The sequence below is a fragment of the Anas acuta genome, chromosome 1 (assembly GCF_963932015.1).
Source record: "Anas acuta chromosome 1, bAnaAcu1.1, whole genome shotgun sequence".
Lineage (NCBI taxonomy): Eukaryota > Metazoa > Chordata > Aves > Anseriformes > Anatidae > Anas > Anas acuta.
Genome location: NC_088979.1, coordinates 82,834,504 through 82,954,327, shown reverse-complemented (window position 1 = coordinate 82,954,327; position 119,824 = coordinate 82,834,504). Strand labels below are relative to the sequence as shown.

Genomic DNA, 119,824 nt, shown 5'->3' with positions numbered 1-119,824 from the left:
TAGGGAGGTTCTGTATCCACAAAATAAACACCTCAAACAGTAAAGTGACATGACAATATTTATTGATTCTAATTAAGGTTAAAAAAAGGTTCACAGCTGTCAGATAAAAATATCTGCAGAGACAATTGAAAAGGGAACTTAAGATGTAACCCAATGGAGACAGTCACCACAGAGGCACTTGAGAAAATGCTACAGTTATAAAAGGCACAAATTCATCACACACACAGCATATATATTCCTGCAAAGCAAAGTCACTTTTTTTTTTTCTTTTTTTTCCCAAAACACAGAGGCAGGCATCACTTAACACTGACCTGCACACGGTCACAAGAGACACACTATAAGAAGCAGTCTATAACAACGCCTAAATGATTTGACTGTAGAGTTACTTTGAAAACAAGACTGCTTTGGCCATCTCGTTTTTATCTCTAAGAATGGACTGTGAGATCAAGGTGATCTTAAGGTGGAGATGTGAGAGAGAATGTTAGTCTATTTAAACACAGGTCAGGCTTATTCCTGAGCATCGGTAATCTGCAATTTAAGTGGGTCTGCTCCTTGCCTGAGAGCAGTAGCAGTTCTGTTGTCATTTAATTCTGGCTCCCTTTTGCATCCAAGCACTTCTGTAGCACACACAATTCCTTCTTCCACAAAAAGAGTTTTCTTTCATGTCTCAAAAGAAAAATCTTACAATTTCTGCACTTCTGTAAATTCAATGTAAGTGAAAAATAGTCCCACCGAGGAAATGGGAAGATTATTTTAATAGAAGTCCCTAGCTGCTCCACTAGATCTTGGGTTCCAATTTGGACAATGCTTAGAAACATACTTGAGTGATTAATGTCATTGTCTTATTGACAGCAGATATGCTATCTGGAATCAAGATTTGCATGAGAAGAAAAATGTACTGGTTAAAGGAAGGACGAGGGGCTACCTTACAGTGCTCATTTCCTTGCTAGTGTTGAGTAGTTTGTAAAATTAACTTTCAAGTATTTTGTTTAACACAGATTTTCCTGCCGTGACCTGACATCCTTTGCATTATACAGTTACTACTGCAACAGCATATAAGCAAGTAAACCTCTTTTTGTAGCAAACTCTTAAGACCCTTAAAAATATACGTGATAACAAAAATTAGTTTGTAAGAGACAAATACAATTATTTCCATAGTTGGGCCTACTGTACATTTTACTAATCTGGTAAACTTATTTCTCATCAAATGTGTTAAAAAGTTAAAATATAGCACTACTGGTTACCCATTAAATGACTTCATCCTTCTGTTTAAAGGGCTGGCACAAAGGAATTTTAAAGTGTAAGCCAATGCTAGCAATTCCCTCTCTTCATGGGAAAGCAGCTTCATTCTCTACCTACCTTTGTCAATTTTCTCATCACACTGGCATACACATATTCAGCATGCCACATACTCATTTTGTTTAGAAGATGTTGAGAAAACAATAGCAAACATATATATTTTTTTAAATCACACAGTGGTCACAAGCTCCACAGCACAATGTAGAGATGTGGCTGTGGAGACAAAGAGACCAATCCTAACACTGAGGTACTCTGGAATGAAGAAGTCAAAGACTTCTGAGTGCTAATACAAATGTGGCAATTCAGACCTCTTAGCTCCGTAACTATAGGCTAGAAACCTCAGGGAATCCAAATTTAATTTGGGATTCCATGTCACCCCTATATTTGGTAGTGGCAAAATAACTTGAAAAATGTTTTGTTTTTTTTTTTTTTCCTCTTTCCCTTTTTGTTTCATTTTGAAACTAAAAAACAAGAAAGAAAGGCTTATAGCTATACACTCATTAAAAAAAAAAAAAAAAAAAAAAAGGAAGACCAACCTCATAAAACATAACATAACATAAATCATAACAACCTCATGTTATTATGATTCAATCCAGTTCTAACTACACCTAAATTCTTCTTTTCCTTGCATTTTCTGTTCCTATGACATGCAGCTTTTTATTGTTAGACTAGGAAAACACTCTGTCAGATTCAGGAGCAAAAAAGAAGATACCCGTTTGGACATGAACCAAACCAATTTATCCTCTTCAGTCTCATGGATTTGTTCCCCTTTCCAGACCTGCAGAGTATTTCTGGGGCAGAAGTGGGGCTTGAATTCCAACCACTGTTGGCAGGGAAATTATCTGCAAAGGCAGCTGTACTTTATATGTTAAGTATTCATTAACTGTCTAACACTTAGAAATACCGGAGCAAGACTTCAAGAATCCCTTCCCAAATTTAGGCTCCTACGCTCATTTTCAGCCTGAGAATTGTCTGAGTTGCAAAAGCTCTGAACTCACAGAGTTCCCGTTCAGCTCTAGGTTTTTAATTCATTTAGTAAATAAATCACGGAGAAAAAAAGCCCACGCAGAAGCACTCTGTGGTAGGCAAATGTCCTGGCCAATTAGTGCTCAATGTGATACAATGAGAAAGGCCATATGTACAGTGCTGCACTGTTCTTCTGACTTAAAGATCTTTATGTCTGAAAAGTTCCCCCATGCATTTTAAAAGGCTGTTATGAGAATATTCATTTGTGATAAAATCCAAGCTGCTGCTACAAGAAGATTTTTAACTGGCACATCAAGTTAAAAAGAATGAAACCTAAGGGCCAGAAACTGATGTGCTGCTCACAAATATTACAACTTTATAGGCAGTTCACTGGATTTCCGTGGGACTATTTGGAGAGTAAAGTAGTACTCAGCACAAGCAAGGAGATCAGATGCTAGCCCAGAAAGTCTGCATGAGACTGATGGTAAAGTTCCTCTGCTGTCTGCTCACCCCTATACTTATTATATTTCCCTCCACACCTTTTTACTGAAATACTATTTTTTACATATAAATCACAGCTGGTTGAAGACAGAAGTGTAGCAAATGGGGTCCAAAAAATTCCATCCAGGTAACTTTCCTCAAACCACGTGCACTGGGCTTCATCCTGTTCCCAGTTACACCTGTGACTTCCTTTTTTTGTGCTGCACAGATGTTAAATAGCAGAAATACCTAGTTGACAGCTGGGCACCTACGGTATGGGTGGTTTGGTGTTTTTTTTTTTTGGCTGCTGTTTTTGTGTGTGCATGTGTTTCTGCTCTCTGCCCTCTCCCCACTCCTTTTTTTTTTTTTTTTTTCTGGTTAACGTTGTTTGAAAGGTTCTGAACTAGGGAGGGCAGAAGCACTCATATGTGAGTCTCCTATCCCCAGTTACCTTTGATCTCTTCATCATTAAGATCCTTGATTAGTCACCAAAAGTGCACAGTCAGTACAACACCACGCAGCAGGCAGAAGTGGCAGTGCTAATCACATCAATATGGTTGTTAGGAGAGACTGGAGCTCTGAATCAGCTGAGCTGTGTTCAGCATGAAGTAAGCATTGAGAGACAGATAAGGGTATTATTTACTATGCTAAAGGTACGTTTCCAAGCCTGTTGTGCCCTACTAGGCAACAGACACCCTCAAGGTGTTCAAAGTATAAACATAAGCAGATAAAAGAAAGGAAGAAGATAAGAAAATGGTGTAAAACAGTTTGTATGGGCAGCTCTACAGCTTCCTGGGATAAGCAGAGGTTAATTTGTTCACTTGTTATCTTACAGCTCCCTTTAGGGATCTAAAGGTGAGCCCTGGAGGCAAAGAGATGTCAGAGAAGATGACAAAAGTTCAGAAGGCTTTGTCTGTATCATCACATTTACACAAAGTTCCCAGTTCACACTCAGGCCCAACAGCCTGGCCAGCCATGCTGCTCTACACACTGGCTGTCCTCTGTAGCCTGCTGGCAGAGAAGACCTGAACCCTCACAGGAACGAGCTCAGACATATGAGGTCTGCCATTCCAGGCAGTGTGAACATAGCCAGGGAGCCTGAATTGCAACTCCTTTGTCAGAGGCAGTAAAAATATTGTCTTTTAACTCACTGACAAATGACAGATGTGACTTGCAATGACAAATATGCCATTGGAAATACTAACAACCTATGGCCATTTCAGGTGGTAGCCTGACTTGTTCTTAAAGTGCTGCCTGGGCTCTGGACATCTGGGAGAGGAAAAAAAAAATCATTAAAAAGGTCTTTAGCAGAAATTTGCATGAACTAATCAATTACACTTTAAGTTAAATTTCTTTTCTCAGTCACACATTAGGGCAGAAATGCTTTGTTTCCAGATAGGTATGAAGTACTAAGAAGACTTAGAGTTCGGGGCCTGGTTCAGAAGTGTAAAAAACACTGGAAAACTCATCAGAACAGGCTTTATTGAGGCATTTTGTCACCTGTGTTCTGAAATCTGGATAAAAATCTCAAGGTGATAATTCTTGGCAGGGTTTCCTAGAAATACAACAACAAAAAAAGTTACTGATAGAAGGAGGCCTGGATTCAAAGGATACGAATCCTTTGAATATGGATCTCCATTTATCTCTCCACTCTAGTGTCTTCTCTCTACTCTTTTCTCCTCTTCCCCAGTCCTGATCTGTTTTTGGAGATAGGGAAGTACATGCCAAAAAAACCTCTGACAAAAACAAAACTGTGAGGCTTTGTGTTGGCACCTTTTTCAGTTTCGAACCAGAAGTCCTTTTTTGTAGGCAAATAACCCTGCCACAGCCACAGAGGTGAATACAGTGGAAAATCCAATCAGCTTTAGCAGTCCTGGCACAGATGGCAAGTTCCTCTCCCAAAAGGTTGTAGTGATGGGCAAAGCTGGAACATCCTGTGGAGAGAGCATGCATTACCATCATAACATCTCCACAGTGAGAGGCAGAATGTTAATCAAAAGATTCTTGAGCAGAGAAAGAACTGGGTTGAAGCAGTTCATGTTACCAAGAAGTACAGGGCATCAAAGTTTTCTACTCAGTTAAGAGGAATAGGAAGAGATACATGAAAAGGATTCATAGCCTAGTTTAAAAGTGCAATTCTTTCTAATCCCATGTTACAGAGCCTTCACAAGGGTGCCCTCTCTTAGTTTCTGTTATGTTCCTGTTTGTTTAGGGATGGATAGTTTTGCTAAGTAAGAAAAATATTATTGTAATTTAAATAATTTAAAATAAATAAATAAATAAATAAATTTAACTCATCGACAACACCACAGAAAAGAGTAATCCACTTAACAGAAAAACTTACAATTGATTCAGGTTCTGGCTTCCATATTTCACTTTCTGGGATTTTCCTCATAGCAAACAGTATCTGAAAATAAATAAAATTTTCTAGTAAGCACCCCTCATTTTTTGAAAGGGAAAAGGCCTTGTTTTCAATTTTTGTTTTAAAATAGCATGATTAAGATAACACTTCAGCATATAAATCTTTCTGTATTCAAACTTTAAAGAAAATGCAATCTTTGTACAACACATTTCCAGGGAGACTTGATACTTATTAAGACACTGCTCCTAGAAGAAAATAGAAACAGTAACAGAAAAAGCTCTCTATGTTTTATTGTTCTCTGTGATACCAGAATTTGACTAGTCTCATGTGAATAGGGTAATATGAATACAACTAAGAGTTAAGTATCCACTCATGGCAAAGCGAGGTGAGCATAAACCTGCTACTACAAGAGCAACCAGTATAGCCAGGAGTGGTTTGTTTTGCAAGTTTTACCATGATGTAGGATGTAGAATCCTGTGAGTAATGACAGACCACCACTTTCAGCCAGAGAAAAGCAAGATTAAAAAGGAAACCTTCACAATGGAAAACTGACCATTCATAGTATCAAGCATACCAGAGATGAGTGGGAAAGCAAATTATCTGAAATGACAGTAATGAAAGACAGAAAGATGAACTTCTATAGTAAAATGAAACAGAGGTGGTGATATAAAAGTTTTTCCTATTCCACTTGAAGATTTAAAAAGATCTGCCATCTTTTGCAACGGGCTTTTATTTTAGACAAGATTCAGGAACAATTATCAACTTTTCAATAAAAGAAATTGAGAAACACCCCAGTACTGGATTTTACACATATTTTCCCTCCACTAGCAAATGAGGGAAAGAAAGATAACGTATTTTTACCAGTCAAGCTCACTTGCCAAATTCCCTCGTGACATCCATGGAGATTGTGCTGCAGTGTATATTCTTATATCAGAGAGGTCATAAAGCACTACCTCTGGAGATTTTCAAGAACATTTTTTTCCAAGAACAGGTATAACCTTCAAAAATGGGACAGTTTAGGGACAGATGATCCCTGTCTTGACGGTAGTTTTTAGCCATAAGGTCCCCTTCACCTCATAAAACAAAGATGAAATTCCTTTTGCTGCTCTACACACCTAATGTTCATTAAAATATTTGAGGAATTGGCTTTTTTTAAGAAGTGAAGTATTAAAATTCTGGCTTAATGACTATATGTAAGGTTATATCAATCGTATATCACTACATAAATGCCGATGTTGTAAACAGTTGAGGAAGGGACTGGCTTGGTCTGCAAACCTGCAGAACTGAGCTGTTCCCAGTGAGGCTAACAGCCGTGATCTCTCAGTATGATGAATAACATGAAGTGCCCATCTGAGGGAATGATAACTAGATGAGAATCTTGGATTTCTGTTAAAGAAGAATAAAGGATTTTGTTGCTGGAGATAGAATGGAGTTTGATCAAATGGACAGAGTTCCTCCTAAGCACTCCAAGTCTAAGGGTTATTCACCCTTCACCCTTTTCCAGAATGCCTGAAGATGTCAACACTAAAGTCTCATTTTGCCTCCAACCAGAAGATCTTTCATTTTCCATCAGATATTTGACAGTGTTGCCTGCTTTGGGTTTGCGCCTGTACCTCTCTGGCTGCTCTTTCTCCAGCCTGTATGGCCCCCTCCATGTATCCGCTCCACTCTGTGGCTGTCTCTGTGCCAGCAAAGTAGATCCTGCCAACGGGCTGCCGAAGAATCCTTAAGGGGGAAGAAGCAATAAGTCATGTCAGCCATATCAGGAAAGAAAATTAAATCCTTAGGTGAACACTGGAATAGAAGTTTTTAAAATAACAATGGGTACTTAAAGATATTAACTTTGGATGAGTTGAGATGGATAGGAAGGCTGTCTGCATTGCATTGCATTTCTTACAGTAAATGCAACAGTGTTGGTATTTTCTAAACGTTTACACTGCACTTCTTGCAGTGCTATTTCTGGATGTGAATTTAATGTTCATGTAGGTGTAAAAGACAATTAGTCTGAGAGGAGACTTTTTATATCTCAAGACTTTAGCCAGTGTCTTAAATACCCGTGCTGGGTATTACTCGTTCTTCACACTTTGAAGTGAAGCATTCTAAATATATACATTCTAAATGTAAAAATATTCTAAAACATATACCCATAATATCTAAGCAACAACCAAAAAAAAAAAAAAAAAGCTTTTTTTTTGAGCATTCACAATTAGTGTCATTAAAATTACCTTAAAAACTAAGGCCTCCATATATTCTTCATTACAACAGTTTTATTGATCTAAATTCGTTTTGAATTGTGAAAACTTGTATTTCAAGTAGGCATTACAAAATACATATCTGAAACCCAATCACTTGTCTGAACAGTAAGTCTTTTTCTTCTTGGTAAATCTTATTTCCATGCAAAAATTTATGCCTGAGAGGACTGTAAACAATGGCACACTGATTGCTGTACAGCCCAAAGAAATCACTTGACTGTCAATGTTGACAGGAATTAACTCTCCACCAGTATTTACAAAACACCAGTTAAAGATGTGCTGGAAATGGTAACACTGATCTCAAATACACAAAGGTTGTTTTGTAAACAGATTGTGAAAACTTCCCAGTTCCTTTCCAAAAGCCTACTAAGTTGTATTCATGAAATAACAAAAAGGAAAAAAAAAAAAAAAGAAAAAAAAGAAAAAAAAAAAAAAAAAAAAAAAAGAACCCTAATGATACTGTACTCATCCATCATAAAGCCCAACCGAGACAAGTGGAAGGTTATAATATCTGTTTAAAATATTCTCTAGCAATCTCAAAGGTATAAAGCCAACAGAATGACAGAGGATTTATGACCCTTTCTGAGATTATTTATTAACTTGGTTTTATCTTGCTACTCTGAAGTCCACTATAAATAGACACCGTACCTTCCATACTGAGTCATTATGCCTGGTGGGAAGTAGGCTGTGTAGCATCCTCCAGAATACTGCTCTTCACACCAGTTCTTCTCTTCATAATGTACTGGCTGTAAAACAGACATTAATTCACTCAAGGAAAGGACAAAGTCCTGAGGAAGCTAATAAAAGAACTGAGGAGACAGCAGTGAAGAACGGTTTATGATTTGTTGCATGACAATGCCTGACATAATGAGCACATTTAACAAGTCTCTTAATGCAGCACGGATCGGAAACAATAAAATAAACCTTAATTTTAGACACTGCTAGCTGGAGTTGTTATTTATTTATTTATTTATTTTAAAGCTAATCTGGGCACTGTAGAACATAATCCTCTTAATCTGTCAACGTAAATTTACACTTTGAGCACAAATTTATGCTTTGGGCCATGCAAAGAAAAATTAACCTCTGCTGTAAACAGGTGTAATACTTGTAATATACGCACAGGATACAAACACATACTGTTGAAAATGTGACGTGGTGCTTGCATGGCTCTGTGTACAATCATCATTGTGTTTAAAATGATGCAATCTTGAGATTGGTGTCTACAACATTTAACTCACATAGAATTTCCCTTAAAGGATATAGGGCTTTGATCACACAATCTAAGTGTGAGTTCACACAAATCCTATCAGTTATTTACCATTACAGGGAAGAGAAGACAAGGGAAAGTCAAAAAGAAAAACAGATGCAGCAATGGATCTTAGCAACTGCTAGGACAGAAGAAACATTATGCTCAATATGGACTATGAGAGAATTTTGAAACAGTTGAGATTTATGGTGGTAACCATAATGAACGCCACCCTCATCAAGGCAGAGAATGAGGACAGATTTGCCTTTTTAACTGGTTCATAAGCTCGTTCTTATCTTCACTGTCAAATACAAAGCAAGGCTTGCTGTAACGTTCTCTCCACTCCAGAGGAGCACATACTTCTGTAGCAAAATGCTACATAGCGCTGTGCTAGAGCACTTCTGCATTCCAGTTTCTTTCTCCCCTTTGCCTCTGTAACACAACTGATGAGAGACACCATGATTTAGACTGTGTGCTTACATGTAAAGCTTCCTCTGATCCCAGAACCTTTGCATAGAGCTCACACAGCCTCGTTTTCCTGCAAGAGAAAAGCAACAGAAGACCTATGTGTAAGGAAAGAGAAAATACACTGCCTCTAATGTTCCAGTTTCAAGAGAACAAGCATTAGTATCTGCTCAAACTTGAGGTTCCAGCTCTTGAGGAGCTGGATCTAATTGTTTTTGATCTAATTGTTCAGACTCTGGAGCAGATGACTTCAGAGATCTTTCAGTCAAACTTCTGTGATGCGTAAGTGCCAGTTTCACCAGCAGTTATGCTGTTCCTTTAAGACATCTCCTTTTTAAGCAGTTACTTTAAGACATCTCCTTTTTAAGCAGTTCCTTTAAGACATCTCTAGCAGACCAAGTTCATATACTGCACAAAGATTCTCTAAGCTGTCAGGAAAATAAGGAAGACGTCGCACTTTTTTTTTGGTCTTGGCACATAGTCTAAATTATAATTTGTTCCTACAAAGATGCAGGTATTGGTAGCCTGAGGCTCAGAGAATCAGTACTTTATTTCTGTATCTATAAAATCTCCTCCTGTTTTAGTTTATGAGTCTATAAATCCGTGAATATACTTCATGCTGTAGTAAGCCCCAAGTGCAATGAAGTTCATTCCTACAAGCTTTTGGGTCTTACTGCTAGTTGTACCACACCAATTCCCAAATAGAAGATCAAGATGAAATAATGATGAACAATTATGAAAACCAAGCAAACACACAAACACAACACTGAAAAGACATTTACTTGGTTTACTTCTGGAAGCAAATTCTGCCCTCCATCGAGGGCCATGCTGGGCACAAGGGACAGCAATACAGCAGTCCCAGCTCTGCACGGACCGTACTTCCAGCTCTATAAGCCTATGAGGAAACCATATTTACGCTGACATACAATACAGCCCAGCTATACCCATGAGCAGCTGAGCTCAAAGAATGCTATGGAAAGAAGATGAGAAAAAGAATAGGAAGGTCTGAAGGCCCTTGATGAAGGTGTCCTGTGCAGGCTGAGGCTGGAGCAGCAAACATGGAGGCTGCTGCTGTTTGGGAAGAGCTGTGGGCCTGGCGTGGTGTTTCTGCTGGCAGGTGACAGGCCCAGCGGCAGCGTTGAAGGGAAGCAGCCCCTTCCTGAAGCCCCAGGACAGAAGCAGAAATGTGTGGTGACACATAAATTGGCTAGGGGGCTCAGAGAGCTGCGGGATCTAACTATGAACATCTCTCTGCAGTCAGTTGGGTTGGCAGGGATCCAGCAACAACCATAGTGGAAGGGCCCATTTCCTCCACCTCTGTCCCTCTCTCCCCATGTGAAGTGACCACCTTGCCCTGCAGAGAGCCAGCACTTCCACAGCGTCTGAACCAAATGAAGCCATTTTAACAGCAAAGCCCCCTGCCAGGGTCTGCCCACTGCCCTCACAAATGCTCACCAGCTACTGCTTTCAAGGCAGCTCAGTAACACCACAGGGCTTCACAGCAAAGTGAGCATCACCTTGGGACCCATCTGCTTCTGCTCCTCCCAGCACCATGACAGGGATGAGGAACATCCCTCCAGGTCTGCCTGTACCCTGCCCCTTTTCCACGTGTGGGTTGCAGACCCTCCAGGGAGCCTGGAAATGGCACAGCAGAAACTGGTAGGGATTCTCATGTATGGACACAAGCAGGGCCCCAAGGCACTGCAAGCCCTCTGCTGTTTGCCAACTACGTTGCAAACACGCATAAAGTTAGTTTAAGATAGTTGTGTAAAAGAAAATATTAAGCTTCAGGTCAAGGGCATCTTCAGACTACGAAGAAACTTCAACCCTGAAAGGAATTATTTTTCAATAACAAGGTATTACTTGAAAGAAAACAACAACAATGCACACAGAAAAGCAGTTTCCAAAGGACTAAATTGTACCAACAATAATCCGTCACTGAGGACATCCCCCTTAATAGAGGCAATCCTTGCAGATGCAGTGGCCTTTCTGCACCATCTGCACCTTTTGTCTTGGAGCAGTTTAAATAAATTCTTATTTATAAATTTGTGGCTAATGCCCATATGGAATATATGGCATACGCAGCAAGTAAAATCCTTATTTCTGGGCCTTGAACTCAGCTGTGAAATTACCACCAGAACTAAATAGGCGGAGTGTTATGCCTGGAGCTACCAAGGTAGGATCCTGTTGAGACCGACACCATGCCCAGTGCTTCCTCCCTGCAGTGAGGATGAAGTGCACATGCAGGCACTCATCTCTCCTCCCTGTTCTTTCATGCCAAGGCTGTGTGTGATGCCTTTGTTGCACAGTTGCGAAAGGTAGGGCACAATTTAAACACTGTAATTAGTCGTTGGCACCTGGCCTGGGAACGCCAGCTGGAAGGCAGTGGGGCAGTGGTGGGCTTCACTCCTTTGGATCTGGCTTAAGCTGTAAAGCAGTTCCCATCCCCTCCCACCACTGCTGTTCAGCCATGAATTAAAATAGCTGCCATGGACTCTACATCCAACTCCTCATATGCAGTACTGAAAGCCTAACCCTATTGTCCATGCCATGATAAAGGGAGAGCCCAGCTATTGCTGATAAGAGAGCACTGTCTCAGGAAGGCAGCTAGCCCACCCTGCTCCTGCAGTCTCTCCTTGCAAACACCAAAGCCCTCATCTAAATGACACAAACCATTTGCTTCCTGAACTTACAGTGGGAGAAGACCCAGCTTTGCACTCTGTCTTCTCCTGAAGATTGGTTTCCAGTGAAGAAGCCTTGTACTGATGTTCAGGGGAGGAGCTGCAGTTCAGGAGGCTCCTGCCTTGTCTGACCGTGACCAGGATTACACCCCCAGCCCTGACACCAGGGTGCATCTACCAACCCTCGCACATTTCGTGTCCATTCTTTACCAAAATGAAGTCCTTCCTATTCTAAGATTTATTGCACAAAAGACAAGAGTTCTAAATCCTTTTGTTTAAAGCTTGACCATAGGCAGCAGTGGTCAGCTGGTCATGCTAACACTTTTAATGCCCAGGGAAGAGTAGCTTTTCTTCAACGGTGCCTTACAAATAGCTAGGACAGCCCTTCATTTCACAGAAATAGAAGCTCTTCTCAAGTACTGCAAATGCTCAGTAATATCTTGTATGTTGACACACAGTGTAAGATGCCATTTGGTGTTTATGATGGCTTAAAATGCGAGGCATGCTGGATTTCAGAATACCTACACTGCTTTTATCGTCAGTCACCTGCTGGGGGTCTATTTCAAAGCCTGAGTGCTGAGGAAAAGAGAACCTTGTCCATTCCTGCCAAAATTAAGGGAGCTCTGTGGTACCTGGCTGTCATTTCAAAAGCCTGGGATATTAACAGGCCCATCTAGACCCATTATCCACAGACAGCTAGACTACCTGCAAAGCTAATCTGAGATGACTACATCCTCTCTAGTTAGGCTGGCTATTACTGTAAAAATGTTTACTTGGACACAGTATTCCTTGTGGCATGCTTGAAATACAAATGCATTTTTTTCCATGTCAAAATAAGGCTCTTCTTACATCCATACTCTATGTGTAGCTTTTAATTTGATCAGATACTGCGAAACCGTGTGATGGAAAAAAAAAAAATCTCATTACTTTGTAAATTCTAATTTAATAATAGACAAAAGAGGAGTACTGTATGCACAGATTTGTTTTAACAAGACAGTAAAAAAAACACTGCCTGATAGGCATTTTTTTCTGCAGCTGAGGATGGAGAGCTAGAAGCAGCTTTTTGAACCCTTCATGATACTGAGATCTTGTTCACAGCAGCTACAGCAGTGCAAGGGTTGTGCTAAGTTACAGATGCTGAAATGACCCACCAGGGTGACTAGCAAAATCAAGCAGAGTGGACAAACCTAACTCTTCTGACAAGCTTTGTAATTGCACAGTGCAGTTGCATTAAGCCAGAGAGGCAGCAATGGGGATGAGGCTACCCTGGCCCTTTTCAGTGAGGGCAGCAGGATATCTACACTACGTCTATAGCCAGCAGCTTAGAGCAGTTCATCTGTTGGACAAGGACTGGCTGCCACATCTGCTGCCAGTTTGGATGAAGACCTTACAGAGTTCTCAAAAAAAAAAAAGAAAAAAAAAAAGCCCACCACAAATAAGACAACTACTTCCTTTAAGTGACACATACACCTACAGTCACAAGGTTACAGCTTCCTTCAGATTAGGGCACATTTTCCTGCTCTGGTTGTTTATAACCGAAGTTTGAGTCTAATGAAATCTCTATCATTTGTGCTCACCTTTCTTCTTTTGTGAGATTTGTCAGTCTTCTACACTTTCGAGCAAGAATGAAACTGTAAAAAAAGAAGACCACAAAACAATTTGTTTCCATTATGTTACTATGTTCCCTGCATTATTTAAAATGCCAAAACCTTTTGATGAGATGATGTAATCATTAATATTAGCTCTTGGGTCACTAACCAAACTATCCATTTTATCTTACTGTGTAACATTATATGCTATACTCACTATGGAAAAAAACTAACTGGAAGAACCCACTCTAAAGTTCAGAGCTCATTTGTATGAGCTAAGTTATTAGGTCCCAGTGACCTAAATTTTATACAAGAGTGTGTGCAGGCATATAATAACAAGAGGTTAAACCTGGGATTGCTTGCTGGGATTGACATGGAAATTAATAACTTTCTAAGACCGATCAAGCAGTTTTTTAATAAAAATAATGAAATGCTAGAAAACAAATTTTCATTTAAAGAACTGCAAGTTTTGGGGAGGCAAAATATTTAGAGAAAGCTGTAAATTTGTGCATTAACCTCCTTTTTTCTTTCTCCTTTCTTTCTGTTTCTCCATTTTTATACTTTGGTGCATGACAAGGCAAAATATGACAGGCAGAAAAAGAGAAGAAGCAATAGATTTTCATCATTTAAAATTTCCTGTTAAATCATAGTGAGGATTTTTTGGAAAGAAAAATTCATAAAAATAATCACTATACACTGAGAAACAACCCTTTAACTATCAGAATATTCTGAGTTGTAAGCGATTCACATGATCTGTGGAGTGTTATTTTATTAAAGGATTTTCCTTCAAAAGTAGCAGGTTTTCTGCTTCAGTTGTTGCCGTGAAGACAAAATAAAGAGGCATTAAGTAGATATCTTTTCTCTTACCCTATTATGGCAGGAAAGCTACCATCAGGCTTAGTATCATCAAGTGTTAAACCAATTGCAGCATCCTCGTCCTCAATCATCATGGTACCACAATACCCTGTAAGCACAAGGAGGAAAAGAATTTAGGATCCATGTATTTGGACACGTGTGTGAGCTGTGAAATATTCAAAATTTGACCAGAAAATGCCCTAAACAACCTGATCTAAAGGTACCCTGCTCTGAGCAAGGCATTGGACTAGATGACATCCAGAAGTCCCTCCCAATCCATATTGTTCTCTGACTCTGTGTTTCTAATATAAGGAGATATGAAAATGAAACAAAGAAGAAGGAAACAAAACAAAACCAAACAAACAAGGAAAGTGATCCTAACCAAGTGACAAAAATTAGCACATAACCCTCACCAATCTGCAAGGCAGCTCACATTGGCTCACAGAAGTGTTAGATCCTATCTTGAAGAGAAAGTTTGCATCTGAGATGTGCTGACAATTAGCAGTCTTTTCGAAACAGAAAAGCTTCTGTCTTCTTCTTTAAAGCAGAAAGACAGTAAAGGAATCTATTGTTGAATTCACAATACAAAAATAAACTCCAACCCAGTTAGCAAGATTGCACAGAAACTGTACAGAAACAGATTGTTCTCAGATACTGAAGATGTTCAAGTGCCTCTAGCACAATTGTTTCCATATGTGACATTTATGTCAGACAAAGGAAGAGATATTTGTAAATTGTTTTGAAAACGCAATTGTTCTTAAAAGAAGAATTTGAAGAAAATAAATTCATCTTAAAAGAAGAAAAACTGTGCTATCAAAGCACAGTATGCAAACTATGGATTGTACCAGGAAATGAGAGTTACCTTTTGCCAATCCATCCCAAAACTTAATGGCCAGTATATGCCAAAATCCAGAGCTCTTAAAATCATTCACAGAGATGAAGGGTGAGTGACACTTGTAGACAAATCGTTGTGGACTCATTATAACCACAGAAGAGAAATGGGTGCTATGACATCACAGTTTGTCTGAGACTAAGTTATAAAAGAGATCTGAGGAATCATAATGGAAGTATTCAGCATATAAAGGGTGCAGATGGAGGTGTCCATTGGAAGACAAGGAAGACAACCTAAATGAATCCTGCCCAACACAGCCAGAAGGCAGAGGTTTTGCAGGCTGACAGCTGATGGGATAAAACCTCTCTCCATCATATGTCTCTTGTACCTTTAGATTATTGTATGAGTGGGAGAAACTCATAACCAGGTATCTTCAATGGAAAAGGAGAGGACAACAAAGAACAACCAAAGCAATAAGCAACAGGCATGACTGTACCTTGCCCTCTCCCTTCATGCCTACCCCTTTCTTTTTCTTCTCCCGTCTACCCAGTCTTCCAAAACTCTCTCTCAAGTTTCTCAAGGAAAGGCATGGAAGTATATGGAATCTCCTTCTAAGATCCACCATTCTCTAAACTCAAAGTCCACTCTGTTACTATGTACCTCCTCCCTCTCTATTCCACTGCTACTACTACTACTTTAATTAAAATGTAATTTTTTAATTAAAATGTAATACCCTTCTTCCTCCAGAAGGTTTCCTTGTAGTACACGATGCATTTGATGACTGAGCCCATTGGGATTCGGTTGATGAGCTGGTTTCTCATTGGGGGCAAAGGTGGGTTGAAATGAATCTTCAAACCAAGAGCTGGGGGAATGGCACTGATCACATATTTGCCCTGCAGAAGAAATTATACATAAGCCAACGACATTCTCCACTATGTCAACCTAACTATATTGCTCTAATGATTTCAGCAGACATCTGGAGAGGTTGCAGGGTGTATCTTCTAAAGCAATTTTGGCATTTAGTACAAGAATTGCGAAACTGAACCCTCACAAAATCCTGGTTGTTAAAACAACAAACAAGCATTATGTAAACAGCCATCTGTTCCAATGATGGGCAGCTGCTCTTTTCCCAGCACTTGAAAAAATCCAGTGGAGAGATTTTCTGTGTTATAGGAGTCCGTTGGTCGCCTTTCCATCTGGACTCCTCTGTTACAACTTGGAAGCAAAGCCTGATTTTTTTTTTTTTTTCACAGGAAGTTTATTACTAAGCTACAGTATCATGTTCACCTTACCACTACCCTTTAATTCTGAAGGTAACTGAACACAAAGAAGTTGGTAGTGAAGGACGACTTTCAACAGACACTTTGCTTTTCAGATATCATTTTACAGTTCTGTCAGTGCTGTTACGCAGGAACAGTCAGAAAAAGCAACTTTCTGTCATAGCCGCTTTGGTCTCTGCTACATTTTTTTACAGGATTTTGGAAAAGACAAAAAGGAAAAACTGAAAGTTTTCTATCTGTCCCAATACAAATGGTTGTTTAGATGTATGAGGTTTCATCACCTCATATAATTCATGATCTAAGGTTTCCACTACGACGTTTTCACCCGACTGGTCAATGCGGACTACTGGCTTCCTCAGCTTCACTCGGCTTCCTAGGCGCTCCATTATTTTCTCACTGATCTGTCCAGAGCCTCCAACAAACTTTCTCTCCTGAAAGACACAAAATGATGACTCAGCACAGAGGAATCAGCAAAGCTGTGCATGCAAAGCTCAGATAATGACAAATATTTTGCTTGGGGTTCAAAACAAACTTCATTCTTCTGTTGTTAACAAACTTTCTTCAGGAAGTTTAGCAGTCTTGGAAAAAGTCTCCACATTATTTTCTCTTTCAGTGAACTCCTGCACCTCCCAGGTCTGACCACGAGCCAAAACTAGAAGTATCAGTAACCTCATGAGAAAAAAAAAATACTCCCATGTGAGCTTCAAATGGATTCCACAGACCTGTGTGCATCAGCAACACTGATCACATATCCTGCAGTATGTAATCCAACCTAACTTAAACTCAAATAACCTCCAACTTACTGGAGGATTCAAATAATATTTTATGCATTGTATTTACAATTAAATTATCTATAATTACATATGTATCTATGCATGTTTATCTATACATTTTTATGTGTTGTAATTTTTATCTTTGTGTTTTTTAATCTTTTTTTTTATCTTTATTTTTGTCTTTGGATATTTATTTGTGATTAAATAACTTACATTGGTAAAAATATAATTATTTCAAACATACTCACTAAAATTTGCATTTCTAAAGTAGAAGACCATTAACAGAGTCTTTAGTTTTTTGAAATGCAGAAGCAGCACCAAGGTACCAGTTTTGCAGTCATTTTAGAGCAATACTATACTTAAGCAGGGCTCTTCAATTTCTTCAGATTGATTTTAAAATCCTTACAGTTTTAATTCTTGGAAGCTTGTGTCTTTAGGAACCCAGCTCCAGGCTACAATTCCAGTATTGATTTGAAGTGCTCTGCCCACTGGTACAGCTAGCATTACCATCCTCATGAAGTATTTCTGAAGCAGTAAGTCTGTCTTCAGCCTTATACCAGAAGGAAGCATGATATTTTCCTTTGTTTAAAAAATGAATAAACAAAATGTGTATTCCAACCAGAGCCCAAAAGGAAGACAGTCAGGAACTGTTACAAATCTACTGACCCTTAGGCCAATGCCTTCAGCACAGGAACAGCCTTCAACACGAGTTTAGCAAGAGTTTGATTAATGTGTAAATGCATGCAACTAGTTACCAATGTGCTACTAGGTCAAAGTCATGGGTGTATCCATTCACCCTCTGAACTTAAATAAACAAGCAGAAGAATGAAGCTAAACAAGGGTTCATTGCAAGCCGCAGAAGGTGATGGCTGACAATACCTGCCCTCCATTGGTTGTTGAGAAGATCCTGGCTGTCCCCCCACACTGCTTCACATACCACAAAAACCAGAGGGCAGAGACCTCGTGGGGTTCAGAAGTGACATCCACGTTCACAAACAGAGTTGCAAAACTCTTGGCAGCACTGCAGCAAAGACAAGAAAGTAAGTAAATGTAAAGTTTGGAAAAGGGTGACAATCTCATTCTTTAGTAGGGCAGAGACTGTCTTTGGCAATCTCTTCTTCCACTGAAGATAAGGGCAAAGGCTTCCTTGATTTCAGGGGAAACAGGAAACAATATCAATTGCTTTTATGGAACATTTTTCAAGGAACCCTGTAAAAAAATGTTAATTAAGTGCTGCTGTAGACCAGCCAAATTAGGGCTCCAGGAAACACAAAGGCCAATGAAAGCTTATAGCATTTTTATGCTACCAATACAAAATTAGTTTATCATTCCAGACTCAGGATTAAGGGAAGCAGTCTCTCATGTCTTCACTGGACTGCAAAACCAGTGTCCTCCCATGGTTCCTGGGTGATATTCAAGATCTGCTGTTCTGTTTGCACTTCCTGAATATCTGTCCCTCAAGCACTCAGCATATGAATTATTCAACATTTGTCATTGAAAAAAGTTAGGCATCTTATCTAAGCAAATTATTTAAACTCTCTAGTTACTCAGCACCCCTCACTGCTCTCTCCTCTGCTGTGCTCTGGGAGGGTGCTGCAGCAAGAACATACCAAGGAAAGAAGAGGAGTAGAAAGCCATAAGTGAGGTTGCAGTTTATACAGATTAACACATAAGTTTGGAAAAAAAAAAAAAAAAAAAAAAAAAAGAAAGGATACTTTTGGTCACGCAACTCAGTATTTTAAATGGTGGTCTGGTACCCAGTGGTAATGAACACAGAATTGGAAGAGTGACCTGTGTCTGAAGAAGAATCACTGCTTTATGTTCTCCAGTTGGTGCTTTCATTACAGGAATAAGCAAAATGGCAGCTTTACTGGAAATTATTGTATAAACCTGTACAATATTTTAAGGTGAACTAAGACAGTTAATTAAGGCTCAGGCAAATATTCCTCCTGCGAAAAGTAAATACTTCCGCTGCCCTCACTCTGAGAAAGATTTAAGAGTGACATGGAGAATATGACCAGGAGATGCTCAGCTGAACTGCATTGTGAACTACAGTGACTGAGTACGTATAGGTATTTCATATGCCAAGCAGTAGGTAATCAATAACTTCTAAAGCCAGTGCAGAATTCACTTTCAGTTGTTTCTTCCTTTTTTCAGTCTTTGAACTTCAAAAAAAAAAAAAAAAAAAAGAGAAAAGCATAACTCAAACATACTATTTCAAACTCAGCTGTAGTTCTACACATAAAAAAGGGTTTAATGTCCTTGCTAAAAATGTACAAAGCCCTCCTGTAGTAAAATGCTGCCTCATTTTCTAAAATATGGGTTCATTCTGGCTTCATTCTTGACAGCCAAAAATAATACAGAAAATATTTATCATTTTTTATCTATATAAACACATACTGAAAAATATGATCAGCTCTGAAAGATGGGAGAATTAGTGTATGTACTTATTAATATTTCATAGACGGAAGGTACTAGGCAGTGGTTAAATCTTCATTGTTTCTGCTGCCTTCTCCCACTGCTTTTCAGTAGTTCCGTTTCCCAGTTTCTTCTGGTGTTTTACCTAGTAATGGCAGAATGATTTCAACAGGACATTTCCAGCATGCAAGTCTAGCCAAAAGCAAATCTGTACAGCCTGAGAGATGAGAGGAAATAGTAGAAGATTACCCTTCTGGATGACTACCTTCTGGGGTGGGAATTTTCTACAGAACGTTATCTACATCTTGAGCAAACTGGGCAAATCAAGCCGAGATGCACATATGAAATCTGAAAAGCATCTTGGAATTAAGGGAGGCCGACAGTTATGCCAATATTGAGGTAAAATGTCAAGTCTTATTCCATCAGAGAGTCTGAAAAAATATGACTGTAGTCCTGTGACCTATTGGATATTGAATAGCTACCAGCGTGCAGTGTTCTGCTAACCCGCATAGTTCCTTACCAAATCAGAGGTTAAAAAGGCCAGCAGGATGGACAGTATACATTTCTATTTCATTTCACTGAATATGAATGGTGACATAAATGAGAAATGTTTGTGTACAGCTATAACTTTTGTTGCAAATGAAAGCAAAATGACCAGAAGACTGAATGCTTTTGCACAAGAGCCTCCTGTTCATTAGCAATGCCCATGTTCCTCTCTAAAGTCTGGCTGAAACCATAAACATGCCCCCCATTATCGCTGGCAGTATCATTCTGAGAGGGTGCTGTCAGGCTTTTGCACTAAGGTTGTGCCTGCTCCCTGCAGCAGGGTGTTTGATCCTTAGAAATTCTAACACTGTTGCTGTAGAAATCAATCTGCTTTACAGCAAGGCTGAATTCATGTTTTTTTTGCTTCAGTGTGAAGAAAACCAATCAAACTGCTCTTGAATGGCAAGTAAAGAAAAATTGCTTTGATGTATACATAAAAACAGGAAGCATTCTCAGTTTCCCTGGGTGGTATATAGTGCAGCAGTTAAACAATAGAACAATGGATGTTAGAGTGATTTATTGCCATTTCAAGACAAATGTTATAGTACTTTGGAAAAATCAGCTGGTCCATTACAGAATAGATGTATGCTGTTCCATCAAAAATATAATTCAAAAACCTTCTGTAGCCAGAGCATTTTTCCTTGAATACTTAAACACATAGTAATATGTAACAGATGAAGGTATTACCCGAGTATTCAGAAGTAACCTCTCCCACAAAACCCATTTTCCTTATATCTTTGTATTAGTCTAAAAAGTTATGGATATGTAACAGAAACTACTGTCTGTGCTGATAGGTGTTGTGTTCTACTGTAAAAATATTTTCTCATCACATTTCTTCAAAAAGCTGTATCCTTGTGGTGATTATACCTGTTTGCCAAGTAGCAATGTCTACGTGGAGTTCTAAGGTATATAAATATAAGCTTTTATATCTACTTCCATATTAAAGAGTTTCTTACTTTGTCCAGCAAATTTTGTCTATAAAATCTTGCATAGTCATTTTGTCCCATTCTTCTGCATGTGGAGCCTTCCATGGAGCTTCATTAGGAATCTAAGGTAACATAAAATTGTATTCATCAGCAAATGAATGAGTGGCATAAGAAAAGGACAACAAAACGAGCTGGTTGATTTTGGGTTAAAATGAGAAGTCTGGACTGTTGTTTAGGTCTATTGTCAAAATAACCTTGATATTGTGTTTTAATATTTTTTTAATAACTCATTCTGAATGTGTTATTTTCATAAGAAATAGTTACCTCTTTGGGTTAGAATTAAAAGTTCAAGCAAAGAAAAAAAGGAGAGAATTAACATTAGAAGCTGAATGACTGCATGAAAGAGAAATATGTAACACAAGAGGCAGCGAACAGTATTTATGCTTTATCCTCAGTATCTGCAACACTGCAGACATAATCTCATCTTTACATGATAACTCTGCCTGCAAATTCCTGACAGGTAGTACAGTGAACTTAACAGAAGATGCTTTTAAGGATTGTTCTTTTTCATACATGTATTTTTAGATATAAGAATAGAGAATAATTTTAGAGTTAAGAGCTACAAAGATAAAACACAGTGCTGAGGAATGGTTCTGGGTTGTTCTATAGCTCTCTTGTTCATCTGTGCCAGTAACAGCCACCTCTTTTTAAAATCTTGTAGCTCAATGGAAAATATGCACTAATGGTAACAAACTAAAATGGTTGGGTTGAATTTGAGGGTGGAGAAGGACATATTTTACAGGCCTACAAGCCTCTTAAAATGCTGCTTACTCAATTGCCAGGCATAATGCTAAAATCACAAGCATAAACCCTGATGCTCATTAAAATAAAATTAAAAAAATTAAAAAAAAAGAGGTAGGACTGCAGACAGGCTTAGCAGCATGGCTTTCAGAATGAGAATGCCAGGATGCCATTTACACATGTGCTCTGACTACCAATGTATACCAAATTACATGTTTTAATACTGTTCATGGCAAGAGCTAGGCATGTTCAAGCTAGACCAGCTTTGCCTATCTACATCCTAGTCCCATCTGCACTCTGCCCCACTAATCTGCTTCATACTGAAACAAAGCTGAGCTGAAATGGTCAGCTGCAATTCCTCCTGACATACCTCCTTTCCCATTTCATCCATGGTCCTCCACAGGTTGTTGTAGTCCAGGTAGGCCAAAGGATTCCACAGAGGAGGGAATGCACCTTTGAAGGGGTAAGACTTACCCTACAAGATGAAAATAAATAAATAAATAAATAAATAATAAAATACAATCATCATACTGATAGTTTCTACGTGCGGGAAACCACACCAAATGGTTAAGTTCTGACTAGAAGAAAGAAAAAATTGAATCCATACATGTAATGGCTTCTGACAGATGATGTCTGTGGGCTCACACTGAGCCACAGGAGGCTCCATCTGAACACCAGGCAGCACTTCTGTGCCGTGCAGGTCATGGAGCAATCTCCCAGGTTATCTAGGGAGGTTGTGTAACCTTGGAGATCTCCAAAAGCTGCCTGGACATGGTCCTGGGCAGCCTGCTCTGGGTGGCCCTGCTTGAGCAGGGGATGGAGTAGGTGGCCTCCCTTCCCACCTCAGCCGTTCTGGGATTGTGTGTGTGCAGCTTAAGCTTAACACACAGTTAAGTCAGTTGTGTGCAAAACTGGTAGTGCCTTGTATCTTGAAAGTTTTAAATTGTGTACTTCTGGGCAATAAAACTAATATCCTGCAGGAGAGTCACTAATATCGGAGGAAAAAATGAGACAGAACAGTATTGCTCAACTGAGATGAAAAAACAGCTATTTTTTTTCCTGAAAACAAGAAACATATGTTACATATTTTCCTAAATGTTCATGAAAAAACTTAATTGGTAATTGCATTTAGTGACTTTTTTTTTTTCTTTCAAAATCAGACCAAAGCAGCTGTGATGAGCTTTATTATACACTAAAATCATAGCTCAGAGACCTTCCTGGAACAAACTCTTTCCAGCTAACATACACATCCCCAGCCCTATAGAAAATGTAGTATTTAGTAATGATCACTATTTCTCCCATTCAACAACCATACCTCTGGCCATACATTCCCAATAATGACAGTCTGGCCAATATGAATATCCTAATTTCATCATTATATAATTAATAGTTAGGTTTTAATACATTTAATAAATGCAGCCACTACTATCAGTCCAGAAAGTCCAGTTTAATTAAGGGCAAAAGACAACAGTTAATTTGTAAAGCTTTTTTATTTGCAAGGGATTTCCTTGGCTTACTATATGTATGGCAACATAATAGGTATAAAAAATCACAATTAAATGCACATTAGCATTGTATGGCTACTCATTTCTTCACAACACATTCTGGACTGCATAAAATTGATGACCAATAAAGGCCATATTGTGTTCCATCGTTGATTTTTCAAAACTTAAATTACCTATTTAAGGGGGCACTGCATCAGTATGAATGCCAATTGGTAGAATTATTAACTTTTAATAGATATTGATACAGTGCCACACCAACTGATCACTCTGGCTTCAGAAGAAATGCTGCATCAGGATTAAATATTTGGAGCCAGGTTAGAACAAAAAAAAACAACACTGTGTCTCACTGAAGATAAGTATACAAATACCATTTACATGAAGAAGCATCAGGCTTGGTTTGATTTAGCCACTTAATTAATAATGTAAAAGAAGGGACAGAAAGTACATTATTCAAACCTGCAGGTGTTGCAAACACCAGAAGAGAGAGTAAAATGGCACAAAAAGATCTTGAGAGACTAAAAACTTGGTCTGGAAATAAAAAAAATGTACACTACCTTATAAAATGCTGACTTATAATTTTGAGGACTTCTAATTCAAAGAGAGAGAAACTTAAAAAGCAGAAATTCCAGAAATGAAACCTTGGGATAAGAGTAAGAGCAACTTAGAAACTAGTTTACAAAACAAAACAAAACAAACAAACAAAAAAAAAAAAAAAAAAAAAAAAAAAAAAACACAGCAAGTTAGAGTAAATGAAGAAGAAACTTTTTTTTTTTCACGTAGTCTTTGTAAGGCCATGAGACTGTAATGAAATTCTTGTAAGAAACACTAAGGTAATGAAAGTTTGAAAGAAAGCAAAGTGAAGGAACAAAGGAATTAATTCTGCAGAACATGTGAAGAAGTAGCTGCAAAACAACAATTCCATTTTGCAGTGCTTTTGAGGAGAGATTATGGTTTGTAACATGCCAAAATGTCAATTTTTAAAAAGTTTTCAATCCGCAGTTTCATCATAGTTGGATTTGATCCCCAGTCACTCCGTGAAGCAGAGGTACCAAGGCTGAAAACCTTGCATTTCCAATCTTGGAATGCACATTACAGCACATGTTCAGAAATACTGCAGAAAATGTCAGGAAAGGTTTGCTTTCATTCAACATGGAACAAAGTGTATCTATACAGCTCTTGTGCTCAGCCATATGAAAATACATCTTATTGGAGTCAAGCCTATAGATGGAGATCATGAACCGCAGCAAGTTTATCCTTCACTTGGTCCTGAAATAGACATTTTGGTACTATTACAGAATCTCTTAAAATGAAAATAATTTGAACTGAGATACATCTTCATGGTCTACTGTCAAGGGGCTTTGAAAGAGCAATAGGTCACAGACTAAATAACATCCTACCCCAACGAGTAAAATCTGAACCATGTTGGTAATTACCAACACCAACTACCAATGGGCTTTTTTGGGCACATACAGATTTCATAGCAGCCAGAAGTCAGTTTTGCTGTGCCTTGTTCTGAGCACTGAAGCTACCCTTCACACGCATACAAACCTGCATAGGTATTCCAAAGAAAGAGTATATTGGTTTGGTTTTTAATACCTAGCATTTCCCAGATTCAGATTTATGAAACATGTATACTGCTGTGCCCACAAAAACCAGGACAGCATCAGAATGGGTTATTCCAATTATTGATTTTGTTCTGAGCTTCCTGCTCTGCCAGAGGCAATCCTACCTGAGTTATCCCCTCTGAGTTAACTCAAGTCTTATGAATTCCCTGTGGTGTTTTTTCATGAGTGCACGACTAAGAGACACATAAAACACATCTTTGTTTTAGTATTCTTCTATTTCACTGCATTTGAACTGAAAAACTGCTGAAAGGGAAAACTTGGGTATGTCTCTTGTGCAGAAATCTGGGGCAACAATACTCATAAAGCACAAGAACAAATCTCAACCTGGAAAAACAAAAATAATCGCTAAAGCGAGGGAGTCTCCTGTGAATGTTACATTTAAGAGCTCCTAAGACATTATGTAAGGCCTGATCCTTATTTCCTACATAGACAAAACTCCAGGAGCTGCCAGGCAGAACTCAGTCTGAGAGTGTAAGACTATGATCTATACAGAAACAAAAAGAACACAACCAAAGAAAGACAACATATTTCTGAGTAATTTCCGAGAAAACAAAACATTTCAGCTTTGCTGATGAATTTGTACTTTTGCAGGTACAACAAGCTTTTTGATACTTAGGCAAAATTTGCCATTTTCTATCATATTGCTGGGAATAACAGTCTCCAAAATTATTGGTGCTGCATAATCTCTAATGAAAAAGAAAACATGTGGATGAAAAATATGCTCAAAAATGCACAAAACATTTACTCTTCTAATGTTTTTAATACCCAAATCAGAGCAAACCGTAATAATAACCATCCCATCTAAACATTTTGATAAAACATTCTAATGCCAATACTTTTTGTGCACTCGGTGGCATTTAATAGAAGGCATATATAGTTTTTAGAAACTGATTCATAATGCCACGTGCAATGCTTCCAAAAGCAGAACACCAGCACTGGCAGCTGGAGGTCTACCCGCTATTGCACGGGTCACTTGCTGCTTAAGAAGATTGTTGCCGCAGTATGAGCTAAAGCATGCTAAAGGAGCTGAAACAATAGGGAGCAAATTCTAGTAACCTAGCTGTCTCAGGAATAAACAAACAGGGAAATGAGGAATCCAATGTAAGATGTCACAAATATTACAATTCCTGAAAGATTTTTCTCATTTATCTGTTTTGAAGAATGTCACGTCAACCAGTGTTTGGCTTAGTTACACTAGACCCATGTAATCCAAGTGGTATGGAAATAAATTCTCTACAGACATCAGCTCTGCCTCAGGGCAAACAGATAACATAACTAGAAATGGCTTACTACTACAGAGCTGGGAAAATATACAGCATGGAAACTGAGTACTAGCAGCCCCTTGAGTATCAGCCCCAGCACCTGGGAGGTCACAGGGACGGGTCCCACACACCTCCTCCTGGGAGAGTGGGAGTGAGAGAATGGTTAGGGGAGAAAGGACATCCTCTGACAGAAAGTGTCATCAATATCTCACTGCACATTGAGATCTCGGAAGAAAGACTGGTTTTGCAGGCACAAGACCACTTTGTGCTCCCCTAAATGTTGCGTACCCAGGCAGTACCCAAGCGGTATTCCACATCATGACTTGCAGCCCCTCATGCCAACGATCCATGAAGTTTTTAGAGCTGAACATGAATATAGCCAGGTTTCAGTGTAGGAAATAAGACCACATGATGCAATCCCTGCACCAGTGAGTGAGCACAGATACCCCCTCAGCTAAGCTCTCGAAGCCTTGGAGTAGCAGCTTCTAACTTCACCAGTATGTCAGTCTGCATGTTAATCTGTGGTTACACAGCTTCACGGGCATGTAGTGCCATCTGCTGATTCATAAGCATCACACACCTTGTTTTCTCAGCTTAAAATCCTAATGTCATTCATGTAAAGTGCAGAAATGGTAAGATACGAAGTCATGAGAACAAAAAAGAGGAATAGCAAGGAGTCACATCAGGCTGGAATTCAGGACCTTCTCACGCTCAGTTTGTCATCTGCTGCACCATGGAAAACTGTCCCCCCCCCCCTCTTTTTTTTTTAATCCATAACATCTATAACATGTCCTTGGGACTCAGCCTTTGATTAATCATAATTCTCAGTAAAATGTGGCAACTAGCTGGAAAAAATGAAATCTCCAGTAGCTGAGACAGGTAAATAGGCCTGCTGAGAAGGCTGGAACAGTAAAGTTCCCTTCTCTGAGAAACTGTTCTGTTCTTAAACTTAGCTGATGACTATGCTGACAGGTACCATAAAAATAAAAAGATTAAAAGATCAGGAAATATAAATGCAGTGCAAGAAAATCCAGATAACTAATGGTGCAAATATGCAATATTAAGATGTGCCAAAATACCCTCTAAATATATTTCAGTATTTAATTCTGGATCATCGGCTCTGGATGCCAGTGTGTTTTGTGAAATTTGATCATCAAAAGTAATTTCATTTTAAGAGTAGCATAGCCAGACACATTGGTCTGAAGCATGCCTCTTGAAAAGGAAAGGAGCTAATTGGGAACAATGTATTTCCTCTGTATTATGAAGTCCATCTTCACTCTGCCACCACATAAGTCAAAAACTCGAATACATCTTGTCTGAAAAAAGGCAGAATAAGAAAAACAAATAGCAATGAGGTATTTTAGAAAGAAAACTTGAGGTTCTGCTCTGAATTTAAAACAGAATATAATCCTTTGATCCAACCAGCTGAGAAAAAAATTTGACTAGAACCAGACTTCTTATTTACAGATTTAAGACACATTTTTACAAAAAGTGCTCAAGTGTCTTATGAAGTACATATTTCAAAGGACTGTGGTTCTAAATGCTCTTTGAAACTGGACCTGCACAAGACTTTCAACACCTGAATTAAACCTCCCAACAAAGTGGATAAAATCAATAGAAACCTTTCCTGAGTATTTCTAGAGTTTGTCTTAAAAAAACAACAGCTCCTTCCCCTCCCAAAAGCAGATAAGTGGACAAAAATACATAAGAACAGGAGAAAAGAGGAGTTTTATATTGCAGAAAACAATGAAGCAAGCTCTCTGCCTGCCCACAGATAACATAACTGAGCACAAATTCTCAAAATGAGAATGCTGTAAGAATGCTGTATTTAACACAGGACAAAATATTGGACTCACTGGTTTTGTTTCTGAGATATTCCAGGTTCTAAAACTTCTTACCTAAAAAATGAAACCTTCCATAAAATTTTACAGACATATGAAACCCAGCAGTGTCAGCCAGTTCTTTCAGTATGGAATACACATGTATTCTGTATTTCTGTAGACCTCAATCAGCTTCCCAAGGGAAACAAAAATCAGTTCTTGTAATCAAATGCAATTGAAGCTTTTCTCCCAGCAGCCTGAATTAAATAAGCTAGGTGGAAGCAGAGCTCCTTTTCCTTATCTCCTAGGAAACAGACCCTGTGGTCTGGGAGGGCTGAAACTGAGGAAGTTTCTTTGCATTCAGTTTTAATTAAGAAATGCATACTTTATTTCCAGTTCATTTTGCCTTACTGCTTTCATCCTCATGCTGCCATGAGGTCACAGCTGTCAGCCTTTCAGCCAATTTTCCTGATCAATAAACATCTCTTGTGAGACCCTTTTTTATGGTCCCCTTTGGCAGAGATTGCTTTTCAGATTTGCTGTACGTTATCTTGACCCTTTTAGGCTGCTGTAATACAAATATTATCCATTTTTAATTAGAAAAAGGCCTAATTACAAACTACGTTGTTGCAATTACTGCCAGGTGGCTGGCACAAAAAAAGGAAAAATGTCCCTTTATGTACAGGGCAGGTCCAACAAGACCAGCCGTTTCTATATTCCTGCTGATGATCGCTTTCATTCACAGCATGGAGGACATCCCTTGTGAGTCTAGCACATACTCTCACCTACCTCAGCCTAGTCAATGCTCAGATCATCTCCTGAGGCTATCAGTGAGTGAGTAATGGCATGGTGTTTTGTGACAGGAATGTCTGCATACTTATATCTATGAAAGAGTTTAAGCAGTGCAGACCTATATTCCAGCAAGGACACATGAATGTGCCAAAGCCCAGTAGTAATTTCAGTGTCTTCAAATTTACTTAGCTTCCTTTTCAAGACACCGAATGGCCAGCTTCTTCATGACTGAGATGATTCTCCCTAGTTCCCTAAGTTCTTGATTACAAATTGTCAGGGAAAAAAGGAAAAAAAAGAAAAAAAAAAGATATGATGACACTTCACCTCACTTAAACTGATGGTAACTCAGTCTCGCATACTTTTTCTTCTCTGAATGCACTCTAATTAAGATACACAAAAGAAAAATGAAAGAGCTTTTATGTAGTTATTCAAAATCCATTTAAGCTGTTACGCTATGTATTATATACTATACCAAGAGATGCTTTGCAAAGAAGCAGGGCTGAAGCTTAAATAAATCATGTTGCCTAGCTTTAGTGCATGTATCAGTGATATCACAGAAGAAACCTCAGTAAATTCTCTAACTTTAGATACAGCAATCACTTATCCTGCTGCTAATTAAATCCCAATACAACAGGGCCATCACATTTTTATTCATGAATGAGACCACAGCAAATTGCATTTTAATAAACACAATAGTGCTGAAAATGAATGACACCCAAGAGGGCTGTAAATTTTTTCTTCTGCATATCTATTGTAGATCAGTATGTAGCCTGCTAACATTAGAGCAGATTTGTGGTCCTAGTTAAAAGTATTGTGTGTATTAGACTAGATATTCATCTCCAGTGATATCCTGCAGACTGAGTTCACCTTAGCAATCTCCTCAGAGTTACCAGGTTGTATTTACATGCATGAAGGTTGCACTAACCTTGGAGAGGGCATGACATGCATTCAGATACCTCTAGCCAGTGCTGCTGGCAAAGGAACATGAGGAAAGTCCATCCTCATACGAAAACTGAACTGTGGTAATGAGGGACCAGCAACTCTCTGCCAAGATCCTGTTTGCTGACTAGAGAGGGGATGTTTAATGTTTCACCCAGCATTTTGGCTTGAAAGATCTCCCTGGACATACAGAGTATTTATGTCTGCCTTTCGATGCTAAGGAAACAACTAGCAGGGCTTATATCAATTATCATCACGTGATGAATATTCCACCTGCAATGCACTGTCCAAATAACTAGCCACCTAGCTAACTGTTAGCACTACCTGCACTGAGAAAACACAGAGACTTTCTAACAACAACACTGCTGCCTGGGGAAATTCCAGAAAAGATCATGGTATTACCCCACGGACTGTTCTGGTGGAAGAAAGATCTGGGAAAAACAAACAAACAAACAAACAAACAAAAAAACCAACAACAATGAGCATCAATGGCAGTGGGGGATCTACCACAGACTAATGATCAGATTTTGAGAAACAGGTTTTGTTGGTCTTATGTAGGCAGTAAGAGGAGTCTCGTCCTTCTGTGTTGCCGGGTTTTCATGCAAGCTCTCCATCAGTGAAAATGGGATCAGAGTGTGCTCAGCTAGCATCACAGCAAGACAAAAGGCAGAGCAACCTTACTGTATATGAAGGAATCAAGCTCTAAAAAGATTAATTCAGCAATCCAGTCATACAAACAAATGTTTCTGTACACAGAGTTATGGTAGCAGAGCAAACCACTTCCATAGTTACCTTGCTTTGCAAAGGAACCTGTGTCACATTTGATAACACAAGGTCTGTGCTTTAAAATGCAGTAAATTTGCATAGCTATTTGGACTGCACAAAAGTGAAGTGCAATTTGGATTAACCAAGTAAATCTGTTCTTAATTAAACCTATACAATGATTTGATACGCTTTCATATTTTAACACCTCTTTCCAGAGACTTTTACATAGCAAAGGTAAAAGTTACCTGGACTGCATGAAGTTTGGTTTGTTTTTCAAAGACATTTTGGAGAGGGAAATAAAAGCCAGTGCTCAAAAGCTGCAGATCTACCTATCTAAGGTAGGGCCTTGAATCCTCTCCTATGTAGATAAGGAAAAATTATCTGATTTAAGGAGCATTTCATATCTGCTTACCAGTACAGTGAGATCACTGTTAGGAGATGCTGACAACTCAGATACTTCTGCTTTTTCTTCTTTAATCTGGATTTACAAACTTAACTTCAGTTATGCTATTAAAAAGCAATGGTGTTCAGACAGCAATTTGCCTACCAAATACAACTTGCAGAGCTATCCTAATTTTCTCACCGAGGCTGATGAACCAGCACTTACACAAATGAAAAGAACATACTAATCTCCTTTCAAAGACCATGAAAAAGGCCATTTAACCAGTGGAGGGAATGAAAAAAAAAAAAAAAAAAGTCAAGAAATATAATTTTGAGTTTCTGTGAAGATATCAAACACAACATAAGCAAGGCCAAAAATATTCTAGCAATAGAACCTGGCATTAAAAAGGATTAAAGGGGAAGAAAATTCACAACCTAATCAAGTTGGTAAAGCCTAATTAGCAGAGACCCTCCCAGAGATCAACAAAATGCACTCTTTTCATTTTGTAGTACAAAGAAGCTGCATATATTACTTGTATTAAAAAGCCCCTAAAATGAATTTAATTAACTATGAAAGGCTTGATTTTGCCTTGGGGTATATGTAAAAACAGCAGCTGATTTTACAAGATGCACTGTGTTGCCTGATAGTGTAGTTAGAGAAGAATTAATACCTTTAGGTTTCATTGCCTTTTTGGATTCAGAGAGATTTTTTTTGGTTCAGAATTTAATTAAATTTGACCCTAGTCATAAAGCTTGGGTCAGCAGGTGAATTCAAATGCATGCCGGAGTGACAGACCATTATATATTTTGGAATCTGTTTTATAAGGTATGACTTAAGAGTATCGTTAGGATTTCAGGGAGCACACAAGAGTACTGTCCATCTGCAGCGAAAGCAAGGGCAGGCCACATGGCTGAAAGTGAAAGACCTGCAAGGAATGGATTACAGTAACATGAAATGCAGATGTTTGAAGGTTATTACGCTCATTTGGCCACACAATGATGCATATATTTACTGTATAGTGTTTGTCTTCTAATTCTTTAACTGCAATTCTTTAACTATTATAATACTTTCCCCACAGTTGTGTAAACATAGTAGCAAAAATGAAATAGATTAAAAATGAATGGAATTAGGAGATTCCAATGAGTAGCTACTGACTGTGTAGTATGTCCTCTTTCACTCCTTCTTGGCTACCAGGGAGTCTTGGCACACACTCCTCTTTCTGACCACTTCTCTCTTGCCTCCCCTCAGGAGTTCTCCCACAAGCAGCCACCACCAAAAGGTGAGACGTCTCTCCTTGGAGATTTTCAGTACTTGACGGGACACAGTTTCAAGAAACCTGCCTAATTGTGAGGTAGACCTTGATCCAAGCCCAAGCTGGAATGGAAACCTTGAAGGTTTTCTTGTGTCTGTGTAAGCCACGGTGCCAATCTCACACATACCTGGACATGCCAGGACTCTGCCAAGCTACTTGCCTATACCAAATTATCACAGATGCCCCATCACCCTGTTATACCTAAGGACATCACCCATGTCCTACCAGCATCTACCTGCAGGTCTCAGCACAAGCACATGGGTGTCTGTGTGAGTACAGGCCTTCCTCATACATCCTCCAGAAACTGCTTGCAGCTATAACTCACAGATGCATGCATCAGTCAAAGTGACAAACATACCATACCCCAGGCTTGGATGACTTTAATGCCTCCTGGAGCAGTGTCTTCTCTCAACTCTGGATTTCCAGACAGGATTTGTACTGATGCATAGGTTCTCTTGACTTGAGTCCTAAGGCCTGTAAGGACACTGCTGACTCAGTCCTCAGCTGGGGATAAGCCTCAGTGCAGCAGTGCAAAGCCCTTTCTCTGCCCAACACACAGAAAAAGCCAAGGCATATCCTCCTCTGCCAGCCTGGATATATCCCCCAATGCCAGCAAGTTCTGTCAGTGCTGGGTAGAGAGGAAGGCTGAGAGCCTTGACTCACTCCAGAACTCCCAGCCCTAGGCTAAAAGGTGTCCACAGATGATGGCAAAAGGCTATGCACAACCTGACCTGCCTCTGGCAATTCATGTAATAAGACAATTGTGATCAAGGGAAAGACAGATTATCCTTGACAAGAGCCCAAACTTCTACTTTTGTGCCATTCTCTGTTTTCCTCACTCTAAAAGCCTGTTGGAAAACAAAAGATCATCTCAACCAGCATGCTAATACTTTTTAGTATCCCTCCTAATTTAGTATCCCTCCTAAAAACCTACTTCCTAGAGACCCAAAGAGGAAATGGGGTCTGAATTACAAAACTAGCAGCTATGCTTGTGTCTGTGTAAGCCATGGTGCCAATCTCACACATACCTGCCAGGACTCTGCCAAGCTACTTGCCTATACCAAATTATCACAGATGCCCCATCACTTGCTTGTGACAGCTGAGATGAGGCCCGCAAGTCAGCTTCAGAGTTGTCAGTACCAAGTATGCTTCAGTGACTTATGGCATGGAGCTGGGACAGGGGAGGGTCACACTGGGTGCTAGGAAAAAGTTCTTCACCAAGAAGGTGGTCTGGCACCTGGACAGGCTCCCCAGGGAAGTTGTCACAGCACCAAGCTTGCCGCAGTTCAAGAAGTATTTGGACAATGCTCTCAGACAGGATTTGATTTTTGGGTGGTCCTATGTGGAGCCAATGATCCTTGGACTCAATGATCCTTCTGGCTCCTTTCCAACTCAGGTGATTTGGTGATTCTCTGACTTCTGGTAGTATTTTGGAAAACCCCATGCTAGGACAGCAAGGTTGTCCTAAGAGATGGTCATCCAAACTGGCCATGTCAGTTGTCTTCTATCATTAATTTTCCCTTCATGGCACAACCTCCTGCTGGAGGAGACTCTGAAGGCTAAATAGTGTGAACAAGCAGAAAAATTGTCTTTGAGGATGATACCAGAAGCACACTTAACAGAACAGTGAGGATGCACCCATCAGTTCTACCACACCAGGAGTAATTTTTGGTAGTCATTGTACCAAAGTGCTTTGAGAACATACTTTTTTTTTTATATATAAAAACTGAGAGGGAAAAGTTCTTGAAAACAGGTGGTAAAACACCTTTTCTCTATCACTGTCAGTTTAAATATGTCAACAGTTTCCTTAACCTTTGATCAAATACCAACTACCATCTGACAAATATTTTGCCAGTCATTGCACAATGTCTTTTCATAAGGATATAATGAAACTCAATGTTAACTTCCTCAGAACTAACATAGAAAGTATCTTTTCTATGGAAGTGCAACACTGCTCTGTATCAGAAAAGGAGGAAGAATACACTTCTGGATAACACATAGGATGAAGACTAAGAAAATGTAGGCTTTTTATCAGCCTTACTGAAGCTTCCTGTCCCAGACTGTTTGGATCTGCCCACACAAGAACATCGGATTGCCAGAGACATTCACTATTCCAATTGCAATGCCTTTTGCTACTCTGCACTTTAGTTTCCCCATCCACAAAACAGATTTATCCTGACATGTTTATTTCAGTCAGGATAATAGCTGCATTTGATTTAGAAAGCCTACCCTCAGAAACTTGCAGCCTGATTCCAGATACACTCATTTCCCAGACTTGTGAAAGGACCTTTCAGATACCTTGTGCACGTTATATGAAAGCTGGCATGTACACAACAGTCACAGTTGTGTTCAGAAACACTGAAGATTTTTGATAACTTAACTAATAGCTCAGACTTGAACCAAAACGTCAGTTACCAGGACACATATACATCCAGACGTGCATGCATATAGTAATTTGTAGGAGTTCTTCCTTACCAGCACACTTATTTTTCTCCAAGAAACTCAGAAAAGATGCATACTGAAACTGGTATACTCCAATGTAGCACAGCTGGTAAATGATGAGAAAGGGGATCACTACAACTTGTCTGTCTACAGCAGCAGGCTTGAGAGCATCTTACCTTGACATGGTGTATCAGGTGCTCAACTTCATTCACTTTATATGTCTCTATTCCCAACTCCTTAGACAACCGCAGGAGACGATTCTGTGTTGGCCCCACATAGGCTCCTCCAAGGTCCACATATTTAACTTGCTTATTCTAGTTTATCACACACAACACACAAAAGAAAAAAAAAAAAAAAAAGATTAGAAAAGTAAGCCTTTTGCAAATACCAGACAAATTAAAAGACCAATCCAGAAGAATTACTCAATTGAAACATTCCTAGAGCAGTTTGGCAAAGATTCCTCTCCCCATGGAAAACTCCATTTTCTTGTTAAGGGTTCAGGAGTGGCAATTACCAAGAATCTCAGATATGGAGCTCATAACCAGCTGTTGTAAGACTGTAATGTAGAATTGGGCTATGCAACAAAAATGAGAAGACCCTGGCAGGCAGACAAAGAATGAGTGAGAGAGGTTTGTGCAGTTCTTCCTTGGTCTCACCAGCGACTAGTTCAAACAGACTATACTGGGGAACAGCAAAGCTGAGGCTTTCTGGCAAGCAGAGTGGGAAGGGATCTCCTGGATCCAGGTAGGGCACACGGTAAAGGAGTGAAGGAGACAGATTGGTTCTAATCACCAGCTACCTCTGCCATTCCTTTAACAAACATCGCTCCTCACAGGGTCTGTTACAGTTCAGCTCAAGCATCTTCATGGCACAGTTGGCTTTAAAGGTGTCTTTTCATAGGGATTTCACTTGAATCTCTCCCTGGGAGAGGATTCTGAAACTTAGCTAATCATGTTCTCCTTCCCAGAGGAACAGAGTGATGAATCCAGAGCCTGCAGATCACATGGAAACAGTCTGTCCCATCACTCTGCTTCTCTTTTTCTACTCTTGCTTGTATAGTATCAGGAAATTTCCCACCTGCTAGCGCTCTGGCAATTTTCCCTTAAGTAGGACCACTAGCAGGAAGTTAAATAAATAAATAAATAAAATTATATACACTATTCACATAGCATATTTATAATATACAGATATATATCATACGTGTGCATAATTTTTCATTATACATGTGTATAGAGTACACTATGTGTGTATAAATAGAATACAAATGGTTTTGGAGATAATTACCCTTACGGTGAAAGTTCTTCCCCCAACCCTGTCATTGGCTTCCAGCAGCACCACATTCAAGCCTGACTCAGTCAGCAGTTTGGCTGCTGAGAGACCTGAAAGAAAAGAAACAATTAAAAATTGGGCTAGGAACTGGTTTCACTCCTCATCCATTTTCTCCACATATTTTTCTTTCATCTTGTTATTCCTGATGCTGAGACACCAAAAAAAGAAGCAAAGGAAATACAGGAGGGAACATCTCATTTTAGGTTTGATTGCATAAATCCTTACAATTGTAGAGAAAATATCAGTCAGGCCCTCCAGAAGCTGAGTCGAGACACTATGGGAATGATGGGAACTACACAGGATGTATAACATGGAGGGAATGCAACTTGCCATCTCTCAGCTCCTTAAGATCACTTCTGTCTTCCACTTTATCACAAAAAAAAAAAAAAAAAAAAAAAAAAAAAAAAAAAAAAACAGAGATTTGTATCAACCAAGGTTCTCATTTTGGTCACATGTAGATGAATTTCTGGTGGGACAGCAAGAGATACATTCTGAAAGGTAGTGTGGTCCTCTTTCACTGGTAGGATACGTTGAATAAAGTTGAGCATAGACCAGGCTAGAAGCCACACTCACACAGCATAATTTATTTATCCCTTCTGGGTCTCTGCTTCGTCACCATCAGAAGGCGATTGGTTTCCTCTTGATGTCCTAGTACATGTAGTTTTTGAGGAGGTGGAGGGAAAAGTGGAGTCAAAGGAGATTGTTCTAAGCAGAAGGCAGCCACGGAAGAAACAGCAAAAGCACTGGCAGGAAAAACAGATGGGCAAAGCTAGCATGGCACGACTGAATGAAATGGCATGATGATGATACATCCTTTATATAGCAACCCTAGATAGACTGAGTATTAATGAGAGCTACTAAAGGTGCTAGAGAACATCCTGGTGGTCAGACAGTGGCTTGGGACCAGGAGACCCAGGTCCTGTTCCCAGCACTTGCAGTGAACCAACTAAGCTAAGCTGGTTAAATCACTTAAGCTCTTCGCTTCCCCACCTGTAAAGAGAGACAATGTTTTACACCTATCTTTTTAAAGGACTTTAGCATTTTCTGGGGAAAAAAATAAATAAAGGCAGTAGATGTTTCCATTAAAATATTACTTTATCCTGCTTTTATTTCCAGCTTCATGAACTTATTTATCTTAGGTTTTCACAGAAGTCCTAGTAAGTAGAGAAAATCAATAATGACACTGATATCAAGGTCTTTCCATATTTCCTTATTGAGGAAATTATATTATAAAAACATCTGGCTGAATCAGTAGTCTTGACGACCCTCACAAATATTTGAGGCTGCCGAGGAAGAACAACGTACAGTAAAAATAGTCATGGTGTGAAAACATGGGAAAGATCTCCTATCAACTTTTGAGAAGAGATTGGTTCTAGAAGGAAAAATAGATAGCAAAACTCCTAAATAATATAGCTTACTAAGCAAAGAAAGAAGTAAAAATGTTGCTTTTAAGAAAAGATAAATATTTGATCAGCCAGGACAAGACCAATAGTATTTATTAATAATTTACAGAATTAATATGTAATCTGAAAGCTGCTATCAGGTAAGGCTTCTGCTGACTTATCACACTAACTGATACTGACTAATCAATTAATAATAGTCAGTGACCGACACTGATTAAGCAGTATGAGATTTGACTTTCTTCATGAAAATCTAATGAATAAACATATCAGTACAGCTGGGAACAGAGCAAGATTATTCCCAGGAGCTGAACAGAGAAGCCTGTGAAAGGAGAGTTGGCTAGACTCAAGTGGATGTTTGCACAGGTAACTGCTGCCAAAGGCTGGGTGCTGCAGAGAGAGAGCTCTCAGACACAGTGATACAAGGACAGATAAGGTGGCAGAAGAGAAAAAAAAAAAAAAAAAAAGCTTATTAAAATGGAGATGAATACTGGTGGACAAGTATCAGGCACGAGGCTGGGGCTCGCTCCTCAGAAATTAAGAATTGCTGCGGGAAACTACATTACAAACTACAATCTCTTTTCTGGCCAAGAGCCAGAGGCTGGACAAGAGGCTTCTCTCTGCTCGATACTCCAGTAACCATAAAGCATGCACAGAGCCTGTCAGGAAGTCTGAAAAAATCTGTCACACAACTGTCCTGTAGGTAAGGTCTCTTCCTGAGAAGTTTAACCCTGCACATCTTTCAGATGTTTCAGTGCTGTCCCCGGCTCACCTGTCACTCTCCATCACTAGCAAGAGGAAGATTAAATTTATTTATATACTTTATATTGTCCACATTGCTAAAAAGGGATGAAACCAACCACATCTGGATGCTAAGCTCATCCAAAAATGTGACTAGTGCTGTTGTTACTCCCATTTCTTATACAATGTTTTGCCACACAATGACACCATGCTCTCCTCCCTGAGAATATTTCTACCAAACCTGATCTGAATTGCAATGTAAGGCTGGACCACTTCTGCCACTTGGCCGAGGACAGGAATTTGGTCCAGCATCTATGGTAGGACAGCTCACAGAAGTGCAACATAACCTCATATACAGAATACATACATGGTTTATGGTTATGGTATATGGTTAAGCAGCCGCAGCTGCAGCTCCACTCAGAGAAGCAACACGCAGGCAATTAATGCAGACGACGAAGAATCAAAGATGCACGGTCCTATTTGAAGCCTCAGACTATGTTAAAGCAGGGAAGCCTTCGTCAGCTACCATGGCAACCCGGTATCTAAATGCTCCCACTGGAGATACTGGTAAGCGATTGCCTTCCAGAGGATGTTATAATGTAAGTTCAAGCCACGAAAATTGTTTCTCCATCACACAGCACTTAGCATTCATGCAGATCTTACCCAGATGTAATAATCGCTAGGATTATTTCATCTCCACTTCCAACTTCTTTCTTTCCCCTCTGGTATCTCTGTGCCTACTCAGCACCCTAACTGCACCGTTGGATTAGACGGCTTCATTACCACCTCACTTCCTAACCTTCACACCTTCCTTACAGTAAGAGAGCAATTAATTTGTATTTGGTCTTTTAAATGGTAATCTTGAATTTCTGTACTAGGGCAGAATCCATACTCACATTGACTGACAAGTGTGACAAGAGTCACATTTTTCCTCTGGACCTCACGAATTATGGACTGCAATGAAGTCCTAGAGTCAAACAGATCTATTTAAAAGCATTTCTAAGCACATGTTTAGAAAATGGATCCAAATCTTGTATCACTGCTGTGATTCTGCTTGGAATCAGCAAATTTACCGAAATATCTTTTAAACCTTAGCATTTCCACAAAAATAAAAGGAAAGGAAAGAAAAAAGAAAGAGAAAGGAAAGGAAAAAGAAAGGGAGGGGAGGGGAGGGGAGGGGAGGGGAGGGGAGGGGAGGGGAGGGGAGGGGAGGGGAGGGGAGGGGAGGGGAGGGGAGGGGAGGGGAGGGGAGGGGAGGGGAGGGGAAAGGAAGGGAAGGGAAGGGAAGGGAAGGGAAGGGAAGGGAAGGGAAGGGAAGGGAAGGGAAGGGAAGGGAAGGGAAGGGAAGGGAAGGGAAGGGAAGGGAAGGGAAGGGAAGGGAAGGGAAGGGAAGGGAAGGGAAGGGAAGGGAAGGGAAGGGAAGGGAAGGGAAGGGAAGGGAAGGGAAGGGAAGGGCAATGTCAGAAGTTGCATCTCTGATACTTCTCCAAATTACATTTGCCTTTTCCTCCATTATTTTTTTTCATAAGATGAAAAATCGTCCTATGAGAGATCATATTATCTCTCTTCTAGGAACAAAGCATCTATCTTCTCTCATATACATAATTGTAAAAATCACCCACAAATTCTTAATTTTTATTCCGGGTGTGGAGACATTCAAAAAAAAGTCTCTAAACCAATGGCATTCACTTAATACTTTCCAACATGACTGTCAGAAAGTTGTTTATTTTTATAACCTTAAAAATTTTTCTCTCTAACTAAAACTATAGGTTGAGAATGAAGAACAGCTGCCATCATATTTGTACTGTACTTGCTCGGAAAATTTGTAACGTTGATTTTGTATAGTCACCTACACAACTCACACCTGGATTTCCCTGGATTCATAAATATCGCTGACATTCCTTTCTCTTTATTTACTTATTTATTTTGGCATCAAAGGTATGTTTACACATTACTGGACAGGGGAGTTTTAAAATTTGTAACACATACCAGACATTTGCCACTGCATACAAGCATTATCTGTACAGGTAAGCTAGAAATTTTCACCGCCTCCAGAAAAGGCAAGGAGCTGATTTTTACCTTTGTTGAGCCCCCACAACTTGGATATACATAGTGAACAAGCTCTACACTAGCTCGGCTCATTGTTGACAGTGTACCTACTCCTTGACAATGGGTGTTTTAACATGGGCCAAATTCTAATTTTTCCACTGTGTTTTTGCAGGTGTGCCTGCACTGCGAGTCATCCTCCAGTCCAAAGCTGAAGATATGTTTCTTTAAGTCTTCGTCCTCACAAGACCAACAGAAAACAAAAAAAAAAAAACAAAACAAAACAAAACAAAACAAAAAAAAAAAACAAACATAACTGATTATATATAAACTAGTAAAAGTTGAGTTCAGGGTTGCTAAGGTCAATGAACTCAAGTATTTCTTAACAGAGACATTCAAAAATATTAGTCAGACCACCTTGGTCCATGGACATTCAACATCTGCTACATTAGAAACCTCAAAATTTGCACTTGTCTTCTTGATTTGAAGTCTTATTTTGAGCAGAGACACAGACATTTTATTTTCCTAATGAAAGCAATGAGTTTCAGATCATCGTGAAAACTGAAGTAGGAGCAATAGGACAGCACGAAACAGCCTCTAGTTGCACAAGGGGTGGTTTTACTTAGATATTAGGAAGAAGTAGTGAGTAGACATTGGAACGGGCTGCCCAGAAAAGTGCTGGAGTTGCCATCTGTGGGGGTATTTAAGAGGACAGGGTGTTTAGGGACATGGTTTCATGGTGGGCTTGGGACTGTTAGGTTCATGGTCATACTTGATGATCTTAAGGGTCCTTTCCAATCTAAATGATTCTATGATTCTAGCTGAAATGTTAACAAAAAACAAACAAACAAACAAACAAAACATCAAATCTGTCAAAACCTCCACAAAGTTACAAAGGTAGCAACACTGCTGTGGGATGAAATGGGAAACAACTGCTCTGCTTCTAGATGTCTTCACACAGTAACCCTTATCTACCTGGTCTGGTGTTGTATTTCTCAGGAATACATACAAAATGCACATGGCAAATAAATGAGTTTGACCAAAATGGTGCACTGTGTCCAGTAAAACAAAACACACCTGACTATCAAAATACACCACAGAAGACATTTCAAGGAGAACCCCTTTGTTGGTGGTTAGCATAATTGCCATGTTTGACTATGGGCAATAGGAAGAAATAAAGAAGAATATGCCCTAAGCGGTTAGGGTAAATCCTGGGGGAAGAAGAGAAACACTCCTTCAACCAGAAAACCTCCTGTGTTAAGTTCCTAGCATCTAAAAATTGGATCAGTTAATGGAAAAATTCTGTTTGCTGCTGCTTAGACCTAATTACTCTAAAATTCAAATTAAAAAAAAAGCCTCCTTGCTTATCCTTAGGGCTCTCTGACCTCCTTTTAAGAGTTGTCCCCAAATCATCCTGTATTTTCAGTGCCATTAGCAGGACACAGTTTGCATGTCACTGCAATACTGAAGTAAAAGAAGAGATGGAGACTACAACCAGAGGAGAGATGTGTTCTTATCTGCAACCAAGCAGCCATTTTGCACCAGTGGCTTTTCTCCTTGAAACCTTCTATGGCTTCTTTATTGCATTAGGGTGTCAGAAACTGCAACTTAATAGCATTGTTTTTGTTTGTGTTGACCACTCTAATGAGCACAATCTGATTACTGCTCCACTGCTGAGAGATTGAACCTGGCACTGGTCACCTTTAACTCTGTCACTCATCATTAGTCCGCTAAAATATTTTAATTGAAATAATGGCTTCAGACAATAATGCCTGTAAGGCACTATAGGTAAAGACTGTAAGGGAAAAAAAAAAAAAAAAAAAAAAAAAAAAGACTTTGGTCCGGGTCTGGGTGAAATAAGGTGATACAGGCATTTTTTGCAGCTTTCCTCGCCTCACAGAAAGGTCAAGGGATTTTTGCTTTTGTGAAAAATACTTTCCCTTTATAAATTCAAGGGACATGCTCAGAATCCTAATGGGAGGTCTACAGAGACAGCTAAGAGCACAATGCCTGAAACTCAGTTCACATCAGACCGACAGAGTGCTTTCAGAAACAGTGAGAATACACAAGAGTGAGCTTTCCTTCTTCATTGCAACCTTAGTCCTTAGTGCAGACAAGGTCTGCAGTATCCAGATCGCTCTAGGAGTTCTTGATGGTAATCCTTCTGAAAAGCAAAGGGCAACAAGGATAACGAGGTACTGGAACCCAACAGTACCTTTTATTAACTTAGCTTTTCTCTTCGATCACATATGCTTTCAGGGTGAAGGTACCCTTTTCACCTCTCCAATTTGGGCTATATCTACAAAGGTATTTTAGATATTTTACTCAATCTCACAGAAGAAAGAGACAAAATCATAGTTCAGAACCTCAGCACAAGGTAGAGCTGGGTCTCTGTAAATCGTCAACTTGGTTATTCTCAATACCTTACCTCCATGCACTGAACAGCACAGTGAAAGGTATCAAAGCAACTCTTCTGCTGCAAGTAGTTGTAGTGTGGGGAGATACTCTGTCTTCCTAAGCTTTATCACTGTGCAGTAATGCTTGATAGAATTAACATGAATATCATTCACCTACAACACTGAAGATCTTAAAGCAACATTTTCTGAAATCCCAACAAGCAAAAAAAAAAAAAAAAAAAGACATTATCCATCTGCCTATCTGTTTAAAACGTACGTTTACTTAAAATATTTGTACACAGGACATAACATTTCTGACTAGGATACAGAACTCCATGAATAAACATAATTTACTTTTGTTAGCATTTCATTGTCGAGCTGAGGCTATGAGTTTTTCCATTTGAGAGCTGGCTCTGTAACCTGTCACTGAGGTCAGGATGAGCATCCCAGTGAGTTAATGCGACTTTACGTGAGCATCAATTCTAGTCCCAGCCCTCAGCTTTCTGTGATCTTTTCCTTCTGGCAGTGCTTCTAGATGATTCATATCCATAGTGCAGGGAGCTGTGTTTATTAAGTAGAGTTCTTTAACATTAAAATCATTCTATACAAACTTGTTCCAGGCATCACACCTTGGAAGTGATACAGAGCCTGGCCAGCGATGAGTGAGACAAGCCAAGTGGTAGCCCCTTGAGCTCAAACACTGCCATGTGAGGACAGTTCATGGCATTTGTGTGGAAACCCAGTGCCTTTGGTGCACTTCTGCCTCAGCTCAAGCACTGAAACCATACCTGTCCTGCCCTTGACCAGGAATTCTCTTAAGCTCCTGTTATATTTTTACACTCAAAGTTTTCAGTGAAACTTTAGTTTGACAAAACTGGGCACTCCAGCATTTCAGAGGATGAATATTTCTAGGATGAATAATCATATACTCAGTATTTTGTTCATATTATGGGCTATAAATATAAATATTCTGCATGTCCTTTGTTATGGCCCCAAGATATGCTGAAGAGCTCATGTCAATTGCATTATTATTATTATTATTATTATTATATTACTATTACTATTATTATTATCTGTAGTGCAGTATTATCTCACAATTTCAATGCCAGCACCTCCTTCAGCTCAAATTATCCCTTATCCTGCTACTTTACAACTTAGGTTGCTTCTGAACACAACAGGCAGAGGAAAGAAGCAAAGCAGATGCAGATAACTGAAAGACAAGGTAGTACTACATCAAACGTATCCTAGCATTAGAACAAACAAAGCTTAGCACAATGACCAGGGCATAACTCAGTCCCTTCCTGGCTGAGGCACTACAAAGATAGCTTACTAAAAGTACCCTTTTAGGTATTACTGTTACAAAAAGATATAAAAGCAAATAAAATACCAGCCAAATTTACTCTGGAGAAGAGGTCTTCCTTCCATACACAGGAAAATGGGAAAAAAAAAAAAAAAAGACTAACCTAAGTTTGGAAAATTTTGCAAAATTATGAGCAGCTGCCTCAAAAGAGAAATGCTTTTTTGTTAAATCTTTCATGTTCTCAAGCAAAGAATTCTTCTCTATTTTTTTTTCAGTCTCCTAAGGAAAAAATAAATGCTCAAAACACTTGATCAAATAGATTTGAATTTAGATATTAAAAAAAAAAAAAGAAAGAAAAAAACAGACTACCACTCATATCTTGACATTAAGGAGTAGCACGTAATTTCTCACAGATCTCAGTAGCTGGTTACTCACAGGCATCCATTTAGAGAAGGTCAAGTCACAGGGCAGATAGCAAAGCTAAGCAACTACATCCTCATTCTGTGGCTGTTCATTTTACTTTATCTTTTGCTTGATCTTCAGTGAACTTCTGTCACTCAGTTGCACCTAATAATTATGGATTTATGTTTCCAGAGCATGTCTCGGTGTCAGTGTCACTTTGAAATATTCACTGTGCCGTGCCCTAGCAACTCTATAGAAGCTTGTATCATCTACATATACATAACACGTGTACAAGAAGGTACACACATGGACACACAGGCTAGATAATACTAGCCTTTACTGTTTACAAGGATTAGTGAACATTTTATCTATTTAAACAACAGAAAAATGAAGAAGAAACCCACTACTGACCAGCATCCTTGTATAAACACCATACATGCCCACCAGCTCTTTGCTGATATTGCAAGAGATCACTCAATTTCTTGAGGGCCAGTTCAGGATGAACTATTCCCAGGCTGAAGTAAACAACCAATTGGGCTGAGATACCGAGGGCTAAGAACACAGATGTCATCCAGAGAAGCACAAAAGACAAAAACTGAATAAGATTTCCAAGTGACTGTCTTCCCTCCATCTCTAACTGCAGGCAAGAGAAAGCACAAGAGCTAAGCAACTTATTCTACATCTATGCTACGATATAAAAAAATGCTATCATCAGATTTGAACCATTCTGATACAATATGGGGGGGAGGGGGGGGGGGGGGGGGGAAGGTGAAGGAAGTACAGAGGTACAAAGAAGCATCCAGATAATAAAATAAAATACTTTACAACTCTTTCCTCTCCTCACCTGTGCTCATTATTTAGCATAAGTTACTGATTTAGCCTCTGGGCAATCTAGCTTCATAAATATTAATTCATATTGGAACAAAAGTGGTGACTTGCTCCAGTATTCAATGCGTTCAAACACAGATCTATCACTAGAGCAAACACTGTAAGTTTACACGCAACTACCCAGGTCATCAGGATGTATAGTATGAACTGGCTGTTTAATCAGCTGTTCCTGTGTGCAGTCAACCAAGAAGACTACATTTGATGTTCTAGCTTGACGGTATAATTCATATATAAAAACTAGCTGGCTGAGCAGCAGGAGGTTACAAAGGATTTTTGTTTGGTTGAGTTTTTTGCTTCTCACTCTCAGCTGAGTATATTGGTAGAAAATGTGATGAACAGTACAGACATAAACTAATAGATAGGGAGGCTTCAAATGGATTAAAACTTCATGAAACTCTTTAACCTCTCGAAGTATGAGATGTCAAACAATGCTCACCATCATAACTTAATCATTGCAACTGCAAGGTGCCAGAGGCCCTAATGAACCAAGGCCAGACTCTTCCATCTGCTGCTGAGCACACAGAGTAAGCACAGCAAAGGTAAGGCAGTAAGGGCAAAGCTACATACTCACCTTGCTCAGGTATAACTCATTATACAAGATAACAGCATAACTTTAGCATTGAAATTATACATTGAAATTAATTAATTTTATTATTATTATTTTTTTAAGACATATCTGAGGCAGACTCAGATGGAAATTAACCAAGCTACTAGTTTTCACCCAGAGACTTTTCAGTTCACCAACAGTGCTACCTGTTCACCAGGCCAGTACAACTTCACAGATGATGTATACGCTCTGGCTTAGGTCTGTGTTTCATTGCCTATCTCATCCTTACATAGTAAGCTTTCTGAAGCAGGGACCATTCTGTCTCACACTCAGACTAGGTGTTACACTGTGCATTCCTTATTCTTAGCTATGGCACCAATAAACAGTAAAAAATAAAAATAAAGAATTAATCAACCATTTCACTAATGCAATCTCTGTAGTATAACATCATTATAAAAGCCGGTGTTAAAAATAGGCAGATCTAAGATGTATGTAGCCATATATAACATGACCAAAAGTAGCTTCAGCTCTCTAGACTGGACTACCTTTTCTTCCAGGGATGGTCTGTACTCTGTGTTCCCTCATCCCATCCCCTGCCCTTCCTTCTTATGTGCAAACAGACACAAATGCCCTGAAAAAACTCTAAGGCCCATCATGTCCTTAAGCAGTTCCCATGCTCTCCACCCAGAGCTGCAAGGCAACTTCTGTGTGGCTTGACAGGCGCTTTCCACCATTAACTCTTTTGCTAGGCCACCCAGAACTCAGGATCTCCACAAACGAGACACAGAAAACTGACAGCACAGAAGCTGGGCAGAGTACAAGTGCATGGATGGGTTATTTAAAATAATACAAGACACTAATGATTCATATAACAAGGTACTATAGTGTGCTCCTATTGACCATTGAAATCAGCAAAAGGTATCTTTAAACAAGGATCATACATTACAAAATTATAAACCTTAGACCCATCAGTCAGTATATAAACCAGTCAATTGGATAAATGATCACATTTTGACAAACCATCTCATAAGGCTGCAAGAACCTTAATATCTGACATAAGTTTCCAAGGATGAAATAGGTTATCGGCCCAGGAGGAAAATCATGTTAAGTTCGAAGATGGCTATATAAAAATTAAATGATTGAAACTGTAATGAAATGAATGCAATTTCCTCATGAAATTAAAGCCCAATTGAATGATGACTGATTTCAGAAATCGTATAACTGAGTGCTTTGTAAGTACATCAAGATACGTTCTCTGTAAAGGGAAACTAAAGAAAGGTTTTCAATGCACAATGGCTTCGCTTAGCAAACTTCTATAACCAACGTAAAATTTACACTGTATCACTCTGTGAAGTATCTGCTGCAGAAGGGAGACAAAACACAAAGGCAAGCTCCTCCTGGAGAGGGGCAGTGAAACATTATTGCTTTTTATCTTTAATTAACACAACTATTTCACTACAGCTGTCAGTTGTGCTACAGAGAAGCAAAATGGAGTGGTGGGAAGCATGCCAGAATCACACAGATTGTTTACATACACAATGGTAACTTCTGAAGAAGAAAAGCCTTCCTGATTGACTAAATTATGCATAAGACCTAATTCATTGTCATTAGCTACTGTGTGAGATATGCAAATATAGAGCAAACTCTCTGCTGGTTTATGATACTACAAGCGGTGCTATAAGCTTACCTCTGGGACTACCAGGGCTGTCTGTGTAAGCCTACATTGCTCAGGCTTTCTGTCTACTAAAGTAGTAAAATGAGCTTATTTGGCTTTTTGCCACAGTTCTCCACCTTTTGGTAAGACCACCAGCACCCACCAGCTATTCATAAATCCTTGCACACTCCCAAGCAAATGTCAGACATCCTGAGCACACCAAGGATGAAGCCAGAGTAGTGAGCTGCTTGTCACAACCTCCAGGACTGCGGGCACCAGAGTTTGACCTGGACTTCTATTGCAGCAGTGAGTAACATCTTCCATTTGCTGGAGACAGACCCTATAGTCACTCATTGCTTGGGGGTAAGCAGGCCAAATTATGTGTCTTTAAAATTACTCCTGTCCTTGATGAAGGCAAGGAGCAAAACTGACAAATCAGAATTCATAAGTATGCAGAACTTGATCTTTTGGCAATCTCTTGATGTTACAAGATGAAAGAAGGAAGGAGGGGAGGAGAGAAAAAAGTAGGCAAGGAGAAGACACTAAGGATGGAAACGGGATGCACGTGCACATCTGTGGTTAGGATGGCAAAGTAAATTACTTGTGACTGCACCTTCATTGAAGAAGAGCACTAAACTGAACAGTTTTCTCTCTCCTTGTTACTACACTTGAACTGCAAAATTAAAAGTATTCCAAGAAAGCAAGTTTGCAGTGCTTATGCTAGTAAATAGTATGGGACAACAGGAGAAGATTTGCAGAGCAAAACAGTTGTATCTTAAATACCTGGTGTCATATTCATGAAAGGTGCTTTATTTCAGACTAGACTTCATATGGCCCTACAGGCTGAACATCCCATTAGGGCTTGGAATTCAAATGATGAGCTCCTAGAGCACGTCATCCCATGTGGTCTCATGCAAAAAGGAATCCAATGTGCCTGCTTTAAGATTTCTCTGTGACACATGCCACAGAGCAGTAAGTAGGGTCAATCAGGAGATCTGCTCAAGGCACACAACTGAGCTGGACCCATACATTAATGTATATATATATCTACTACCAGCTCTGGTGTGGTTAGGTGGTTGTCCAGTGCTAAACTGGATTCAGACAAGTCCACTGGACTAAAAGCACCACTGCAGGTGTTTGCCTAAGTAAACAATGCACTGAACTTTCTTACAAAGGACTTTCAGCCTCTCCTCTGTCTAACCTTGTTTGTCAAAAACATCTAATTCAGCAGTACAGATAAGAAAACCCTGTGAACTTTGCAGTTTGTAACACTGACATCAACTGCTATGCACAAACTTGGGTTCTCCAGCAGTTCTTCACATACTTGTTACTCAGGAATCCCGTACACAAAGATTTGTTATCCCAATTTACCTTTATTGCTCCTTTCAAGGTGGTTTTCATGTTTTGCTGAATAAACACAACAAACTTTCCCTAATACCACCCTTTCATAACAGTTAAATAAGTTAATGGAAAAGCTTTTCTTAATGATGTACAGCTTTGAGCCTTAGGAGATGAGATTGTTCCTGCAGACAGAACAGAAAGCTTCTTATCAAATCAACTTTCAGACCTATTAGGAGGTGTCTATCGGCCAGTGACTTATAACTACTGCCCCTGTTTCCTAGGCTACCAAACTATCTCAAAACATTACACAGCTGCTTTCTGTACTTTTGCTGCGTATTGCCAAGGACTGTGTGATAAATCTAAGTCAAGTGGTAAGCTCCAGCTAATTGCCTCATGTTCTTCTGCAGTAGCCAAGAACATAGTTGAAACCGAAAGGAAGAACTCCTGGTAGCAGAGACAGGCAACTGAAAATATCAACAAAGACCTTCACAGTGACAACTGATAGAGAAACATCCCAGATTCTCTTTGCCTGATGCATCCCAGAGACAGTAGCATCCCTCTGAGAGGGACTTGGAGATGGTCACAGTCCTCCCACATGCATCATCCCACCCAATGCATCATCTATGCTATTTCATCCATGCCTGTGTTTATTTTGTTTTGTTTTAAATAGGTGTTTAGTATAGGACCACTATATTAGGTATGTTCTCCAAAAATAGTGCTTTGTTTGGCAAACTGTATCTTTCCAAAGGATGATTACTATGACAGCATAAATTTCTTCCAGGGAGCAAAAAGAAAACATCAATTAAGTAGTGTAGGCTATGAATCTCATTGATACTTTTCTTGCAACATCTCAGTTTTGTTTCAAATCAGAATTTTGCCCTTGGCTTCAGTCTCTTTTAAAACAGATTGAACATCTTCAGATAATAGCCCCCAAAACACTTGACCTGTTTTATTTAAGTAAATTGAAATTGTCTCACAGATGGAGTGAGAGATACAGTAATTATACAGTGTATTAAGCCTTCATGCAAATGAAGAGCAAGACTTACAAAGAGCACAGAGCAAACTGTATCTCAGTAACACAATGATAGGTATGTAAATGTTTTATAAACCTAACATTTAAACAGAAATATTTTATGTTACAGTAGGTTTTGGTTCTAAACTTACAAGAACACATCAGGATGCTTAAGAACAGGAAAACAGTACGCATACAAATGCTATTCAATAGAATAACTCAAAAAAGATTTCACTTTTGAGGAAAAATAAATTAACCTCACTTTGATTGCAAAATCTACACACTGGTAATTTACAAGAAGCATTTTCTTAAGTACAACTGGAGCAACACTAGGTTAAAATCTGTTAAGTTCTTTTGAAATAAACAAAGGAAAGAGGTCTCCATGTCAAAAGCAGGGACAGGAAGGCAGTTTTGAAAACATGTGGAGGAAGTTTTTAAATGAAATATCTGAACAGATTCCAAAATTTGATTTAAGAAAATTTCTGTCACCAGTGTCTGATTAATTGAGAAGATAAGCAAGTTTGATGACACAACCCCATATTTTTCTCAATCATTAACATCCTCATGCTTCAGGAGTCCTTCATGGTAATGAAGGACATAATGGTAAAAATAAAATAAAAAATTAAAATTAAAAAAGATGCTTCTGAACAAACAGAAGATTTTTTTTTTCACCATGCAGATTTCAACTCTCTGAGGAACTAGCTACCTTTTACATTTCCAAGCTAAATATTCCTTAGTACCTACCATATTGCGTACAGTTTGTGGGATATGTTTTTTTGTATATATATGCATTTTTAAGTTGAGAAGTTTTCTTATGAAATATTACTTTTTAATCCAGGCCATTCACAAAAGATGTCAAAGCCTTCCGAAGACATTTTACCGATAAAACAGGACCTCCTTTGATGCAGCCCAGGATGTGGTCGGCTTTCTGGGTTGCAAGTGCACACTGCTAGCTCATGTCCAATTTTTCATTTACCACTACTTGCAAGTGCTTCTGTGCAGAGCTGCTCTCCATCCGTTGATCACTGAGACTGTATTCATGCTTGGGACTGCCCTGACCCAGATGCAGGTCCTTGCACTTGGCCTCGTTGAAGTCCATGAGGTTCACGTGGTCCCACCTCTCAAGCTTGTCCAGGTCCCTCTGGGTGGCCTGGATGGTCTGGGTGGTTCCTTACTTCAATCGTATCAACTGCACCACTCAGGTTTGTGTTGTCCTCAAACTTGCTGAGGGTGCACTCAATCCCACCATCTATGTTGTTAGGTTTTTCACAGCCATTTTTTTTTCCTCACCTACATAGGAAATATATTTCCTCCCTAATATATTAGATGATACTACCTAAATCTGAGTAAAAGATGGGCAGAACTGCTGCCAAAGAGGGTGAGAGCAGTGCAAATGGAGTTTGTATTACCCTAAAATAATAAACAAATAGAAAACAGAAAACTGAATGGTGTGTCTGGGACATGTTTATTCACATCTTCACATCAGCACAGCAACTTCTTGTTTCTTCTGTGATTAACTTCTGTGCTCATGGCAGTAACAGCTCAAGAACACTTACTCTGAAGGTCAAGGGAGCAGTCCACTGTTTTACATCAGTGCACCTACTGATGCCTCCCTCACCTAAAGGCACTAACAGCAAAGTCTCAGTTGGCTGCTCCTGAGTCAGCTTAGAAACAGCGACTTTCCAAAGGAATGCACAAATCAAATCTGGAGCAATAACAAACCTGGTCTCCAAAGAGTGACCCATTTCAAAAATCATATGCTTCATTTTCCAGTCAACAGGAGAAAGATCTCAGCAGCAGTCTAGCATGTCAGCAGGAGTTTTCAATAAGAGTAACGAGATGGAAAACCATATTTTTATCACCTGGCTGCCAGACCGATGATTTTTACAAAGAAACTTGTGGATAGAAGACAGAGGTGAATCAGGAGTGGTTTATAAAAGGTGAAGGAAAGCGACTGAAGGCAGTTACTAATTTTTATGTGTATGTATTTTTCCAGCCTCTGTGTGGGGGCAGGAGAAAAGTTGCTATACCATGAGAGCAGAGTGCTTTGGAAAAGATTTTGTTTAGAAGAAAGTAAATGGAAATTTGGTTCCTCACAACACCCTGCCACTTGCTTTTAGCTGCAGGTAGAGAAGAGCAAAGCACACAACTGAACACGACACAGCACTGCTGCTCTGTTCTGCTCCAAGAGTGGTTTCAGGAAAACATACGGAGGCAGCGCAGGCCTGCCATGAAAATATTCCCATGGCAACAATGAAAAACGATTTATTAAAATCTGTTACACTAACTCTTTGACTCCAACTCATTAAAGAGAAGGAACCTGTAGCGTTGCATCTGTACAAAAACATGCCACTGAAGATGTTTTCATTTAGAAGACATGAATAGATAGTTCCCAGTGGTTAATTTTCTGTAATACTGTCATTGTCAAACAAGTTAAAAATTAGCCATAATGCTGTGCTTACGGTCATGTTTCACAAAACAGTGTCAGTTAATTTTTGCTAACCACATGAACAAACTTTAAACATTCAATAATTATTCAGCAGTTTCTTATCTGGGAACCATCTTTAGAAAATGATGCTAATGAGTTTAAAGGACCAAACTGTCTTTGGAAATAATCAGTGCCTTGGCAACTTGTGGGTGAGGCCTGGGGAACTAACACAGCATTATTCACTACATAATCCCATGCTGTACACCTTAATATAATGGTTGCATAGAAATTCTGTATAGGAATAAGCAGTGGAAAAATTAAAAGCCACAATTCAAGAAAAAGTATGAATTAAATCATATGTTTGGTGACACATTTTGAGTAATTTGTTTGCAGGTTGGCAAGAGATGCTGTTTGGATCCATGGACAGCTGCATATTCGCTACGCACTAATGAGATTAACGTTTCATTAGCACCAGAGCTATCATATTGCACACCTCCCAGCAGACACAGGCCAAAAAGCAGCTGTTTGATATGGCGAAGGCACAGAAGAAAGAAACAATTGCACATAACACGATCTATTTGGGCACGTGCATCTGTGAATAAAATGCACGAGAGTTTCTTTGTGAGCACGCACAGGTCTTCCAGCAGGATTAGGCTAAAAGCAGTGGATTGCCACCTGGTGCAACACGGCTTCCAGGCCTGCTGTTGCTTTCTGCAGGGCCGTTCACAGTCTTAAATCCATCATACCTGTGCTGGGGGAGGAACTAGAAACTTGCAAAATGATCCAGCTCTTTTTTGGCATTTTCCCTTTATGGGAAAATGCTCTAAACAGAAAAAACACCAGGATTTTAAACTAGTGATTTGTGACTGAGGTGCTCTGCATAATGCTCCTGGACATAGTGTAGAAGCACCTATCCCTTGTTTGCCCTGAACTTCCAGGGGCAAGAACTGGGGGGGGATTTGGGGGATGCTGGGGCTGGACAGTGGAAGAACCAGAAGAATAAAATAAAATAAGATAAGGTGTGATAAAATAAGATAAGATAGGAATAGGCTAAGATATGAAAAAAAATTAATGAAATAATGAAATGAAATGAAATGAAATGAAATGAAATGAATAAAATAAAATAAAATAAAATAAAATAAAATAAAATAAAATAAAATAAAATAAAACCTGCACAATGTGACACTCAGCCTGGATGACGGTGACTTTACAGGTAAATCAAGCCACCAGCGCAGCCCCTCTCCCCCACCGGCACCGGGCAGCGCCCAGCTCCCGGGGCGGCGGAGTCCCGGCGCCGCCATCCCCACCGCAGCCCACCGAGCGGCTGCCGGGGCTCAGCTCATCCCCCCAGGGTGGCTACCGGGACCCCGGCCCTCCGGACCCACCTGAGATGCCGCCCCCGACCACCACCACGTCGCATTTCTCTGCCATGGCGCTGCCCCCCCGGCCCGGCCGCTCCTCTCCCGCCCTGTGGCGGCGGCGGTGTCTCCCGGCCGGCTGCGGTGGGCGGGCAGCACCGCCCCGCACCGCACCGCACCGCCCCGGGTGAGGGGTGGATACAGCTCTCTCTCGCCTATCTCCCGCAGGGTGAGGGGAGAGAAGCCCCTGGTGTAGCGGAGCGCAGCCCCGAGGTTGTAGTCCCCGTGGGCTTGCTGGTTCTCCTAAGGCTATGTTGGGGTCTGGGTCCTCGGCATCTGCTCACCACCCCAGGGCCACCAGTGGGAACCTGCGGCAGCCAACGCTGGAGTTGGCTCTCCAGCTTCTGGAGGACCTGTGGGATCAAATGACTGCGTTCCCCAGTCAGGGCTTTCCTTGAAAGGTCGTCAAAATAAACTGCACCTCATGCCAACTGTGGTTTGAACTGTGCAAGAGAGCCTTGCTGAGAGGTGGGGTCAGCCTATATGCTGAGCATTGTCTGCCTAGACCCTGAAGAGACTGACCCAGAGAGAAAAAGGCCCGTCCAGAAATAACTCTGTCAACAAATTCACCTTGAGTCTTTAGGCTGGTCCCCTAGAGACCCAACAGGGTTTTCCATTTCTTTTGGGTTTCTACTTGACAAGTGAGGCTCCAAGAGACTGGAGGTGGTGTGCGCAAACATGCTTCCCCAGATATATCCATACAGACTACATCTAGAAATTATGTCAGTCATACTTGACCTTCCACACTCAGCTAGCTCAAGGCAGAAAGGATCCAGCCCTAAGACCCTTCCGAACCAAAGACACTTGGCAGTCTATTCTTTCTTTCCTGGTGCCATACATTGGAAGTAAGCAATGGCAGTCTGGACAGGGTTCCCTCTGCCTCTTCCATAATAACTCGAGTGATAGATTGTGGTGTGCAGAGACAGGGACGGATATGATAGGAGTCACAAATATTGACTACAGCAGGTGCAGTCTTGCCTTTTTAAGGAGAATGAGGAAAATGTGGGAGTTTGGAGGCAGAATAAAGATGGGTCAAGGTCAATTACCTACAAAGTTCATCACTTATAGATTCATCTTCTCTTTTCCCTTTGCCTCTGTGTTTATTGGTGAGGCCTTGATGTGGTGTTTTAGGGGGGCTGAGGAGGCACTGGATCCTGGTGTGTGTCAGAGGCAGTAGGAAGACAGGCATGTGTATGATTCAGAGAGATGCTGTGAGATGTTTGCATCTAATTGCCAGCCCAGCAGAGCTGTGTCACCTTCACATACCCTGCGTGGGGCCCAGGAAATTTTCTGTTCCATTCTTGTTGATCAGCTGTCTCTGACAGTTTTACATCATTGCGAGCATGGATAGCAGTAAATGTGCCCATCTCCTGCAGTAAAAATAAATAATATAAAAATACAATAAAATACAATAAAATAAAATAAAATAAAATAAAATAAAATAAAATAAAATAAAATAAAATAAAATAAAATAAAATAAAATAAAATAAAATAAAATAAAATAAAATAAAATAAATAAAATAATAAAATGAAATAAAATAAAATAAGAAAAAAAAATCTCACAGCTCCTCACCTCACTTCTTCTCTATTTTTCTATTTCCTTACCCCAGGTTCTCTAAATTTTGCCTGGTTGCTTACTTACCATCCTTGTGTCTTTTAAGAAGTGAACTCTTCCTTGTTAAGGCCATATACTTATCAACTTGCAAAAGGAAGTAGTCTGATGAGACCATCTATATATTTTTATTTTTATTTTTGCATTTCTGCCTAGAAGCTATGTGAAGATATGAACATTTGCCTCATTAAAAGTATCATAAATATCTCCCTCTGAAAACAGTTTTTCCAAGTGATATGTGCCATGTCTGAAACAGTGCTGCCTGACTGATGAGAAGTTCATTATTTTTGAGAGAAGTGATTAACAATGAAGAGAGAAATTCAAGCAACCTGAACAAAAAGTTAATGGGAAGCTGCTGAGGCTGAATTAACACAAGATGCCATTTTTGAGTTTCTTCTCAGAAATACGTATTCTGATTAAAAAAGAATCTCTCTGATTCAAGGATAAATCAAATTCCAAGACCTCTTCATGCTGAGAGACATACAATTATCAAATGGTTGTCAGAAATAATAGTTGTAGAGATCATTTCAAGTCCCATGTGAAACACTGATATGGGAGGGAGGCTATTGCAAAAGCAGAAGTGGATCATTTTATTTGGTCAATAAGCAGGGATAGCTATGGTTACATTTATGTGCCTAATACCAAATGCCCCAGGTTCCCAATGTCCACAATACATAGCACTTAGGCCTGGTGTTCTTCTGGTCTCTATCTTCCTCATGGGATGCCAAGGAATAATTAATGCTTTTTAAATGTGAGTATGAGAAACAAGAGAGGGCTGTATTGCCTGCAGTTGGGTTATGTGGTCCATGCCCTAGAGTCATGTGCAGGTCCATGGGGCTGTTTGATAGCACAAGCCATCAAAGGGCTGTTGCTGAGGTACAATGAAGTGAACATCTGGGTCATTAAGTCTGGTTTCCTAACAACAAGGACACATAATCCTTTTAGTGAATAAATCTATCTGTCTAGAGCAAGCCAATCTCTCCTACAGCCAGGTCGGTTGTTTTTCCTCCTCTCTCCTGCAATAAATCCATTTCAAAGCTTCATTTTTTCATCCATGACTCTTCTGCTTCAAAAATGTTTACACAATGATGCATTTAAACAGATATCATATTCTCCCTTCTGTTTTCCTATTCACAAGGTTGCTGCTAGTCAAACCCATTAGTCTCCTCCCATGGAGGGAGACACATTTGCTGATCCTAGGAAACTTTTTCTACACCTGTCTTAGCCCAAGTGTATTTATCTTCGACACATATGACCAGAACAGTAGATGTAATTCTAATGAAGCCTCTTTGATGGCAAAAAGATTTCCTTATGCACAGAAACAGCCCTTCTAATCACATTAGTATTCTGTTTCTGTTTTTTAATGGCCCTATTACTTCTCATATCCCATGTGGTTCTAACTAATTAAACAAACAAAGGAGTCCTCTACCTGGATTTTGGTGCACTATCCTTTGAATACACGATGTTACAAGCAAAGCAAAACTTTTTGAGAAAACAGAGCAGCTGAAAGCCTCCACATTTTCTCAGCTTGGAAGGGAACTCATCTGAGATGTGTCCAAAGTGTATTGTTTCCATAAATTTTGTTAGGCGCTTAGACACTGTGGTAATGAGATAGCATAAATAGCTATACTGTCTGGCAGAAAATGTACTGACAGCCTTGGACTACATTTTGAGAAATTAGTGGAAAGATGATGGAGTAGAGGTCAAAGCCAAAGATCTCTAAATTTGCAAAGACTAAGAGGTAGAATTTAGGCTCATGATTCATGACCGTCTGGCCAGTGGCTGGTGAAAACCCAGTGTGGCATTCTAAATTACACATTCTCTCAGCTTCTGCTCCTTATATAGCAGTGCTTTTAATATGCCAGCCTTCTGTTATTTATGTTACCGTTGCTCTTCATCGTCTTTAGCTGGAAAGTATCCGCTTTAGGAAGAGACAGTTTCCACTGCTGAAATGTCCTGCTGGCAGGTAATACACACTGACATTGCCTTTAATCAAAGAGGCAGAATGGATTCCCCCACTATCAGCAAGCTGTATTAGCACCTGCATCACCAGCTTGCTTCAGCACCAGCAATATGATCAGAGCCAAGAATTCTTCTAAAACCCTGGGTCTGGATGCCAACCCTCAGTGTACCAGGTCCATATCTCTGAGCCTTGGGCACTTGTTCTGCCTCCCACCCTTTCCCACCATCCTCTACAGCACAGGGAGGCAGCTTGAGCACACAGGCTAGATGGACACTATTGGCACAGCTCCCAGACCTTCATAACTGCAGACAGGGCACAAGGACCCAACAGGTTTTAAGCTGTCTGAAGGTCAGAGGATCAGGCTTAGGAGCACACGTAAGTCTAGACACAGTCTTAAGGAGTCACAGTCACGTACAGGAAAACTGTGTGAAGAGAAAGATAACAAAGAGAAAGATAACAGAGATTGGTTGTGAAGAGTGAGACTACATCTTCCATCAGCCACGAGCGTATACTGAGACTTGGTGCTTCCAGGCACCTGGTGAACTTGGTTCTTATGGTTCATTACTGGATTATGGTGGAGAATGCTTTGAAGGCATGGGGAACATTGCCTGAAACCTCTTGCTATTCTGCAACCAGGTTATGCAGCTGTTCCAGTTAGCACCTTTGTTTCTGTTCAGTATTGATGTTACAGAAAACAGGCATGTTTAAATATACTTTAAGCATACATGTTACATAATTTCAAATTTCTCTACAACGATCAGTGTAGAAAATGTGAGAGCACGTGTCAGTGCTTTTGAAATGCTGTGCAATTAAATGAGCATAAGCTCCATGCCAGGCTTTCCAATAAATGAAAAGTGTTGCAAGGAGTCTCAGGAGGTTGTCTGGTCTATCACTTCACCCTAAAGCAGCATCAGCCAAGACCAAAATGTATTTTGATTAACACAGAATGTTAACCTGAGAGCCTAAATGTTAATAGCCAAGATTTTTAATCCAACATACAACAGTCTGACATTAATCTAGAGCTAATAAGCAAAACCTGAATATTTTATCAGCCAGATTCCATTCAAAGTAGGACTGATCATTAAACATAAAACATATAGCATTAATCCCATTAGTAAATGTGATGAACAAATATAAACTTGTTTCTCTGGAGTACACAGAGCCACAGCACAAGAGCAGACAAGGGTCCAAATACCAAGGCACTGTAAGGCCAGTCACTCCCTTGGGGCCAGGACCACTGGTGGTCCCCATGGGGTTGATCAGGGCACAGCCTGGCATCCGGGGCCCATTCCAACACCCCACCAGGAGCTGGGGTCATTGGGGCAGCCCCAAGCCCAGCACCATGCACCTCCCCAAGGGCTGGCCAAGGACAGGCCTGGATATGCCCTGCTGGGCAGGGCCCATGGTGTAGCAGGGCTGTGGGGAGCTGGAGCTGGGTCTTGCTGCGGCCTCGCTGGGGCAGGGACTGGCATCCCTGGGGCTGAAATGGGGGCCTAAGCATGGGCAGTTGGGGTACAAATTAACAATTATACATGATACATGTATACGCATATTTAGTCATATATAATATAAATATAAATAAATATAAAGAAAGGAAAAAACATTAAACTCCAACATAAATTATTTTCATTACCACATGATCATCCCTTCACTATGTTAATCTGGTTTTGACTTAGCTATAGTTCAGGGTGGTCCAATTTCCTATTATTTTTGTCTTTTGCAAAATTTTACTCCAAAATAAATTCACTGGCAAGTTTGTGGTGATGTTTGCTATTGGTGTCAGTCTGAATGAGGTACCCCAAGCTCTCCAGTTTACCTCTAGCCTAAAGGACGTTAAAGAGATCATCAGGCAGGGCATGACCAAGAATGGCAGAAAGTAGTCCAAATAAATAATCTTCCTGCTTCAGACAGAGACAGATTTAGTTTTGTAATTGAAGGATACTGCTCCAAAATAATCAGAGTTTTGAAAGCAGAAGACATATTTTCTGACTTAAAAATCAACAGTCTTAGCTATGTAACATCTTTTTTTTTTTTCTGTCTGAGCTCTTTTGTTGTTGTTTTCTTGACCTAGATGGGCAAAGGCTAAAGATGCAAAGCAGATTACAGCAGTGAAATTTCTTCACATAAATCTACAGTGTCCTATGTAACATGCATTAATTAATAATGACATAACTCAGAGCACGTAAGGAAATAATACATTTTTAGCCATTGTCCTATATCCTCATTGTCTAATTAGGTCTTCTCCCCAGTAAATCTTCTAACACTTCATTCCCTAAATGTTATAGCAGTGGTAAAATAGTCCAGCATCAGTAACAAGACTCAAGTTCTTCTTCTGCAGAAAAAAAAAAAAAAAAATATATATATATATATACATATCAATATGAGGGTTATTATCACTGAGGAGGCTACTATGTATGTATATATGAAATATTAACATGTATCTATATGGTAATGCTGCTGTGACTACTAGGGAGATGTTGTTTACATTTCCATACACATTTACATAGTCCAAGAATGCTGTGGGTAAATTGGAATAGCTTCAGTGAAGAGCTCTGAAAATAATTAATGGTCAGGGAAATGTGCTTTCTAGCTTTCTATTGCAAAATCTAGATTTGAAGAGGAAAGGGTTAAAATGTTATAGTTTTTAGAGGTAGAGTTCATTTTGTCTTATGCTAACCACCTGTACTGGCTGACAAACACCATCTCTGTGAAATGGAAGAGATACATAGGTCTTGAGACTTATTTGTGTTATGCTAAGATAATTAATCAAGAGAAATGGGACAAGCATCCTCCCAAGACTCCTGTCTCTCCGTTGACCACCAAGGACACCTAACTGAGTTAGACTAGTGAACCTTTCAGATGATTAAAACTAGCAAACTAAGTCCCACGCCAAGTATATAATTTGGGAGTAAAGAGCTACTCAGAGAGTAGCTTCAGTAAAGTGATAGAAGTGCTAACTAATATTTCTAAGCTAGAACAAAGGGAGAAATCAGTGCAAATCTTCCCTGGAAACTTACTACTTGGGTTATTTTGTATAGACCATAGGATCTCATTGTTCCTGAAAAGCATCAGGTGGCTGTGATTTCAGGATTGGATTGACTCCTGGCACTTCCATGGACTTTAGGACTACCCCTGCAAAGGCTCTGTGTTGTGCTGGTCACCCTCCATGCCTTTCTTTAGTGTCCCTTGGTGTCCTGAGGCAAAGTTGATACAGCTTCTTAAACAGGCATGGAGCTCCCCTTTATATAGGAAGGCAGGGGCCTTGCTAATTACTAACATCATAGCAAAAATTTTAAGCACCCATGATGCAGACAGTCAGCATTAGCTGTACGCTCGACCAGAGTCAAATTTTATCCTGTAATTGCCCTTTGCACTCTGCATTTTCTAAACACTCAAAATCCCAGCCCAGCAAAGTGCTGAGTTTAATCCAAGTATTTCTGTGCTAAATCCTGTGGGGTCAGGACTTGATCCCATTCCCTGAGGCTTTGGATAGATTTTCCATACTCATATTATTTTTCTTTCTATCATTACAGTTTTTATTCTTTTCAGGCCTAGGCTTTCTTCAAAATATTTAATTGCCTTATAAATCCCAAGTCCAGCTCTTCATCAGTTTTTCCTTATATGCTTCCTTTAAAACATATTCATAAATGACAAACCTCCTCCAGATAATAATTAATTAATTAAATAAATATGCACTTGCTAGCTGTACAATAGTTTAAAATCTAGAATCTAAATCTAAGATTGAGTAGGGCTTATTGTGCTGTCTTCTTTTTAATTTTTGTGTAAGTATTTAGGTCTGTCTTTGCATTATTGTCTTCAATTTTATAGCCTGCTTCTTTTGAAACACTTGGTTATTTTAGTCTAGATTAGATTAAGTTTTTATTGAAATTTCCCTGCATTGTAGCCAGGATCAGTCATAAGTTTTTTTTCTGCAAAATGAGCCTGATGATTTCACTTTATGTTTGTAGATCTCCAAATCAAATTTTCTCTTCTAGTTTCACTAAATTCAAAATATTTTGAATTCAGGTGTATCACAGTTCTCACTGTGAGAAGCCAGCTGGACCACACTAGGGGACTCATTCCCATTTCTCAGTGCAAGGAAATCTAATTTCTTGTTGCTGGTGAATACATTGAATGGATTTGTCAAGGACGGAGAGCATGTTCAACTATTTTACCTAAAAACCTCTCCTGACCCAACTCTATCTTCATAAGCTAGATTCTTAACTTATAATATCATCTAGATAGGTTGTGGTATGAAAACTGTTTCTTTTGATATTGAGGGGTGAAGCATGTCATGTTCACATACCTAACCCTACTGTCTGCATGTCTGGGAGAAGAACTGCGGTGATGCTTCGCCTTCTGGCAATTATCAATTAACAGCAGATGGAAATAAAAAATCAAGGCATGCCTTCTGTGATTTCTCTGTTGTAATTAAACCTTGTCTGGTGGCCCACCACACGGATTTCACTGCTTGCCCCTTTCAGTGTGCTGTGGCCATTGCTTTCTCTCATGCCATTTTGGGGGTGGTTAATATCTAGTGGTGGTGTGTCGGGCTTCTCCTTTGTAACTCACCATATGCAGGTACTTGCAGCCACCTCAGTAGGGTGCTCAGCAAGGCTATTTCCATCTGCTTTGTCTGTTCAGACAGACATCTTTTTTATTTTAAGCATTTTATTGGAACTCCAAATGATTCTCTGGGATCAGACCATGCACTGATTTGAGTTTCTACACTTTTTGAAGTCTTGTCTGCTTCCCTAACACCCTTTGGTCTGTCTTGTTTTGTGTTGTTCTCTGCAGGTTCCCCATCATTGGCATTCTCTATTGTTGCTGACTGAGCCTGAACTTTCTCAGTCTTATTCCTGTTACCTGCGTGTATCTGCAGTGTAAGCATAGCAGTCAGGGAAATTCCTATATGAGTTCTGAACACAGTAGCACTGCTTACTGCTTTTGTTTATGTTGTGAATATAGCTAGTTCAGATGTGGGTTGTTTTACCTGCTATGCCTCTGTGAGTTTGGAGACAGGTCATAAAATAAGTTTGACTGCATTTTCGTAGCATTGCAGGCTGCTGTATGAAGGGCTAGTTTCTAGTCACCTGCAACTTCTGCCACGTCTTTTGCTTGTCATATTTTCTAATGACCAACTTATCTTGAAATCTTGTTCCACTGACTGCTGGAGTCAGTGAGAGATTCATACTGGAGTCAGGGACTATTTTCTGATTTCCTTTGTTGGGGTCTTTCTTGTTGTAAAACTCCTGGCTTTAAATAAATAAATAAATAAAATGATTTGCTCTTCTTGTATTATTTTAGATTAAAAGAATATGAATGTGTGCAAGCAATTAACTGAAGTTAGACAGACTTTTGTTTAAGCCAGGTTTCTGGAACTGATACCTGCCCAGAGATACCTGGACAGACATACAAGAAATACCACATCTGGTAATTACTATGGCAAACAAATGTGACTTTTCTGTTGTGTCAATCAGGTGAAGCAGTTGAAGCAGTTATGTTAGTCGGGTCTTATGAATTCACGGTCATAAAAGCCTTAGCACTGACATAAGATTTTAATAAACCAAGTATATTTGCATACTTTCCTACTTGGAGGATATGTATTGTCAATGGCAGAACGAAATGGCCTTTTGAATATTGGCTAGTGATTTCAAATACCCTGAGGTCATTAGAATAGTCTTTATCTTGTCTGGGATTGACTGACTAATAAAAATAGTAGAGAATAAGCAAAGTAAACACACACCATGATTAATTAACTGACATTTTCATAGAACTGTTCCATAGTTTCTCTGGAACTGTAACCACAAAGCTTGCTTAATGGTGGAATTTATTCTGAAGTGAGATTCTTTGACACACTTGTATCTTTTTAACCGGTGTCCCTATGAACACTGGCTTTTACAGCATTACAAGTAAGCACTTCCTCGAGAAACAGCTGCTGGTTTTCCTCTAAAGAAGGTGTTGCACAATGTGGATTAGCGTTCCTTTCCACAGCTGTGAGGCTTTGTGCTCTGTATACTTGGTCCCATGGTACATGGTGAAAGAACATGCAGAATCTAGCATGTAACCACTTCCTTATATGCCTTGGAATCAAATTCTTAAAACCCTCTGCTTCTACCCTTGAACTGTATCCCAAAGAAAGACAGCACCATTTTCATGCCCTTGGGGCATCACTATGCATAGAACTGTTTTCTAGGTTGCAGTGCTAGTGCAAACTGTGTTGCAGATCTGGACTGACCAGTAGTGTCTGTATTTACTTGGGCTGATCAAAAGGTCAGAAATAAACTTGCAGGTTTTACATTACCAATGTGTTGATGGAGGACCAGAGTGATCCTCGGTAAGGCAGGATGATGGCTACATTCATACTATTGCAGGTGGTGCTGGTACTGCTGATACTGCTGATACATTGCTACTTCATGTGAGGAATTAGTAAGACAGAAGGTACAGAGGAACTCAGCAACATATGCATTATTATTACTCCCCTTAACAGTCTTTCCTGCTGCTCTGAATGGGGAGGCAGATGGCAGTGATGTCTTACACCAGAGAGTCCTTCCAGGGCGCTGTTCTGTATCTTAAAAGTTCATCTCTCAAGATCACATGGAGAATTTTCCAAGTCATGTTTTCCTTTGCAATAAGCCTTTGTAAAGTAAACAGTAGACATGCCTTATAAACTGTTGAGAAATTTTGTTTCTAGTTCTCATCTTGTTATGATACGGCAGTGTCGTAATACCTAATTTCACAGTGGCTTGCTGTGCTTGAAGAAGATATCACAGATGTACAAGGCTTTGGCTATGAACAGAACACAGTGAAGTACACATAAAGCTTAGGTGAAGGACTTCATGGTGACAGGAGGTTAAGATAGCACATCTATTGGCACAGGTATGAACAAGTGTGAATATAATGGCTTTTAATTGATGCAGACATGGGATACAGCCATGACAGCTGTTTGATGTTGGTTGATTTCTTCATTAGGAAGAGCTGTGATTTGTTTTTCACTTCCCTCTGAAAAGTGTTCATGATAGCAGCCTGTGCAAAGTATCCAGAGCTCCAAAGGACTGATGATCACAGAAACAGGTATGTTACCTGTGGATAGGACAAGCTATAATAAAGATAACTGTGGAGACTCTGCAGGCCCAGAACATAATTCCTCTATGGATATATGCCTTGCGGGCATATAGTGGGTCTTCTGTGGCTAGGGCACACTTGCTTTGGAGAGCTTTTCAACCTTGGAGACATTGGAGTCTGGCTCTGGGGTTTATATTTTAAGATGGCATTGAGCATTCAAGCACTTCTTCAGAATAATCTTTCCCCAAATGACAAAGGTTAGATAATATGATGCCGTGGGCATCAAGTGCAATTTTAAAAAAATGGTTTCCAAAATTCATAGCCTGATGGCCTTTATCATTCCACTGACTATGAAATGCATTATGAACAGGGACCTATTCCAGAGGTAATAGGGTTGCTTATAAGTCACCAAATAATGTCATTCTGAATTTTAAAAACTTTTAAATAACTCTCCTTAACTTGTAAATGAATTCTGAGGAACTGTTTGTCTTCAGAGCATGGTGTTCTGTGAGATTGTGGCAAGTGATCACTGAGCTAACTCATTTGCAGAATTTGCAGTTAGAACTCTGTGCTAACATTCGTTAACTAAACAATACTCACGCCTTGTAAGCTGCATTGAGAATTATTTTTTTTTTTATTGCCTACAGAAAATGTGATTGCCTTCAGAGCTTGTGCAAGGTGACATGGGCCTGAAGGAGAAAAGATCTGGAAATCAGTGAGCAAAAATGCCAGAGACCTTAACCGCTGGGTGCTAAAGAGAAGTGACGATAAAATATAAATGGATATTAATGTCTGTGGACAGCTTAACGATACAGCATAAAATTGAAATGATGTCATTAATTCCTAAGTATGGGACAACATTCTTTCTGAGAGGAATTGTTTTGATTATGATTAGACATGTTTAAAAAAAAAAAAAAAAAGAAGGCTTTTCTGTCCATATATGTCTGACTTTCTTTGGCTGATGAGAAGTGCATGTCTCAGTTCTGTCCACTAGAAACAGTGTAAGACTTCAATGTCTTATTGCGAAGGAATATTTCGAGTGCTTACAGACGCAAACTACAGCATGAATTCCATACATGACACATGCAACATCAGATAGCTTATTTCAAAGGAGAGTTTTCACTGCATATATTCTGCAGCTAGCATTAATGCTATCTTATTCTATGCTAATATTATTCATTAGATGTTGCAATTTTAGATATATTTCAACATTATCAATGTTCTACAATAGAAATTCCCTGTAAATATTTGTAACCGCAATAAATACCAAAGGGGAATATCACAGGAGCAACAATTTGCATTTCAGGCTCCATGATTTGTTAGTTATTTCATCTTGTTAGCATTTTGATCTGTGTTCACTGTAAGACAAATTGTATTGTCACTATTTGTTTGAAAAAGCAAGGAAATGGTTCATGTGTCTCAGCTATGCTAGGAAGAACCTGTTTGTTTTCTTTCATGTGAACAGTGTGATCTTTTATTACATTTTTTTTGACATCGGTTCTGTTGTAGCAAGATTCCTGTTCTTTTTCCAATATCTAATCATGCTCTCATCAAAGTATCACTCCCTGAGGGAGAGGGAAGGGGGCTAGAAGCACATACACTCATACACTGCCTGCCAGGAGACAGAGAGGCAGGATATTTTTTTTATAATGAAAGTGATAGAACTACATACTTTAAATGTATGAGGCAGCAAAATGGAAAATCTCAGCAATGACATTATTTTTTCCTACATGTGTCTAGCTTTGGTAGTTTTGCCTGCTACTCAATGATGATTCATAATCCAGTGAAATCAGAAATAAACCTTGGAATACAATTAAAATGATATTATGGTTATTACTGTACTCCTTGGAAGCCTCAGAGTCTGAACACACATCCAGTACTTAGATCTCAGTACAGAAAAATTTTCAATGCTGGCATTTAGAAAGGCCATGGCAATTAAATGAGATACAAGCAAAGTATTCCAGTGGCTGGTATATACTTCTCCATAAGGTTCATAGCCCTAATGATTTCAAGGCAGATTACTGATAAAGTAATCTTCAAGGGAAGTATAATAATGTCACCCTATCTCCTTGTTTATATTGGTCATATTCCAGATCATGGTTCTTGTCCAAGATAGCCCACAGGGCTTGCACTTTCGTGAGCTATAAGGGGCATTTGTGCTCCCCTGCAGACTGTGTAACTGCCATCTCTTTGTGACTGAAGGATTTATACTTGGTACAAAATAAGAGAAAAGCTCCCCATGATTATCCTATTTACGTGCTGCCCCCCACCTCCAATTAGCCTGTAAAATACAGCTGGATGGAGCTAAGCACCAGGCAACACAGAGAGGCTCATTGCTTCAGAGTCTCAAAGGTAGCAGGGGAGCAATGAGAAAGCATGGTGTGGCACAGCATTTTATAGTATGGTGAGGTGTTCTGCTGAGCTCAGGAGATGAGGAACTGTGCCTATTCCCTTCCTGAGGCAACTGAAAGTCTGACATATTTTTTTTCTCCACCTCTGTCTTTGAATTTAGGAGAGAGTATTTTGATGTTACATAGGTTGAAAGCAAGCATTTCTTGGGAGCACAGGTAGATAAGTAGGTGGGAAATCAGGGAATACACAAACATAATTCCCCCTTCAGCTGAAGCTGGGTATGTGGTGAGCAGGAGGAAATCATAGAACAGCTCCTTTTCAAAGTGGAAGTACATGTTTTGGTTAAGTCTAGTGGAAAACTGATAGTAAGTGGTGATGCTGTATTACAAGAAGTCAGTGAAGCTGCCCAGGAACTCCCTTGAACTGGGATCTCTGAGCTACAATGCTGTACCACAGGTATACACACTGCAAAACTCATGTGGGGAAAGGTGGAGATTCCTCACACATCTCAACCTGGGCTCCTTGCCATTATTGGAGACTCCAGGCAGACTATTGCCCTGATTCCCAGCGTAGTTCGGGATGTCTATTCTCAGCGGAACCTGCATATCCATCTTTTCTTGCATTGTAGTTACAGGTCATATCCCTGTTCCTCACCAGTACCTTCTCCCATCAAAATGGGAGAATGTTGGGGAATGTTTTCTGAGGTTTCAGGGCACCTTTCCCCCTACCTTTTTTCCATCGCCTTCCCTGTATACCTTAATGGCAGTAAAGACTGAGCCTCTCTGCACCTGTCTTCAAAACCAAGATATCTTATTTCTGTTGGCCTTGACAGTGCATTTGAGACCAATAACATATCTTTTTATTGCTGGAGCATCATAGTAAGGAAGGATTAGCACTGATACTGGCTGTGTCAAGGACACATTGGAATTCCCTGACTTCAGTCCTCTAGAGGTTTTGAAGCCTCCTGACTACGTGACAAGAGTTTTAAGGACTTTGGAAAGTGCAGAGTACAAAGAAGAATGGGAGTAGAAAATGAAAACCAGAAGAAACAGAATTAAGTCGCTCTTCGAGAGAGAAAGTGGGGCAAAAAAGGTAAAAACAGATGCAGAAAGGTATGTTCAAGGGTTTGAATCTAGTCTATTTCAGCTCTTCAGGCATCTGCAGTGGGTGCTGAGAGCTCATGCTCACAGCTGCAATCTAACACTTGATTTCCTCTTGCCAAGGAGCAGGCAGAACAAATATTCTACTTAGCCTACACTTTAACAAGTCAAATGTTGCCGGGCCTCTGTAGGCTGCCCCATTATGTGAAATAAATTTGTGGTATATTTACTTTCTCAAAACTTTGCAGCTCTGCCGTCTTTTTATCTCAGTTTTGAATGCAGCTTATGAGCGACTCTCCTTCTCTGCCTGCTGATCAGAGAATCACTTCGAAGTCAATGTGATTATTTTGTGGGAGCCTCCATGATGAGGAAGAATGCCTTGAGCTCCCCTGCTTGATTTAATGGCACAGTTTGTTTAGCCTTCTTCTCAGGAGTCATGTGTCATGAACTCATCCAGGAGAAGAGATACTGTGATGAAATTGTCACATTGCCCTGTTACATACAGGGGCATGGATTCAGGAGACTGAAAGGGGCCCAAGGAGATAATCTACTTCACTGCACTATCCAAAGGTAGGATCAGCAGTACTTAAACCATCTCTAGAATGACATTTATCTAAACTGTGCTTAAAGACACACAAGGATATCTCTTCACAACCACCTACTGCATTTTTTTTCCAGCTCATTGTCTTCTGTGCAAGGTTTTATTTTATTTTATTTTATTTTATTTTATTTTATTTTATTTTATTTTATTTTATTTTATTCGTTATAGATGTTAGGAATCTACCCTCTGCGGCTGCTTTTTGCATATTTTAATATTCTCAGCAGATTTTCCCTCAGCCTTCTTTTCTCTAGTTCATACAACCCACGTCTTTGCATTCTTTCTTATAGGCTGTTCTCATTCCCTTTGTCTACTGGAATTTCTCTCCTCTATAACAGATGAAGCTTTGCTAATGCTGAGTAAACTGGAAGGATTGCTTCAGATGCCTCACAATGCCTCCAAGTATCACATGTAGCTTTCTCATAACATGGTGTTACTGAATAATGCTTTGCAGTAACCCACCATAAGCTCTTTATCTCCTCCTGGAGAATTGCTGTGAAGGTTTGTATTTGTGCAGCTGATTATGCTTTCATGACTGCTGCAGCTTGCAGGTCTCTGTTCTGGAGATTAGGAAAAATTCAGGTGGGACATTGGGAAAAATTTCTTTACTGAGAAGATGGTCAAACACTTGCACAGGCTGCCTAGAGAGGTGGTTGATGCCTATTTCCTGCCAGTATTCAAGAGGCATTTGGACAATGCCCTTAGTAATGTGCTTTTTTTTAATGTACTTTTGGGTAGCACTGAAGTGGTCAGGCAATTGATCTCTTAAGGTCACTTCCAACTAAACAATTCTGTTCTAATTTAGGCAGCACCTTCAGTTTGTCAGGATCTCTTTGAATACCAATCCTCTCTTCCAGTATATTTGCAGTCCCTCTTGCTTCATGTCATGTCCATGTCAGGTGAGTTGACTCCAGACTCAGTCATCTCAGCTGGATCTCTGCTGACTGCAGTGGGAAGCCAGACATCTGGCTAAGACACAGGTCTAAATCGAGGTATTTTGGTCTGTGAGCCAAATCCCACCTGCTAAGTTCTGTGCAACACACAGGATGATATACACTATTTGGTATATTCTAGCCATGTTTTGGTACGTGTTTTTAGAGTGCAGGAGAAAAGAAGTGAGGAGGATAATATTTACAGTACAGAGGTAATGCTGCAACACTGGAATTTTTGTTAAGCTGATCTGAGTAGCCCCTAACAGTAATTAGCAGTAGTCATGTGAAAGGGATAGTAGGTCTTTCTAACCATGACCTATGAGATCATCTTAAATTACTAATGGTGTTTACTTTTGTAATAATTGGGCTTTATCCCGTGAAAGAAACAGGGGATCAGGGAGGAAAATAAAGTAATAGGAACAGAATGAAAAGCATGTATCAGCAAAATGTTAAAGTCGAAATTTATTTGCTTTAAAACAGGATTTCCTTTTAAAACTTCTTACCACATGCATGAGAAATAGGTTTGGATGCTGGTAGGAGAGATCACAAAATGCAGAAGGTTATATGGTGCAAATGTAGTTTCAGCTGACAAGTTTGTCTAGAAAACAGCTTATATTTATGGCTATTCACAACCATCAGGTTTTGTTTGTTTGTTGCTGTTTTTTCTTTTTCTTGCACAAGTGGCATAAGGCCAGCAATTCATGAAAATGCAGCTGAAATAAATAAACACCAATATAGGAAAGAAGAGCATCTCTGTAGGATGCAGAATTATTAAGCCTATTTAGTTTGGATTTAGGCTTTGTCTTGTTTGTTTTTGTATTTTATTTTGTTTTGCTTTCAAAGTACCTTTCACCCTTCTGGACTCTCCTTTGTCTACAGTGTGGTTGCACCCAATTCTTCCATGGAGGCATCACTTTAAGTATCCTCTTCTACCTGTTAGTGATTCTCACCTGTAAAGGCTCAAATATCATTTAAGTATGAAACTGAAGCTGGATCACAAAATTTGCTCTTCAGAAGCCTTGGCTGCTAACTGAGTGTCTGAGCTTTGTTTCACTTTTATTGTCCCAGCTACATAAAGCTAGGATGCTGGAAGGTAGACTATCCCAGCTGAAATTGTCTGAGACTTGCAGTATCAACTTTGTTTGATGCTCAACAAAACCTCACAACAACTTATGTTAGGTGCAAGAAGGAGCAGGAGCTTAAAGTCACAGTATTTCATATGAAATGACAGCGGAGTTAGAGAAACACTGCTGGTATTTCATGCCACCACCCTTGTAGAAACAATGCAAGAGTCTGTTGCATGCTGACCCCACAGCCCAGGCTCACTCTAGCCACCAGACATTTTAGTTTGCTCTGGGGCAACAAGCTAGGGTCAGTTGTTATAAACCTCACCTTTCCATTTGCTGCCAGTGTTTCAATGGGACACAGGGCACCTGCTGATACCTCTTGGATGCCCATGTAAGGTTCTCACCACTCTACAGATACCAGAGGATGCCCTCAGTATAAAGCTGCTTAAAAAAATAAATAAATAAATAAATAATGTTTCTGGCAGCTTTAGGAGAAATAAGAAAAGTGGAGTGCAGTGTTTTTGCCTTTTCATGTCTTGCAGGTTCAAGGACTCTTCCTATCCCCTTCTGCTGTCCTAAGCTATCCCCTGATACTGTCAAGGATGTCCGCATTCTTCATTCTCCTGATCTGCCACAGGCCTTGCTTGTGGCACCACTGAAAAGAGCCTGGCTCCTTCCTCTTTGCACCCTCCCTTCAGGTATTTATGGACATTGATGAGACCCCCCTGAGCCCCCTCTGAACAGCCCCAGCTCTCTCAGCCTCTCCTCACAGGAGAGGTGCTCCAGACCCTCCATCACCTTTGTGGTGGTCCTGCACTGCACTCTCTCCAGTATGACCATGGCTGTCTCATACTGGGGAGCCCAGGACTGGACCCAGCACTCCAGGGGAGGTCTCACCAGGGCTGAGCAGAGGGGAAGGATCACCTCCCTCCACCTGCTGGCAATACTTTGCTTAATGCAGTCCAGGATACCGTTATGTTCTTTGCCACAAGGGCACGTTGCTGGCTCATGTTTAGCGTGGTGTCCACCTGGACCCCCACAGCCTTTTCTGCAGAGCTGCTTTCCAGCTGGGTGGCAGCTCCCTGGGTGCAGGACCTTGCACTTTGCCTCGTTGAACTTTACCAAGTTAAATAAAGAATTTACCAGCATCCCTATGCGCCCAGTCAGGACAAAAGTCCTTCTCAAACAGATTCCAGAAACCTTTAGTTTTGTTTTTTTTTTCAACTGGCGGGGAGCGCAGCAGTTAACATAAACTGTGCAAATCAGGAGACCAGCACTGCTGCCTGGCTCTTTCCTCGCAGGGCTGTGCCCAGCAGGAGCTGCAGTACGTGAGCTCCACCTAAAGGCTCAGCCACAGCCCCAGCTGCCGCCCAGGAAAAGGAGGGAGAAGCCGCAGGGACCTGGAGATGTGCGAGGGGAAAACGTGCATGACTCTGCAAAACGCAGGAGCAGTGTCAGTAATGCCCTTTGCCTCCCTCGCACTGGGCATGCTGCTGATCCAGCGTCATTTTGTATTTATCGCTTTTGATTTTATTGTGTTCTCGGTATCTAAGCAGTTCAAGGTCATTCACGCAGCAATTTTGTCTGGCAGCAATGGCACTATTAAGGTTTAAATGCATACAAATGCATTTATGAATATATAAAGGTAGATCTGTGTGTCTCTGTATTTTTCTCTTTTACACCTAGTTGAAAAACTATAAGATAAACCATTTCCTACAAAGCTATGATTATTAAAATCATGGCTAAATACTAAAATGTGCGGCTTTTAAGTCTGCACGGTCTTGCTGCAGCAGGTCACAGGTTTCTTCTGCCACCCTCCCATGTCCAGTTACTGAGTGTTTGGATGAGCCCTCTATGTGACACCGTGGAGATGTCTCTGATATTAGCGCCTAGATCCCAGCATCACGATTGTTCCCTTGGGTTAGAGGTTCAGTGGAAGCAGGGCAGGGGAAAGGAATGAATAAACTTTAATGAGCAAAACTGAATTTCCCTTAGTTAAGGGCAGCTGATTTATGAATATCTGATGCTGAAGGCTAGGCTGACAACATCCTGAGCACGTGCATTACAGAGCTAGATCCTTTTTCCCTCACTTCCCCCCTGGCCCTACCGTAGTTTTAGCAAAGTATATAATATGGTGTCTTTGTTCCCCCAAACTGCCTCTGCTTTGTTTCATTCTCTTCTGCAGTTACATCCTGTAGAAAATAACTAAAATTTTAAACAATTTCAGAAATGAGAAATAACACAATTTCTAAACACCTTTCTAAAAATTAATTGTGCTAATAATTCTCTGTCCATATCCCAAATGGATCAAAGCAAGAGTTGGGAAAATCTGCAATTTATATTAATATTAATTTAAATAAAAAGTACAGGTGAAAAGAGTAAATGTAGACATGCAGCTTCATATGGGATGACCCTGATCCCCTTTATAAAGGCAGCAACAGGACTTTGTGCCTGGAATATTTATTTGGCTACAGCAAGCGTCCCCTAATGTGACCACAGAGAGCTGTATCTGAGATTCAGCTGATGGATTTTGGTGGCCTTGGGTGCCTACTGTGAGGTCTCAGTAGTGGAGAACCATGAGAGAGATTCAGGCTACCTGCTTGCTAAATTTTGTCCGTGCCATTGGTTGTGAAAAGTAGCTGCTTTCCAAGAACAGTGGAGAGGAGCTAGGAGATGTGCTTGCTCCTCTCCAACTAGCTGCCACTCAAGGAGGGGTAGAAGGCTGTGAGGTTCAAGAGACATGGCTGTGAGATAGAGCTATTTTATGCATGTATATACATCTGCATTTACACATTGGTATAACAAAAAGATCAAGAGTTCTTAATTTTAATAGCACCAGATTCGTCCTTGATAAATCTATGGGGCTGATCACCCTTATTAATGTTTAACTTCTGCAAGAGCATATTTATTTCATTTTCAAAGAGCAAAGCGGTCCATCAGCAATTTCAATACTTGAAATACTTCCAATGCATTTTCAATACGATTCATGTGAATTTTGCAACCAGAATTTCTAATATACTCAGACACCTACCTGAGATGTCCTCAGCCCTCAGCGTTTTGGACAGAAGCCTCTCTGACCAGCAGAGGTTACCTCTGCCTTTTCTTCAGGGACTACCCAGGAACTTGCATCTGCACGAGGTCACTTGGCACACAGAACACTAAAGCCCAAAGAGAAGACTGAATTTTCTGCCAATGTCCAGGATATTCTTGGCTTACTCAGACTGCACTGCCTTTAGTGACAACTGTGTCAATGATTGTGCTACCTCTCTTTTACAAAGCCTACAACGCATACTCACCCAAGCTGGTAGAGACTTTGATTTCAGACCTTCCTACACACAAACAGAATGCTTGACCCAACACACACTGTCACAGAGAAGGGGCAGGATACTTAAAATATGCAAGATCGTGGGTTCTTTGTCAAATCACAGATTATTTCTGATAAACACAAAAGGTAGTGGCACTATAAGTTTTTCTCCTGCAAGCAAAGGAAGTCAGCAACGTTTTAGTGTTTCCTGCGGTCTCCATGAGTGCACTCAATGCATCTGAAATGTAACACCCCCACTGCTAGGATGGGTGGCTTTCAAAATCAAACCAAGCCGGACTCAAAAACTTAATTGAGAAAATAGAGGGCACAGGAGTTAAAAAATCTGTATATCACATTTTGAACAAACTGCAGGACCACCACAGTTGAACCAGCCTTTCTGTAAGGGAAGACAGTGCCTGAAGGGTGAGGCACAGCCAGTGGAGGGAAAGGAGAAAGCTGTGTCGTTGGAGTCTCAGGGAGAAGATGCTTTAGCAAAGAAAAAGCCCTACAGTATTATCTGGACAAGTAAACCTCTCCCTCCATTTGTTGTTCAAAACCAACCAATTTAAGAAGCACATACACAGTTGTCACACTTGAAAAACAGAGCTTAAGTATCTAGAGTGGGGTAAGGCTAAGAAATTAGGAAACTGCTTCATCTCCAAACACCATTTAGACTCCTTCTCATGAGCCAAACCCTGTAGTTTTTACCTGAAGCTTCATTTTCCTTTGTTTCAAAATGATTTTTGAATCAAAATTTGATTTTTACCATGAGTAACCTTGTGTGCTTCATTCAGCAATCACTTGCCTAATTTTCTTATGAAAATGTAGCAAAATATAGTTTTATGAGAGTCTTTTGGCAGAAGAGCTCCACCTTTTGTTAATGTTAATGTAAAGATTGCCTGACAAAGCTAAAAGAAGAATTTGGAAGTTTGATTCCTTATTTAATATCCATTTCTAGCTATTCACAAGCATGTTTTGCCTCATGACGCCTAATTTCTGTTTTTATTACTTCTGTGCATTTATTTGACTCAGCAGTTAAATTAGATGATGTGGAATTCACTTCACCTTTACACCCAGCAACAGACTTTATGATCACAAGGTGATGATTTCACTAGAGGAATCAAGCAAAAGGGGAAGGAATGTGGGGTGTGAGAGGGGGAAAAAGAATAAATATCTTTGGTTGAAACACCAATACACAAATACCTTCTGTGCGACCTGTTTGAGCAATTATAGCTCTTACACTGTGACAGTGAAGGGATGTGGAAATAAATACCAGCCAAGCTCTTCTCTTACTATAAATATTCTTTTTTTTTTTTTTTTTTCTAAATTGGCCCAGGAGGGGGGGGTCTCTTCTCAAAGCCCTCTTCTGACCCCATTGCAGGACCATCACAGGGTGCCATGCTGCCCACGCAGCCAGCAGAGCTACCAGGAGGCAAATTGTCACCCACACCTTGTGTCACAGCCCTATGGCCTCCTATTTGCACTGGCAGAGGAGGCCAGTGGTGGCTAGATATAGCGGCTACCCTTAAAACATTTCCCATTCCTCAGAGAGCTGCTTGGACTGCTTGTGTGCTTTGAGGTTTCACATATTTTTCAGTGCAGTTACTTGATTATTGTTGATGTTTTGGATAACGACAGGAAATTTCTCTATTTAATGAACAGTAGAGGTTGGTGCTTTTTTGGATGATGGGGTTTTTAGACGCCGGAGGTTCAAAGAATCAAAAAGGGATGCCCATATGATCTTCCATATAAAGCAGTCTGGTGATAATGCCCAGCTCACGCTCCCAACCTTCACCCTTTGATGTTCAAACCATTCTTCAGAGGTGAGAAGGTTGGCTGACAGGGTGGAAACAATGCATGGTGTCTAATGAGCTCACTGGGGCTTGTTACACATGGTTTTGACATTTTAATCTGAGTCCCCCAGCTTCTAACAGTTTGATTCACCTGTTTGTTTGCCCGCAGTGCTGTGATGTTAAGAACTGGCCACCTCCAAGCCATCTCATGATGACAAAGAGAGTTCATCCCAGGCAACACAAACTCCTCCCTAACCAATGTCTGCAGGTGTATTTGTCCCCTCTAATTTTCCACTTAGGACTGATTGCCATACTGCTCAAGGATTTGGCTTGTGAGGTCCGTGTGAAGGTCACCCATCTGCCTTCACATCCCAAGCCTATTTGCCACAAGGAGTTAGTGGCAGAGGAGTTTGGCTTTGCCCTAGCAGCCTCAGTTACTCCTGTGTAGACCACAGGACAGCTGCCATCCCTGGCAGACCTCGGGGACCTCCTGCTACATCAGTGTGTGTCTCTGAGCTGCTGCATGTGGCATTTGCTACAGACAGACGGGATGGAGCTGAACAGATGGACCAAACGCTGGGCTTGGGTAGGACTTTCTGTTCTCACCATGGTGCGTCAGACACTGCTGAGCAGGAGAGCAGCTCCAGCCTGTCTGAGAGATTAACTGTGGGACAGTGCATGTTGATCCTACCAAAGAACAGAAACTGCACTGAACCTGAGTCCTTACTTGATAGGGATGCCTCTGGCATCTTCATTTCCGTCCAAATAATGGCTTATCTAGGTCATTGTGGGCCTACAGCCCATCCAGCTGCTGCCAAGATGGATAGTGAATCCACCAGCGCCCCAGGTAGCAGATCATTAGGTAAATCAAAACACAGCCCTTGTGGCTCCGTGGATAACACTGGGGTTCAAACTTGGCTTTAAAACTCCTGTGGGCACACCAGTGGGATTCTCCTGCCTGTCATTAAAAGCAAAAGTGATGCTCAGTGGTCTACAGATGAAAATAAACCCTAGGTTTGGTCATTACTGTGTTCAGTTTTGGGCCCCTCGCTACAAGAAGGACATGGAGGTGCTCAAAAGAGTCCAGAGAAGGGCGACAAAGCTGGTGAGGGGTCTGGAGAAAAAGTCCTACAAGGAGCAGCTGAAGGAGCTGGGTTTGTTCAGCCTGGAGAAAAGGAGGCTCAGGGATGACTTTATCACTCTTTATACATGTAAGTACATTAAAGGAGGCTGTAGCGAGGTGGGGGTTGGTCTGTTCTCCCACGTGCCTGGTGACAGGATGGGGGAACGGGCTAAAGGGGTGGTTTAGGTTGGATATTAGGAAAAACTTCTTTACTGAGAGGGTTGTGAGGCACTGGAATGGGCTGCCCAGGGAAGTGGTGGAGTCACCATCCCTGGAGGTCTTTAAAAGACGTTTAGATGTAGAGCTTAGGGATATGGTTTAGTGGAGGACTTGTTAGTGTTATGTCAGAGGTTGGACTCGGTGATCTTGGAGGTCTCTTCCAACCTAGAAATTCTGTGATTCCGTGATTATTTTAGTGGCTCTGCACATCAAGAGTTCTACCCAAGTCAAGAAAATACTCCACTTATTATGTATCATTTTAATTTTTGTTTATTTTCTAGTGTTTGAGTAATGGCTTTTGTGACAGTTGCCATGTGTCACATTTCCAGGTTTTTAGAGGGGAAAAATGAGTCTCATGACTTTTCACTTCTAAATAGTTCCTCAGCCACTGAACTGTGATGCTGTGTACCACAAATAATCATTTTAGCTGGCACTGGGTAATCCCAGCACTACATTTCATACCGGGTTCACTTTTCAATTATATATTTGCAATTTCTGCTAAACCACAGTTAAAGTTATCCAGCAGTTGTCTGCTAGATTGGTAACAGGTAACCCTTGCCAACGACACAGTTTGTCTGAAAACCAATATAATGAGGAGACTGAGAATACACTGACAGGTTAAGAGGTGGTGTGTGGGACTGATGCCCACCCTCTGTCCAAACGCCGACTTCCAGAGAGCAGCACTGCCATCCAGCTGACCTTCCTCCCTGTTCCCTTGCTGCCCTGGGCCTATAGAGAAGGCACCCCTCTGTCGTCAGGGCTGGGCCTGAAAAAGAAGAAACTGGCAAAAATATCCTTTCAGGAAAAAAAAAAAAAAAAAAAAAAAAGGTTTCTCAAAAACAAGTCCACGTGCTTTTGCTTTTGTCACAGACTGTGCATTGGTACTGGCAGCATCCAGGGCCCCAGGAGGTTTTCTGCGTTAGCTCTTGGCTCCAGCCCAGCTTGGTTAGTCGTGTCCTTCCTGCAACCCCATGCTGGGAGCACTGGCCTCACCCAGGGTTACTTCTCAGGAGCCTTCCCCAGCAGCAGCATCCTGCTGTGGTGGGCAGGCCCCTAGGAGTTGCACTCCTCGCAGTGGCAGGAGAGGATGTAGCGGTAGGTCGCGGTGAGCCGCATGCCACCCGAGCAGCGCAGCCGCATGGCTTTCAGCTTGGAGGTCTGGGGCCGGCAGCAGTGGCAGGTGGAGCGGAAAGGCTGCTTTAGGACGGTGCTGAAAGACACCATCGGCTCCGAGCGCGACGTCTGGCTGCAGCGTCCTTCGCAGCGAGCCAGCAGCACCATCTGCGAAGGAAGAGACAACGGGTTAGGAAACGTGCCTTGGTGGCTGCGAGAACGCATGCTAGCACCTGCAGATGGGGCAGGCCCTTCCAGTCTGGCTGACCTTCATTCACCTCCTGCATCTCCCCGCCGGGGTGGTGGCACCTGGCCCCATGCATACACTGCCCTGGAGCTATGCCCGAGTGAGCTGAGGAGATAATGTGGATGGGAGGAAACAGGAAAAGGTCCTTCTGGGCACCCAGGCACCATTACTGATAAGAAATACAGTGCCTGGCTTTCTGAAAGCTGACCTGAGGACTCCAAACAGTTGCAGCCGGCCCCATTTTCCAGGCACAGTGACTGCAGGCGTGGCTTGCTAATCCTGGGGTTGCAGCAGCCAAACCCTTAAATCATCAGCCAAACCGATGCTTCAGCTGGATGTTTTCCAATGTTTTGAGTTCATATAGTAGTGATCAGCAGAACTGATCCTCAGGGCCAGTAAATCTCTCAAATGCTTAGATATATAAACATATAAATTAGCAATATAAAGAAGCAGCTTAGTTTATGGCTTCTAAAGCAGTAAGTTTCTAGCTCTGTTGTCTGCAAAGATCACCTGGAAGATGTATTTGCAATTGTGTGTGTGTATGTTATGTATAATCATATCAGTTGTGTCTGTATAAAATGCGCTGCATAGCATAAGGCAGTAAAAATGTAAACAGATATGAACTCCTTGCTAAGTGTGAGGGTTCACCAGTGAGATTTTCAAAAGCAGTACAAGCTCCATGGATCTTCTCCTGGGTGCACCGACTGAGCTGTACCCAGGATAGGATAACCTGTACAGTGGGAGGTGCTAAGGAATGAAATCCCATGGGAAGCCACCTGCTTCCCTTCCCAAAAATCCCTTATTGAGCAGGTGAGATAGCTACAGTCTCCCAAGCTCTATATAAAATGTGGAAATGATGTCTTCATGATCAGGTGATCATGTGGCTAGAAACAACTGGTATCACCTTGCAGAGCTAAGTTTTGTAGAGCTATGAACAACCTCTCATACCTTCTTGGGGAATTAAATATTATTTAAGTCCAAATCAGCTAATTCTGGCTAACAAATACAAAGTTCAATATCAACTTTTTGTAACATCCAAGCAAGGTAAAAATGTAGCAAAGGTTATAAAATATCCACTAATAGAGTAGTAACTCTATCCTATAACCAAAGAAGATAATTGCATTTTAACTCTGTTGCACACATCTCATGACTTCTCCAGACAATCCAAAAGGACAACTACAGATATGATAGCAAATATTTTACAATGTTAAACACCTCTGAAATTCTTTCACTGCTCATACTTGACTGGCTACAAAACACCAAGTACAATATACCATCACTGCCGGTGTCCTTGGGAAAGGCACTTATCATCCATAATGAACATACTTTGTACAGTACTTAAAAATGTCTCTTCCAAGCATAGATGCATGCTAAAATGGTTACTTGGAAATGTTCTAATATATTAACAATTACACTTCAGTCAACTTGGGCTGATCACAAGGAAGTTGCCTTCATGAGCTGATGTGCTGGCTTGGTACCTACCACCTTCTTCCTCAGTTTAATTAAGAAAGAGGTTCTTGTTGCTCTCCAATAAACTTGCTATCTTTCTTGATTCTTAGTATGAATTTATTGTCCCCTTTCTTTAATTCTGCCTATTCATAAGAAAATTCACTTCAACTGTTAGCAATACAGGTATGGGAATGAAATTCCTGTATAATGTTGAGCCACATGTAAGCTTTGGATGTATCAGCAACGTCAGGTTCCATCATACCAGTGTATTTAGTGTGTATGAGAAGAGGGCAAGGGACAGTTACTACAGTCCTAGCACCCCGTTACTGACAGATGAACATCCACTTTTATCCCCTGGCAAACAAAACTCCCTTCCCATAGTGAGTCAGGCAGCTGGTGAAGAGTGACATGGGTGTCTAACCTTGTGTTCATTGCAAAGGAAAGACAGCAGATTAGGACATTTAAGACAATCAGTTTCCTTCCCTGCATCTTGACAGCCCTCCTTAGGCCCCCCACTCTGAGCAGGTCATCAGAACATGAGCAGTCTCTTCCCCAGCTTCTGGCCGATGAGGAGACCGAGAAGCAATCCAGCTGCAGCCTGCAATCACTCAAAGGAGAGTTATAAAGACAACACAGACAAATGGTCTTCAGCAGTGCCAATAGGGGACATAAAATGGCCACCAGCTGCTTTTTGGGAGGTTCAGGGGACCTCCAGACTCCCCTCCAACCAACATTTCTATGATTCTGTGATTTCGGACCGAACGTGACAGCACACATTTCTGTACGATGGTCATGACTTCTAATGTTTGATGCATCTGGAGCTGGAACAATTAGTCACTTCTGGCACTTTTATCCTAAGGAGGTTATGGCACACATCTGCTCCTGTATTGGCAGGTACTATTGGAAACACCAGGAAAAAAAAAAAAAGGCAAAACAAAAACAAAACATCAACTCGCTAAGGAACAGGATTAAGGACTACAGAAGAGCTGCAGTGCAAATAGAGCAATAGGGCAGAATTATCTGATGTGTCGATACCTATCTCACCCTTTCTAGTGCAAAACCAATCAATATTTCTTCAATACGCAACTGCATTTATAATTGCTTAGCGAGCTTTTTCTTTTAAAACATGCTTCATGCTTTGGATACTCTAGTTTCAAACTCAGATTTTGCTGGCTACCTAGTTTTACCATACGTCAGAAGAGGATGGTTAGTATTAATCACATCCAATGCACAGTGCTGGTTTTACGCCTTATTTTTGGATTACAGTGTAAATTTTTACAAAAGGCATTACTCCATGGCCCTCTAGTCAAGCTTGCAGGAGAAAAACTGTTCAGATTTCCCATTTTGATGCCTTTCTAAACTTCTGGACTAACCTGAAGCCCTCGGCATAATTTAACCTCCTCTTCATAGATCCCAAACAGCACCAGCAGATTTTAGCAGGTGTGCAAATGAGCTGGAAATAGCATGTACTTTAAAAGCTTTGCTTTGCCATTTAATCAATTGCACCAGCTGTTTATTGCAGCGTATACCATAGCGCAATAGAGATTATCGCCTGAATAATTAGTAATGATCTGATGGCATAGCACAGTAATACAGTAAGTGTATATATAGTAAAAATGTGTGGGTACTTTATAACCTGATATCCGTGCCTCTCAGCTCCCCTGCTCCCCCGCACATAGTAGCCTGTGCATGTCACCTTGCGGTGCTATTCACGGGAGCGCAGTGTGATGCAAGACGAGAGGAGCAGGGGTTCTGCATGCTTGTTTGAGCAGCTAGAAAAATATATTTTCTTACTTCAAGTCAGCAAGCTCATAAGCATCTGATGGCTGGAAATTTAGAACTGGTTTGTTACAGCGGGTGTCTGTAGTCCTCTGCTCCACACCCCTCAGCAGCACACCGAGGCCTAGAGAACAGATGTGCTGAAATGCACAAGCAAAGGCTTGACTTACACACAGCCTAGCCACAAACAGGAATAGCTGCAAAGCTCACAAGCCACCTCTTGAGCAAACGTCTTCATCCATTTCCTAAATCTTTCTTCATCTGGCACGTCTCTCTGGCCTGGATTCTTTGCTCCTAGGCTGTCAATGGTAGCACTCCTCCAGCACATCTGGAGGAAGCACTTGTGACAGCCAATACTGTAATTTATGAGGATCTGATTGCACTGGTGAGATGATCCAGCACATTTAAGATCAGTGACAGAGGTCAGGCAGAAACCAGTATGGTCCGGAAAGAAAGTATTCATGAGCTGACACACATATTTCCTTGAAGTCAAAGGAAAACACAGTTTTTCAGGAACAAATTACTTTCTTTCATCCCTCCTTTGTATCTTCTATACATTTTGTTACTATAATGGACTACATTTCTGAAGGCTTTGGAAACCTGTTTTCAACATCTGCTCGAAGTCACAAGGAAGAGGGATTTTAATGGCTAAATTACATTAGCTGGACATTTCCAAATGTAACCCAACTACTTCCCATGTGGGTACAATTGGCAGCCTCCACAGAGAGTTATGGCGGACACAATCCTTTTTTAACCAAGACAGGCAGCAAATGCAATGCATCTTGCAATTTCTGAAGCCATTTTTAACTTCTGTAATTCTACGCTGCACTAAACGGGAAAACATACAGAGTGAAAAGGGACGGCTTGGTGGAACCAATGCGTCATGCCAAAAATGGGCAAAGTCTCTGCTTGACAGAAATTGTCTGTCCAAGCTCCACAATAGAAACTCAGTGGAAACAAGAGGTACCACGATTCCCACAGCTATGCCAGCAGAACTTGCCTTTTTTTGGCTTGTTTATATTTTATCACAATATATATATAGGAGCAGGCATTGTGTCTAATTTTCATTAGCAAGTCTAATATCGATCTGTGTTTATATGCTAAATCCAGAACAGAAGCCATATGTCTAGCAGAATGATTCAGATTCCTGAGACCTTAAAAAAAAAAAAAAAAAAAAAAAAAAAAAAAAAAGCTTGACTTAACAAGCAGAAAGAAGGTTTCTAGGAAAAGTCAAAATTGTTCTGCTTTGTATGGAAACTTTTCAACTGTTTTCATTTTCCACTTCATGAGAAAATCCATACAACTTACAGTATTGTTAAAACACTTTTCTTGAAACTGTTGTGGAATTTGGGAAGACAAAAGATGTGATAATATTTTCAAATATGATTTCCATTAAAGGCTTGATTTCAAAAAAATGTCACGGACATTTTCACAGTTAGAGTTACATCATGTTTATGTCAACAGCTTTTTTTTTTTTGCTTTTTTTTTTCTCAAAGCCCTATTTTAAAATAATATGTTTTTCATTAGATTGTCTTCCTTGTTCTTATTTCCATCAGTCTTACTCCTACAAGCTTGATTGCTTTTCTCTGTCATAGGGATGATAAGAAATTGAGTTGGTGGTGGGATTCCTTTCTTCCTTCCTTGTCTCTCAAAGAGAAGGAAGTATTTGTGTTTCCTTCACAAAACCAGTGCCCTATCTGATGCCTGCACCAGCTGGGATTTTAAGAAAAACTAGGAGAAGAAACAGAGCAAGGAAGGCAGGAACACAGTAAAAGGGCTTTGTTCGAGTGATCAGGAGCATGCTGTGAGGAATGTTTTAACAATTCCAATTCGTGTCCATAAATTCGTGTCCATAAAGAATAATTCTGTTTGAATCCTGTCTGCCTCTGGGCCCTGCACTGGCAATTTAGTTCTTGAACCACAGATGCAGTGTGTCCCAGTCTCCCCCTCATTCTAGTCAATTTATCACGTCTTCAGAAAACACTCCTTAAATTTATGAACCTGTTTGCTTTTGTTATTCCGGACTTCTATTTCTAACAGTTACAGCCTTTTTTCCTGTCTTCTTCGAGATTAACTTAACACTGCTATAGATGTGTCTGTGAATGGCTGGGGAAGAACGTTTTAATTACTCGTGAAGCGTCAAATAAGAAAGCTGTTTGTGTTTGATGTCTGGGAGTTTCAGAACAACTGATAACAACTAGTGACTGTTATGAGATACTATGTGGATCCTTGGTATCTGGCCAGGGGGGCCAAGAGATTAAGAGGAAGAAAAAAGAAGCTGAAGGACGGTTGGGAGACAAGACCTGCGGAGAGTGTACAGAGAGTGTTCCATAAACTTGGAATAGTGCCGAGTAAGTACAAAGGGTGAGAGGAAGACTACGAGCCTTCAGCATGAAAGACCCCTAGAGACCCCCAGAGGAGACTGATGCGCATGCTCCAGTAGGAGGGACTGGACCCCGGAAGCTAATTATAATAATCTAATTTTTTTGAAGTAGCAATGAATATGTATTAGTCTAGGTGCATAAAAATCAGCTGCTTGATGTAACTGGTGTGCGTCCTGGTGGAGCAGAGACTCCCGGTGCACCCAGTGCTGTTTGCTTACCTCTATTCCTTTATATTCTTTTAATAAATCCTATTTTTTTATTTAATCCTAATTTGAATCCTGAGCCATTTATAACAATTCACATCTCAGCCATGGTGCAAAACAAATGACAGCATGCTGGAGAGGTGCAGTCACAACTCCTGGTCACAGGGACACAGGCTCCACCTAACACAGTTACCCTAAAAGCCACTGGGACGCCCAGCCAAGGAATCAAAGCCCATGAGTTGTGCAGGAAGCAATGCCCTGAACAAATAAGAAAACCACAGATGGGGTGCTGTGGGGGCTGTTTTGAGGGATGTGGGAGTGTGTTTAGCACAGAGGCACCAATCCTGGGGACAGGAGAGGCTGCTGGAGAGGCAAGAAGCAGAGGCAAAGCTGTGCTGTGGGAGCTCACTGCAGCCAGGGATCAGAGGGGTGCCAGCCCACAGGAGAGGACAGACTGGGACATGAGAGCTCATTCTCCACACAGCCCAGCAGGCTGTGAGATGGGTGTAAGGGAGCCCCAAGTTTGGCCTTTCCACGTGCCCAGTTTGGAGGCTGCCAGGCCCCCTAGCCCCACTGATGGTGCCCAGCCACTGCCACAGGCACCTCCTGGTGCTTGGGCACTGGGCTGGGATGATTTTCTGTTGATGCGTCTCTCTGTGCTTTATTCTACACGTTATGGCCTTCTGCTGCCAGTGGTATTGCCTCATCCACACGTTGAGCCCAAGAAACAAATATTCTGCATGCAAAGGGACTCAGGTGGAGGAAGAGGGGTCTCTGCAGCCAGCGTGAGTCCTCCCTTCTCAAATCTCCCAGGCTTGATGCTGCTGGGCTTTGCTCCTAGGCAACACCACAGCTAGCCTTCCTGCCCTAAAACCCACCATGCACTCATCTTTGATTGCTCTCCTACGTGTTCCAGAGCCAGCAAAAGTGCTGCCGTGGGCTGCTGCTCCCTTCTGCCAACCCAGGGAGCTGGGTGTGTGAGGCAAATCCCTTTCTGAGGGACAGAAGGACGGCCAGTGTGGAGACAGCATACACACTGGTTTAGTTCATTTGGAACAAATGAAGACAAGACAAAGGGGACCAGCAAGGATTTTCCCATTGTTTCTCCCTATTCTTTTTCTCTGCACAATGAAATAAATGACTGTGGGCTACATATACTGACCGTTTCAACACAAGATTTTTCAGGCTTGAAATCTCAAAGGAAAGGCAAGCTTGTATTTCTCTCTGTGAAGCCCTAAAGTAAACATCCAATTGGCATTCTTCACGAAAACAAAGGCTTTGAAACTAAAAGGGGAAAAAAAATCAGAAGTGTTTTTCACATTCTTTTTTCATTACCACTTTATAGCTTGATTCTTTATCTCAGTGCTCAGTCTCACAAGCTGTAAGTTTACATGCTCTGGATTAAAGACTCACTTGCAGGAGGGGTCTGACTGGGATGATCTACACTTCCAAACTTGCCCATCTCCTTGGTGCTGGCAGCCGAGCCCCGAACTTGCTCCTTTGACTTGATTCACTTAGTGCATGTTAGTTTGACCCATCACTGTGTGCTTCTCCTTTTGAAAAGGTGAAGAAGAAAAGACCCAGGAGACTTCCTCTCCACCTGACATGTACGCTCAGGTGTCTCTATCTCTGTCTATCTCTGCATTTGCATTTTGGTCACAGGGAACTGATACAGAGGGACTCACGCAAAATGGCTCATTTTAACAACTCCCCTGCCAGTCAGTGAGGGGGGTGAGAGGAGCCCTTACCTTCGAGCTGCACTTGTACAGGGGGTGGCTGATGGAGTCCACATAGTGATGCCTCATGCAGCGACTGGGGTCAGCGTCGATCATGAAGGAACTGTCTGTTTTACTGTCCGCATCTCCCATCATTGCCAGGAGCGAGAGCATGGAAATAGAAGCCGCAAGTACATGATTTCCCATTGTTGAGGAACTTCGCGGTGATAACAGCAGAGGGAGGTAGAGTATTAAAAAAACTCCAAGTCGTGGGACCCAGTTCCTCTCCAGGATAGCAAAAAGTCTGGTTTAAGTCTCTTAGCTGTCATTCTTCTGGAGTTAGAGTTTACTGAGATTGTAATCCATCAGAGAATCTCCCGAGTAGCTGGAATAAAAACACCATAAATCACAAACCTAACCAAAAAAAGCTCTGGAGAAAAACTGACATAAATAATAATAAGGCTCATAGGATTTTTGCTTGCCAAAATACACTCTCTGAGCAAGCATCATTCCCACAGTAGGTACAGCATGCAACATTAGGAATGAGATGTCAAGGCCTTGTTCCTTTAAGCCCTGCTCTGTCTTTCTACTAGGGGGAACCTTTTAACTTGTAATATCATCAGTGCTGCAACACCCATCTTTTCGACTTGGTGATGTCCCTGAGGGGGTCCCCTCAAAGCTGGTGATCAGTAACACATCAGAGCATGTTGCAAATGGGAAGGAGTGCTTATTCTCTCAAAGTGTCAAAAATATGCTTGGGGTGCTGGGGGGGCACAGCCAGGCTGCCTCCTGCAGCCCTAGGGGGAATTTCCCAGGCAGTAAACAGGAAGGATGCTCCACGGGCTGTGTGCTGCTCTCCTGCAGGGACAAGGGATGCACTGAGTCCCAGCCCAAGCATAAGCAGAGCAGTGCCTGTTAGTTAGAGCAGGATCTTAAAAATCACATTATATTCCTTAAGGTCAAAGTACCTCAAAGTAAGCTATTGATTGGGGAAAAAATAAATATGCAGGTGGGGTCACACAGATTGCCACTTGGTCATCTAGCTTCTGATGCATGTTGGAGACCACCCCCTCAACACAGGCACAGGACAACCCTGAAGAGAAGCTCCCCAGGTGGGCATCTCCCTGGGCTGCTCCACCACAGGCCCTTGGGAATTATTTCAAAGCTGGTAGGCTTAAATGGGCGATTTACTTTTGCTTTTACTACAGACAGCAATGGCTTGAAAGAGCTGTGAATCTCCCACCCAAACATAACCTGACCGAGCAAAGAGCAGCTGTCAGTACAGCTAAAAGTGTAAGGACTTTCTGAAGAAAATCAGGGTAAAAAAGTTCACCGCTCATGCAGAGACGTTCTTCCCGAGTGCCTTGCCTATTTAAAGAGATGCTGCGTGCCTTTATTGCCTTACACAAGCTCTTTCAAAACCGCTCTCTGCTTTGCTGGCGATGCTCTAAAACGACTGATACTCATCTCCCAAACAGCCTGAAACTGCGAGGCCTCCCCACCAGAGTGCTTAATGATTTGTGTACTGCTTGATGGCTCGCTCCAACACTTTTGCAAGAGGAGTGCATAGCAGTGGTAAACACTTCCAGAGCTTGTCCAAGCTGGGAGTCGGGACTTGTCGGGCTGAAGTGACATACAAAGTCTCACGCTGTGAAGAAATGTAATTAGGGATACTCTGTGTGTTAGACAGTTTTAAAAGCCTTTTTTGGGTTTCAAACTATTGTCCAAGTGCCTAAATAGAAAAGGAAAAATTATGGGACTGCATCTAACTGACAATATGTATTTTTTCCCAGACTGTTACCTATGACCTGCTGTATTTCCTTAAGCAAATGTTTTTCAGTGGATATGGCACTGAAAAAAAAATACCATATTTTCACAGTATATGGAGTTTAAGCAACATTAAACACTCAGGATTTGGGATACATCTGTGCACAATCTCCTTCATCTCAACAAATATTCCTCCAAACATTTTAGCAGGGCAAGACAGAAACCTCCTGGTCATGGGAGCTGGGACAGAGCCTCCACAGAAGCGAGATGTACAACTGTGGTTCATGGAGACGCTGTCCAAGCATTAGCTAACAGGACGAGTGATGCACTTTTTTGTGTTTAACCTTTTACCTACTTTCCTATTCTTTATAAAGAGGCTGACCAAAACACTCGGCTTGGCAAGGTCTCTCTCCAGCATAGCTAACCAGTATTACACACCCAGTAACTCCCTCTCTGTCCAAGTAAATTTACTTGATATTGGATGGTTTCATCCCATTTACCACTATGTCCAGGGATCCCCATTTCCCACTCTCTCTATCCCACTGTCATTTTGTTTGTTTCTCTATCTTCCTATGGTTTTGATCAGCGTGATCTAATACAGCGAGAGAAATCTGGAGTCCTGGCTCAGCTTTCAAAGGCTTATCTTTCTAGTTTTCTTCAGGAAATAATTGGATGACACAGAGTCTGCCTCATGAAAATACTGTGAGAAAGCTGGAAAGGAGCAGGGAAAAATGTGAGAAAAGGAAAATGTGTGTACCTTCTTTAGGATAAGTACAGCACAAAATCTGTACAAAAAGTATTAGCGCTCTCACAATCTTTTGAAATCTCTGTGATACTCTCCTGGCAAAGGCGTGTAGTGAGATCTGATAATAAAACTCCAAAAGAAGAAAAGAATGGTGCTATCACATTACTTGTTAGTAAAAAGAGAGGCGTCTTTTGTGACTCATCTTTTGTGAAAAAGCTGGGTTCTGCTGTTGATGGGCATATTGGCAATATGACTTTGTCTGCATTGGAAGCAGGTCTGCGAGCAATATTGGGATGTTTGCACATCCAGTATCTACTGCCATACTTATATGAGGCATACATATACATTTCTCAAGTACAAATACCACATATAATTGAGCTATACAGAAAAAAAAAAATAATCTCACAGGTATATTTAAACATACAGAAGTCAGTATGCATTTGGAGCAGCAGAAAAAAAAAATGGTTGGGTAAAAAGGGTCTAAATATTTTCCCTCAGGTACATCACCATAGTGAGTATTTTGACATGACATTTCTATTTCCAACCGAAATTATGCACTGGCATTTCACTTTAAATTAGCATTCGAAATTTATTTCTTTAAAAGAAAAAAAAAAGTTGTAATCCTTTTGAAATGTTGTCTGAAATTATAAAATCCTACACAGTACATGATATCAGGAGTGGCATCTGTAGCTTCCTGTCTATCCTTCTATCCAAAAGCAGAAGTACATATGTAATCATTAATCAATATGTATGTTCTTAAGATGACATTTTGTGTTCTGTTTCATTTTGTCAAAATCAAGAATTTCACATGGAAAATTTTTATTTTATCTGAGCTGCCTTTTTCCTGGTTTCTTTTCATGTGAAAATTTGTGGTAAACAATCAACCTGCCAAGCTACCAAAGAGGAAGCTAAAACGCTTCTGCTTTACAGCATCCAATAAAGAAAAAGATGCAACAGTGACTTCATCTTCCTAGGCTGAAAACTGGCTACAAAAATATTTGGCCCAACAGTGGATAAAAACCACTCCTCCCCGTTCTTTCAGAATTCACTGATACGGGCATTACACGTTGTTAATAAAAGGCTTACAACGCACTTCCCCTATAAGTACTTTTGGGGAATTCGTATGGACATAGCATGCTAACTTACAGCTGTTATCCAAAACTGCTACAGCTGTTACCTAAAAACTGCAGGGAAAAATAGAAGCCATCCCAAAGCAAGACCATACAAACACGTAACCCAAGGTTGTATTACACATGAACATCAGGGCAGAGTTAAGGTTACTTTCCCAACTTTTCATTACCATTAACTGTTTTTTGAATGCTGAAATAAAGATTTGAAACCATTGTCTTAATATAATTTAAAGAGTAGTGAAGGTTAAGGAGGTTTTTGTTTTCCTTTAAGGACAGTGGAGAAATTCCATCATCTGGAATTATTTAGCCAGTTGCTTTGAGAGAACGTAAACAGAAATTCCCTTTCGCTATGTATCTTGGAAAAAAACAGGAACTGAGGAATTCTCTGAAGGTCTATTGGATCTGCACAGCTTTTACTCTGGAAGATAGGAAGGGAGCAATGGAAAAGCTCATTTCTGGTGTACTTCTGCTAAGCTGTTCCCTGCTCATGAGCCCTGTGAATTAGGCATGCACGTATGTTCAGCTTGGCCTTCACTTGCCATGTATTTTCCATGCTTGAGACTCCTGCTTGACGACGATGGTGCAGTTCAATTCACTCAATGTCTTTTATGTTTCAGAGGCTGCCAAAATCCAGTTGGAGCAGCAGTGTGTATATATAACTAAGCCTGGCCTTGCATGTTGTGCATATTTAGTAAACACAATTACTTGGATCCTGCCATGTGGTTCCCTCATTCTGAATTTGTTATGTAAACACAAAAGTTACAAGACTACTCAGTTTCTCCAACTCCAGCCCTAAAAAAAGTGTCACTACCCACATATGCAACTCTGTGTGTGTGTGTGTGTGTGTGTGTGTATAGATCACCACTGCTGTTTGGACAGAAATGCCACAAAGATCTTTAGGAGGGCAAAATGGATTTCTCCAGAACTTTGTCATACCTGAAAAAGTTTAAATCACAAAGGTTAGGATTAGGGGGACGTGTGCTCTGCCAAGATCTGAACTGGAACAGAAAGGACTGTGTTGGTCAAACTGTGTTCCAGTGTTACAGGATTTGTTCTGCAGGGTTAAGGTCTCCATTGCCATGAGAAGGGGCACAAAAGGGGCTGGGCTGGAGAGGTGGGGATGGGCAACCTGTGCTATGCAAATAAATGTGTTTTTCTTCTCGTTGGGTCTGTTTCTGTTACAGTAATGAAGTAGCTGCTGGCCTCTACTTGCATTTGAAAGCCTTGCTCTGCTCCACAGCCACCTTTCAAAACACCTGATCAAGACACCGAGCGGCCACATGGCAGCAGGTGAACTTGAGTTTTGGGGGGAAATGTCTCCATGCAGCACTCGGATGGGTTTCTTCCCCTCCCTTCTGCCTCAACTGTGGCAGAGGGGCCGTGGGGTGGCCATCAGGGCATGGGGCTGGGGAGTGGGCCCACAGGGGCAGTGGGTGCTGAGCCTCAGACACAGCACAGGGCTTTGCATGCCCACAGCATAAAAGCAGTGCAGCTCTGCACAGGGAGGAAAAAAAAAAGAGAAAAAAAAAAAAAAAAGAGAGAGAAAAAAGCCTTAAGCCTTTTTTTTTTGGCTTGACGGGAGCCAGTACCAGCTTGTAGGCAACAGGAAGGAGAAAGGAAGGAAACAATGAAAAGGAAAACAGGCTCAAAAGAAGGGGTTGGAGCCTCTCCATCTGGATGCCCACAGAAGGGAAGCACATCTTCTGGTCCTACTGAGGCTACTCTGTCCTACAGCCTTGACCCTTGAAAACCAAGAAGAGAAAATGGGCACTGCCTCTGGGCAGCCAGAAATGTCAGGCACACTGGTGGCAGCCCAGAGAAATGCCTACACTTCATCTTCTTTGTTGAGGCTTTGCTAGTATGTTAATATTTCTGGAGATAAATACTGTGCTGGTAAGCAGACTGAAAAAAATAAATAAGCAAACAAAAGAAAAAGAAGAAAAGACCATGGTAATTAAATCAAAAGAAACAATGAGACAGTAGTTGCAGCATGTGCAAAGGAAGAATGCAGTGCTGCAGGCATGGGGCTCGCTCCCATGTGGCCTCTGCACAAGACCCCACGAGTGGGGGCAAGATGGGGGACCCGGCACGTAGGGTGGAACACATGGGGCACTCGAGCAGCCTGAGCTTGGCTCCCCCTCTTGAAGTTTCCAAGTGTACTTGCAGTCCTCCAGGTAGCTACGAGAGGGGGGAGAGCCACCGGTAGGTTTCTGCTGGGTTGAAATAACAAAGTCTAGTGGGTGCCGCAGGCTGGCGCCCAGCCAGCAGACAGGCAGGGACAAAAAATCCAGAAAGGTTTTTAATACACTCGCAAAGAATAGCTTCTGGTGGACAAAAGAGTGCTTGTATTTTTGTTCTTTCCTTTTCCTGCCTCCAGGAAACTTTAAATAGACTGATTAGAGGCATGCATAGGATCCGTCTCTAATGAGCTCTGAAGCGCGCCGCTTAATGGCGAGGTGATGCCAGCCTCGGATTCTTTCTTTATTCTTGCTGAATAGGAGAACAGTCCTGATCCCAAGTCTGGGACAAGAATCGAGAGGAAGACAGTTTTGCATTTGCTCATCCGGCGGGTGCTGGATGGCATCACCCCTCGGAGAAGCACCTGGCGCAGAGCTGAGCTCTCAGGAGGTGACCGGCGGGGTGGTGGCTGCTGGGTAAATGCAAATACTCCCAGCCGAGCATTAGCTATAGGATTTGCTTCAGTAATTACCTCTGCTTTGGTCTTATGACCCAACATAAGGCAGAATGACTCTTGGCCAAATTACAAGTTGCTGAGAGGTCTAGGGCATTCGGGCATGTGTCCTCTACCTGTTGGAGTATGCTGCAAACCAGTGGGCATTTCTGCTTCTCTGGCTTTTATTATTCTGCATGCCTGATGACTAGAGGCTGCTTTGAGGCACTGACTAGAGAGCCTAAAGAACCATAGTTATCAATAGATGTGGGAGCAGGAATGAGTTTCTTACTCTTTAATATGAAGCAAAGACATCCCTGCCACCAGGACCAGTAGAGAGCTATGCATGCTAGAGACAACCAACAGCCGAAGGGGATGTTCCCTCTTTTCTGGCCCTAGGGACAGAGTCCTCTCTTCTTTTACACACAGCAAAAATTCCAGCCACCATCCGTACACCTCGGATAATAAGGGAACCTAAACATTTGGCTCATGGCAGCAATTTTATGTCTTCTAACAAGGGGAACAGCGTTCCCCTAGGTCCCACTCTCTTTGAGCCGTGCTGCTATGACAGTAATGCGATTGTCACTGCCATGGTATGCTTAACCTTTGCCAAACCAGAGCTGAGGCATTAACTCAGATCTTCAACTCACATGTCTTAAAGGGCAACATAACCTGTGCTGCCTCTACAGGCCCGTAACAACAAGCATGAAAATGTGACAAGCGTAAGCCGTAACAATGATTGATGCAGATAGAAAAATAACAAAGAGCAGCTAAAAAACACTGATGCAGTGGAATTCCTGGGAGCGGTGTCTCCATGGCATCAGCAGCCAAGTGCTGGGACACCAGGAGAAAGGTTGGATTTGCCCGTGGTAGAAAGGATCGCCACACTACACAGTGAAATTCCAGTAAATGGGACAAGAGCCGATGGTGTCTGGAAGTGGTAGTGCCACTGCTGCCCGGATAATGGTCTGAATTAGATTATGTGAAAAAAGAAGGAATATATAGACCACCAGCTGCTCAAAGGCTTACAACAACCTTGCTTTTATTGTTCAGCTAAGTTAGAGGTGGGGCATCAGAGGGATTCCACGCATACCACTGCAGAGAAATTTTAATATGTTCCACGCTGACACATATAAAAAGGAAATAACAGCTGATCATAGCCAGCGGAGCCTGAAGCATCTCTTCATACGCCTGCACAGAAGAATGGGCAAAGAGGGGTGCTTTTGGTCAGAGAGATGGCCAACCGAGCTGACCTGGCAGCAGCCCCACTTTTCTCCTGCCACCAAGCTGGCCTTTGGCGAAAGGGCTGTTGAATGGGAAGCAACGAAAGAGTGATGGAAAAAGGGTGAAGCAGGCACGGCTACTGACCCCATCCCAAGATACCAGGGTGTGTAGAAGGGCAGGGGAGCGGAGAGGCTGAACGCTTAACATGATGAAAAGAAACACGTGTTTACACAACCCACAGCAATCCAATGGAACAAGATATTGCAGAGGGCAAAAGTTTAGCAGGGCGCAGCAAAAGGACTTGATATGTGTGAGAGGGTTGCAGCCGTAAGGGTTTTATTTTTAAAGAGTTTGGGGAAGGGTTGTAAACTCTCGGGACTCTGAGAGCTCAGTTGATGGGGTTAGGGGAAAATCCTTCACAGCAGCAAGTTCCCCTGTAGCTGCCTGCCCCGGGGTCTCTGTGTCTTGCTTTGATGTGGCCGCTTCCAGCCACGCTCAAGAGGTGGATTACTCAAATAACAGGGGGCTGTGGTGTGGGCTCATGTAGCAAAACTTTCCTAAGCCGCAGAGCAACAAGTCTGTCCCGGTACTCAGGGGGACATTAGAGGCAGAGGAACTTGTCCTGTTTGGAATATAACTGTCTGATAGTTGTAATTGCATTTACAACAGCAGTATTTGGAAAATAAATAAATAATTTCTACTGTCAATTAAATAAATAAACTGCCAGACTTGTTGCAAAAACAAATGTCTCAGTGGCTTCACGCAAACTTTGCACCTTAGGTCTTCAGCTCCTTTCAAGATCCAAGGACAGCCTTGGTCACTTCCAAGAGCATTTGGGAGCAGAGGGTCAGGGAGGAGATAGGATCAGCTGCAGGAAATGGGGAATGAAGTCACTCCATGAGGATTCCCTGTCAAATGAGTCACTGGGGCATTGGCGCCAGACCTCCAAGGAGGTGATTCGCTTCCCTCCCACCCTGGCAAAAAACGCTGCAATGCTGGCAACTCAAGCAAGCAAGAATATACACGTGGCACATTAGGGATTGTTCCCTATGGCATGTTAGGAGTTGTCCCCTATGACACATGAGGGGTTGTTCTGGTGGGGTGGATGGCTACTGCCAACATCAGCCATGCTTTTGTGGCTACCTGGGGTATTGCTACTGATACCTGTACGCAAGACTGCCCATAACAAGAGTCCTGCTCTGCAAGGAGGAATCATCTGTTCAAGAAAAGGTGCTGCACAAAACCAGGAAACTTACACAGGACACCTTCATGTAGTGATCTGAGCTTGTAATTGGAATAATCGGCAGTAGCCCCTAATTATATGCCTTAACTAAATCAAATCACATTCTATTTTGTAAGCCTGAAACGTCTTCTATTCCTTCCCCTTTTGCTTTTAAATGGAAAATCTTAAAACATCTTCTTATAATACCAGTATTACAAATAACACTGCATTGTTCCAGCATGAATAATGTCAAGGTACAAGTCACATTGGTAACCCCTGATTCAAGCTGGTAAGTAATTACTCACCAAATAGTTGTATTTAAGTCAAGGGAATTATTCATGTGCATAACTGCTCACAGATATGAGTAAGGTCCCACAGCCTGGGCAAAAGCGAACATCATTAGCAATTCAAAAGAAAAGAATAGAGGCCCTAAAATGTAGGTGGAGGAAGGACAAATAACAACACTGCGATTATTATATCCAATTCATTGACCCCCTACCAGGCATATGGGCTGCTTCCAATAGGAAATAATTTTACAGTGAGGAACTGGTTTGAAGTGAGTTTGTACTCACTGGTGGTTTTAAATAATCATTCGACTGTTCTCTTCCAGTATGCAGTGTCCTCACCTCTCAGCAACTAGGACAGAGTCACAAAGCTCTAGAAACTGTGACAGTTAGCATTTAGGAAATGTTTTTTCATCTTTAAAGAACAGCAGGAACTTTAGCAAGTTACTTGTCAAGCCGCTAGTCCAAGGTAGAAACAAATAAGATTTATTACAGGGACACTAAGAGAGATACTTAAATCAGCTTAAAAGGTAGGATAAGAAATCTGCTTGACAGTCCCACAGGGGTCAGTCCACACACACTGCCTTGCAAATTCATATTTGCCTCGAGAAAATTATCCCCCCCAACACACATTTGGTGTGAGTTGCTCTGCTGTCACTAGGACATTTTGCTAGCATAGCACAAACAACTCAAACAACTGAGATTGCCCTTCACGTGGTTTGTCTTTGTTACTCTTTTTTTTTTTATTACTATTATTTCTTGCTACTGGACCCATTAATTTGAACTTTTATAGGATGAGTTCACTCACCTGAATCTCAGCAGGGAGATGGGGCTTTCTTCCACAGCAGGGCTCTCTCGGAGCAGTATCCACACTGGGGGATTGCACTCACACTCCTCTGGTACTTTATCACTTGGCTCATAACAGCGAAACTCCTCTTTTCCCCCAGAGAGGCAGAGAACAGCTATGCTCGCGCCCCTGACACCGAGGCAGAGTGAAGAATTGCCCCGGCAAGCTGGGATTTCAGAGTGCTGAAAGCCTCCCCCTGTCCTGCAGTGGGCAGCCAGGGGGTCCCGTGCAGCATCCTCCCACGCCACTGACTGCCTGCACGGCCACGGCGCACGATCTGTCGTGCCGAGGGGGTAAGCTACCTACTAAATATACCCCTCGGGGCTACAGCACAGGCAAACACCGCGGCTTTCCTCCTAGGCTTCAGCCAATCAAGGATGTGTATTAAATCTAGTCTAATCCATAGCCAGTGCTGTCCAGTCCGTAGTAAAGCTTCCCAGAAGTTTGGATAAATAATAAAGTGCAAATTAAAAGTGCTCCTGCAAAGCATGACACACAAAGCTAGAAATAAATATTGCCTGTTGTTTCAAATTATTCTGAGCACTCCAGCAGATGACTGGCAAGAGAACAGCATGCATAAGTAGTAATAAAAGTAAACAGTTCAGCTTTAAACTAGCAGGCTTGCCTGTGTTCATAGAGCCCTATTGTAATGGGACAAAGGCAGTGCTGGCGGTACCGGCACTCTCGCTATAAGCTCAGGGCAGCACCCAGCTCGTCCATTCACTCCAAAGCCATACAGTGACAGCCAGCACAGAATTGCACGCATGAGCCCAGCATGCTCACAAAAACAGAAGTTTAAGCAAGTTGCTCAAAAGCACACTGTGCTACCTCTCCACTTGCTTACAGGCATCCTTCAGGCAGAAGACAGAATTAAAGATACGATGATAAGAAGGAGGCACAGGTACTAGAGCCGTGTCCAGTCTACATTATCGCATTCCAGTTAAAAACTGGCACACAGGGAACATGTATTTGTCAGATAAAGAGGCTAAGGGCTCAATTTAAGTCCATGAAACACTCAAAATCTGGAGGAATCTCTTATTTGTGTGCTTACCTTCGGCAAATGCTCTGCTCCTTCCTTCCCTCCAACTCTTCAGAGAGCTAAAAAGAGGTCCTGTTACTTCCAAATGCTTTGTTCTTCTGTCCCTCTGTCACATGGCTTGCCTTTTATATTTGCAACACACAAAAGTTAGGGCTGTTATTTAAGAGAGAGAGGGAGAGAGAGGGAGAGAGAATGTCAAATGGAAAAGTGCCATTGCAGTCATATATCAATCAGGGCAGCGGCAGCAGCAGCTCGCTGGCAAATGGGAATTCCACAGAAATGCGAAGCTCTTGTTATCTGAGAAATCACAAAACACCACCAGCCAAGCTCCCCTCTGCAGGGACTTATTAGTGGCAAGCTGGGAAATAGAAGGAAATGTAGTTTTTCTGTTGATGTTGTTATTGTTTCAGATCTGGAGATATGTATGCGAGGGCACATATGAGACAGTGGAATATAAGTCCTGAATAAAATTCCTTTCTAAATAAATGCACTGTGTGCAAGATAAAGCAAACCACTGTGAAGTGGAGTAATTGGAGCAACGTGAATAATCTCAAAATAACAATTTAAAAATTTGCTATGTGTTTGCACTTGGAAAATATCCATAGGGAAACTGCCCTTTCCCTGGATTACTCATTAATATCCTTTTTTTTTTTTTTCTGATGATTTTTTTTTTTTTAAAGAAAATTTTTACCTGTGATTGATGTCAGATATCCTAAATTCAAGCTGTTCTGCTTTACTGCAATTGGTCACCTAAATCATCTGACACTCCCAGGCTTTCCAGCTGGGTAAGCAGGCAAGCATTTTCTGTACTAATATTTGTGGGCAAATCTGCAGTTCAGATGCTTCAAAGAGTCTGACCCAAAATTCAGAAACTTCTCTCAAATAAACCCTTGTATGCTCACAGAAGCTGAGTTATTTAAGATTTCAAACTGACATTGTCTTTCTGCTTTACCCACCTTCCTCCGAAGAATGCCAAGTTTGAAAACGCTCCTCCTTCAAACCTTTTACATAACTGTTGTGCCTTTTATGTAAAAATGAATGCCCTGGAGGGCTGAAGGCAGACTCCATCCAGTGGAGAAACACACTTACAACGAGCGCATCCCAAACATGTTTGGATATGCATAGCTCTGGATGCACTGAACCTCCTTCTCTGTTCCCCAAGAGGAGGAGGTTTCCCTTCCTTTTGGAGTGCCCCCTAGTCATCCTGAGGCAGTACGGGAGCCCGAGGAAGAGCAGACCTTAGCCAGTTAATTAAAAAATAGGCGACATAGCTGGCCATTCACAAGCTGGATCTGTTCAGAGGCACTGGCCAGCAGATGGATGGAGTCCTGTGTCGATTGTGTTTGAACTCTAAAGGAAAGTTGGTATTTGATGGATGATGTTATTAGCTAAATGTCTTATGTGGTATAAGATCAAAGGACAGATGGAAATTATGCCTTAAAAATAGAATAATCTAAAAGGGGAATGGCTTGTAGATGAGTAAGCATCATGGAAACAATAAAGGAGACATTCTTTGGCTTGCCTTGCTGCAGAGCCAGGTTTGGCTGGTGGGATAAGCAAATGATCCACTTAGGACCCAGATCCTTGGGATGTGAGTTTTGCTGCACATTTTTCCCCTCATATTCAGTGTTTACTTTGCTTGGACTCTTAAAGAGAGGAATGGCCAGCAGGTTGAGGGAGGTGATTGTCCCCCTCTGCTCTGCCCTTGTGAGGTCTCACTTGGAGTGCTGTGTCCAGGTCTGGGGACCCCAGCACCAAAAGGGTGTAGGACCATTAGAGTGGGTCCAGAGGAGGGCCACAAAGATGCTCAGAGGGCCAGAGCACCTCTCTCCTATGAAGAAAGGCTGAGGGAGATCTGCAGCCTGGAGAAGAGGACTCTGGAGAGTCCTCATTGCAGCTTTTCAGTGCTTAAGGGGGGCTTATAAAAAAGACAGACAGAAATTTTTTGCTTGGGCAGATAATGACAGGCCAAGGCAGAATGGTTTTAAACTAAAAGAGGGGAGATTTAGATTAGAGATTAGGAAGAAATTCTTCACTCAGAGGGTGGTGAGGCACTGGCACAGGCTTCCCAGAGAAGCTGTGGATGCCCCATCCCTGGCGGTGTTCAAGGCCAGGCTGGATGGGGCCTTGGCCAACCGGTTCTGGTGGGAGACATCCCTGCCTATGGCAGGGTTGGAACTGATGATATTTAATGGCCCAAGCCAAGCCATTCTATTATTCTGCAATTCTATGATTAAGTCAGATGTGGGTTTCTCTCACAGACTGCATGTGTCATGGCCCTCCGCCTCCCTTGCCACATTCACCCAGGGTGCACAATGGCACAGCTCAACAGCATCTTTGCCTTGTTGGAGTTGCAGGCTGAAATGCCACCAACGTTCTGACATTGCACTTATATTAAACAAATAGACTTACTCGGAACAATAGTTTTGAATTTAGCCAACTCCTGCTTTTTGAACTGAAGTCATTGGCCCTTTGGTCATTCAGCTGCTATATCCACTTGTCTCTTGTTATTTATTTTCCATGGAAAAAACATGGATATTATTTTTCCATGGGAAGGGTGTGGTTCACGTACCTGGTCGCTCACACTCAGGACCTGCCATGTCCAAGACAAAAGCCAGGCTAAGTAGCTCCTGGGTGAAATTTGCCAGGAGATAGTAGACAACTCATGTGCCATCCTTACTGCAAATTATGTTCCTTAAGTTCTTACTAGTGCAGCATATGTTTTCTTTGTGTCGTTTATAGGAGACAATATCCATATTAGTTACTTGTTGGGTGCCAGGCTTACTTTAAATGCTCATTAATTATCATTTACATGTCAAAAAGGCATTTTTGAGAAGTAGTACTCAGTTGTTTTCTACCACAACTACAGCTTTACAGATTCCTAATACAGGAAAATCTGCAGACATTGGACTAATTTTTATTTTTTAAATTAAAAATTGCTTTCAATCTTTCATCTTCAGCTTCAAGTCCATCTTTAGCAGTAAGTAGGAGTTAATCAGCAGTTAATTAACTTCACAGGCAGGCAACTTATAAACTGACACCCTCATTTGTGGTCTGAATGAACTTACACAAGATTGCAAGCACAAAAGCTGAAGTATAAAATATAGCCTTTCCCCTCCTCCCAAACTCCCCAAAAGTTATGGCCTATAACTTTTTCATAGTTGTTCATAAATCTTCATCTTTTCTTAGCCACTGTCACTTAATCCTTCCCATAAAAACAGTATTTTAAATAAACAAACAAGAGCAGAAAGAATGGATCAGAGCTAAGTTTTCAAAGATGATTAGACATTTGAGAAGACCACAGATGTTTGGTACGATTTCCAGAAGATCTAAAGATCCCGCTGCCATCCCAGTTTTAATCTGAGTTCTCTTCAGGGGAATTTATCTTACCTTGCACAGGAGTCACCTGAAAACTAAGTTTAGGCTCTCCCAACAGGAAATTGAGAATTTCCATTCCAAATTGCATTCATTTCAGGCCAGTGTAAGGTAGTCATCAGTAACAATCTTTCTCCTCATGAACAAAAAAGGAAAATTTGCTAAATTAGTAGGACTAAATACCAATTTTTTAGATAGGTAAAACTAAGCAGGATAAATACCACCCAGAAGTACTGAAGCAGTAGTTTTGAAGAGATAGAGAACCACTTCTGAATGGAGTTCTACCAACGTTCATGGCTCTATCCTCATGAAACGCATTGTAGCCCTGCAGCCCTAATTTACCTGCTTCCCTGTTTGACCTCAATATGCCCTACAAGATGCGATGTTTGTTCTCAGAAAAACATTGTACTACCATTACCTGCAACTTAGTAGAACTGAATTCTTTGCCTCATTGGCATTGTCAATTTCTCATTGCCTCCTCAAAAGAGAAGGATTTCACCTCCACATAGTGCGCTAGTGAAATGCATTCTGATTTCTGCAGCAAAATAAGCCTCGAGTTTCACTTTGAAGGATTTTCCAGTGCTGCAAGTTCATAGTCTTTGTTGCGCAATTTTTGCTTTCTGAGATGATGGGTAGCAGACCACAATACCATCAAATGTACTGTCAGAAGAGGCACAACTTGGTATATGTGCTGGTTGCACCTGTGAAGGCCATGAATAGAATAAATTTGCAAGGACAATTTTTAAATTTAGATATATACTCATGCACAGACACAGACATGCATGCTATTTCTGCAAGCAATTAGAGTGGGCACGATGCATAGGAATACAGGTCATGGAAGGATGATGCTTTGTTCGATTATTGAATTGGTAAAGGGTGGACTTGGCTATTAGTATTTTTTTTACAGCTGGGAATGTAAGGGGAACTGAAAGAATTGTAACGATGGGGAAGGGTCTATAGTAACAAGTAACATAATGTTTATATAAAGAGCATATATTTTGTACAGACAAAAGATACCCAGAATCCTAAGAGGAGCTATTTTCTATCTCTTTTAATAATCCAAATAAATATCAGGTAAATAATAAATCCAACACATAAAATTACACACCCATGTACATTAACCCAGGATCAGGTGCCACAAAAGTCTTTCCAGCCAACAGATGCTTTGCACACCTTATTTCGTCCTGCCATGCATTCCCTGAGATGCATTTTGCAAGGTTATTTAAACACCTGCCTGCACATATTCTTCCATAATCTAAATGGGCCTCTTCTTTTAGTATTTCTTTGAACACATGAATGGGTATTGTTAAGAGACAGTATCTGGAAGTGTTTATTCAGTGGCTTACACATATGTCATTACTAGAGCAAAGCGCCCTTTATTTAGGGACTAAGGCTGCTATAAAGAATACTGTGAAAATTGGGTCTGGACTATGTGCTTAGACATTTTACCACAGAATTCAGACAGACATATTACTTACAGATGAAACGCGTGTTTTTTTTAAATGCTGTGAAACTGCATCTGTACCATGACCAGAAGTTGGTGTGCCCCCCGCGTTGGTGTCCTCTTGTTTTCTTCAGCAAAGCAGTGGGAGCCAGTCATGTAGGTCTCCTCTGAGGTATGCTGCCTACAGGAGGCAAATGATGCTGGAGTACCAGTGCTTAAAAAAGCCAGGCTTAGGAGCCTGGCTGGGAAAACAATGTACCAGGGAGAGATCTTGGATGAACATGGCTTGGACATGTCTGTGGAAGGAGGGTGGGTGGTGATTTGGATGGGGAAGGTTAAAGTGATCTGAGTCACTGCTCTGCCCTCCTAGCAAAAGGCTGCTCACCATTAATGCCATTCAGGCTCCCCTGCACTCAGCACAGAGCCTTGAGAATGGGTTGTATTGGAGAAGTGAAGAAGCCTGGATTCCTACACATTTTTAAGCCTATGTCCCTCATAGTTGCCCACTCAGGTTTTCATTACCTTCAACTCCCCGTCCCCTGCATCTCCTGAGGATGTGGTGTCCCACCATGCCTCAGTAGTGCCTTTTGCTCCCACAGAAATTTCTACTTCTTTTTAAAGCTCCTACCAGAATACTGAGCAAGGGCCAGTGTGCCCTCACTGGTGAGCATGCACATGCTCATCTGTAGTGTTGCAGCTCCTCACCTCAGACTGATGAACCGTGTGTGCTTCAGTTCCCTTCTGCCAGATATCAACAGCATGCAGCACTCTTGTCTAGGGGCCATGCCTCCTTACATGTCCAAGAATTTATCAATAAACTTAGTTTTCTCTGAGACCTCTGCCTTGCTGTAAAATTGGTTGAAATTAGTTGGCTGGCTGTAAAGCCATTGAGAGACACTACAGTGAGGGGTGGTGGACAGAAAGGCAGCTCAATCCTATAAGAAAATCATGAACGTTAGAGTAAAGATGTCTTTTTTCTACCTTCAGATTTTAGAAGATAGTGTATCTTTGTCCTCAAAGAGACTGTGGCCACCATAATCCCTATCTCCATCTCCTTTGGAGTGACTGGATGCACCACTCTGGATGCCCAGGCAAAGGGTAAATCATGTATAAACAGCACAGGCCTGACTACTCCATGGGACTGCAAACACACCATCCTACCTCCCCAGATCATTTTAACCATTAGTCTGAAGATCTGGTGCTAATGTTTTTTCCTAAATTCTTGTTTAGGAGTCAAATCTTAGGGTACTGCAATGACAAAATGCTGGCCAGCATTTCTACCACACTCTGCCTGCCACTGCCACTTCTTTGTATCTAATGAAGAAAGAGGAAAGCTGCTGTGCTTCTGTGAATCTCAGTGATATGGATCAACAGTTCTGCAGATACTTGTGGGATTACTCTGCCCTTCCTGAAGTTAGAAATCTCAGACTCAGCTAGTCGCTCTTGGTTCCTCTTATTGTTGGTGGAAACTACAAATAGGTGCTGCTCAAAGGGCTGTTTATTCGCTGATGCTAGGCTGAACTGCCTCTTGGCAGTATCTGTTTCTTTCCATTAATAACAAAGGAAGACAAGAGTGTTGGCCAAGATGCCAAGAGTTCTGGTTTACTAATCCAGCTGTTGGATGCCTTGGTTATGGCACATGAATTCCACCTTAAAGGTTGCTTGAAATTATCGTATAACCATATGCCGTGTATACATAATATGCCAGATATCCATAGTTGTGCATAGGTCAATGCTAAGTATTTTGCTTTTTTTCCTGAGGCTGCAGGAAAGTTTTGTGTCAAACAGTATGGGATAATAACACTTGATGTGCAGTGTAGAGTTTGCAGTGTATTTCTTCCATCTGTTGGAGGGAGGAAGAAATACACTGCAGAGATTTGTAACCTGTCAAATGCTTATCTGAATATCAAAGAGCAGTTATGATGTGTCCTGTGGGATCTCCAAACCACATCTAAAAGTAGGCTCTATTAACCCTAATCTCTTGCGTGAAGGAGTCTTAATCATGCCCCTCATGGGTTTCTCTTGTGGAGTTTGAGACCTTGGAATACAGCCTACCTGTGGTGTTTCTTCTCCCAAGGAATTTATCCCATGCTTCTCCAGCGTTTATTTACATCTCTGCTTCCCCATGCAGGTGATACATGATGCACCTTGGGTATCAGAGTTGGTTTATGCCCTACCATCCCAAAATTTTCTGAGGGTGAAACTGTAGCTTCATCTCCAATACGGTTTGCACAAAAAAAAAAAAAAAAAAAAAAAAAAAAAACACAACTCAGGTGTCAGGAGTCACTCCACTTACTTGAAAAGAGCTTTTTTGCCTTCCTCAGTATATCAGGTGTAGGAGTGTGATTTGCACAACATTTCTGTAATGACAAGAACTCTTCCGTAGTTTCACTTATAGCAGCAAAAATGACCTGGCAAGATACAACCAGATTCTAATAATGGCAACCTTATTTTGTTATAGCCCCCTGCCAATACCTACATGACATGATTTTCTTTCAGTAAAAATGCAATAACCAAAGTGGAGATGTTTTTCCATGCTGTTTATTATCTGAAATTAAATACAATTAATTTGTTTACTACCCAACTTTGTGTGGTCACTCCCTGTACAAAACCTCACATTTAAAAAAGAAGCAGTAAGTGAAAATCAGCCCCAGCTGTACAATTTGGGTTAAAATTGGAGGGCAGCTTGCCGTATGTGAAGTTGCTGAGAAGAAATGCTATTTAGAGCAGGAAATTCGTGATTCATAATTGACATTAGCTCTAGTTACCCTCCAATGTGCATGCTGTATTTCATGTGGAATTATTATAACCAAAGAAAGGCCCTTCCCTTGAGCAAGTTCAAGTTAATGTTTAGGAAACCATTTAAGTTATTATTAGGACAAAAGTCATTATGGTGGAATGGTCGGATGCTCAGATTGTGCCCTCAGTTGCAAAACCTGTGCATTTAAATACCTCTTTTCAGGTAGCTCTTCAGACATGCTCATTTTGGCCAACCCACTGAAATTTCAGCCTTGCAAATGTCCCCAGTACAAACTCCCAGCGGTTTTAAAAACAGCTAGAGATCATTCAAGCTCTCCCTGTGGGCATCTTCTTAACTGCGCCCAAATTTGTGCTAGCCTTTGCTTTCACATGTCCCTTTGCACTCAGATGAACTCCTCAGGCAACAGCGGCTGGAAACAGGGCCCCAAGGACATGTCTGTACCCAGCTGTGTGCAGGCCCCAGCTTTGATGCACAGTGTGTGGGCAGACACCAAAATTGCAGAAGGCAGCTTGTGGAAATTCAGAGACTGTCCAGGGGCCAGATCCTCACCTAACGGGAGCCAACAAGGCTCTGAGGCCTTTGGGGCAGCCTGTGACCCTGCTGTATGTGCTAACCTGGTACCAGGCTGATGTCCACCTTGGCAGCCAGCTGCTCTACCTCCTGGTCTCCACAGCAGAGGAGCCCACCGAGCTTTCTTGGAGTGCTGCAGTTTATCCAGTCCAAATGAACATATGAACTTAATTACTCCACCGTCCTGTAAGCTTAGAATAAGGAATTAAATAGATCTTGTTATGGATTTGGATATGAGTGAAATTTTGGCAAGTTATGCAATTTTTATAAGCTTTTTTTTTTTTTTTTCACATGAAAGCAAGAACATCTTTCCTTCTGATATAGAATCTGCCTCAAGCTGCAAGCATACATGTAAATCAGAGGCAGACTTCAGGCACAGAAAGAGAGAAGAGACTCACACGGTTATAAATTCAAGCATCTTTGAACTTGAGAAAAGCACTGTAAACCACTGCCACCCTATTACCACTAAAAAGGAGAGATCTGGATTCCTCTCTCCAAGGCGAAGTCCTCTGCAGGCCCAGGGGACTGAAGATGCTGGGCCGTGGCTGCTTATGATCTCCCGGGCCTGAGCTGGCTGTTTTCAAGTAGAGGACAGACAAAGGCAAGTTTGCCCTCATGTGGCAGAGCTAAAGCTTCAGAGCCTTCCCTGAAGGAAGCAGAATTAACTCCAGGGAAAGGAATTGGGATTTGCCAAGTGCAGGAAGTCAGCTAGGACAGACAAGATGATGAAAGGTCAAGCAGAGACTGTGAGACACCTCAGGAAAAATCCCTGAGGAGGAAAGGCAAGCCAAGCCTGCACTGGGAGTTGCTAGAAGAGCACATACGATAGCCATGTCTTCTCAAGCTGCAGCTAATGCCCAGCATTTGGGAAAAAAAAGATGCAAGAATTGCTGCAGATTATGTGGTCTGTGAAAGAATAAACATGAAATTATGGTGAACAGCATGGGTGAGGAGGATGGCAGCAGCACCAGTAGAGGGAAGGGGCTTACTCACAGGAGCAATGAAAAATGTTGTTGCACAAGATAAATGGACAATCAGCCCCTAGGCAAATGGAAATAATCAATTTTCGGCTGGACAGAGCTGCACAAGCTGATAAGGGGTCTGACAGGGTTACGAGCACTGAAAGAAAAGCTACAGACAGCATAACATAAGAAAAGAAAGGGCTCAGAATGGGTTGTTTTCCACTGAAGGAGATAAAGGCATGTGTAAATGAAAGAGAGTTCATAACAGTGTCAAGGATTTTTAAAATGTTACATCCTTGATCTCATCCGAAGGGTGAATGCTCTGGAACAAAAAAAAAAAACAACAATAGTGGAAAAGGCAGAGGAGCTCCAGGGAAAAGAGATGCTCCCCGCAAGCTGCAGAGCAGAGCACAGCAGCACCTCTCCCTCTCCATCCCCACCCTGGCCAGGGGCACGGGCAGCAAGCCCAGGGCTGGGAAGCAGTGGTCCAGGGAGAAAGCCAACCCGTGGGGAGCCCACACCCACCCACAGGAGGGAACATGGCTTACTGAGCAGATGAGGAAAATGGGATCAGAATGTGAAGAGAGAATGTTTTCCTCATCTCCCAGAGGGCAGTGGCTTTTAGGACATCTCTGATGTTATACGCTATACTTGATACGCCACCCTTGTCAGGAGCCCTTCTTAAAACTGAGCATGCCTTCAGCATTTAGGAGATGTTCTTGCCTCACTCTGCAGTGACTGAAGCTGGAGGTGTTTTTCAAGAAACCTGCCATGAAAACCCACCTTTGGACTGCATAAAGCTTCCTGGTGTCCGTATGCAGTCTTACTGTCAGAAGGGAAGAATATGTACAGACCTGGGAGCTTGGTCAGTGACTGCCACAGATGCTGCCCAGGCTGCTGCCCCACAGACAGTGGCTCAAGCTGTTGGCCACGGTGAAGGCACCTGGTTTTCCCACTCCCTATCAAACACTGAAAGGAAAATTTTAAGAAGTCTTTGAATATTAAAGGACACAGGAAGGCCAAGAAAGGTCTGGGTATGTTTCTATGTACAAGAGGCTGAGGCACCAAGCTCAGGTGTGGTTCCCTGCTGGTCTATGCTGTGTTACTCTTGCCCACTCCTTGGCTCTGTTCTAAACCACCCCACTCAGCTGCCTTCAAGCGAAATCTCACAGAGAAGGAATTCAGTCTTACCGATGCTATGTGGGCCTGTGGCTTTGGAGCTGGAACTCAGATGCATCCACACGGATGGCAACTGAGGAACTGAAAAACCCTGGAGAATAGGCAGAAGGTTCTGGTGCACCTGACATAAGAACATCTGACAAGGACACAGCCTTGTGGGCATCTGTCAGACCCTGGGGTGTGGAAATGCAGCCACTGGTGCTCGTAAGCCCCTGCCCAGTCTGTCTCATCACAGCAAACTGGGAACTGTGCTCCAGAGCACAGGTGGGTTTGCTGCTTCCTAACAGCACCAGTGCAAATACCTCAGGTGAGGCCAGCATCTTCACTCAACTGTGAAATAATTAGTACATTGCCTATGTGCTATTAACTTTCATGTTGTAGTTTGCTCCTTGTTATGGTTGTTGTGTTTAGCCTGGTAGGAAAGAAACAGGAAGCTAATTTTGGAGGTTCTTGTAAGACCTAGCTGCAGTTATGGTTGTGAGTTGTAGAGTTTCTTACTGTGCTGTGATGACTACTTACAACTCAGCCATGAACAAATGCATGAATGCATGAATGAATGAATGACACAGACCTTCGTCAGGTTTCCTGGCCATGAGGTCTGAACTCTGAGCTCCATACACACATCCAAAGATAATAAAAGCTCCAGTTATCCACTCCCTCTTTTACTGTGTTCCCTTTGCTGAATTGAGACACTGCGAAACTTCAACCTATGTAAGATCAAATTCATGTTGCAATCTGCTTCCAGCCTGTAAATTCCAATGACTGTAGGAGATGCTTTGTAACCAGAGTGCCTCATCCTGCTAGCTCACCTCTGCAATTTCAAAGGACCACTCTGGAAAGTAAGGTGGCAAGACTGTAACTCCAGCTTGCAAAAAGTGGGGGCCGGTTTCATGGTTAAACCTGCTTGCACTTACGCAATCAGGGAGGATTTCCTAATTTTGCAGCTGGTGTAAATTTACCCTTCTGGCTGTACTGCGATAGTATCTTATTTGTTATTTTCAGTACATATTGATCTAATAAATCCAATGAATGGGATGGAACAGTTTTATTGTTTCAATACTTAAAACACTGTAGGATTCTAATTTCTCATGGTAAATTTGGGAGGGGATCGTAGCTGTGCTCTAGGCTTTCTAAAAAGCTTTGGAGATTGTGGATGCAATATTAATAGTTTATTATCGTGTTGTTGAATGTGGAAAAGGGATGGTCAGTCTGCAGGAATTATCATTTTGTTATTTTGTGTTTTGTTTTTTTGTTGTTGTTGTTCTGGCTCACAACAGAAGGCCCTCAGATTTAAATATTGAAAAGAGAGGTAGTCATAGCCAGCAAGACTGATTGTTTTAGTGACGCTGAACAGTGCACAACACCATATGATATCGATGCAGTAGCAGCAGAACATACTGATGTGTACCATGAAGGCACTGTGGCACTGCAGCCTCTGTTACCTCTTCACTCACCATACATGCCTGAACTGCCTGTCCCTGGGTTCATAATCTGGAAATAGTCATGCAAGCTCACTGTTCTGGTATATCTAAGACATGAAGTAATGCTGCAGGGCCACCCTGGAAGTAGGTCAAGCCCATGCAACTGTCTGGAGGACCTGTACTGTAGACAAAAAGTTGGCTTTTTGGCACTATGTCTTCTAAAGATGCTTACAGCATAGTTAGGTAACACAACAGAAGAAATACCCGTCTTTACCACATCCAAACACTATTTACCACATCCCTACACTATTAACACCAGGGGTGAATTAGTTTCCGTATCTCCCACAGGAATTAAAAGCGATCCATTGCTGCTGCTGTTGGAGACAGGATGCTGGCTGATGTGGATCTCTGCCTGGTGTGATGCTGCCATTCTTAGGGTTTTATGATCGATATAGCATGATATGGTACAGCATGACATGGCATGGCACAACAGTTTACTGAATTACGTGAATCAAATTAGGAAATCCAGATGGTTTTGCTTCTCCAAAAGAAAACCTTTCAAAATTATTAAAATCAAATCTCTGATTAATAAAAGCAATATCATGGGTTGTTGATGTTGTCTGTCTGGGTATTTGGGTTTTTGGGTTGTGGGTTTTTCTGTTTGTTTGTTTGGTTGGTTGGTTTTTTGATGGTTACATTTTCACAGAACATTCCATTTACATTTATTCTGCAATTTCCTGGAGAAAATGACATTGATAGACAACAGAAATGATGTCTTCTGGAATTTTATAATACTAAAATTACAATGCAGATTCTCTGTAGTGGTAAATCAAATCAATTTACTTCAATTGACTAGTCTACCAAGCTTGAGAGGCTAGCTCTACGTCTAGTTTGTAAGGAAGTGAAGAACATCTTTGTTCAGCACAGCAGTCTCAGACTGCTCATAATACTCAAGCACTGACATCTCTATATAAGCATTTTCTGTAAGTACCATTGCCAATTCTGATTTTCCAGGTGAAGGCAGACACCTCGCTAAAATGCTAAAATCATTTATTACATATCTTGAAGGAGAGAGTTTGTTGGCATCCTCCTGTGCAGGGAGACATGCTCTGATCCCAAAGTATTCCATCCATGGCATAGATGAAACACCACCTGCTTTGAAGTTTGGAAGACTATATAATTTTTAATTTATGCAGATTACCATCTTCTCTGGCACAGGAGCAGCACAGGAAAAAAAAAAAAAAAAAAAAAAAAAAACAAGAAGCAAAAAGCTTTGTAACTGTTTCACAGCAGGTATAACTACATCTCATTTATGTCAGACAGCTAATAATGTAGTTTTTCTTCCACATATACAACTCCTCCCAGGAGCTGTGCAATGACTTAATTTCTATGGCCTTAAATGGAAGGATTGTCTGCAGTCAACACACTAATGCTACCAAATCAGAAATATTAAAAAAATCCAGAAGATCTGATAAAACCCATCTGGTAATTCTGATGTGTACATCAGACCGGAAACCTACAAATAAGAGAGAAACCCACCAGTCAACAGCTAATTCATTTGCTGACCTGAAGCTGGTGGAACTCCATCAGCAGCAGTGCCCCCCAGACACACCAGAACAGGCAGGGACATCCTCAGGGAAAATGGGCTCTGGTGCTCACATCACCATGTCAGAGGCCTCCTGATGCCCTTGAGTTGCCATCCAAGTGGTGGTAGGTCCCAAGAGAAAAATGAAAATCCTGTCATTCTCAGCAGTTTTTACAATGGGCAGGGGGCCAATGTGAAAAAGGGACAGAGAAAATAAAAGAATAAAAAAAAAAAAAAAAAAAAAAAGTGGTGGGGGATAAAAAATCCCTTCAGCCCTTTGCAGGAAACTCTGGCTGAAGCCAGCATCATGCTCCACCCATATGAAGAAGTGGGGGTCCGGCAGGTCATCTGGGAGCAAGGTCCCCCAAAAAACAAACCTCCCAGCTTCAGCTTTTATGCCTCCCCAGAGACATGCAGTAGGGCACCACCACTCACAACACAATGGGGCTATTTTGGCATCTGGGAACTGAAATCACATGTGAGAAGGAAAAAATGCAAGGAGTTGGGCAGAGAAGCTTCAACTTGAGGCAGGCAGTGATGGACCCTCTCAGGAGGTCACCCATCCCGCAGCTACAGAAAGGAGGTGAGGAAGGAGCCTCCTCCTAACACATGTGAGATGCCCACACCATCCAGACACCTGTCCAGCACCAAATGCTGGGAATCAGAAGGCAAATGCCTTCAGGGAGTCTATGGGGTCTTGAGGTTTTGAAACACTGAGTCATATATATAGGTCTGCAAAGGTCAATGTAGGGTTGGAAGCTTTGGGGAATCACTGCGTGACTTTTTAAGTCTTGGTTCATGTGTGCTTTGGATTAAACACAAATATGGTGTAAGTAGGGTTTTTTTTTTTCCTCCTTTGCCACATAACTGCAGAGGCTGTACACTCAGATCAAGGCAATGTACAGTTCTCATTTAGATTCAAGAACAGTGCCAGTAACTGTTAACAAGTGTTACTCAGCAAATTCTTCTCTTTTTTTGTTTGCTTTCCAGATGGAGTCTGTGTTTCAGATCTTTTCTTGATGGGGAAAACCAACCTATCTACTGTTCTTTTCTCATTTTTTTCTCCCCTCAATAGTGAAACACAACCTTCATACAAGGCTCTCAAAGGAATGTAAAGTTTTCTTGGTTTTCAAAGAGAATCAAAGTAATTTTTTTTGTGTTAAGAGTTTGTTCTGACATTAAACGTGATTAAATGTCATCTTCTGTTTGCCTGCTATGTCCTTATAAATTAAGTTATCAAAATGGTGTTCTGAAAATTTAGTTTTAAGTAATCCCAACCTGTTTTATTTCCTTTGCCCCATTACTTACTTTATATTAAATTTTGAAAATTGTTTTTAGAACTTCCTGGAACAGGAACAAAAATGATTCATCTCACTGCTGGATGGAGGAGAAAAGTGTTTGGTAGGAAAAGAGGTGGGGGGAGATAGGAAGAGCAAACAAGGGAAAAAATGTATTTACTGAATCTCTAACTTTCAAGTGTCCAACCTACAACTGGTGTTGCCAGCCTGGCCTGACAGTTCTACATTTTCTTTTGACATTTGAAGATTAAGGGAATCATATTTATATGCAATAGTACCAGCAGGCAGTCAACTCTGGTCTCTCCCCACCTCTTTGGGACCTGTCGCTGAAGTGATACCATGGAAACTGCATTGCAGAAATGGCAGGGAACATGCACCCATACCAGAGACCAGTTATTAACTGATCTCCTGATTTAAGGCGATATTGAAATCATCCCCAGTCCTGCTTCTCTTCTATACTGAGTGGTTGCAGATAGACATTTCCTTTTAACTCTATGTTTGTGTTTTATTTCTCCCTTAAAATTTTGGTAAGGACATAAGTAAGGATATCACTTAATGGCTGCTATTTATTTTATAAAGTAAACATGAAACAATTGACCGTAAGTTTCAAGTTCATAGTGCTTTACTGGGGTTTGATTCGAAAACCACTAAAAATCTACTTAAAGGTACTTCACTTTCTAAAGGTTTCTGAAATGTATCCAAAACTGAGTTGGAAAAGTAACATGTCGACATTGCCTTTATTTATCATTTACCTTTTGATCCTGTGTCTTGTGGCTATAAGTTCATTTAAGCTACATGACTTGTTGGTAGGTAAGATCAACCTTAACGCTTTCTCTTCACTGGAAATACCTACCCTAGGTGGCAAATGGAAATAGACACATGATAGGCTTCAAAGGAAGGAGGATTGGGAGGGAAGGAGGGAGGGAGAGAAGAAGGAAGGGAGGGAGGGAAGAAAGGAGAGAGAGAGGGAGGGAGGGAAGATGGAAGGAAGGAAGAGAAACAAAGAGAGAAAGAGGAAAAGAGAGAAAGAGAGAGAAAAGAGAAAGAAAGGAAAGAAAGGAAAGAAAGGAAAGAAAGGAAAGAAAGGAAAGAAAGGAAAGAAAGGAAAGAAAGGAAGAAAAGAAAGAAAGAAAGAAAGAAAGAAAGAAAGAAAGAAAGAAAGAAAGAAAGAAAGAAAGAAAGAAAGAAAGAAAGAAAGAAAGAAAGAAAGAAAGAAAGAAAGAAAGAAAGAAAGAAAGAAAGAAAGAAAGAAAGAAAGAGGAAGGAAAAGGAAGGAAAAAGAGGAATGGCATGAAGGAAAATGAAGGTTTTTTATAACCTTGATTTAACATCCAGTCTGATCCAAACCTGTTTTTCAGAATATGTTTCCTTGGGGGCTTATAATGAGACTACTACAGAGAAACCAGCGTGATCTGACACAGCATAAACTGTTCAGCAGCCTGCTGAAAACACAAATAGCTCACAATGACAGGAAAATCAAACTGTAACTGCCTGGAATGTGATATTATAAAATGTGAGATTATAAAATATCAAGATCCAAATTAAAATTCAATATATTTGTTGAAGTTGTCAGCAAAGCCATACGGACTATTGGAAAATGCTCAGTGCATTCCGTACAGTTGCTAACAGCAGCCTTTGGACAAGGAAAGAAGTTGCAAGTTTAAAAAAAAAAAAAAAAAAAAAAAGTCTTCTGATGTCAATCCAAAGTATTCCAAAAATGGAAAATGTAATGGGAAGCAAGTAGTGAAAAGCCATCTCTGGAGGGGGGTTGGGGTGAACAAAGGCAACTGTAGCCTCTTACAATGATGCCTCAAAGGCAAAGACAACTTACCCTTAAACAGAGGGGTTTTCCGGAGGTACTTTCCTGTGTAACCATGACCTTGCAAAATCTGTGGTACGTAGAGATTGCAGTATTTAAAGGAATTTGCTATCAGAAACTGCTATCAGATTAGGTAATGTCTTATGTACAAAGTTAAATGTCAAAGAGAGAACTAGCCAGCCTGCTAGGCTAGCCATTAGAGTTAGTGAAGATAGCTAACAGTACTAAGGTATCCCTATCCAGGAAAGCAGTTAAACAAATATTTAGATTGAGCATACAACTTCAGCATTCACTTAAACGATTTAATACACTGAGACCAGATTAATGAAATTCAACTGCTATTCATCCTGCAGCACAAAAGCGTGCTCTATACTGTAGATATGAAAGCATATAAGATAAAAGGAAAGATGAAATAAAAAAAGAGGTGCTACTTACCTGTGCTATACATTTTGTCTTTTTTATGGAGCCATTTGTAATCATTCCTAAGCATGGTTTGCATTAAGGCTGGATCACAAATGACACCTACCATGCAGCTGTTTACATCTGGCTCACAGGTGTTGGAGTGGTGCTTGCCAGGAGCAGATGGACGCCTTAGACGGACCTCTCAGAGCCGAGATGCAGAGCCAAAAAGGAGGAAGGGGAGCGAGTCTGTTCCCTACTGCTGTTACCTCCCCATTAAGCCTCCTCTTATGAAATGCCAGTCAAGTTGAACAGAAATACTGGATGGAAAGCTCTCCTGATTTTCCTCTTAGGTACTGAAAAGTGCAGTAGTGAATCTAGTGAATACACCCAGACAGGGCAACTCAACTAGGAGAAAAATAAAAATAAAAATAAAAAATAGAGAGAGAATGGACATTATTGTATGGTAATTCAGGTAAAGCTGCCAGCAACAGGAGTTCAAAGCACAGCCTGTGGCTGCCCTGGGATTGCAGTCAGCTGTCCTGACCCAGTCTCCTGCCCCAAGGGCCAGAATTGGGCCAAAAAGCTGCCAAACACTCCCTGGTGCCTGGCAATACGACTCATACACACCCCAAGGAGCCCTCCACATGGCAAGTCCACATAGCCCCCCGGTGCTTCCTTCTCTAGCTGCTCTCCTTTTGCTTCACACTCTGTACGCTCTATTTTTTTTTAGTGTATGTTGCTGTTCTCCAAGTTACCCTAAGGTTTCAGTGAGGAAGCAGGAGCCTCCCAGTGCATCCAGCATGTGCTAAAAACCCTCCTGTATCACAAAGAGTTTAGTGCTTTGGCTCCCCACAGGCAGATCAGCTAGCCCTGCTTTTGAAAGCCCATTTGCTGCACCTAAGAGGCCAGATGCTAGATCTGACACCAGGCAAACTTACCCAAACCTGTCTGGAGGGCAAGTCTTTTGCCTGCCCAATAATGTATTGTTGGTGAAAAATATAGGCTGGTGAAAAATATGAGCTGCAAGGAGTATGCGCTGCAACATCTTGCCTGCATTCATCCCACCCATCTTAGCAGAGAAACAGAGAAGTGGTGGGGCAGGAGGACCCAGGGAAGCTGAGGGGCAGGAGGAGCGGGCAGGAATTCGCCCCCTCTGCTGCCAGCCTGGCACTTTCAGAGCCAAGCACGCCGGGGCTTTGGCGCAGGAGTTTTGTCAGAGAGGAACGATGCAGCAGACACGGGCCTAACAAAGAGGCCTTTGTGAGCACGACTGGCCTGTATTACAGGATAAGGCCTTCTTTTCAGACTTGCTGCCTGGAATACTGAAGGAGGGCAAACAGCTTCCTGAGTCAGGAGATTGTGCCTGAAAAATCTCCACGCTTTCCCCTAGCTCCCTGTCTGCGCAGCTCCTCAGCCCTACAGCAACTGCTTCTTCCTCCACAGGACAGCTGGAGCAAAAAGAGGGGGAAACGCAGAAGGCCAGGCAGACACTGAGGATGCTGCTGTTTGCATGTGTAGCACCCACAGCCCAGAGCCTGGCTTCTGCAAGAGGCTGGTCTGCTGCCCTGTTGTGAAGTTTGAGGAGCCCTGTGGCTCATAAAGCCCTCGCTGACACAACGATTCAGTGCCTTTGCTCCCCAGAGCCAACCAAATAAAAAGCAACCCCAAACGTTGGCAGATCTGCTGCTTCCAGCTTGCCTGGAGAACTATCACAAAGCAGAGAAACTATTCTCAGCCCTTCTTCACACAGAAATCAAGGGATTTTTCCATGGGCTGTGTAACTTAAAATACCCCAAATTGGCACCATTTGTGCTACTACAGTCGGGTACCGCATGCACAGCAACACCCCCAGCAAGAGCATTGCAGCCTGTCTTAAAAACCTACAATACAAAATGTGGATTCCCAACCCGAATATACCACCAAAGTCACCCATTTCACTCCTGTTCAGGCCATAGGAACCTAGTTTACCCTAAACTACACCAACTGCTTCATAACCAACTTCACAGGAGATTTTTTCTCTTCATATAACCATGTCTCCATGCCTGTGCTTTAACCAACATTGGGAAACCACATGTTCACCATCTGGAGTGGAAGCCTGTACTCTGTTACCAACTCCCATCACAAATCCAGTAATCAGCAATGCCATCAAGCTGTCTTTGAAATATTCTCACACCCCTAGCAGCTTCATGGGCAGTATCATCCCGGCAGTGACACGCTGAGTCTCCCATGTACAGACATGCCTGCAGATCAGCCCTTGTTATCTCTGCCGAGCTGGCAAGCACTCAAAACCTTACTGGTTGCTGGGCCTTGCAGCAGGCTCTCAGATCCTTCTGGTCACTTGGAGGAGAGTGCTCAAGACACTTGGTTCATTAACATGAAACCAGGCTTTGCTTATCAGGGAAACTAATCTTGCCTTACCTTGAGGGAGCAACCAGCAGCTTACCTTAATGCAATAAATAAATAAATGAATAAATAAAACAAAACAAAACAAAAAACAATCAACTGACTCTACCCTTCAGTTTTCACATACTAAGCTCTAATGACATCCACATGGAAAATAAGCGAGCAACTACAACCAGCATTCAAAGACCGTGTGTTTTGAAAGAAACCTTGCCCAGCAACTGACTCCCTAACTTTTAAATAACTCCCAGCCTCAAAGAACTCACGGTCAGAAGTGAAACAACCTGAGCCTACCCCTGACAGAAAGCAACAAGCAGAAAACCTGTGAGCCCACCTCCAAAGCCACTGCCACAACTGCTCCTCAAGCAGCCCTGCTGCCATCCGGGGAAAATTCTTCTGTAATAAATAAATAAATAAATAAATAAATAAATAAATAAAGTTAAGGACTTAAAAGAGACGCTCTTTTTAAGGTCTATTTTCATCTTCCTTCTATCTCACTGAATCATGGTATCTCACAAACCTTGCATGTGCCTTGAGCCCTTCACACCATGACCTGTCACGGTGTGCATTGCTCTGGTGTTCTGCACACTATAGGAGGAACGTGCCACATGTGCACTGTGCTGGGCCATGAGGAAAAGAGTTAAGGTCCACCTTGTGTCCTGGACTCACTGGAAATCTTCCATTTCTCAGTGCATTCAGTGAGCAGCACATGAACAGCAGCTTCTTGCCCCACCAATGCCTGACCCCATTTTGATGCTTCTATGCTCTATTGCTCTGTGCTGCACTCGAAGTGCACCAGCACCAGCCCCAAGCTTGTGCCAGGAAGATGGTAATCCTGCATAGCTGAGGGCATGCTTGCTACCCCTAGGGATGGTCTTGGCTGCAGTAGCAGCTTTCCTGAAATGCACGTGAGACGTGGTGCTCTAGTTACTTTCAGGAATGTGCCTCTACCAAAGATTAAGTAAAGTAAATGTTATCTGTTATGATATCTGTTTTCGTGTTTGCATATGCATACCTGCCTCTAGCCCTGTCCAATGCTCAGTCCTGCCAACTGCTTCTAGTTATTAGAGAGCATCTTAGCTTTACAGGGTCACCCTCCACTTTTCAAGAGCCTTTTCTGTAGAGGACGCTTACATCTGCCTGTTCACATTCCCTCCCTAAACTCACAAATACCATATATAGAGCTACAGTTCCCTACAAATGTACTTCAGAAACCATCCTTGCATCATAAAGAAGTAATTCAAACATAAAAGGTCACATTAAAAAAAAATAATATGTATCGTAATACCTGCATTATAAACTCCTGCAAGACTTCCCTGGGTGCCCTAGTGAACTAAGAGTGTCCAGCTTTTTTTTTCTCTGTGGGATTTCGGTGAATTATTTTTGTAGAGCTTTCATTCATACTTTCTTTGAGCTGTCTCTTCTCAGCCATAATAACACAACTTAGCATTGCTTTAGCATGTCATTTTTTGCTAAATTTCCAAGCTACTGGAAATTTACAAGCCACTAATTCTCATGGCTGCTACTGGTGGCATCTGCAGAATGGTGCTGCTCTGGAGTTCAGCCCATGGTTTTTATTGAATCCAATGGTGTTGATTTTTAAGGGGCCTCTTGCTCCACCCAAAACTTGCAGTCGTGCTATTTCCTGGGCTTCCGCATCTGTAAAAACTCTTGTTGGCCCTAAGGGAAGAAAGAGTCCAGTTCGTCACACTTGGGGAAGTGGGGATGTCCAAAGTGGTTTTCTTGCCAGCCCATGCAAGGGAGGATGGTGTGCTCATGGATCCATGGTGAGGATCTTTCTCTTTGATCTTGTCATCAGAAAATACTAACAAGTTTTATTGTATAATGTACACTGCAATGTATACTGTAATTCTGAACCTAATAGATTTCTCCTGACAGCAAAGACAAGCTCTAAGCCTTGAAGGAGACAGCTGCATCCAGTAGATTAAAGTAGAAGAAACCCTGTCCGACTTCTTCTGGGCAAAAGCAAGCTCATAACAATCCTCAGTATTGTAAGTCCCTCCACACATATAACTAGTTTTGGGTAATTGGGTCCTTGACACTCTTTTGGTTTATGCCAACAGAGGGTTCAACCCAGACAGCGCCGGTAATTGTAAAAAACACAGGCAGCTCTTAAAACTAGCTGTTGATGGGTTGCTTGGGCATTTCTGAGAAGGACTAAGACCCAACTCCCCTGCAACCTCTGAAAGCCACAGGACAGCTGCACCGTGCAGGCCCGCAGACAGATTTGCACATCACAGCATGGAGCTCTGAGAAAACTCGCCCAATGCTTTTTGCACAGGAGGTGTTTGACAGTGCTCAGGGCAGGTCATTGTGGGCAATGCTGAATGAAATTGTCTGCCATTGTTTCCTGTGGAAAAGGCAGGCGAGGGGACACAAAGTGCCTCAGTTTCCAGGCTGGGGCAGCAGCTACATTTCACTACTGCCCAGACAAGTTACTCATGCAAAAATAACGAGACTGTCACCTTCTGAATATTTATAAACTCCACGTGTCATGATCCAGATGAGTGCTAAGTGTGGAGCCCTGCAAATATGCAGCTTAACAAGTGTGCAAAAGCATTTGTTGGTCCCATTACCAAGCTAGCAATTTTGACAGCAGCCCAAGAAACGGTGCTTCAGGGTAAATTATTAAAAATGTGGTCCTGAACTTTTTCAGTAGCACCTGTAGCTGGGCATTTTCAAAATGAGTTGCAGGTGCATATAAGAAAGTTTGAATTTCTCGTTATCTGCCTTGGGTGAAATTCAGGTATGGGGCAGCCCTGGGAGACAGTGGTGGCAGTCGCAGAGGACGAGCAGGCTCAGCACAGGAGCAGAGAGTTTGCTCCCATTCCCTTCCACCCCGTCAACCAGACCATCTTAATTTCTGGATGCTGCATGTCAAGACCAGCATGGAGGAGGGGATGAAACTCTTTCTCAGGAAAAAGTTTGCTTAATGAGCCATAAGTAGAAGATTTGTACCTGCTAGGACTTCAAGGAAAAAAAAAAAAAAGAAAAGGTGGATCTTGCAAGCTGTCACTGTACAAGCAGTGAGTCACAGAGCTGTGAGAAACCTTTTCTGAGCAGTCCCAGTCATGCTGGGCATTGCCAGGCCAGGCACACTCGCTGCTCTGCAGCTCAGAAAAGAAAGGATCCCAGTTTGTGAGAGAGGAGCCATGGGCAGGGTGCCAGCCCCCCGGTTCCTGGATGCTGAGATGGGTAAAGGCTGCTCCCTGGGGAAAGGCTGGGCCTGAAGAGTGAATCCAGAGTGGACAGGGAGATTTAACCCTTCCAGGGTTTCTCCTGCAGGGAGCTGTAGGGACAGAGAGCACATCCAGGGAAAGAGCAAAGCTCACCCAGCTGACAAAGCCTGGCATGCAGGAGCTGATGAAGCTCGCATTTTTCAGCCTTTGCCAGCTCAAGTCTTTATCCAGTAACTTCATAGCAGTCAGGCACCAATTTAATAATTTGCAGAGTGGTGCCAAATGAAAGACACAAGAGAAACTGCACTATTCCCAGGCATTTAAACAAAGCACCTACCAAAACTCATATGGCAGCATTGCGGTCTCCATAATTCTTACACAACAGTATGGCCAACACTGTCCAATATTACTTAAGTCAAAAGCAATGCATTATGTTGAAAAAAATTTAAGATCCAGCCTGTGTAGTGCTGCCAGTTTGTTTTTCCTCAGCAACTAAACGCAAGTGGTGCTGAACTTTAGATGTTAATTTTTGTCTGTTTTCCCCTGCTAGTTTGTTTGTTTCTGGGATGTGTATGGGCATGCTTTGATCTGCTTCTTTCTTTAATCCATTCACAGACCACCCGTCTTCTGCCTTACAGACCACCACAATGTGTGTACTATGGCCTGAAAAGCCCTCTCCTTTTCCTTCCAAAGCTTTACCTTTACAAAATGCCAGGCGTTAAACTAATGCTTTATGCTGAGAAAGATTATCTGTCATATACTAAGAAACTGCCTAGCAGGATACCTCTAACTGGTGCAATGACGGAAACATAAAGGAAAACAGAGGGGCAGAAAATGTTGCTTACTTCAGAGAAAATGCAAAAGAAACATTTTCTCAAATTGTGAATGTTTTGTAGCAACTTTATGCAAGCAGGAGGGGACTGGTGCAGTCTCAGAAGATTGTA

At 41.4% G+C, this 119,824-nt stretch overlaps 2 protein-coding genes and 1 long non-coding RNA gene across 6 annotated transcripts; 1 reads left to right on the top strand and 2 right to left on the bottom strand.

The window, feature by feature from the left end:
- Positions 1 to 4,208: 4,208 nt before the first annotated feature.
- LOC137858326 (amine oxidase [flavin-containing] B-like) lies at positions 4,209 to 53,637 on the bottom strand. Its single transcript, XM_068685865.1, has 15 exons — positions 53,485 to 53,637; positions 35,900 to 35,994; positions 34,792 to 34,929; positions 22,142 to 22,246; positions 21,001 to 21,092; positions 17,960 to 18,101; positions 16,589 to 16,738; positions 15,761 to 15,920; positions 14,208 to 14,304; positions 13,329 to 13,382; positions 9,086 to 9,143; positions 8,008 to 8,105; positions 6,721 to 6,832; positions 5,090 to 5,152; positions 4,209 to 4,679 (listed from the first exon to the last, which is right to left on the bottom strand). The coding sequence occupies exons 1-15, from the start codon at positions 53,528 to 53,530 to the stop codon at positions 4,524 to 4,526; spliced, it is 1,566 nt and encodes a 521-aa protein (XP_068541966.1). The 5' UTR covers positions 53,531 to 53,637; the 3' UTR covers positions 4,209 to 4,523.
- A 13,811-nt stretch (positions 53,638 to 67,448) lies between these two features.
- On the top strand, positions 67,449 to 73,184 carry LOC137858319 (uncharacterized). The gene is made up of 3 exons (XR_011097643.1): positions 67,449 to 68,179; positions 70,749 to 70,904; positions 71,508 to 73,184. It is a non-coding gene; the product is annotated as an uncharacterized lncRNA (long non-coding RNA).
- A 3,715-nt stretch (positions 73,185 to 76,899) lies between these two features.
- NDP (norrin cystine knot growth factor NDP) lies at positions 76,900 to 113,650 on the bottom strand. Of its 4 annotated transcripts, XM_068685841.1 has the most exons (6): positions 113,314 to 113,464; positions 96,477 to 96,617; positions 95,387 to 95,904; positions 94,600 to 94,673; positions 85,569 to 85,920; positions 76,900 to 77,926 (listed from the first exon to the last, which is right to left on the bottom strand). In XM_068685841.1, exons 5-6 carry the CDS (start codon positions 85,740 to 85,742, stop codon positions 77,699 to 77,701), a joined length of 402 nt encoding a protein of 133 aa, XP_068541942.1. In that variant the 5' UTR covers positions 85,743 to 85,920; positions 94,600 to 94,673; positions 95,387 to 95,904; positions 96,477 to 96,617; positions 113,314 to 113,464; the 3' UTR covers positions 76,900 to 77,698. The 4 variants fall into 4 exon arrangements, with proteins under 4 accessions (XP_068541942.1, XP_068541924.1, XP_068541914.1 ...); XM_068685823.1 differs by lacking the exon at positions 94,600 to 94,673 and having other exon boundaries at positions 113,405 to 113,650; XM_068685813.1 differs by lacking the exon at positions 94,600 to 94,673.
- Between the last annotated feature and the right edge of the window lie 6,174 nt (positions 113,651 to 119,824).

Excerpts from the sequence above, each read along its gene's own strand:
- NDP (XM_068685823.1), bottom strand. The coding sequence starts at position 85,742 with ATGGGAAATCATGTACTTGCGGCTTCTATTTCCATGCTCTCGCTCCTG. Across the intron at positions 77,927-85,568 it reads TGTACAAGTGCAGCTCGAAG|ATGGTGCTGCTGGCTCGCTG; the intron begins GTAAGGGCTCCT and ends CTTCCTTCGCAG.
- LOC137858326 (XM_068685865.1), bottom strand. The coding sequence starts at position 53,530 with ATGGCAGAGAAATGCGACGTGGTGGTGGTCGGGGGCGGCATCTCAG. Across the intron at positions 18,102-21,000 it reads GACAAAATTTGCTGGACAAA|TGCTGCCAAGAGTTTTGCAA; the intron begins GTAAGAAACTCT and ends TCTTTGCTGCAG. Across the intron at positions 14,305-15,760 it reads AACCTTCTGGAGGAAGAAGG|GGTATTGTGGTACCATGATG; the intron begins GTATTACATTTT and ends TTGTGCTTACAG.